The sequence below is a fragment of the Carassius carassius genome, chromosome 29 (genome assembly GCF_963082965.1).
Source record: "Carassius carassius chromosome 29, fCarCar2.1, whole genome shotgun sequence".
Classification (NCBI taxonomy): Eukaryota; Metazoa; Chordata; class Actinopteri; order Cypriniformes; family Cyprinidae; genus Carassius; species Carassius carassius.
Window position 1 is genome coordinate 27608157 of NC_081783.1, and position 113255 is coordinate 27721411.

Sequence of the window (113255 nt, forward strand, 5' to 3'; positions counted from 1 at the left end):
CACATATATATATATGTTTGTGTGTGTGTGTGTGTGTGTGTGTGTGTGTGTGTGTGTGTGTGTGTGTGTGTGTGTGCATATATATATATATATACACACACTCACACACACAATTGCATAATAAATGGAAAGAAAATAGAATACAAAAATATTAGAAAGGTAGTTAGTTTTTTTTTTAAGAATAGAATTACAATAGTGAGTGTTAAAGTTAGAGGGTCAAATAAAGATGGGAAAGATGTGTTTTAAGCCGATTCTTGAAGATGGCTAAGGACTCAGGAGGGAACATTAAATTTATATATATATATATATATTTATATATTTATATAAATATATATATATATATAAGCATACTCTTCAAAACGTATGTATTTAGATTATAATTCACGTTAAATTTATGTAACAATATTAATTATATTATGGTAAGGCGGGAAAGTTACATGTACAGTGCAGTACCGTGCATGGTCTTCCGGAAGTGGCGTAAGTGACCATGACCTTCCTGTCTTCAGTCACGTACAGTACAGTCATGTAGACGAGACACACGGCTGGTCGCGGCATGTAGGAGTGGAGAAAAATCACATCGCAAAGCACTTCATTGTCTGTTACGCTGGTAAGTCCTCATTCGCATGCATGTTAATGACTGTTTACGTTCGTTCATTCAGAAAGAGGAAACATGCGTTAGTTAGCCGCGAGCTAACGTTAGCCACACGAGCAGCAGATGCGCGTGACATTCATCCAACGGTTCAGGTTCAGCTCAAGTAAAGCGGAAGACATAGCTTATAATACAGTGTTACACTTGACCACTACTGCTTCTAAAATATTAATATTAATAATTGTGTTTTGTTGCAGTTTTTTAGCTCCGTCAGGTTGAGAGGGAACAATGGTGAAGTATTTCAGCTGCGCAGGCTCTCTGAAGAGCTCATGGGACCAAGTGTTTTTGGCTTTCTGGCAGAGATACCCCAACCCCTACAGGTACTGCGAATACACACATCTGTCGTCTTTTACAGCTCCCAATGTATATGTATTTATTAATTTTATTTTTTACGATATTTTGTATACTTTTAGTTTTATAACCACTGTCTGTGTGATTTAATATAATGTCTGTATTTATATTCCTCAGCAATCATGTTTTAACTGAAGACATCATATTTCGGGAGGTCAATCCGGACAACTGTCTGATCTCCAGACGTCTCCTGACCAAAACCAGCAGAGCTCCTCGCTGGGCGGAGAAGTTCCTGCCTGCTCACATGGCACAGAAGGCTTACATCATTGAGGACTCTGTAGTGGATCCCGAGGGCAGGACCATGACCACGCTCACCTGGAACATCAGCCACGCTCGTGTGATGGTGATCCCTCGTCCTGTCTCACAGAGCTGACTAGAACATGTCCGAGAGATATTGCACAAATCTATAGAAATACAAATTAAACTTATTTTGAGTACCATTAATATGTTGTGTATTCTGACAGTAAACACTTTGTCTTCCAAATGTAGTGGTTTAAAACATGTAATGTAAATGTGTAACATGCTCAAAGCATCAGCACAAGAAGTAACACAGTGGCCAAAGTGAGGCTTTAAAGGGGATTCAAATACACTTCTCTTTTTCTTAAGTAAATCACAGCATTTGCGGAAACTTGCAGACGAAAGATGAATAATATTTCATCTGCTGCCACTTGAATATGTGAATATGGCATGGAAGCAAAATAATGACAGATGTATTTGAAGCAAAATAGCATGACGTTGAATTGCACTAATTAAAAAATAATGATGAATTGCATTAACAGTGCTTTCATTTTAATGCATTGCATTATTAGTAAAATTCAACATGGTTTTTGTTTCAAATACAGTTGTTGTTGTTATTTTACTTCTATAATATAGTGATTTTGTATGATTTCTCGGACTATGATTTAATTATCAACTGGTCTGACTAGACATGAACCATTAGAGGCTAACGATGTGTTTTCTTTGTGCAGAGTGTTGAAGAGCGTTGTGTGTACAGAGTGAACCCTGACAACAACAGCTGGACCGAGATCAAGAGAGAGGCCTGGATTTCCTCCAAACTGTACGGCCTCTCTAGAGCGATTCAGGTGACAGGACGTCTAAACAACACACGGTTATGTTGATCTCGAAGAAAGATTTATTACAGTATTGTGTGTGAACTGTTTAAAAACATTCTGCAGCCTGGATCGTAGCGTTGATGCAGAAGATCGTGCGGGGGGTTTATAGCTAACAGCTATTTAGTCTGCAGTTAAATTACATCACTGGAACTTCCACAACACTTGGCAGAAAGGACTGTTTTTCAAAACGCTCTTTCTATCCCATTTTTAGGAATTTGGTCTTGCACGGTTTAAGAGCAGCGTTACAAAGACCATGAAAGGTTTTGAGTACGTCCTGGCCAAGATGCAAGGTAAGCTGCCAGCTAGAGCTCAAGCGTGCAGTAGCAGATTAATGGTTTAATTCATTTTGTTGTAAACATGGTCATCTAAGCTGGATCTCGTTACTGCACAGGTGAAATGCCCACACGAACGCTGGCAGAAACCGCAACTGTGAAGGCACGTGAGACCGCACTCGCCGCCAAGGAGAAAGCGAAAGATTTAGCCTCTCAAGCTCAAAAGAAGCAGTATGTATGATGAGCGCACACGCCTGGAGGTGACTTCTGAAAAGGGCCGTACCATTCCATGGATGTGAGATGCATTTAGCCAGGAGCTGAGAAGATCAAATCATGCCTGTCTGGATTCTCCGAATGCATTTAGTGAAGCCCATGTTCTCTTCGACTGAAATTCTCCAGTAAACTTGATTTTAATACAGCACCATCCTGATTTTACACGAGACGTTTGCATTTTGTTTTTAGATTGCTAAATTTAATTTCTCTGATTTTGATGTAATTCAAACATGGCCTCTCTGAATCTTCACATTCACACTTACTGAGGTCTGTGATCTGCCTTGTTTAGCAATGTGATCTGTTGCTTCAAATTGAAGTTCTATCTGCATCAATGGGTCCACGGTTCAAGCAGTCATTGCCGGCATGATATCTAGAGTTCTGCAGAGTGATCTTTGGCACATGAAAACATATGCCAGAAAGGTTTGCAGTGGAAGGAAGGCAATGTCTAATCTAATTAAAAGTTGTCAAACAAATGTCCTATGTTGAGTTCCTGAAAGAAATGCAATGTCTTGTAGCTTCGTGATCAACAGGTATTACCATTAAATATTTTCTATTGGACATATTGTTTTCCCATTTCATTTTCTCTGTGATCACTTTTGAATGGGAGATAACACCATTTTAAGCAGATCATCAAGTAAATCTCATACCACTCATATTTGCTAGAGAAATTAAAGCAATCATGGCATTCAAATAGGCCAACATTTAGTCTCATTAGGTCTAATATGACTGAATACTAGGCCAAGTCAAAATATATAGACTAATATATTACAAACAAGCTCCTGAGATGCAAATAAATAACGTATACAAAATCACAATAAGTCAGATTAAATACATAAAATATTTATTTGTACAAAAGGCTTATGTTGGTCAAAAATAATAAAATGCTACATATGAATACAAGGAGAGACATAAATACAAAGGTGTTCCTGGTCCAATGACATACGAATAGTTCATAAGGCATTTGGTGTTCAGAACTGTATATACAATGTACATTTTGCTGTGTACATTAACAATTACTGTACAAACATCTAAAAACAGGCATGTTCATAATAGTTTGCATAAATGACTGATATGAGCAGATACTGAACAGTTCGCAAATACAGCCCATGTATTTTGTCAATACTACCAACATACTGAATTGCAGTTCAAAGGTATGCATTAAAAAAAAAAACATTTTGCATGAGCAGACTAACACATTTTAGGGGAACAGGGATTCAACTTCTAAAAGAAAAAAGAAAGAAAAACACTTAACTATGTTCTATTTTTCAGGCTTCTTGCTTAGGGCTCTAAATAACAGCTCGTTGTTGGGTGTTTTAATAGCACCAACTTTGATTCCAAAGAGAATCAAAGCACAGGACCAAAACAAAGTAAAATTACATCAAAATTAAACGTTATGATGATGCTGATAGTAGTTAAATAACAATCATTTCAAACCCAACTGTACCTTTACCCAATAGAAATGAACAAATGCATGGCTGTAAAGGAAAGCATTCTTTCCCTATGAATTGCAGCACCAAAACCTTTGAATTAGCCTCCCTAATTTTTCAATTAGAAAAAAATATTGCAATATTAAAAGTGAAAAACAAAAAATGCATTGACATAATCTGCAATTTCACACATTAGGAAACTTGAAAGAAATAACACACCTAAAGAGACATCACAAGTGCTCATGGGTATGCTTTGTGCAATGTATCAAAACTCGACTTTTGAAACAGAATTAAATAAGCTGGATTTTAAACCTTTAAGTGCAAGCCATGAGTACTGCAGGCTGACCCTAAACTTAAGCTCATTAGCCGGATAGAAGACAACTAACGGGTACAATGTGACCATGACTAATCCAGAAAAAAAAACAATCATTCTGTGGAAATAAAGCATCACCAAGAATGTTACACTTGAATCTCATGAGTGTATAGCATACTAGAGCACCATAATGCCATTAGTGTAAAGAATACACTACACTAAATAAATTCCAGTCATGCTTAGTTGTTGTTTGCAGCTGATGGTTTCAGAGTGGCAGCAACATAAGGCTGTTCTGTGGTGACGATGGTCAAGCCCATCAAATGTTTCATACCGTTCTGTGATGTTTGTAGATCTGGGACGGTCATAACCAGGTGTGATTAGAGGTAGAGTAGCTGTGGTCCACCCCAGCATGTGATAAACCCAGACCGTCTGACTCCAGAGTCCACACCATGCTCTCCACATCGATCTCAACATCCTCTGCAATTTTCAAGCAAATATGATCAACAACACATGTGACTAACTCTACCCCATTACACAAAGCTTGTGAACAAAAAAACCTGACATAATAGAATAATCTTTTAAAAATAGAAACTTTCATTTAAAAAGTGTGTGCATGTGTGTTTTTTACTTCAATTGTTTTAACCAAGTTAGATACTGATCATAATAATAATAGAACAGAAATATTTGAACTCTAAAAGCTCATATGAATCTCACAGAAACGCCATTTAGGAATATGAACATCTCGTCCGTCTGATGATCACCTCTCTCCGAGTCGGATCTCTCGGAGGACACAGTTGAGCCAAGGCTGTCGTTACGCATCCTCTCTGAACCGCCCTGCAGTTTCTCCAGCCGTGTGCGCAGTTCTCTCTGCTCCCAGCGCAGACGATCCTTCAGCAGCTCTGCACGCTCGTCCTGTTCCTGCAGCTTCTGCAAGCGCACATAAAGACCCACCTTTAAACCTTCTGTTGTGCATCTCATCAAATCTCTCTGCATCACCAGGATCAGAATTAATTGATTCACATCTCTCGGATTGATTAATTAGGTTAGCTCCTTTCTTTGCTGGCAGACAATAACATTTGTAAACCATTTCCAGTAAATGTTCTGTTGCAATGTATGCATTTAATATTTAAGCATTTGTCTAAAATTGGACATTAGTCTTGTAATAGCAATCCTCCAAAGGGAAGAATTGCATGCAAAGGCTGCCTTTATAGCACTGCATATAAGGGAAATCAACAGTATTCATACAGTAACTTGCTTTGATTTTAATAAACTATTCAATCTAACAACCATTCATACACAAATAAAATGCGTTACATAAAAACTTGATATAGTTTAAGCTTGATGGTAAGAAACAGAAGCAAACTCACGGAGTTAGTTTGTGTTTTACGCCATTCCAGCTTCTGTGGCGAGAAATGTTATGGCTGAATTATATCATGTTTTTAGAATTTATTTTTGCTTAAAACTCCAAAACTGTATTTGGCATAACTCTTAAAAATCTCTCAGAAAAAAAAAAATAAAGTAAAACAAAAAAAAACCCACATAGGGATAAATAAAGGGATTCGGCAGAGAAAACATGGTGAAGGATCTTCTCCTAGTATTAAAAACTTAATCCTGACATCTTAGAATGACCAATTCTACAGCGGATATAAACAATCTGGTCAAATCGGTTAGAAAATTGATAGAAAATGTCAATATTTTATATAGATCCCACTTTGTTTGCCATTTGTTATTAACAACACAGGAACAAATGATTGGCTTTAAATCCATAGAAAGTACCGCACACATTTCAGATCCACCAATAACGCTTCTTCTGTCAAACTCCCAGAGTAACACAGTGGAAATCAAACATCAAAAGATGTAACTTTACTTTTCATTAACAATGGAAAAGGGCCTTGAATAAAACGGTTTAATTAAACTAAATGATTTTCATAGGGTTATTGCTCAGGGATCTTCAACCAGAATGGCCACAAAAAGTCCCTAAATTAAATTAATTATATTTAAAAATTTATTTCACTATTAATCAACATTTACTTTTTTTAATTAGCTGTCTCCTTTTTGCCTATAAAAGCATAGAATTTCAAAAGGCAAAATATAAAAAGGGGTCCTTTAATGTATATGTGTACGTACATAGATAGATAGATAGATAGATAGAAAGATAGATAGATAGATCTTTCTCTCGCAGTTATATCACTGGGTAATTATATAAATTCCAGCCATCTGGGAGCCTTTTATGCATGGCATTAAAACTGCTTTTGAGTTCGCGATTGCTTTTTAGTTTCACTTTGACTTTTGAGATTCGCGATCGCACGTACTGTTTATACTATGTGCCAGTACTTACCACACATTTCACAAGATTTGATGTCAGTGGTGCTCAGAATCTACAAATCATTTGCCATTGTCCTCAGTCATCTCTCCTACTTTTATTTGGTAAGTGCAATTTTATGTACTGTAATATAACAGAAAGCCTTATTTGTTTTCTGTGCCTTTCTGAATATGGATTCAAGCTTATGGATTCACCCCTAAAAATAACTGAATTTATATGTACAGATAAGTGAAACAGTATTACGTACATTTAAAAAATTCAGAAATTCAAAAGGTATTGTAAATATGCATTGCTGTCAATTTAGTTATTTATGAATTACTTTACTTACTACAAAACATGAAGCACTTCTTCCTCGTCTTCTTGTCTGATGCACTCAACCAAGCGTTCTAACCATGACCTGTCCCTCCCCATCCCGCAACCATTCGAATTTCCGTAGGTGGGAATTGTTTTAACAAAATTCTAATGGCCCTCTTTGTGATGTCACAAAACCCGGAAAACAAACGGATTTTTTTGGAAACAAAAACATGGAGGGGACTTTCAGATTTGTAACTTTGTAGATATTTTTATGTCCAAACATACACACTGACTAAAATTCAAAAATTGAAAAAGCATAATAGGACCCCTTTAAACATTTGCTGGGTAACAAATACTAAAGATTGTTGCTGAGATGTGCGTGCTATTTTCTGCCAGATACTAACTCTAAAACACTTAACATAGTTTCAAAACCTATTCTAGACTTCAACAAAATTCTGATAGCATGCCCTTTTTATATATAATTTCCAGACCTTTCCATAATTACCGAGTTGAAATAATTGTCTTTATTCTATAGACAACAAATAATCTGATCTCTATTTATTTCTACTTCTGTAAATCATCACTCTTGATATTTTGGTGATATGGTCAAGGTGACTCACCTTGATGTGCAGCTGTGCTTGTCTGAGCAGACCGAGGGTTGTGTTTCTAGATGAATCCGAGGACAGAGGAACCTGCTGCTTCAGCTGCTCCAAACAATGTTTCAACTGAGCTCTCCTACAATCATAAACACATGCAGCAACATAACACTTAACGACATGCAAAACCACAAAGACACACTTCATTTCACTCCAGCTTAAATTTGTAATATAATGAATTATACAACCATTAAATCTAGTACTCAAATTTGACTGGCTAAACAGAGTTCCAATAGCACTCAGACTTTTTCCTATGATGTCAATGTTCATGCATTACAGACCAGAGTACAGTATTTGAGAATAGCGTTTTAAAACTTGATGCTTTTTTTAATTTGGCAAAATTTGTCTAAAAATAAAAGTTACTCAACAGCAACTGTTTATTGAACTTCTGCAGAAAGCAATATCACACTCCCACAATGATGGGACTGAATTTCTGAAAAACTGTACTAATATGTAGAACAATAGCACAATTGCAATATTGCTGAATGGAAAATAAAACTTAGTTACCTGTGTTTCTCCAGCTCATTGTGAACAGACCTGAAACAAAGAACCAATAGCTTTACTTAACCATAACATTTGTTCATATTAAATTCTCACTTTGTTTTTTTAAGATCTGTGTGGACAAGCATTTTGTAGACATTGCCTTCTATTTAGATTGACCTACAGTTAAAAGTACTTAATATAACCAATTCAGCACTTAATATTTGGGGACACTGAATATTTAGCAATATTACTGACTTGATTGCACAGACACTACTGATGAAAACTGAAGCCAGCTGCATAAACGGTTTATACTAGTCTTTAAAAAGTTTGGCATCTATTTTTCTTTCTTCAAGACTGGTCATAACTTTTTTTTATTTAGTTATGAAAAGGTAGATTGGTCTTATTTGAATTGGAAAAGTAAGACAACTTTTGCAACTGCTAGTTGGTCAAACTAGCTCTTAAGACACAGTCTATGCAACTAGCCCCTGGACTGAGCTGGATGATGACATCACTGTTTTCTCCAGAGCTACTTCATAGAAGAAGAAAATACTAATTCCATAACTAACGAACGTTAAAGAGTTCTTAAATCGAACCTTTCATTCATTCATTCACATTAAAAAAAAAGATCAAAAGCGGAGGATCGTTGTAGAATAAAATTAAATATTTTCCGAATAACAAGAATCAGTGTTTTAGAAGATGCTCAGAGCTGTACAATAGGAAAACAACACCTTACACTCACCTGCTGTTCCCAGGTGAATGACTCTTTGATTTCTGCTTTTTTCTCTTATCTGTAACTCCTTTACTGTAGAATGGAAGCACTGAGGCATAACCGTGCTCGGCCTCTGAAAATGTATAATACATCACATGAGTGATTAATAGCCTGGCCTACTTCTTTTTATATACGATTCTTTTATACAAGCAAAAAGTGATCTCGGACATATGACCGTTGCCTGATCATAAATCTGATTTGACAGCCAAATATTAAAGTTCTACTATAACAGATACAGGAAATAACTGCTATATGTCAGCATCTCATCATCAGATCAGCTGTATGTGAGACCGCTTTCTGGTTTTGGCGCCATCGAAAGATTCGGCGATTTTGAAATCAAAGCTTCCACTGTAACTATGTATCCAGTAATCACGCGACGTCTTTGATGAACCGCTGTAACTGTAGCAGAATAACGGACAGCGCTGCTACATTTTCAAATCTATCACGATTTCGCGCCTTTGTGTACAACACAGAACTGAAATGTAGGTCACCGAGCCAAACACAATAATATCAGCAACAAAAGCAATGTTTACCGCTCTACAGATACACAAACAAACCTCTGCAAAAAATAAAACACACCCAGTGCCCACATGAGTAAATAAATAGTGCAAACATTAATGGATTTGTGCAAAACACAAGCAAACAGCAGACTGTCCAAAACGGCTTCGGTTTCAAAGCAAACAATGTGAAAGAAATAACGCGTCTAATACCTCTTTCCCTCCGCTCCAGATACTCAGCTGCCTGCAGAAGCACTTGAATATTGCATGTGTTTACCTCCATTTCTGACAAACAAATGTTATTTTGAAAGCGCCAAGATCGAAACTGATCTATTGAAGTGTAGAGCAGAGTTCGGCTGATCCAGCTCGCCACGTCATTCGCGTCAGACTCGTCACGCCACGCCCTCCTCCGCGCTGACGCGACCGCTCCCTTCAACTGACACAAAAACAACGCACAAGAAAAAAAAAAAAAAAAAAGAAAAAACACAACGCACGTTATGTATGCATATTTTTGTTTATTATGGTTTTTTGTTTGTGTTTTATGTTTTCATGTGTATTATTGTAGTCATCACTGTAATTTGACTGTGCTTATTGAAGTTTCATAAAAAAAAAAACATTATACTAGTATTTGTGCTTAGCTATTGATGGGAGATTTAATTAAGACGAGGACAACTTACACTATATGTTATTTAAATATTATTTTATCCGAGCCAATTGATTGAAATTTATTGACCTTGGCCAAAACTCGGGCTATAGATGTGTGTGTGTGTGTATACATATATATATATATATATATACATACAGTTCTGTGCAAAAGTCTTAGGAAACTAGTATTTAAAAAAAAAAAAGTTTTTAAGTCAGTTATTTCAATTTTTTCTGTAGTGTGTCAGTAGGAAATATCAATTTGCATTTCCAAACATTATTTTTTCCATTAACTGTAATAATCCAGTGACATTTTCATTTGCACAAGGAGTCTGACAGCAGCCAGTGCTCCACAGAGATCTGATTTGATCATCATCAGTCTGTCTTAAATAACATGAAGAAACAGATGAAACTGAGACAGACTAAATCCAGAAGAACTGTGCCAATGTCTACTTCAATTGTTAAAATGCATATTTAAAATAATACAATGTTTGACGTATATTGATACACCCACCATGATAATGAGACCTTGATCTTATTAGTATGTGCTCTTGTGTAATAAATATTGAATTTGACAAGTGAGATAATAAAGGAGAAAAAAACTGAAATCCCGAAGGCTTTTATTTTATGAAACATTTATTGATGCAAATAAAAACAGATAAATATTCAAACAAGTCTCTCATGACAATTCAAAATACACAATTTAATAAAAATTATAAATATCAATACTTAATGTAATTAAAAGTATGTAAATTAACAACCAGAAAAAGCAAAACATTAAACAAAAGCAGGTACAATAAATGGTACCTTACTTTAATCTACAAACAAACTGTGCAATAACAATAGTAATATATTTGAAACAATACCTAAATTAGCAGATATTAATTCTCAATACATCTTAGGCGAAAGGGTTTACGAGGCCTAACGTTACAGGCGCCTTTTTCATTTTAGAACGCATTCTTACACCGGAAGTAACAGTGTGACGTCAGTTTGTTATTCGCACCAGCTGATCATATCAGCCAGAGCCTGCGGAAAACACTAACGTTACTCACACGCATCGAAACATTACTCTTCTCGAAAATCGCAAACACAATATCGTTTTCGTAGTATTAGGCGGAAAACGCGACAGAGCGGTACATGATTATAAATGAATTCAGCGGTTCGTTTAGTCGCGTGAGCTCTCGAGTCAAACACACTGGCCTGCTGCTCCTGAAGGACCCTCATCTGAAGCCTTGTTTTGACGCTCTGCCTCCACATTATTATATAACACGATGGAAACGATTCTTATCTGCTTAGGAAGTCGTCTCTTGAACGGTTTCGCTGGAGACATATAAAAACGCCAGTGCCTAATAGTTTACTTTCAATGCAAATCAGCTAGATCACAAGTACAACTCTTCCGTCTGAGAGAAAATGTGGTGGAAACTCTTCTTTCTGCTCCTGTATTTTTTCATGTTATTCATCCTGGCTCGGTTTTTTGAAGCCATCGTCTGGTATGAGACGGGTATTTTCGCCACCCAGCTGGTGGATCCGGTGACACTGAGCTTCAGGAAACTCAAAACCATCCTGGAGTGTCGTGGATTGGGATACTCCGGCCTGGCCGAGAAGAGGGATGTGAGGGAGCTGGTGGAGAACTCGGGTGAGGGTCTCCAAACAATACTTTGACTGACACGTATACACTTGTGTACAGTTTCAGATTGATCATGATCATGCACTGTTTGCTTTTGAAGGGGAGCTGATGCAAGGAGAGCTGTACTCGGCTCTCAAGAATGAGAAGGAGACAGAGGGATCTGACTCCAGCACCACTTTCAATGGAGAGATGCACTTTTATGAATTAGTGGAAGACACTAAAGATGGTATCTGGTTAGTTCAGGTTAGTATCAATCCTACATCTATGTAAATGTGAGAAACTCACCCAAAATGGATTACTAAACTGTATTATTTATTTACTTGCATATCATTCAGAACTGACATTCTGTTCAGTTAAGAAATTGAATTCTGATCGTTCAGGCAGCTTTTATCTTGCTCTTATGATTTTATTTTTGAGATAAGGGCATGACAGTAGTTAAAGAAGTTTCATTTTTAGATGAACTGTTGTGAGGCGGTACAGAAAATGAAACCACAGCCTACTCAACCTACTCCTTTCAAAAAAATTTAATGTCTCTGTCCTGTCCTCACACACATCAAAGAGATGATTTTGTTATTAATCACTTACCCCCATGTCATTCCAAACCAGTTAAAGCTTAGTTTCTCACAATTTAAGATCTTTAGGATGAAAACCGGGAGGCTTGTGACTGTCCCATTGAATGCCAAGTAAATAACAGTGTCAAGGTCCAGAAAAGTATGAAAGACATCGTCAGAATAGTCCATCTGCCATCAGTGGTTCAACCGTAACATTATGAAGCGACGAGAATACGTTTGTAAGCGAAGAAAACAAAAATAATAACTTTATTCAACAATTCCCTTGTCGACAGTCTCCTCTGTGTCTCTCCATATCACTGTATGCTGCGTGAGCTCTTCTGTGTCAGCCGCGTATTTACATTTATTTAGCTTCGATTTGAAAGAAAACAGCGCATCCTTGTTTCGTGGCTGACACAGAAGAGCATACTCAGCATATGGTTTTAATCCAAAATATCTGAAATTGAAGAAAAAATTAAGCTTTTACGGGTCTGGGACGACATGGGGGGGTGAGTGATTAACGACTTAATTTTCATTTTGGGGTGGAGTATACCTTTAAGATGTCTGCTTGTGTGAGAATATAACCCAACAGGATTTAGTATCAGCTGCTGCAGCAAACTGGTCCATTATCATTATTAGTCATTTTCCCAAATTTATGCATCCTAAATGTATTGTCAACAAAATAGACATGTGTGGTACTTTTGGAGACATATGTTTTTGTTTACATAATGCATAAAATATACATACAATACTTTTACTTCATATACAAATACTTAATGTTCTGCTTCTTAGGTAATAGCCCAAGATAGAAATCCACTGTTGAGCACTGCGAACTGGGGCAAAATGGTACAGAAAGTTTCTCAGTTTGGGATTCGAACAGGCACTTTCAACTGCTCGAGTGACTCAAGGTAAGAAAGACTCAACTTATGTTCAGCAGTACACCTGTAACAACTGAAAGTAGGCTGTTATTCACGTTCCTGTGAGCTGATCAACCAACAATGGCATGTTTGAAATGTGCTGTATGGTAAACAGCTGACCCAAATGTGTGTTTTTTTTATTACAAAATGTAAAAACTATATATCATTCTCCATATACATTTTAAAAAAAAAAAGTATGTGCGTTCTTAGAAATGAAGAAATGATATTCATGTTTATTTTTCTCAAAAACCAAAAAGTAAAACCAACAAGTAATAACTTTACATAATAGTGTAGTAATCATTATTTTCAAGGACAACTGAATTTTTCTAATTTTTTGCCAGGGGTTTTCTTTGTAATACAATTTCCTAATTGGCACATTTCATAATTCTTACATTTACACCACCCTCACTTTTATGTAATGCACGCAAGTTTTTAAAATAGGAATTATAATTCCAATCCAAATAGCTTTACTAATTAATGTTTAAATAAGCAATTAAGAGATTCTGTGAAATGACAGTTTTAATGAGATGTTCTTTCTTCATTCTGGTCTCAGGACATTTTTTCTTTAACTTTAAACCACACAAGATATATGTAAATACATTTAAATTAATGAATTTGAAATATTTCTAATCAAATGACAATGTCTGAAAAAAAAAAAGTTATTTTCATTCCCCATTGTCAGGTACTGCCATAAACGGGGCTGGATGAAGTCCACCCTCATCATGTCTGTCCCGCAGACCAATGCATCCAAAGGGAAGGTCATGTTGAAGGAGTACAATGGCAGACGCATCGAAACAGAGCACATCTTCAAATGGATGACTGCGCATGTTGCCTCTCGCATCAAAACCATACGTTTCTCTGAGCAATTAATGGATGACTGGTATCAGACGGAAAAGCAGCCAGTGAAGATGTTCTTGTTCGCCAGACTGCTTCAGCCCCCGGCGTTTTTCTCAGCTCTCAGCATCAAATTCACAGGCCGCATCGAGTTCATCTTCGTCGACGTGCGCAACTGGGACAACACCAGCTGTCTCGAGAAGATTGGAGTGCATCAAATGCCCTCATACATCCTCAAAACACCAGAAGGCATTTACAGATACGGCAACAGCACCGGGGAATTCATCTCCTTGCATGCCATGGATGCATTTCTTCGGTCCGTACAGCCAGAAGTCAATGACTTGTTCATTTTGAGCTTGGTTATGGTCAATCTAATGGCTTGGATGGACCTTTTCATTACACAGGGAGCCACCATAAAACGCTTTGTGGTTTTAATCCGTACACTAGGGACTTATAACTCCTTACTCATCATTTCCTGGCTGCCCATCCTTGGTTTTCTTCAGCTTCCATACCTGGATAACTTTTATGACTACAGCCTGAAACTGTTGCGTTATGCAGACACCACTACTATTGCCTCATGGGTCCGGGCGGACTGGACCTTCTATTCCTCTCATCCAGCTCTCTTCCTCAGCACTTATCTAGCCCATGGCCTCCTCATCGACTACTTTGAGAAGAAAAGAAGATGTAGCAATGAAGACCAAAATGCAAACAACCTAGAGTGGTTGTCAAGTCTCTGGGATTGGTACACCAGCTACTTGGTGCATCCCATTGCCTCGTTCCAGAACTTTGAGTCAGACTGGGATGACGATCCCAATTTCCTTTTGCAAAGATTGGCATTCCCAGACCTCTGGCTTCGCCCGCTGGTTCCAATAGACTACATCAAGAACCTGCCCACCTGGAAGTTCAGACTCGCTCAGTCTGAGAGGCCCAACCCAGTGGACTGTGACGATCAACAAAAAACTATGACAAACCCAAATGGCGGCTCCAGCAGGGACCAGGCAGTACATCATTACAGTTCAGAAATTCTGCACAATAATAGTGATGGATTTTCAGCTGCAGTGAAGTCAGAAGAGACGTGGTCTGGTGGAGAGGAACAGGACACTGATTGGTCTCATTGGCCTTGTGGCATGCTCCACTGCACTGAGTGTGTTGTGTGTCTCGAGAACTTTGAAACCGATTGCCTTGTCATGGGTTTACCGTGCGGCCATGTTTTTCACCAGCAGTGCATCGTGGTCTGGTTAACTGGTGGGCGGCACTGCTGCCCTGTGTGCCGGTGGATATCGTACAAGAAAAGACCCGCAAGACAACATGCAACTGAACAGCTTGAACCAGAATAGCCCTTGTCCATTTATTTTACGTCTTGCTTCCTGCACTTATTTAAAAAAAAACACAAAAAAAAAACACAGATGACTTGATGTGTTCATCGTTAGACTTTAGATTCATAACATTGGCTCCTGGGCTTTTGTTGGTGGGTTTTAACTTGCACATTTAATAATTAAATTCATACTTCCCAATATTTTGTTATTAGATTTTTTGTTTTTTATATTGTTTATGGGGAAAAAAATTGGGTCAGATACCTAGTACGTAGATGAAGAATAGATTTTAAAAGCAACATTATGCAAATTATAAAATACTGAATGGTGATTGAATATCAGTGCATATGGTTGAAAAGTTTCTGTTCTAGCATTCATCTTACATCCCAGTCAGACAGAAGAGAATATATATGTTCATGCACTTGAGAATTACATCTTGTTCTGTGTCTCCAAATGTGAATAATCTGTCTAAAATTGAGCTACACTACTAAGTCATTGGGGAATTGAAGACTTGTGAGTCTTTATATAAAGGATTAACCGTCTGGGCATGTCATTGTTTTTAAAAAAAAAATGAAGAATAGCTTTACATAACAAAACTGCCCTGTGCACAATTGAAAATGGCTTAGGCATTGACCTGTAATTCTTAATGGCTCCATCTGCAGTTTAAGTTATTGTTTTGTTGGAGCATGTTAGTTTGTTTATTTCTGAACAGCATTTTGACACTAACACTAATAAAGTATTTACCCCCTTGACTTTTGATGTTTATCAGAGTATAAAAGTGATTTGGGAACTTAAACCTGTAGTTTCGTTCAGTTCAATAAAGTCCCTTTTTTCCACCAGTTGTGTGTGTGGATCCTCTCTGATTTATCCCATCACTAACATTTTAAACTAAGATGGTAAGTAAACCAGAGTTAGCACACACATAATCAACACAGCTGAAGTCATATTAAAGATGCATGAGTCTTCCTTGCACTTTCACCGTATGTCTCTTACAATAATTGACTATATCAAATATATATATAGAAATATAATAGTACATACTACAGGTAATAATTAAGTTTGCTAAGGTGATTTTACTTTTTCTATTGATATATTACCCTAGAGCCTAAAACCAGTCATTAGTAGCACAGGTATATTTGTAGCAATAGCCAACAATACATTGTGTGGCACAATATTATAAATTCTTATTTTATGCCAAAAATCATATTAAGATATTAAGTGAAGATCATGTTCCATTAAGATATTTTGTACATTTCCTACCATAAATATATCAAAACGTATTTTATTATTAGTAATCATATGCATTGCTAAGGACTGCATTTGAACAACAAAAAAGCCGATTTTCTCAATATTTAGATTTTTTTACACCCTCAGATTCCTGATTTTCAAATATTTGTATCTCTGCCAAATATTGTCCTCCTAACAAACCAAATATCAATATGAAGCTTATTTATTCAGATTTCAGATGATGTATAAATCTCAATTTAAAAGAATTAAACCTTATGACTGGTTTTGTTGTCCAGGTCACATATATTTTTTTATATTACAGTAATGCCATATTTTGCATAATTTGCACATAGTGCAGATATGCAAAATATATTGTGACTTTTGATTTTTGGGGGGTTTGGGGTAAAAGCGTTCTTACGTGATATTTGCCTTAACATTTCCCACTGTCATAAAAAAAATTATATGTACAATGAGATAAAAATAAAATGATAAAAATCATTTACACAGTTGAATTTTACATTAATAACAAACTGTAACTACAGTATGTACCTCAGAAGCTTTGTCTCAACGAATGACACATGCTTTCTATAATTTGAGCTAAATAATGATTAATAAGAGAAAATAGATCATTGCATAAGAGTGTACAAGCACCATGTCAGTGAAAGAAATAATTTTAAAACGGAATATTTCTTTCTACGAACGTATGACGTATGTGTCACGTTGGGCGTGCCCACTGTGCGTGCGTTGCTCTTGCTTTCACTGCGTTGCGCCGGCGTTGGAGATAATCTACAGTGTGCTGGGGCAAAATTGCTATCGAGGTTGATCACTTTTATAATGTTTTGCTGAAACCGGTGGCGTATTTGTAGTCTTAAATCCAACATCCAGAATCAGAAGAGGCAAGCATGTTGCGCGTCGGTTGGAAAGGGGCTCGTGCAGCAGCGCGGGTGAGTTTATTCTGCTAACGTTAGAGCGGTCATTCAGTGACCCAGAGAGAGGCCCGACGTTTATCGTAAAATTACTGATTATAATAGGCTCAGTAGTGTTTGTTTAATTAACCGGTGATTATGTGAGCAAAAGCGTCTTAATGAGTTGATAGTTTCATTTGTTCAGATTTGTTATTTGCAGTTTAAGAGGTACGCTAGGACAGAACGCGGCTCTACGTCAACGACGTAACGTTTGGTCGAAAGAGGCGGTCACAGTGTGATTGGCAGATTCTTCGAACCAATGAAATTTCAGATTTAAGAGAGTGACGCCTCTCTCCACTAATAAAAATCCAGCATGTACTCCAGCGTAAATATGGGCGGGCTGTGTATGATTCATATTTTCTGTCACCCGGATGTCTAACCTGGCTAACAGCTGTCTGAAAATCTTTCATTTTAATGTATTCAACATAATTTATATTTAATAGTACTTTTCTGAAATCGTGTTCACGTAAAACATTTAATCAACGATATAACTTACACCCTGTTCACACAGTGAACTGTTTATTGTTTTTTTTCCCCAATGGAAGGACGTGACCTTGCTGGAGTAAAGTTCAGAGTTTCCTCACAAACACTGCCTTCATGTCTACTGTGGTGCTGTCATGCAAATGAGTCTAATGAATTATCAATGCTGTGTATAACAGCTGCCAAAATTTAAACCATCTTATTCTAGGCACTGAAGAAACAAACTAATGTTTGGGGTTAGCCGTCCATTCATTCATTCATTAATTGTTGTTTAATGTGTTTAACTGGATGCTTGATCTACAGTGATGATAAACATGTTTGGAGAATCCACAATTTTTTGTTTGGTTTTTAAAGTCACAAAAAGAGCAACATTGGAAACTGAACTGCATTTACAGCTGAAATGAATGGCTGTTTAGTATTAATTGATGTGAAACTGTGGTTGTGGCCAGTGTAAAAAGAAAGTATAATTTCTAATACTGTAGTTTATGATACAGTATATATTGCAGTAGTGCATGTGAAATGATGATGATGATGATTTGTTTGTGTCTCTGCAGCAGTGTGTGTGTGGGAGAGTGAAGGCCCATGCGCTGCAGCACTGCCGCAGATACACCACGGCTGGAGACTCTGGGTACGACATCAAACTCTGAATTTAACCCCTAAACACACCAGCTTACAATGATATTGCTCATTTGCTTTAAAAAGTTGAGTGTTTTTGCATTATTTTGTTTTACCACATAATGCATTAGACATCTTTAAATGAATGTTAGTTTGACCTTGGTCTGGTGTGTGTGGAAGAAAGAAAACCCTGTCAAATCACACTCGACTGCATTTGATATTTTTGTTCTGCAGATCTGCTGCTGGGAAAATAGTGGCGGCTAGTCTTTTAACGGTTGGTGGTGGTCTTGGTGGTACAATCCTTTATGCCAAATGGGACCCGAAGTTTCGGGCAAATTTAGAGAAGAGCGTTCCGTACTCCGATCAGCTGTTTGAGATGGTGCTTGGGCCGCCCCCTCCTCCACTCGTCCCTTTACAGAAGAAACCAGTAAGAGTTACCATCACTTTCACTTCTGCTTCGTCTGTCTTTGATTCTTAGACCAGATTCATCTATGCAGCTGTCTGTGCTTCTGTTGTACTTCTGTTCTGTTTTTATAGGTAAAGATCGAACCCCTGCAAATCTCTTCACTGTCAGAAGCATCTAAGGAGTCCAAGCAGCCTAAAGCTAAAGCCAAGAAGTCCGATCCAGCACCTGTGGGAGCTCCAGCTGCTGTAGAGGAAGCACCGACCCCACAGACACTCGAGGGTGAGTGAGACTCACACACGTCTTCACATGCATTTCAGATGTGCGACAGCTACACTTAGTGTACACAGTAGTGTAGTGATGTTTGAAGCATCTGACTGGTTGTGGTTATCAGCCACTACTGAGTATTTAAAAATAATGAACTATCAGTCTGGCCCATCTGTCTGTCATAAGTCTTAATCACATAAATATTTGCTCTTGTTGTGAATCAGTCTTTGTCCTGATATTACAGTCAGTGAAACCAAAGAAAAACTGGAGCTTCCTCACAAGTCACATACTGTATTTACTACATTTAAAAAGGAATAAACAATGTGACTCTTAAAAAATACGTATATCAGTATAGTTTGAATGTGTGTAATATGAATGAAATCTGGACTTCCTTTAGTACGTCTGCCATGTTATCATTGTCATCTGACATACAAGCGTCAGTTGCATTGATACACTGCCATTCATGACTCCTCTACTGTGGCCCGATGGGATGGTAAATGATCTCGCCGAAAGTAGTAGGTCATCGGGGTGCTTTTTACTTGCTGTTAATTCAGACATACTGCTCAGTTCATATACCAGCTGGTTCGTTTTTCACTTACGTTATAGTAGGGAAGTATGAATACTCAGACACCGAATGCATCATTTTACAGTTGAAGCAGATAGACAACAATCAGCTGAATGTCTATTGATGTCCTGAACCTTTATATTCAAATGATCACAGGCAGTACTAGTCAACTTACTGTAAGTTGTGTCACTCTTGATCACTGATGCACCAAGGCTGATCTGTGATCTGTATTTCTGATGGAGTCCTACTGTTGTTGCAGAAGCCTCAGCAGAGGCAGCTCATATTATTTCGGCTATCAGCGACGTGCCGTCTGTGCCCGCTCCGGGTACAAGTGACGACAGCCCACCTGTCCACAAGGCGGCAGGTCAGCACTGGATCATTCACACAATCTTCTGCTTCTAACAACTGATCCAGAGCCTGTTTGTCTTCATCACTTCAGTTGTTGTGCAGATGGCATCCGTGTCTCTTCCTCTCTGCATGCTCTCAAACTTCACTCCCTCCGGTTCTCTGTCCATCCTTCTGCACAGTTTTCTCATGTGACCCTCGCTAACCTGTTCTGTTCATTGTGTGTTTGTTGAGTTCTTTACTCTTCCAGTTACTAACAAAAGCGTATCCTCATTTGTAATGATCTGTGCCAAATATGCTGGATTGCTAGTCTCATGAGAACCCATCATCTAAAAAAAGAACAAATATATCAGGTTATGAATCAGTTTGGCTTTTCAAAACTGATTTAGATAATTGACCACTAAGTTTAATGTCTTTTTTTTTATGGATTCACACAAAAAAAAAGACCTGGTCATTTGTTCACAGACGATGATGTTTACGTTGTACATGCAACCAGTGAAGACCGTGCACTACAAAGGCATATCGTTTCACATCACCCAGTGTTTATTTTGGTTCAGACGGCAAACTTATTTCCCATGGCACTGGAATAGCTCTCTCTGTGTGTTTGTAGGTGAAGAGAGTAAGGGTCATCTTGAGCCTGTGCTGAAGGAGAGGCCAGCGGAGGAAGTGTCAGCTCGACTGGCTCAGCAGGATAAAGCTGAGCAGGATGCTTTAGCAGGTGGGTGACCACACAATCTGCACATGAACCAGTTAATACAGAACCACTTATCTGTATTATCTGTATTAGGCTCTTGCTCTTTTCCCCAGTAAGTGCCTGTCTCATTTTTAGTGCATGAAGACATGTATTTGTATATACTGTGAGTGTTTGTGTGTGTCTCAGCTCTGACTGTGGGACTGGAGGAAAGTCTGGGCAGCTCTGCTAAGACCACCCTGCAGGCCATTGGAGCCCAGGAGGCCGCACTGACAGCCATCGCTACACATACAAACAGACTCAAAGAAGCCATGGACTCAGAGGTAAACACACACACACACACACACAATGATTTGAACCCTTATTCTGCTGATCAGGTAAATCAGGTGTATTAGATAAGAGAGACACCCAAAATATGCAGGTTTGGGGTACACTGCTGTAGCCTTGTGCTAAAACACCTTAGCACCAGAAACAACCAATAATGCTCTAGCATTGGCACGGTGACCTCTGACATTTTGGAGGGCAGGTGCTCAAGTAAAAAAGAGGCGCCGCCTCTCATGATTACTTAGCCATAATTAAAGTTACACTCTGTTGAACATAATTTAATTCCTTACGATACTTAGTGTAACTAAACCCCTGCTCAGAGCCTGACTCCACCCACTGACAATATTTGAAAAATGCTGAAAAGTGGGCAGATCACAGCGGAGATAGAGGGGACGAACCGAGGGCGGGGCTGAGCGAGAGCGGCGTGAACATGAGACTCGCAGTGACGGATTGATTGACAGCTGCTGTCAGAGACGCTAAAATGGAGAGTGACTGTAATGACGCAAGTAGCTTTGCAACAGAGCGATCATTTGAAGTAGAGGACTTTTCTCCCCCACTTTTACCTGAAGTGGAGGGTGTCGAGGTGTCTGTTCATATCAATTCGAGCCGCTGGCTCAAACTGCTGTCTTAACTCCCGCATCGCGTCACTTTTCAGCGCGAGCTGTGTGGAGAAGCCCATTTCCACCTCCATTGCGTTGGAGAAGCAATCCCGTGTAAAACGCAGTTTGCACACTCAAGCTCAAGGCGGGAACTTGCGGTCTTCCAGGCCAAGTGCATGCAACCACTGGCGCTTAATTTTAAAGTCTGCTGGTAAACTATACAGTTCAGCAGTGCTGTCGCAACCAGCAACACACCTCTGTACCATCCTGACCACTGTACTAAATACAGATAAATCTACGCTAACTTGAAGATCTAAATAACTATATAATTGCTATGCTAAATAGATGCTATAATAGTTCTTACCTGGTCGTTACCAATACTCGCAATTCCAGCTCCTGACTCACTACAGTGATTTTGATGGTTTTATACTGCCAAGGGCGTGGTAGCTCGTACCAAGGGGCGTGGTGAGCTGGAAACTGCTTACATCACCTGCCACCGCAACATCCAATAGGAAAAATCTACTGCAGTAGCCACCGTCCAACCTGAAGAGGGCAGCACTCAGACGTTTTTACACCATATATTGTAGAATTAAAACACTTTATACTCAAATGTTGAAAAAGTTACTCGAATCAATGAACAGCACTAATAAAGCCCCATTCTTATAGATCATTAACTAAAAAAAGTTGGTTTAGGGTTTAGTTACTCTTTAACACTAGTGGTCGACCAATATTTCGTTTTTTTGACTGACGATATCTTGGAAAGCAGGGGGCCGATATAATTTTTTATAATAACTTTTTACATTTTAATTAATATTTAAGACATTTGAAATCATTTGACAATGGATTAAAAAATAAATGTGTAAAATAAACAAACTTTATACAAATAAATATTTAATTAAAATATAATTAAAAAGGGACTAAACACTGTAATCAACAGGGCACTCTTGGTTTCCGGGAAGTTTGTGTGCACGGCGAATCATATTTGTCAAATAAAGCCAGAGTAACACTCATTTTACATACAGCACACAGTGAAAATGACATGAATATGAATATGCATAAAGTGCAGCATGATTTGAGATCACGAGTTTAAAGTTTAAAGCATTCAATTCACCCGGACCGATCTTCAAAAATTCATTCAACCGATTAATTCAAAGAAAAAACACTAAGGCTGTCAAAGAACATTTTTTTATAATATTTTAGAATTTTTAGAATATTCATAACATTTTAAATAAAAATCCACATTTGAAAGCAAAACGTTACATTCGAATTTTAGGTGTGTGTTAAGGAAGCAGCCTTCTCAGCGGTGCACGAGATGTGATGACATGTAAAAGAGTCATTGCATTTGAGTGTTTTTGTTAGCTTATCCAGTTGAAGCCACTAGATGTGGTGCTGCTTCATTGATAATTACAAATACTGCGGGAAAGTAGAACATCAATGCGGAGATTACACATATTTTGTGCTTTTTCTAAAGGGACATCTATCACCTTTTGCACAAAAGATCTGCATGTTTACAAAGCCATGTAAAATAAAGGCAAGTTCAACTTTGATAAAACGTATCTCGAGACTAATGGTGGGTTTTTTCCCCCTTCCCACTGCAACTCGTGTTACATTAAATGAAAAATGTACTCTGTGTGATTGGTTTTCAGCCCTTTGTATTAAACTATGAATACATACATGATGCTGTTTTGCTTTTAGTTAAGCAACTTAATTTATTAAAATTGGTTTATAAACAATATTTCAAACATTATGGAAAGTCATGTTATCTTTTTCTCAGTGTGCCCTCTTGTGGCCTCATGAGAAAACGAAGATTTTCTTTACTCTAACTGAAATAATGCATTTTAAATATAATGCATCGGATATAATATTTAAAATATTTTATATTTAAGCACTAAATTTGAATTTAGTTTTTCAGCCTTTTTGACAGCCCTAAAAAACACCACTCTGGTGTTGCTGAGAAACACAACTATTCTGCTCTGTTTGGAACTATTTAGTTGGTGAATCCGAGCAAAAACAGTAAAAAAAAATATAATTTTGTGTCTAAAATGGTCCGTTTATATAATTAATTTATTGTTTATTGAACATTGTATACATTGAATATTGGATTTACCATCGTGCTGATATTCAGACAAAAGGCACTTGTGTGATGTTGCTTAACTATATGTTTTTAACATAAAAAATAAAAAAACTCCTAAAAGGTGCAGTTTATATCTTAATGGAGGAATTTAGTATTTAAATAATGTCTGCTGCTTGTGACACTGTCATGTGTTTGTGTTCAGACTCCTCCAGATGAGAAGTCCTCTCAGTGGACAGCACTGAATGAGGCTCTGAGTGACCGCACCAGAGCCATGGAAGAGGCTGAAGAAGCCCTGCTCAAAGCCAAGTGAGACCTCCTTCTGACAGATCTTAAATCACACTTTCAACCAGTGTCAATTAGGCAAGTTTGGGGTCTGTAAGATTGAAAGAAGCCTCTCATGCTCACCGATGCTGCATTTATTTGATCAAAGCACAGTATGAATAGTGATATATTGTGAAACATTATTACAATTTCAAATAACTATTTGAAATATTTGCTATTTGAATATATTTTAAAATGTAATTTATTTCTGTGCATCTTTTTTGCATCAATACTTCAATCTTCAGTGTCAGATGATCCTCCTGAAGTCATTTTAAAATGCTGAATTGCCTAAGAAATATTCTTATTAATATCAGTTTTGAATTTTTTTTTTTATTGCTATGTATTTTTGTGCAAATCATGATTTTTTTTTTCACAATTCCTTGTAAACAGAAGATTAGAATTAAGAGCAATAATTTCAGATAAAAAAAATCTTTTGTAACATTATAAATATCTTTACTGTCTCCTTTGGTCCATTTAATGCATGCTTGATTAATAAAAGTATGAATTTAATTTCTACAAAAATCTAACTCAGGGGTTTTCAAACTGTGGGTCGCGACCCACTCGTGGGTCACGGAATGGAACAAGGTGGGTCGCACAAAGTCACTTGGCTGCAGCTAATTTTGCGTTTCAATGACACACAGACACTAACACAGTTCAGTCTAGGGCTGCACGAATGTGACGAGTGGGGCGGGGCCTAGTGCCATGGGAACAGAGCTAGGCCGGTGGAGTGATTGGGAAATGAGCAACACTCACCGGTCTCAAGAACCACGGAGGAGATCGGAAAGATACAAAAGAGGAGCGATGACAGTGAAGGACGAGAGAGGACCAGGCCTGGGTTTTATTTTGTGTTTGTTTTTTATTTGTGCACGGCAGTCATCCGAGAGGGGCTGTCGCGCTGTTTTGTGTTTATTTGGTTATTAAAACTTTGTTTGATTGTCCGCCGGTTCCCACCTCTTTCCACGAAGGAGTCATCGAGGCGGTGGGCTGGAGTGAGTTCGCCCCCCCCCCCCCGGCAACTCACTCCAGCCCACCACATCGAGCACCCTCGGCGGCAGACTCCTTCGCCCTGCTCGATGGCACTGCGGATTCACCCCAGCGGCGAAGGATCTTCGGCAGCGCGCCCCTCCTTCCTCCCTGGCTTCGGCACCAGTGTAAAACATTAAAATCTTCACAATCACAGGAAGAAGGAGGCGGGAACTGGGAACCCACTCATCACAACGATATAGCCCACCAACATTAATAATGAACTGCAATATCCTTAGTGTGATTTTCAAATTGCAATTAAGTCCGTGTGCGTTGCGTGTTTTGAAGGTCTCAGAGCAATGTCATTAAAAGGTTCAATCGGTCTTTTTTTACCTATTTCACAATTATTTTAATCTCCAAACTGTTTTAGATAGTTCTGCTTTGCTTCTTATGCTTTTCTAAAAAAGTGTTGGATTGTGCTCCGTTCTCGCCGACACACACGGAAGGATCATGAATGCAACAAAACACAGCAGCGCAGATCACACTTCACTGGAGTGAGCCTGCTTCACGTTTTTATGGACACTACATATTTTAACGCCAGTAAACAAAAATTAAAACTTGTAAATTTGTAGTGAAATTTTCAGTTGTACTCTAAAATAAAATGGTTATTTTTCTTAAATACTTAATTTCTGTCATAAAAATTTTAAGTAAGATTAGGTTTAAAGTAATTTCACTCGTTGTTTTTTTTTTTTTTTTAATATTTTGGTGGGTCGTGAAATATATTACACTTGTCTAGGTGGGTCGTGGAATGGAAAAGTTTGGGAACCACTGATCTAACTGACCCCTAACTATTTTTTTTATTTTTTGTTTTGTTTATATTAACGGTCCATTTCTACTGTTGAATGGATATTCTGTCATAATGCTCAGCCCTACACAGAGAGGTGCTTAATCATACTGTTTTGTGGATTTTTGTTTTGTGTGTATTTAGAGGAGAGCTTGAACATTTGCGTGGCGTGATCAACAGTGCAAAACAATCCAAGATTGACACAGCGAGACCCCAAATCCTGGCCGCTGAGGAGAACTTGCACAGCATGATTGTGGATCTGGATAAAGTAGTAACCAAGGTAAGTATCTTAATCTGACTATGTTAATGTGCTTTGGAGGAACCCAGTACATATACATGAGAACTGAGCCTGTAATCTGTTTAGCTTTATACTCCCAGAGACTCTGGTGACATATCACAGTGTCCCATCTGGAGTCTGTAAGTCACACCTGGGTGTTGTCTGTCTCTTCTGCAGGTGCAGACGGCGCAGACAGAGGCGAAGATCGTGTCTCAGTACAGTGAGCTGGTGAATGAAGCCAAAGCTCAGTTCCAGCAGGAGCTGGCCAACATCACACCTGAGATCCAGGCCAACTGGAAGGGGCTCTGTAAGACCCCACTCACTCGTTTGTCATTGATCTCATGTATTTTGACTAGGTTTTTTCCTCCCTTGAGTCTTTATCAGATGTAAAATCTGTTAATGCACATGAATAATTAATGTGTGACAAAGTAATTTATTTTTTAACATGGTTAAAACATTTATTGAGCACAGAGAGCTGATGTTTCTCAGTAAATGGAGAAAGACAATTAGTGAAAATGTACTTGTTAATTAACCCCTGTAGGGAGGGTTAGCAAAAGGATTGATTAGTGAAATGGCATCATTCATAAACCTCTTACAATAATAATCAAATGCAATAATCACACATATTTTCAAATGTTTAGATTTCTGTAAAAAGGAACTAAATCATAATTACTAACAAAAATGTGGACATTGATATATATATTAATGCATATGTTATATTAAAGCAAGTGATAATAATTTTAATTGAGGATGCCAAAAATAGCATAAACACACTTCTAGCACACAAATTTACAAATGTTTAAAAAATGTAAAAACAGTATGTCAGGCTTAAAATGCAGAGCAACCTAATTATGCAAGGCTTCCTCGAGACCAAATGATTAAGGCACCTACTAGTCATTTTTTAATCTTAGCATATTAAAATACTAATAAGCTGCTGCAGTCATTCCGTGCATCACAGTGATGTCTCTCCTGTCATTCTGCTCCGTGCTCTCTCTCAGCGGGACAGCTGAGCGCAGATGATCTGAACTCTCTGATCGCTCACGCACACCGGCGCATCGACCAGCTGAACCGTGAGCTGGCCGAGCAGAGAGTGAGGGAGCAGATCCACATCGAGGCGGCTCTGGAGCAGCAGAAGCTGGAGGATCAGAGAGCGCTGGAGAGAGCCGTGGCTTCTGCCTTGGAGCACAGACGAGAGGACATGAGACTCGAGCAGGAGAAGAAGGTCTGCTCACTTGAGATTTAGAAAAACCATAATACCAATCCGTTAGAAAAGATACAGCAACCAGAGATAAAACGGTCTGAAAGTCTGGTCTGAGTTTGGTTGGGGTTAGGGTTAAAATCAGATTTTTTAGATTCAGTATGATTGTAGGTTTAAATAGAATATCACTGTTATCTTTCTCATAATTATGAATGTAATCCTAAAAAATATAAAAATATATTTCTTAAGTTCATTGCACACTGCGCTGTGATGCTGAGAGCTTTCTCTGTGTGTGTGTGTGTGTGTGTGTGTGTGTGTCAGGTTCAGGAGGTGCGTGAGGTGATGGAGGCTGAGATGAGGACACAGCTGCGTCGTCAGGCCGCTGCACACACAGATCACCTGCGGGACGTGCTGAAGGTCCAGGAGATGGAGCTGCGCGAGGAGGCCCAGGAGGTACCAACACTGCCTCTTTACATGCACTAACCACTACAGAATTTGGGATAGAATTGACCAGTTAAAGGACTTGTTAAAAAAGAGATGGTGTTACCTGTTTGACTGACCAGTTTGGTGCTGAAACTAATTAAAAGTGATGCACCAAAATTCTGCAAACGGAAATACATTTTTGGTTTCGGAGAGCTCATTAACAGAAAATGTAACATTTAGTTAGCGCTTCTCCGCATTTTACTAAATATATGCACTACTATTTTACATATTATTCGTTTTTTTTTCTTAAACTGTTAACTTCATTAATAGTCTTTGTATGCAATAAAGCTGTCATGGAAAGAAGTTTTAGTTAAAGCCAGCATTTAAATATATGTTTTTCAACCACGAATTGGAGTAGAAAAAAATATTATATTATTCAATGTAGTTTATATACAACTCAAGATTTTTATTTGAGTGCATGATTGTGAAATACATTTGATTAATTCATTATTAAAATGTATTTTCAGTTTTGGTTTGAATTAATTTTGGTGCATCAGTATTACTCTTAACACTGGTGCTGTCTGTTTCTACTCAAGTAGTCAAAATTGAAAAAAAGTCTGTCTAAATGGATTAAATTCTTTCTTTTAGATTCTGAACAGTAAGATGATGGAGCAAGAAACTCATTACCACAGACTGACTCAAGAACAGCTGGACACCTTCACTTTGGACATGAACGCAGCTTACGCCCGTCTAAAGGGCATCGAAGAGGCCATAGACAGTAAGTCTCAAACCATTTAAACTCTGCCAATAGTATTACCACATTCAGCAGAAATGAAAAAACGAGGATCTTGCGGTTGGTTCCATTCACATGTAATACGTCTTCAAGTCAATAATAGAATCCATCAATCTAATTTCTTGAAATTTGTTTGCTATGTACCCAATAAAAGTATTACATGCTGAGATATTAGCAAATAGGGCTGCACGATGTGTCGTTTAAGCATCGATATCGCGATGTACAAATCCACGATAGCCACATCGCAGGATGTACGATGTAGGCTATCTTAGTTGATCCGTTATTCATTAACCGTACAGGCCAGCTGCTCCCCGGCCCTTGACGAATGTGATTCGTGGATTAATTGCAGTTTAACCATCACAGAGTGAAAGTTTATCATTTGCATGTGTTTTTAAGTCCTGTCAGTTTAACAGGGCGCATATAAGAACGAGCAGAGAGAAAGAGCGCGAGACAGAGACAGAGAGAGAGAGAGCGCGAGAGAGAGAGAGAGAGAGAGAGAGAGCGCCCCGGCCACCAGCTCACCTTCACCGTCTTCAAACAACACGAGCGCTGTCTTGCTCTCTCTCACTTGCACATATTAATCAAAATCAATTGACACAATGGTGTAGAACAAAAAAAACTAATTAACTAAAAAAACTGCAGAGATAATTACACAAGGCGTGCCATACACGTCTGATTCGCGAACTAATGATTCCTTTGAACTGATTAAATTTAATGAATGGTTTAAACAACTGACCTGTCCAACACTGAACTCACCAGACGTCTGAATTGGTGTATAAAAAAAATCTGTAACACTTTACAATAATGTTCTATTTATTAAACTATTTAACTACATTATTTAACATTTACTATTACTGAACTGCACTTCTACAACATTGCTAATTTCAACATTTAGGCTATAGCCTTCATTGTTGAAATCAAAGGTTTTACAGTATTTGTTAACATAGTGCACTGTGAAGTAACATTACCAAACAATGAACAGCTGTGTTTTTATAAACTAAGATTAATATTAAAAACAAAGATTAATAAATAAAGTAACAAAAGTATTGCTCGTGGTAAGTTCATGTTAGTTAATATGTTAACAATTCAAAGCATATCCTAAAGTTACAAACATAAAATATAATTTACTCTAATTCTATCGTGCAGCCCTACTAGAAATCTTCTTTTATTCTTATAAAAAAAGTGCAAAAAAGTGCTCAGTGCATATTAAAATCAGCAGAGGTTTCAGTCACGCAGGACCTTCCTCAGTGTTCACATACAGGTGCATCTCAAAAAATTTTTATATCATGAAAAAGGTCTTTATTTTTCTAGAATATAATAAGGTAATATCTTTCTTATTCTAGATTCACTGTACACAAACTGAAATATTTCAAGATTTTTTTTTAAAATTCTGATGGTTATGACGTACAGCTAAAGAAAATAAAAAATTCAGTATCTCCAAAAATTAGCTGATCACCTCCATGCCACGCCGCATTGAAGCAGTCATTATTACAAAAAGAGCCCCAACCAGGTATTCAGTGCATAATTAAATCTGCTTTGGAGATGTTGAACATTTCTGTTTTGTAAAATTTTTTTTTATTGATATTTGAGAAAATATTCAATTTTTTTGAGATACTGAATTTTAAATTTTTCTAAGTCATAAGTCAACTGTAAGTCATAACCATCAGAATGAAAACAAAAACTATTTTTTTTTTTTTGTGTGCAATGAATCTAGAATATAAGAAAGTTAGCTTTTTTTTATTACATTACCAAAATTAAAGAACTTTTCCATGATATTATAATTTCTTGAGATGCACCTGTACTATTGAAACAATTAATTTTTCTATTTAGTTCCTCACATATCGTCACATTAATCTAATTTAATTCAAAATATAATCTATCGAATCAGTTCAATTAATGAATCATTGACAGACCATTTACTTCATCGGCAATTTATAAATATATCCAGAGGAGATACAGAAAAAAAATATACAAACAATCTCAGTCTCCATACAGTCCATCATAGTAAAACTGGCCGACATATGGAAAATAGCACAACAAAAAACAGAATGCATTAAAGAAAAAATAGACATAAATTTTGAAATCTTCATTCAAACCATTTAGTTGTACAGTGTTAAGACGAAAAACCCATATACTTTAAATATGTAATGATTTCTATTCCAGATTCGTATGGTGTCACTTTCAATAGAGGCATTCTTGAATCCTCAGTTTGACTTTGATTGATTGTTTAATATTAAATGTTTGCCTTGTCTCCAGGTCATGTGATTGCCGAGGAGGAGGCCCGTAAGGCTCACCAGCTGTGGCTGTCTGTAGAGGCTCTGAACTACACGCTCAAGTCTGCAGGACCAGAATCCCCCACCGAGCCTCTAGAGGGCGCTGTGCAAGCCATCAAAGAGAACTGTGCAGAAAACGAGTTCGCTCAGGCGTTGGCCACCGCTCTTCCTGAAGAGTCTCTGAGCCGAGGTATCTACAGCGAAGCGTCCCTTCGCGCGCGTTTCTACGACATCCGCCGCCTCGCACGACGTGTGGCGCTTATCGACGAGACGCGCAACAGCCTGTACCAGTACTTCCTGTCCTTCCTGCAGTCCATCCTCTTGTTTGAAAGGGAGCAAGTAGCTCCTCCTTCTAAACTAGCACCTGAAGATCTCGACACGTTCAGGCTGCTAGCCTATGCTACTTACAGCATTGAGCGCGGCGACCTGGAACTAGCCGCTAAGTTTGTTAACCAACTACGTGGCGAGTCACAGCGTGTGGCACAGGACTGGCTTAAAGAGGCCCGACTCACCTTAGAAACAAAGCAGGTGATTAACCTGCTATCAGCGTATGCTAATGCAGTAGGGTTGGGCACAACTCAGGTCCCTTAGCCACACCCACTCTGTCAAGATTATGTAAATTACGAGGAGTGTTACTTGCCCGCTATTACCGGAACCTTGTGCTCCTGTGTTTAATTTATAAATAGGTTGTGTGCTAGCCAAAAATTAGTTTTTCTTATCTGCCCAAAGCACTTTTGCAGGAAGTGTTTGCCCTTAAAACAATTCTTAAGTGGCCTTCCATTCAGAACGACTAGTAGTTAGTAAGCGGGAAACACTTGGCAGTGGCACTCCTCGGTGTATATGGCACACACCTCACTGCTTAGGCTTTAATATGTATTTAGCAGGTCTGGAGTGTGATGCTAAACCTGTTCACCGTTTCAGGATTCACATGTTATGCTTCAGTTATATTTACTGGTTGCTATTAACCCAATATGTTGAGAATAATAAATCTCCTCATTCAGTATTGAGGATCAATAAATCATGGTTGTTGACAGTAATGGTATTTCAGTTATTTGCATGACTGCATTGTCGTAAAAATGGGTTGCATCCGGTTTAGTAGGGGTTCATTTTTATTTTAAATTAAATTTATTTTTTTGGGATTTGGACCCAGGTTCATAACAGTTTGAGTGGCACATTTGGTCCCTTTGACTTTGAATAAAGGTGCTGTTATTGAATGATGGATCCGCACATGCTATATTGGATCTAACAGCAAACCTGTAATGCACTGATAAGCAGATGTTACACATTTTACAAATACATCATATACAAGTGCGGTCAAATCACCTTTATTTATATAGCGCTTTAAACAAAATACATTGCGTCAAAGCAACTGAACAACATTCATTAGGAAAACAGTGTCAATAATGCAAAATGACAGTTAAAGGCAGTTCATCATTGAATTCAGTGATGTCATCTCTGTTCAGTTTAAATAGTGTCTGTGCATTTATTTGCAATCAAGTCAACGATATCGCTGTAGATGAAGTGTCCCCAACTAAGCAAGCCAGAGGCGACAGCGGCAAGGAACCGAAACTCCATCGGTGACAGAATGGAGAAAAAAAACCTTGGGAGAAACCAGGCTCAGTTGGGGGGCCAGTTCTCCTCTGACCAGACGAAACCAGTAGTTCAATTCCAGGCTGCAGCAAAGTCAAATTGTGCAGAAGAATCATCTGTTTCCTGTGGTCTTGTCCTGGTGGTCCTCTGAGACAAGGTCTTTACAGGGGATCTGTATCTGGGCCTCTAGTTGTCCTGGTCTCCGCTGTCTTTCAGGGATGTAGAGGTCCTTTCTAGGTGCTGATCCAGCATCTGGTCTGGATACGTACTGGATCCGGGTGACTGCAGTGACCCTCTGATCTGGATACAGACTGGATCTGGTGGCCACGGTGACCTCGGAATAAGAGAGAAACAGACAAATATTAGCGTAGATGCCATTCTTCTAATGATGTAGCAAGTACATAGGGTGTTATGGGAAGTGTTTCCGGTTCCGGTTTACTAATTAATGCAGCATAAAAATCCTTTAACGGATTTGGATAATAAAAGCATATTAGTATGTTATGTGTAAGCCAGGTTAAAGAGATGAGTCTTTAATCTAGATTTAAACTGCAAGAGTGTGTCTGCCTCCCGAACAATGTTAGGTAGGTTATTCCAGAGTTTAGGCGCCAAATAGGAAAAGGATCTGCCGCCCGCAGTTGATTTTGATATTCTAGGTATTATCAAATTGCCTGAGTTTTGAGAACGTAGCGGACGAAGAGGATTATAATGTAAAAGGAGCTCATTCAAATACTGAGGTGCAAAACCATTCAGGGCTTTATAAGTAATAAGCAATATTTTAAAATCTATACGATGTTTGATAGGGAGCCAGTGCAGTGTTGACAGGACCGGGCTAATATGGTCATACTTCCTGGTTCTAGTAAGAACTCTTGCTGCTGCATTTTGGACTAGCTGTAGTTTGTTTACTAAGCGTGCAGAACAACCACCCAATAAAGCATTACAATAATCTTACTTTGAGGTCATAAATGCATGGATTAACATTTCTGCATTTGACATTGAGAGCATAGGCCGTAATTTAGATATATTTTTGAGATGGAAAAATGCAGTTTTTACAAATGCTAGAAACGTGGCTTTCTAAGGAAAGATTGCGATCAAATAGCACACCTATGTTCCTAACTGATGACGAAGAATTGACAGAGCAACCATCAAGTCTTAGACAGTGTTCTAGGTTATTACAAGCAGAGTTTTTAGGTCCTATAATTAACACCTCTGTTTTTTCAGAATTTAGCAGTAAGAAATTACTCGTCATCCAGTTTTTTATATCGACTATGCGTTCCATTAGTTTTTCAAATTGGTGTGTTTCAGCGGGCGCGAAGAAATATAGAGCTGAGTATCATCAGCATAACAGTGAAAGCTTACACCATGTTTCCTGATGATATCTCCCAAGGGTAACATATAAAGCGTGAAGAGTAGCGGCCCTAGTACTGAGCCTTGAGGTACTCCATACTGCACTAGTGATCGATATGATACATCATTTGATACATATGATACATTCAATGCTACGAATTGATGGCGGTCATATAAGTACGATTTAAACCATGCTAATGCACTTTCACTGATGCCAACAAAGTGTTCAAGTCTATGCAAAAGAATGTTGTGGTCAATTGTGTCAAACGCAGCACTAAGATCCAATAAAACTAATAGAGAGATAAACCCACGATCAGATGATAAGAGCAGATCATGTGTAACTAAGGAGAGCAGTCTCAGTACTATGATACGGTCTAAATCCTGACTGGAAATCCTCACATACACCATTTTTCTCTAAGAAGGAATATAATTGTGAGGATACCACCTTTTCTAGTATCTTGGACAGAAAAGGGAGATTCGAGATTGGTCTATAATTAACTAGTTCTTTGGGGTCAAGTTGTGGTTTTTTGATGAGAGGCTTAATAACAGCCAGTTTGAAGATTTTGGGGACATATCCTAATGACAATGAGGGATTAATAATAGTCAGAAGAGGATCTATGACTTCTGGAAGCACCTCTTTTAGGAGCTTAGATGGTATAGGGTCTAACATACATGTTGTTGGTTTAGATGATTTAACAAGTTTATACAATTCTTCCTCTCCTATAGTAGAGAATGAGTGGAACTGTTCCTTTAGGGGGTCTATAGTGCACTGTGTGATATGATACTGTAGCTGACGGCTGAATGGTTGCAATTGTATCTCTAATAGTATCGATTTTAGAAGTAAAGTAGTTCATAAAGTCATTACTGCTGTGGTGTTGGGAAATGTCAACACTTGTTGAGGCTTTATTTTTCGTTAATTTAGCCACTGTATTGAATAAATACCTGGAGTTATGTGTTTTCTTCTAAAAGAGAAGAAAAGTAATCAGATCTAGCAGTTTTTAATGCTTTTCTGTAGGATAGGTTACTTTCCCGCCAAGCAATACGAAATACCTCTAGTTTTGTTTTACTCCAGCAGCGCTCCATTTTTCGGGCTGCTCTCTTTAGGGTGCGAGTATGCTCATTATACCATGGTGTCAAACTGTTTTCCTTAACCTTCCTTAAGCGTAAAGGAGCAACTTTATTTAAAGTGCTAGAAAAGAGAGAGTCCATAGTTTCTGTTACATCATCAAGTTGTTCTGAGGTTTTGGATATGCTAAGGAATTTGGATACATCAGGAAGATAACTTAAAAAGCAGTCTTTTGTGGTAGAAGTGATGGTTCTTCCATACTTGTAACAAGAAGTAGAATTTACAATTTTGGCTATATGAAGTTTGCACAGAACTAAATAATGATCTGATATATCATCACTTGGCTGCATAATTTCAACACAATCAACATCAAGGTTCATCGTTGTGTGCCATTATGGCTGGAAGCTGCAGAAAGACCAATCAAATGGAGAACTTAATATTCAGTTTTGTTTGCAATGTAAATTAAGCAGTTAATATAAAAGAGCTGTAGGTGGTCTGTGTGTGTTACTGTCATATTGTTCGACTGCTGCAACAACAGACTGTAATGAGCACAAAAACAACTTCAAGATTTAAAACTCATGGAAATATTAATTTCACATTTATTGCATTTTCAATCGTAAAAAAATGCATGTTTCCAAGTTACAATTAAGAGTAATCAAAGTAATGCCTGAATGACAAAAAAATACAGTTCTAAGATAAGATAAATCATGCAGTTAATGTCATTTATTTAATTAAAACTATTCCAGATGGCTATTTTTAAAGATTTTAGGTGCCAAAGTGAAAACACTCTTTGAAATCGAACTTTGCTATCCTAGAAACCACCAAAATTCAAGAGTTTTGTGACCTTGAAGAGCATGATATGGATTAAAGCTTGCTGAAATATGTTTATACCCAGGGGCTAAGCCATTTAGGCCCTAATGTTTCTAATCCATGTCGGTAGGCTTGAGTCAAAGTCAAAGTCACCTTTATTTATATAGCGCTTTAAACAAAATACATTGCGTCAAAGCAACTGAACAACATTCATTAGGAAAACAGTGTCAATAATGCAAAAATGATAGTTAAAGGCAGTTCATCATTGGATTCAGTTGTCATCTCTGTTCAGTTAAATAGTGTCTGTGCATTTATTTGCAATCAAGTCAACGATATCGCTGTAGATGAAGTGTCCCCAACTAAGCAAGCCAGAGGCGACAGCGGCAAGGAACCGAAACTCCATCGGTGACAGAATGGAGAAAAAAACCTTGGGAGAAACCAGGCTCAGTTGGGGGGCCAGTTCTCCTCTGACCAGATGAAACCAGTAGTTCAATTCCAGGCTGCAGCAAAGTCAGATTGTGCAGAAGCATCAATGAGTGGTGGAAGACGCTTTTCTTAAGAATGATGTGATTTTTCTTTGACATTGTAACATATTTAGATACATGTTAAGCATGTGCACAACGATGATGATGCATCAGGCAAGGTGTTCTTCTAGAATATAAAATAAAACATTTGCTAATTTAGTTGTTACAGTGCAAAATATTAAAAGGGGTAAGATGATATATCATAATACCAACTCTATGAATGTAAATATGATTTCACTTAAACTATGGAGTTTAAGTTAAAATGCAAATTCATATGAAATAAGAAATGTCATAAATGTGCATCAAATTCATGGAAATGATTAAACCCCATTGCGTACAATAAGTATTACATTTAAGAAGAACACTAATAACAGCATGGGTCTAATTTGACCTTTTAACTTAAATAAAAACGAATAGTTTTTATTTTAAGTATAGGTCACCAGAGTAGAAATAATGAAATTTTATTGGGATTTATAAAATAAAAGGGTTACTAAATACTAATCAATAAAAGGGATTTATTGAGGATGCAGTATAAGCACTGTGTAGAACATTACGACAATCCAATTAGCTTTTCTGCATCAGAAACAGAAAACATGTTCTGTAACTTATCAATGTGTCTATGGTAGAAGAATGTTGTTTTTGTAATGTGAAATATGAGTTTGAAAAGCACCAAACAACTCCGACCGAGTCTCACTAAATGCTTTAATAGCAACAGTTGTAATTTTGTAGACAACGGCAGAAATGGTGAAACTGTCCTGAAGAACCAGTCCAGAATAATCCACAAGGAAATGGGAGAAATCTTTCTTTTCTTACAGTACTTTTACTTTCCAATTGAATGAAGACAAGTACACGATTATTAATGACATTGAACATTAACACACTGAGATTTCTCCAGATATTTAGCTGCTATGATCCATCCACGCTGCAGAACGCCCCTCAACCCGAGATTTAATCGCTCTTAAACGATTGAATCTCCAGATCAGACAACATGTTCCTGCAAGATGAAACAAGACCACAGAGGACCAGATTAGAATGGTTTCATTCGACTAAAATCTCTAGGGTTGCCTAAAGAGCAACTTTTACCTCTGCTGCTCTGTGAGCTCAAACTCCTGCAGGACCCTCTGGATGAGTTTCGGGGTCCCGGGCAAACAGAAGCCAGCGGAGATCTGCACCAGCTCCACCGCCTGATTCACTTCCCCACCCTCCTTTACACACACCAAGAACTTGTTCAACAGCTCCTCACTGACAGAACAACACATCAGACTATTAAGGCATGAAATATCATTTAATTTAGCTTCTTTGGTGCAATAAAGTGCATCTGGGTTTTTAAAAACTTTAAATCCTAAAAAAAGTTAATTTCTACAGTCTAGATATTCTTCTAACTAGAGTATGCTTGATTGTTAAGCTCTAAAAAGCCACGTAAAATCGCTTGTCAAAGTTTCTGAGACCCCTGATCGTACCTGGGAACTCTGTTGTGTGTTTTGAAGAGTTTGAGCATTTCCCTGAATGAAGAGAAGAGAAAGGAAATCTGTGAGGTGCTTTAACCGGATTCGATCTGGATCATATTTCAGACATGCATTAAGGATTGTACCAAGCGTCCCGTGTCCTATGAGCTGCCAGTAACACAGAGATGAGGTCACTGAGAGAACCAGCCGTCCAGTTCAGCAAAATCTTGCCCCGGTCACCAGTGTCGTATATTTTCTTGATGTCCAGTGCACACTCAGCAAACGACTCCTGCACCTGTCCAGAAAATATATAGTGAAAGTGGTCAAGTTTGGTGACCCATACTCCGAATTTGTGCTCTGCATTTCACCCATTCAAGTGAACACACACACACACACACACACACACACACACCCGGAACAGTGGGCAGCCATATTGCTGTGGCGCATGTGCATTACAAACCAGCACTATTTCTATAGACTGACACTGATGCACACACACACAAACACACACAAGATTAATGTGTGAAAATTGGATAACTGAATAAAGAAATTGGCTTTAGAATCCACTGACAAGGCACAGGATTGAAAAGAAAATGAATCAAAGGAGGAAGACTTGTAGAAGGCATGAGTATAAACCAGTGTAGATGTAGATGAGGTAGAGGTAATACCTCCTGATTGTGCTTCTCTCTTGCCATAAGTGTCAGCAACTCTTCCACTAGATTCTGCCTGTTGGCATGCCCCAACTGTTTGATATCTGAGGAAAAGGACATTAGACAATACTTTAAGACAGTCATCTAAATGTGATGTCAGAATTATACATTATAGATGCACACATTGCGGTTTTCTGATGTGTGACCTGCCGATAGAGATTTTCTTTGTAAAAACTATAATTGACCCCATTTACAAAAAACAATAAAAAATCTCTTTATTTTTTTAATCAGTCAATCACCTTTCCATATTTGTGGGATGAGGTCTAATCTGTTGTCTGTGTCCAGCGCTTGGAGCAGGTCTCTCATGGCGTTAGAACTGGGGTAGTACACCTGCACACCAGACCACATCAATGCACTTCACCATTCTGTGTGCGTTCACATGAATATGATTCACACTTATGATCAGGTGTTACTCACTGAAGGAACAAGATCTCTGTACCACTTCAGCATCACATCAATGTTCTCCATCATACAGAGCAGACTGAAGAACCGCGCACTGAAAGACAAGCAGAAGCTAATTATTTTTGCAGTATTAATGCTGCTTTTGCTTTATTATAGGGTCCCAACCAACACAATTTTTATATACGGTTATTTTTTCCCATTCACATATGTAATTCTAATGATCTTTTAAGTTCTTTATATTAAGTGCTTCCATGCTTTGGTCAGCTTGGCTCATGCACATATTTCCCCCCACTGCAGGTCACATTTTATCTCCATTAAAATGTGTTTTTTTTTATCACAGTTTTTAATGCCACAATGCAGAGTCAACAAATCAGTTCATTGGATTAGTTGCAGCAGGCCTGTGCTGAGTGTCACATTAGAGAAAGCGTTGATGGGAAAAGATCTTATTTTGCTGGTTTATATTTACTAGTAAATGTTCTGTTGGAAATCTTTTCCCAGAAGTCTCCAATTCTCTCCAACCCCCAGCAGCTCGTGGACCCTGTACGCCTGCTCCATGTCTTTAGTGTCAAGACACTGTAGATACAGACGCCAACAGGGTCACAACATGACATTTACCTTGAAACAGTGTTGTGGAAAAGATGCGTTTAAATGCACTTACAATTCTCATAGCAGTAATGAAGAACAGTGCTGAAAAACAAAAGCAAAGCAGATGTGATATGCCTTTACAAAAAGGCATCAATACATGTGTCCTGTCCCAATACCCACACCTGGCACTCTGGAAGAGACAGGAAGTTAGGTGCACAAAACTGTCTCCGCTCTGAAACATGCCAAATCTCAGTTTCCGTAACTCACACTAAATCTCTAAATGTTAGGCTAAAAGGTTGTTTTTTTTCTCTCTCTTCTCTGAGGCACAGTATATCCCATCATTCATCATGTTCAGGAACACACGTACCCTGAAATCAGACTTTATTTTAAAAGTATTCAAAATCTAAAGGTGTAAACGTTGTGTCCAAACTTTACTTTCAGTGTCCCATGAGCTAATCAATTGTTTTTGTGACACGCTTGTGATCTTCACACTCACTTGAACACAAATACACTACTCAAAAAAACTAAAGAAACACTTTTTAATCGGAGTATAGCATCAAGTCAATTAACTCCGGGATACAGATCTGGGCTCATATTCACAAAACATCTTAAGGCTGAAAGGAGCTCAGAACTCGCTGATTTAAGAGAAAATCTTAAAAATGATGGGTGTGTCAATCCTAAATCCTGATTTTGGAGCACAAAACCAGTCTTGAAGCGCTGTGGTATATTTTTAGCAATACTAAAAAAAAACATTGTATGGGTCAAAATGATCGATTTTTCTTTTAGGCCAAAAATCATTAGGACTTGTCAGGTTGTAAGTTAATAAACCGATCTCTGTAACGATATGCAGATACCATCATCAGGGTCCTGTGGAGTGAAGCTCTTTCCTGACACCTCGTTCATCACTTCCTGTAGAACGTCCGTTTGGCCCTGAACTGGGGCACCTGCAGAGCAAAGCATGATGGGAAATGCATGACTGTGTGTTTCTGTGCATGTGTACGCGCATTTAACATGGTCATTTAATTAAGAATTGGCATTTTTTTTATATATATAAATAAATAAAAAGAGCCTTTGTGACCTGGTTTATAAAATATGGCGAGCAAGTGAGTGTAAGAGGCCAGACTGGGATCTGAAATCAAAGAAAATAAAAATCAATTATAAACCAAAACATTCATAAACCACTTCTTTCCTGTAAGTAATGATCGCTCAACGGACCGATGGAGAGAGTCTTCATCTCACTGATCACGGGGAAGGCCTGCGATCGGCCCACAGTGCCACAGCGTCTCAAAGCCTTCAGGACGGCGTTCAGCGTCAGGAGGTTCGGCTTGACCTTCTGCTCTGCCATCTGCTTCAAAAGATCCTACAAAACACATGCAGACTGAGGAAGAAACTACTTCACTTCAGAAACAGCAGTGTCACAACCACGTTTCAATCACATACCACTATCAGCTCCCATTTTTCATTGTATTTCTCTTTTACTTCCGGGGCGGCTGTGATCAGGGCATTGAACGTGTGCACATCGGCTAGAGGAAGGAAACGAGGCATCTCAGCTCAGCTTGGGAAACGTTTCGCTTGAAATGTGTCACACTGTAAAGCACAAACCTTTCAGTCGGCTGTTGAGCAGGTCAGTGTAGGAGCTGAACGCTTTAGAATGAGCTCCATACTGTGAAACCAAACACACGTGCGGTCATCTTCTGCGGTCAAACTAGAAATCAAATGTATGAGGAGTTCCCCTCATCCGTTACCTTCACCATGCCTCGTATCACAGCGCTGTACGAATGTGTGTCCGGCTCCGACAGCAACGCAAAGATCCTCTCTGCATTATTGTTCTCTCTGAAGGGGAGAAACGAGACGAGCTGACGGCTTATGATATGACAGTCTATTAGCTTGACTTTGTGATGTTATGCAGATTAACTACCAGCAAAACGTTTAGAATAATTATGACTTTTTTTTATGCTTTTGAGAGAATTTACAATTACTCCAATTATTATTCCAATTTAATGTTGGAAACAGTTTTTGCTGCTCAGCGTTTTTGTGAAAAACCTATTTCATTGATTCATGATATTTTGATTAATGAAAAAGTTTAAAAGAATGGCATTCATTTGAAACAAATCTTTTGTAACATTATAAATGTCATTTTTGATTAATTGAATGCGTCCTTGCTGGATAATAACAGTATTTACAAAGATATTAAGCAGCAAATATAGTTTTTAACATGGATTTAATTTTTTTTTTATAGTTATTATAAATTGTAATATTTTTTCTTAAACATTTAAAAAAAAAATTTAATTTTTCCAAACTCAGGTTTTACAAGAGAGAGAAAAGCACTCACTTCCAGCTGGCCTTCAGTAGATCACTAGCTTTAGCTGCTCTTCCTTTCTTAGCCTGCGGTTCATCCTGAACATCCTCCTGCGGTTTTACCAGTGCATAAAGAGTGTTGTTAAATAGAGTTAAAAAACTCATATAAATCAACATGATACATGTCTTATTGGTTATTCTAAAATGAAGCAATATTACTGGTCCAGATATCCATGTTTTAAATGTATACACTGATGAATTGCACCAGGCCTACCGTCTCCTCACTCCTCTGTTCTGGGACGTTCTCTTGTGCGGGATCATGATCTCCATACAAACAAATCAGATCTAACAACTGATTGGTCACATCCAATGACACCGATGTACCTGTCCAGAATACAGCGATCAGCTGCAGAGTCCGATTCGACTAATATCTGCTGTAATATGACATGCAAGGGCAGATCTGGCTGGTTCTTACCGGCCTGCTGCAGCTGGTCGAACAGATCCACAGCAGCTCTGACTTTCCTCATCCGAACTCTCTCTACGAGCGCAGCTTCAGACACCTCCTCTATCTGAGCCTCGAGAGAGGCCGGCATCAGACACTTCCAACAGAAGCAACACTCATGAGCACGAGAACTCGTAGACAAATCAAACCATGAGACACAAGTACTGCACACTCACAGGGATATGAGGCTGAGCGTAGTCCTTCTGGAAGTATTTCGGGTATGTATTGATGAAATATTTGGCAGCATTTCTTCCGGACTCCTGGGACAAAGAAAACAGTTTCTGTGTGGGAGAAAAAGAAGCTAGCATTAGAAAAGTTGCAGTATATACACATTCATTCATTTTAATGTTTAAATAAACATTCTATTAATGTAAAGTGTATGTTGTATGTTTGCAGAAACCGCAGCTATCGTAACCGCTTCTCTAATAGTCTGAACTGAAAACCTGACTTGGTTTGATAGCCCAAACTCACAAACTCTGACGATGTTTTTGGAGTGAGGTATGGATCATCCTGGAATCTGTAATCTGAGGCTGTAGGATCCTAGAACAAACAACAAGCAACTGAGCTTAAATGATATCTGATAACAATGTATTTTAATATGGTTGTTACGAGTGGTCTGATGAACATACCCTTTTCACAGTGGATGCCAGTGCCTGTAAAACAGCCTCTTTGCTCCTGATAACAGTAAAAAAAAATTGTTAATGAATACATTATTTTAAAAAAATATGAAATTCATAATTTTAGATTCTTCAGTTCAGATCTGACCAGTACATACCATGTTTTCTTCTTTGGGATGACTATTTCCTCTGAAAAAACGAATAAATAAATAACAACAATAATAATAATAATAAAATTATAATAATTATAAACACACACACACACACATATATATACATATATATGAGAGAGAGAGAGAGCATCTTAATTTAAGAAAGCATATAATAATTCCTATTAAACAGACATCATTATCAGACCTGGAGATGAAACGGCCGGTTGTTGATCTTCTGCAGAATTCAGAGCAAAACTCCTGAAATCAAATAATCGCATAATGAGCGGCTGATAACACTCGAGCAGACACACACAGCCCCTTCAAATGACCTACAGACAACCAAACGCTTCTTTACATACATTAAACAAATGTTATATGATAAAACGGGCCAAATAAGCCGGTCTTTGTGCATTTATCTGACCTGTTTGGCCATGACTTCTGCAGATGAATGCGCAATATTCTGCTTCTCTTAAACACATGATGCCTGAGAGCTTGAGAACAGGAGGACGCCATGACACCAAACTGCGTGCTCACAAAATATTCAGTGGCACTTCTCTAATGACATCATAGAAATACTCCTGCAGGGGGCGCTTGGCGGCTCGGACAGCAGAAATCTCATCGGAACCACCACAGCCGGCTGTGATTGGTCCATCATGTTTAGCGCTGAGAAAAGTCACACATATCATGTGACCAAACCGTCAACATATTACATTTTTATTATTGTCTTGGCAATCATTTATGTCTAGATACCGACGCACAAAGTTTAATAACTTATTGAATTCAAATACTAAATTGAAGAATTCAAAAAGAATAACTATTTTTTTTGTAATTTATATTACTCAATTTAGATTTCCATTCTACCATTCATTCGTTTTCTACGGTCGGGATATACCATCTCAAAACACAATATAAAATACAATTTTCTTCATAATGACCTGCAGAATATTAATTTTCAGGGTATTATACTAGCTTATAATTATCAGCTGATATTGTTTCAAATCTCAATGTCTCTAACTTTACTTCTCTCGCTTTTGAACATATTCCAGTCTAATGTACCTGTGCTTGTTATTTGGTTTCGTCCGATCGCTCAGTACACGTTCCCACGTGTTACATCTTCACATGACGCACGTGGGGAATACAGAGAGTTTTCGTTTCTAATTTATGTATTTAATATTAGGAAAATGCTGTTTTCAAAAGAAACACCATGGAGGCGATTAGAGGGCATGACGTTTGGCTTGTTCTCCGCCGATGAAATAAGGTAATAATACACTTGCACAACACACACCCAACACAGCTTAAGAACTAGCCGGAGCTCACCCATGGTTAATATCTATTAAAAACATACAGTTTATTTAACTTACGCTGAACTTTATGACAACATGGCCCATATGCTGTCATACTAAAAGCGGGTAAGTTATAAGCAGTGAAATGCAAACATAGTTTTGTAGACCTTCTGACATCTTCCCCGTGTTATCTGTGTCACAGGAAGCTGAGTGTGAAAAGCATCACTAACTCACAGCTGCTGGATAATGTGGGCAATGCCGCGGCTAACGGGCTGTATGACCTGGCTCTGGGCCCAGCTGATAACAAGGAGATCTGCTCCACCTGCATGCAGGACTTCACCAGCTGTCCTGGACACTTTGGTCACGTAGATCTGCCCCTTCCCGTCTACAACCCTATGTTTTTTGATGTAAGTGTCAATGTGCTCCTTTGCAGGTCTCATGCAGTTATGATGTGGGTTTATGGGGTCTGTCATTCTAGTTTATTTTGTTTTGGTAGGAATGCATGCATTTATATATATATATATATTGACATGAAGAAACAAGAACAAACTGAGACAGACTCAATCCAGAAGAACTGTGGCAATGTCTCCAAGATGCTGCAAGAGACCTACCTGCAAAGCTACATTATTGTTAAAGGTTTTAAGCACTTGTGTAAAAATGCTGTAAAATAATTAACAATTAACTTGTATTAACTAAATGAAATCCACATTTGGTGTGACAACCCTATGTGTTTAAAGCTGCGTTTGCCTTCGGTGCACTTGGGCATTGTTTTTCAGGGAGCTTTGCAGGTAGGTTTCTTGAAGTATCTTGGTGACACTGTCACAGTTCTTCTGGGTTTAGTCTGTTTCAGTTTGTTCTGTTTCTTGATGTTATTCCAGACAGACTGATGATGATGAGATCAGATCTCTGTGTGGAGCACTGGCTGCTGCGAGGTGCTGCAATCTCTGGATTATTACAATGCATGGCCAAATGAATGTTTGAAAATGTAAACTCATATTTCCTACTGACACATTAAGATGGTGAAAATACTAGTGTACTAGTCATTTTGGCCACCACTGTATATACACACACACAAACGCACATATATATATATTGTGTAACCCCTAACGTCAATGTCTTTACAGAAATTATATTTGCTCATCCGGGGTTCATGCCTGGGATGCCACATGTTGAAGTGTCCCAGAACGGCTGTTCATTTGCTGCTGGGCCAGCTGAAGCTCCTGGACGTGGGTGCGATGAAGGAGGTGTACGAACTTGAGAACGTTCTCAATCAGGTCAGGAAATATTGACGAGCTTGTCATTAAGGTCAAAGCAAGGTATCTTGTAGAGAGAAGCTGCAGCATCATTCATTGGACTGAAGGGCTTATATATTGTGTTGTCGTGGTCCTCTCTCAGTTGGTGGAGGTCAATGCTCAGCCGTCTGGAATAGAAATCCAAGAAGCTCTGGAGGCGTTCATCACACCCATTCTGAAAGCCAATGAGGACAACCAGCACTCTGCCCCGGTGAGTCTGAAACCCACACATCTCTCTTTTCCTTTAGTAGTATCATTGGCTCTTTATAGCTGCATTTTATACATTAACTTTGATTTCAGATCAAACATATCTGTGAGAAAAAGTCCAGTCTCATTAACAGTTTCTGGAGGGTATACATGGGCCCGAGGAAATGTCCGAATTGCAGGTGAGCTCAACTTCTTCGGTCTTCTCTCATTGTTAAGTGAATCAAACATACGTTCTGCCATGAGAATGTGTCTGTGTGTGTTTCAGAGCCAGTAGAGTGACTGTGCGCAGAGAACACAACAGCAAACTCATTGTCACACATGGATCATCCGCAGCAAGCACAGAGAAGGACGGTGAGTTTACATGTCATTCGTATGCTTCTGTAGTCAGCCATCAAAACATTAGGATTCCGCTTTAGTTCTTTTGAGCTTCACCAAATGCATGAGCACATCACTCAAACAAGCAATTGATAGCGGAGAGCATGATAATTTAAATAAGACTGTAGTTTTCTGTTTAGTGATCATGAAACCACCATTACTGTATCAATCTATCTCTTCAAGAACATCAGTGCATGTGATGAACTGAATATAACGCAGAAAATAATGTAAAATAGCGCTATATCGTTGAATTCTTATCTGACAAGGACTTGAATGTAATGATAATGCATGAAAAAAGAATTTCATAACAGTAGACATATTATATTATAAAAACTTCTGAATAATTAAAAAATATTTCAAATGTATGTAGTCTATGAAAGTAAGATTCCCTACTAATGTAATCCTGTATCTGGTTTGTGAGTATACAGTATTTGTGTTTCCTTCCAGATGATTCACCGATTACCAAGCGTGGATTCTTGACTCCGAGTCTGGCGCGAGAACACGTCATCAAACTCTGGGAGAAAGAAGGTAAGATGGGTTGAGTGTAATTCCCATTTTCTTTCTAGGAGTCGTAATGCAAACTGAAAGGTTTTGGAATGTGTCTTCTCTAGGTTTCTTCCTGAAGCATCTGTTCGCAGGGTTTGACATGAATAATTCAGAGAAAGGCTTCAGTCCTGAAGTTTTCTTTTTGGAGATGCTTGTGGTTCCTCCATGCAGGTAATTTGATCACTGTATGTGTAATGTCCTGGACACCACAACCTGTCGGACATCACTGTTGGAGATGATTGTAGAGATTTTTGACTGATTTGTGTTTGATGTTTTATAGGTACAGACCTGTTAACCGTTTGGGAGACCAGATGTTCACCAACGGACAGACTGTGAACCTGCAGGCCGTGTTAAAGGATAATTTCATGATCCAGAAACTGCTGGCACTGATCGCTGCTGAGAAGACCAGCGCTACTGAAGACACACAGACAGAGATGGAGCAGGTTTGGAGAATTGATGTCAACAAACTAAATACACTAATATGCTAACTTTTTAACTAAATATTATATGAGCTGTTTTAAATGCTGTTTTATAGAATGGTTGCACTCTATTAATTTGGCACAGATTTGAATTAAATATAGAGCTTATTAAAATATAAACAGAAAAGAAAGAATGGGTAACAACAGAATTGCAAATGTACCCAAATTGAGCTGTTACTGAGTAGGGGGCGGGGCTAGGTCATTTGGGACTAAATGATGATTTATTAAAAAATTCAGTAAATGATAGTAAAAAAAAAATATGTTTTTCTGTCAATAACTTTGTTAGCAAGGTTAAATGACAAAAAGAGTCAACGCAAACCAATTTATAAAAACTAAGACAGTTTGACTTTGTTTCCACATGTTGTAGACGGTGCAAAAGATGTTGTTTCCTCAAGTATGCATGTTATTGAATGTTTCCGTTTTTACGGGAAATTCATAAAATCATGTGAATTTGAAGAAGTACATTGTTCATTTACATAAATCATTTTCAGTAAATTTGGTAGAAGTATTGCGTTTTGTTGATTTCATTTCAGCAGTTGTATGTGTATGTTAGTTAAATCAGAAGGCAATCCAACTGTTTGCAGCTCTTTTCTGATGAGAAGTGCCATGTGTGTTGATGACCTGTCATTTCTTCAGTCCAGCGAATCCACGGAGATCGGTCAGATAGATCAGAGCTTCTTAACGGTCATCCAAGGCCTGACTCTCACAGACAAGCTCTATAACATGTGGATCCACCTGCAGAGTCACGTCAACATCGTGTTTGACAGCGACATGGACAAACTGATGACGGAGAAGTTCCCAGGTGTCCGTCAGGTCAGTGTGTGTGACGGAGCTCAAGACCAGAAACCATCAAGCACTAACAAACATGGGAACTCATATAACGTCTTTTGTAAAGCCTTTGTCTCTTTTGAATGTGTTTCTCAGCTCTTGGAGAAGAAAGAGGGTTTGTTCAGGAAGCACATGATGGGAAAGCGTGTGGATTATGCTGCACGCTCGGTCATTTGTCCTGATATGTACATCGGAACCAATGAGATTGGAATACCAATGGTAAGACATTGGATTTGACTTTTGACGAAAGAAATAATGTAAGGTCAGCTGCTCTTTATTGCAAAATATACCCAGATTGGGTGATTGTGCTGACTTCTTTTGTGGCTCAGTGGTAGAGCATTACGTTAGCAGCGCAAAAGGTTGTGGGTTCGATTCCCAGGGAACACGTTAGGTAAAAATTGTTGCATTGCACTGAATGCACTGAATGCAGTCGCTTTGGATAAAAGCATCTGCTAAATGCATAAATTTGTTTAATTTTATTTATTTTTTAATTTAACTATCTGTCAAGTAAAGAAATACATGGACATGGCGTTCACCGTCTATTTCATACTGAAGTCCAGGAGCTGTTGTTAGTGTCTTTTAATATGGAGAGCGAGCGAGCGAGTTCAGAGTCATACAAGAGGCATGAAAATAGCATTCATTTGTTGTCATTGTTAGCAGTGAAATATCTAGTTTAGCAGCTATTGTACAGGGTTTTGAAAGTCATTTGATATGGTACGTCTAGGTTTTTGCTACCAAGTTGACGTACCCCCAGCCGGTGACCCCCTGGAACGTGAAGGAGCTCCGGCAGGCCGTGCTGAATGGACCCAACGTCCACCCTGGAGCCTCTATGGTCATTAATGAAGACGGGTCCCGAACCATCCTCAGCAGCACCAACCTGACCCAGAGAGAAGCGGTGGCCAAACAGCTCCTGACCCCCAGCACAGGCCAGCACAGGATACCCATGAAGATTGTGAGTCAAACACACACTGCTATTATTCTAGATTGAGTAATGTTATATGTAGGGTTGTAACGGTATGAGATTTTTGCGGTATGTTAATCGTCTCAGAAAATACCACGTTTATACAGTTTTACGGTATACGGTATTAAACAATCAATTAGGGCTGGGACAACGCGTCGAGGTTATCGATGACGTCGACGCAAAAAATACGTCGACGCAAAATATGCGCATCGATTCGTCGACCTGTTTTTATTTCTCTGAAAAACTTTTGCAAAACGTTTACCTTATGTGCGCTGAATATACGCGATGGCCGGATCAACATTCTGTCCAACGTTATATAACCAATCCAGGGGTTTTTCTGCATTGATCTTTTTTTTGGCGGCTGTCAAAGCCTTATTTGATCGGTGAGTGATGTAGAATAGAATGACTGTGTTGCGCATGACAGGGTGCGTACGAGAGAGAGCCCCGGCTGTGCGCGCGCACTCACAGTCTTCAAACAACACGAGCGCTTCTTGCTCTCTCTCTCCCTCGTGCATATTAATGAAAATCATTAAACACGATAGAAAAAGGGCGAAACCAAAGTTTCACGCACGCTCGCGCACTCACAGTCTTCAAACTACACGAGCGCTGTCTCTCTCTCTCTCTCTCTCTCTCTCGCTCTCTCTCTCCCTCGTGCATATTAACCAAAATCATTAGACACGATAGAAAAAGGGCGGAACGCCAAAGTTTCACGTGGAGCATTCGGAGATTTTTTTTTCTCCATGACAGGCTGCTGGCTCCCACTGTTAATTTTTATTTTTTATTTTTTGGAAAAGCACTCTCTGTATTACCTTAAAGCCCTAAAGTTTACATTGGTTACTGTATTCTTTCAATTGCTCTAAACAAGTATTTGGGTGAACTTTTTTATTGAATGCTAGACATCAAGTTGTTGTTATTTTCATCTGAAAGAAGAACTTTTTTTCAGTAAGCTAGGCCCTATGTGTTCAGTAAGCTTGTTTCAGTAAGCTATGTGTTTTCAAGGCTTCAAGGTTTTATTGAATGCTATGCTCTATACAATTGCAAAGTAATGCATTCTTAGTCAGTCTTTTATTTTGTAATTTTAAGAGCAATAAACATATATTGCAATGTTAAGGAATTCATGTTTTTTTTTCATTCAGATATGTAAATCAACATGTATAAATTGTTAGTAGTCAATTAATGGGGAGATAATCGAAGTCGAATCGGTCTGAAAAAATTAATCGTTAGATTAATCGATGCATCGAAAAAATAATCGCTAGATTAATCGTTTAAAAAATAATCGTTTATCCCAGCCCTACAATCAAAGCATGTGTTTATTCAAATTTCATTAATCAAAAACAAGAAAATTTTACCATTGATTATTTATTAGTTTAATAACTTATATTTAGCATTAATAACTCATACAAATTCATAAATTCTGGTTTGACTTAATTTTTCTGGATTCTGTACTTATATGATTTAATACAAATATACTATCAAAAATGGTGGTAATGAGAATGAATACAAAATTATGTTGTATTCTGTTTTAAAATGTTGTTAATTATGTTGTATAATGTTTTAAAAGCTTTATTCTTTTATGCTTTCGCAAAGGGTTGCACAATAGAGATTTACTAAATTAAAATGAGGTGAAAAATTATATTCCCTAATGTTTATGTAAATTATTATTATTATTTTAGAAGTAGGTTACATTATAGTACAATCGTAATTTCTGTCAATTTCTTCGAGTTTAAAATCTGACTTTTATTTGGACGGGCTGTATTGAACAGCTTTGAGTGTGAATGTATTTGTTTTTGACAGTGGTTTTCTCAAATAAAATGATGAAATGATTATTAATTGTTCTCTCAGTGAGGCTCTCAGTGTTTGTGTTCAGGTCCTCAGATAGTGAGACCGCAGCTCTGTTAAACCTGCCACTTTAAGCCACGCTGGCGCATACTTGAGTATGTAGTACATGACAACGCCGCTCATTCACAGAGAGACATGCAAAACAAACAGATTAGTCTATATATTTATATAGCAGTGCTTTTGTCATTATTTAAAAGCTTTGTTTTTTATATATTCATCAATCCATCAAATCGCACATTTTATGTGACATCTGCAGAGCAGCTAGCTACTGTAAATTCACTGTCATGACTGGATTCTGTGCTTCACTCCGCATCACAGAAATCATAATGCATTAACCTTAAATTATAAATGCGACATAGCTGTTTCTGCACGGGATGATGTTGTTCTGAATAGGTAAACATGTTCGATGAGTTTCCTCATTTTGCAGCCGCTTTCCGACCACAGTTTTAGCAAACTGTCTACCTTCAAGGACAAATAAGCATTCGTCTTTTCTATATAAAATGTATTCCCATTCTAGTGCCAATTTTAACTCCTATTTGACGTGGGATAGAGATTAGAGATAATCTGTCTCTGATGTTGTCTCTGTCGCTGTACGTGTGGGTGGAGCTAGAGAACAATTAGGTGGAAAGTTGTTGCCCAAGCGCAGGTGAGATTCTGTGTCTGTTATTTTCTCTCAATACTGTAGATAAGCAAATGTACATGGTATGATAATCGTACATGTTTACATCACAGTATATCGTCATACCGGTATATCGTCACAACCCTAATTATATGTTGTGCATGTGACATTCAATCAAAATGCATTTAGAATAAACAGACACTATAGTCTGTTACAAATAAAATGAAAACAACAAGTGGTACCAAACCTGCAAATAAAGCAGCATTTAAATGTTTTTACACTTCAGTTACAATGCAATGAGAGTTAAGTGTTAAAAAATAATATTTTGAATATTGAAATATAGAGTGATATTTAATTAAATTAAACCTTAAATCTGAAACTAAAAACATCCTTTCAGTAGGTGTCAGTAGCCGCATTTCCACTGTGGGGCCAGTGCGAGCCAGGGCTTAAAGCGGGCCGGGGTGGGGGCAGTAGCTGCGAGTCACTAAAACACGCCCCTCGGCCACGAAACCTCATCATTTCACCACCAAAGAGAAGTTATCAGAAAACTAAGAAATAAGTCACTGGAACATGCGCGATCACAAAACATGATAAAAGCGGCCGTTTGTTTGCATGCGTTGTTATATATTCAAATTCAAAAGCATCGATGTTTTACTATAGAATAAGTGATACATTGAGCATAATTAATTAATTTATCAGGACTCAGAATTAATCAAACAGAAATACATTTATTTCTAATTTATTTATTTATTTTTAACGCTTATGAAAATAGCCTGCTTATTCAGTCGAGTCTGTCTCTGTTTATTTGTAGCCACAGTAGCCTATACGTCACATTTAGAATGAATGATAATATCTCTGTTTTTATAAAAGCTCCCGAACAAAAAACATTATTATATTTTTATGATAAGCTACGTGGAGCTAAACTCTCGAGACGAGACTTATGAAAGATTATATGTTACTAAATAAATAAACGATTGTGATAGAGAAAAAGAAACTGACTTCTGATTTCTTCAAGCGGTCATATTTACCATGTTTACTATGGTAATGTTAATGCCTAGCGTGCACAGACTTTGCATCGCTTATAAATATTTCTGCCTTGTTTAGTGATTATAATCCACATCAGATAAAGTTATTGCAAACACTCGCTGCTGACTGAAAGTGAGTTTTGATATCAACTTGTTTAAAAAAAGTGTTTAATGCTGGTGTTATAGCTGTTATCTCTCTGAAATGATCCGCAGCGCTGACTCTCTGTTTTTATAAAAGCTCCCGAACAAAAATCATTATTATATTTTGATGATATGCTACGTGGAGCTAAACTCTCGAGACGAGACGACAGATAAAATGTTACTTAATAAATACACAATTGTGATACAGAATAAGAAGCTGACGTCTGATTTCTCCAAGTGGTTGCATTTACCATGTTTACTATGTCTTTTACATCGCTTATACATCGCTTATAAATATTTCTGCCTTGTTAAGTGATTATAATCCACATCGGATCAAGTTATTTCAAACACTCGCTGCTGACTAAGAGTGAGTTTTGATATCAACTTGTTTTAAAAAGTCTTTAATACTGCAGGTGTTAAAGTTGTTATCTTTCTGAAATGATCCGCAGTGACGCTCTCCAGAGAAACTCCACCTTTGTTCATAAGCACTCCTCTAGCCCCAGCTGGCCCGCTTTGGCCCAAGGTTTTCATCAGGCCAAAAAACCCTGGCCGTTGGCCCCGAGGAAGCCCCGACGAGGCACGATCAAGCCCCGGAAGTGACAGTGGAAACGCGACTGGCCCTGGCACGCACTAGCAAGCCCGCTTTAAGCCTGACAGTGGAAACGCGGCTATTGACTCAGTTATTTACCCGAGTGATTGATTTGTTTAAAATGATGACTGATTCAGGAATGAGATGATGTGTGTTCCTTGAAGATGGACTACAGTCCTGCTGTGGCTTCACTTGAAACTCTTTTTGTTAGTGAAAAACACAGTATGGACAATATTTGTGTCTAAACACACAATACTAACATCACATTTGAAAGCATGCTGATATGCGGGAAAAAAGCACACCCTTCGTGTGATATTGATTATCTATAGCGAAAGACAATACAAATCGTTACAAAGCAACTTTATAGAAAATTATGTTTCTACAATATTTAGTAGTAGCTAGTAGTTTGTGCACGTTTGACAGGATTTTAGAAAAATAAAAATAATAATAATAATACAAGACGTAGTCAGCTAGATGATGAACTATCAATATTATTAATTAATAGTAATTATATGATGCAGTCACACATGTAGCAATAATTGTTAGTTCTGTTTGTTGATTCAAGGTTAGGATCATCTGGGGTCCTCTGAGGGTCAGCATCATCTCTTCTCAGGTCTTCTGGATCCAGACTGGAGCTTGTGTAAATCCTAGTTACAAACATAGAAACAAAATAGAGACATCATTAGCATAGCTGCTGATCCAACAAAGTAAAATTAGTTTAACCCAAGCTAAAGAATAAAAATGCAGATGCAACTACACTCACAATTTAAGAGATACATTATTCGAACATTATCAGGAAGGCTATTCCAGAGTTTGGGAGCCAAATGTGAAAAAGCTCTACCTCCTTTAGTGGACTTTGCTATCCTAGGAACTACCAAAAGTCCAGCGTTTTGTGACCTTAGGGAGCGTGATGGGTTGTAGCGTGGTAGAAGGCTAGTTAGGTACGCAGGAGCTAAACCATTTAGGGCCTTATAGGTAGGTAATGATAATTTGTAACTGATACGGAACTTAATAGGTAGCCAGTGCAGAGACTGTAAAATTGGGGTAATATGATCATATTTTCTTGACCTGGTAAGGACTCTAGCTGCTGCATTTTGGACGACCTGTAGCATGTTTATTGACGAAGCAGGACATCCACCTAGAAGTCCATTACAATAGTCCAGTCTAGAGGTCATGAAAGCATGAACTAGCTTTTCTGCATCAGAAACAGATAACATGTTTCGTAGCTTGGCAATGTTTCTAAGATGGAAGAATGCAGTTTTTGTAACATTGGAAATGTGATTTTCAAAAGACAAATTGCTGTCCAATATAACACCCAGATTTCTGACTGTAGAGGAAGTAACAGTACATCCGTGTAGTTGCAGATTGTAATCTACAAGATTCTGTGTGGTGTTTTTTGGTCCAATAATTAATATCTCTGTCTTATCCGAATTTAATTGGAGAAAATTATTTGTCATCCAATATTTTACATTTTTAACACACTCTGTTAGCTTAGATAATTGGGAAGTTTCATCTGGTCTCGTTGAGATATATAGCTGAGTATCATCAGCATAACAGTGGAAGCTAATTCCGTATTTTCTAATAATATTACCAAGGGGCAACATGTATATTGAAAATAGAAGGGGACCTAGGACTGATCCTTGTGGCACTCCATATTTTACTGATGATAAATGAGATGACACCCCATTTAAGTAAACAAAATGGTAGCGATCGGACAGGTAGGATCTAAACCATCTTAGAGCCTGCCCTTGAATACCTGTATAGTTTTGTAATCGATCTATGAGTATGTCATGATCTATGGTGTCGAATGCAGCACTAAGATCAAGTAAGACTAGAAATGAGATGCAGCCTTGATCTGACGCAAGAAGCAGGTCATTTGTAATTTTAACAAGTGCAGTTTCTGTGCTATGGTGGGGCCTAAAACCTGACTGAAATTCTTCATACAGATCATTTTTATGCAGGAAGGTGCTCAATTGAATAGACACAACTTTTTCTAAAATTTTAGACATAAATGGAAGATTTGAAATAGGCCTATAATTTGCCAGTACACTAGGATCTAGTTTTGGTTTCTTAATAAGAGGCTTGATAACCGCCAGCTTGAAGGGTTTTGGGACGTGACCTAAAGATAACGACGAGTTAATGATATTGAGAAGCGGTTCTTCATTTTATATTATTTGATGATCCAGTGCTTTGACATTTAATTCTCTCTCTTAGGTAAACCGGCACATCAAGAATGGGGATGTGCTGCTGTTAAACCGTCAGCCCACTCTCCACAGACCCTCGATTCAGGCCCACTGTGCTCGCATCCTGCCCGGAGAGAAGGTACTCCGATTACATTACGCCAACTGTAAGGCCTACAACGCTGACTTTGACGGTGACGAGATGAACGCTCACTTCCCTCAGAGTGAGCTGGGCAGAGCCGAAGCCTACACACTAGTGAGCACAGACCAGCAGTACTTGGTGCCTAAAGTGAGTCTTCGTCCAGAGAATTGAAACGACTTAAATGTGAATTGTCTGCCATTTTTGGAAAACTTCTCTTCTCTGGTCTCTGCACCTTCTGTAGGATGGGAAGCCATTGGCCGGCCTGATTCAGGACCACATGGTGTCTGGCGCCAGCATGACCATCCGTGGATGTTTTTTCACACGGGATCAGTACACAGCGCTGGTCTACAGAGGCCTGACGGATAAGATGGGCAGAGTGAAGCTGCTGCCTCCTGCGCTCCTTAAACCTGTTCCTCTCTGGACAGGGAAGCAGGTACTTCTCATGAGGCTGTGATTTGATTTGTCATACATATTAGGCGTCAGATGCTTTAAGTCACCACTCTTACAGATACTTTTCAAAAAACTAAAAAAAAGGTGATATTTGTGACCCTGGAGCACAATAGCAGTCTTAAAGTGTTAGTTCACCCAAAAATCTAAATTATGTCATTAATAACTCACCCTCATGTCGTTCCAAACCCGTGAGACCTCCGTTCATCTTCAGAACACAGTTTAACATATTTTAGATTTAGTCCGAGAGCTCTCAGTCCCTCCATTGAAGCTGTGTGTACGGTCTACTGTCCATTTCCAGAAAGGTAAGAAAAACATCTTCAAAGTAGTCCATGTGACATCAGAGGGTCAGTTAGAATTTTTTGAAGCTTCGAAAATACATTTTGGTCCAAAAATAGCAAAAACTACGACTTTATTCAGCATTGTCTTCTCTTCCGTGTCTGTTGTGAGAGAGTTCAAAACAAAGCAGTTTGTGATCTCCGGTTCGCGAACGAATCATTCAGTTCACCAAATCGAACTGAATCATTTGAAACGGTTCGCGTCTCTAATACGCATTAATCCACAAATGACTTAAGCTGTTAACTTTATAACATGTCTGACACTCCCTCTGAGTTCAAACAAACCAATATCCCGGAGTAATTCATTCACTCAAACAGTACACTGACTGAACTGCTGTGAAGAGAGAACTGAAGATGAACACCGAGCCGAGCCAGATAACGAACGAGCGATTGACTCGTTCACGAGTAAAGAACCAGTTGCATCAGTTTTCGGGTCACCAGTAGTTCTTTCGGACAGTTCGATTTCAATAAACCGGTTGAAGAAAACGGTTCACCGGTTCTTTTGCGCTCGACGTAATGCCATCATTTGCAATGATTGCCCTTGATTCAAGCCTTCGGTTTACCTGCGCTCATAACACTAGCACAGAATCAGTTCAGAATCAATCACCAAAAGAATCAGTTCAGTTCAGACGCTCTGTGTGTCGGTTTGCTTCACATTGAATCACACATACGCAGTATCATCAGCTCCTCGGTTCACAAAACGGACACCTCTGACAGAAACGGTTCTTGACTCGTGAACGAGTCAATCGCTCGTTCGTTATCTGGCTCGGCTCGGTGTTCATTTTCGGTTCTCTCTTCACAGCAGTTCAGTCAGTGTACTGTTTGAGTAAATTAATTACTCCGGGATATTGGTTTGTTTGAACTCAGAGGGAGTGTCAGCCACATTAAACAAGTTAACAGCTTAAGTCATTTGTGGATTAATGCTCATTGGAGACGCGAACCGTTTCAAACAATTCAGTTTGATTTGGTGAACTGGTTCAAGAAGATTCAGTTACATCGAATGATTCGTTCGCGAACCGGAGATCACAAACTGCTTTGTTTTGAACTCTCTCACAACAGACACGGAAGAGAAGACAATGCTGAATAAAGTCGTAGCTTTTGCTATTTTTGGACCAAAATGTATTTTCGATGCTTCAAAAATTCTAACTGACCCTCTGATGTCACATGGACTACTTTGATGATGTTTTTCTTACCTTTCTGGACATGGACAGTAGACCGTACACACAACTTCAATGGAGGGACTGAGAGCTCTCGGACTGAATCTAAAATATCTTAAAATGTGTTCTGAAGATAAACGGAGGTCTCACGGGTTTGGAACGACATGAGGGTGAGTTATTAATTACATAATTTTGCAAATTGGACGAACTAACCCTTTAAGTCTCTGGGGTATATTTGTAGGAATAGCCAAAAATACAATGGATGGGTCAAAATATTTAATTTTTTTTTATGCCAAAAATCATTAGGATATTAAGTTCCACGAAGATATTTTGTGCATTTCCTACTGTAAACATATTAAAACTTTATTTTTCATTAGTAATATGCATTGCTAAGAACTTCATCTGGACAACTTTAAAGGCGATTTTTCTCAATCTGTTTTTGCACCATCAGATTCCAGATTTTCAAATAGTTGTATCTCGGTCAAATATTGTCTTCGTAACAAACGAAACATCAATGGAAAGCTTATTTAGTTGGCTTTCATATGATGTATACATCTGAAACTTAAGACTGGTTTTGTGGTCCAGGGTCACATTTGGACTTGTATAAATACCATGTTTCTGCTGTCTCTTCAAGGTGGTGTCGACCCTTCTGCTGAATGTCATCCCAGAAAACAGCATCCCTTTAAACCTGATGGGAAAAGCAAAGATTCCCAGTAAAGCCTGGGTGAAGGAACCTCCCAGAGCTGTTCCGGGGTACAGGCCCGAAACTATGTGTGAATCTCAGGTAATTAAGGAATACTCTCTATAACACTGCTGTTGCAGCACTCTACTGTTCATTTCTGTCAAATAAACTGTGGTGAAAAGTCTTTGTAACTTTTTCCAGGACTAAGACTAGACAAAGGCAAGACAACTAATAAACACAAACTATGACCAAATCAAACTAAATATGATAAAAACAAAATAGGACATTTAACACAGGATGATAAAATTAACACGAGAACACACTCTGCTTCAGTTTTTACAAAGTTTGAAAGAAAAAGAAAGTCATCTCTGTCACAGTAGTAGCTCAAGCATGTAATAAAATCTGTTTGGTGTAAGAAAGCCGATTTTAGGCTTTGTGTTTTTATGACAGTTAGCACACTCATTCTCATTCTTAGTGTTTCTCATTTCATTATTAACGCAATGGTCTTTATTTTAGTCAGCAGTAGTGTTGTTTTTAGACTCAAGAATACCTCCACAATTGACCTGATGCAGGCCTTGAAGTGAGACACAGGAAACAGAAATACTGCAAAATAATGATAATAATGTGACTAAACGAGACTAAATAACGTTATAACAATTCGTTTTGTCTCGTTTTGTTCAACGAAAATGAAGAGATATTTTAGCATAGTTTTTATTTTGTAAACCACATTTAGTCTTGTTTTAATTCATCAACAATATTGCATTATACATTTAATTATAGTCATTGTCACATGACCAGCATTTACGTCTCGTCTTGTTTTCATCACGTGATAAAGGTTCATTGACGACGATATTTTGTCAGTTTTCGTTGATGAAAGCAACACTCATCAGCAGTTCAGATACTATGACTTTAAATGGTAAATGCTTCCAGTTGCAGTAATTAGATAGTTATGTTTCTTTGTTTTTGTCATGGAGTAATCAAAATGAGGGAGAATTGGTTAATTGACATGAAAATAATTGTATGACATGATAGCTGGTGTATATTAAAGATGCTTTTGTCAGCCAGCAATAAGGCTCGAACACAACAATGATTACAGCTGCTCAAAGTTGTGTCCGGTAGTTTAAAGCTGCGAGAAAATGACTTTTTCCTTAATTCTGTGATTGGATATTTAGGAGACTGTGGAAAATGGATTTTGTTTGACAACACAATGAGCAGTTTATTGACTCATTACTGTATGATGTGACACATGATTTAACTTATGTGAGGATGCATAGATGAGGCTGTAAGATGGGGTGTGTTTTTGAAAGCTTTAGTACTGTACTGTGTGTTTCAGGTGGTGATTCGTCAGGGAGAGCTCTTGCTGGGGGTCCTGGATAAGGCTCACTATGGCAGCTCGGCGTACGGTTTGGTGCACTGCTGCTACGAGCTCTACGGAGGAGAGACCAGCGGCAAACTGCTCAGCTGTCTGGCACGACTCTTCACTGCCTACCTGCAGCTCTACCGTGGCTTCACCCTGGGTAAGGTCACGCTCCATACCTGCTCGTCTGGATGAACACATCAGGTAGGATGGTGCTTTTTATTAAATGTTTTCTTTCCTTTTCTGACAGGTGTGGAAGACATTCTAGTAAAAGATGGAGCCAACAAACAGAGAAGGAAAATTATCCAAAAGTCAGTCACGTGTGGCTCCAAGGTACCTCGCTGAGATTGACCTGTTACATAGCACCTTTAGAAGAAAAAAACATATCATAAAAACATCTCTCAGAAATATGATCTGGTCAAGCTTCAATTGCCGAATTATCAGTAAAGTTTATAAGTTATAACATGATTATTTACACGCACTAGAAAATCAATGAAGAGATGTCTCATTAAGAGAAATTACTTGGTTTAGTGAAAGTAATATTACAAATTTTTTTAACCCTACAAAACTTTTTTTTTAAAATCCGCATATTGGGTATTAATGTTCATTTTTGACTAAGAAAACTAAATGTTTTTTTTATTTTTATATATATATATATATATATATATATAAATATATAAATTGATTAGAAAATGTATTTTAACTGCAGTAGGAGCAATACAAGTATTCACTTCCTTTGTAATGTAAGGTCTGTAAGCTCACTTATGTCAGTTTCTCTGTTGCTTATCAAGTTGCTAATCTTTGAAACTTTATAACAGTAAAAAATCTCCTCTTCTTTGAGTTGAAACTAGACTTGTGCCGGTATTCGGTAATGCGATATATTGCGGTGATTAATATGCACGATATTGTTATCGTGGGCACTTCTTAATACCTTGAATAAATATACATTACAAATTATTCATAATTTGGAATTCATTTTAAGAATATTATTCCCATCAGCTGCTTAAAATGCACAACATCGCTGTATGCTGCTTGAAAGAGCGCATGCCTCTGATGTAAACAAGCGGTGCATGAGAAGCACATGGAGGAACACGTGAGAGACGCACTGAATGAAAGCACATTCACTCTCTGACAGCAGATGGCGCTAAATGCAGCCCTTACCCTGTAAACACAGTAAATAAAGCAGCTGTTACTTTCTAAACCATATTTAAATAATTTTAAATAACCATTCAGATATGTTTTCCCTATGGTGTTTATTACAGAGCCAACTACTGAAATATTTAGACTTTTTAGGCTATTTATCTTCAAACATTCATTTTTTTATTTATTTTTTTTAATCTGGACTACAAATGCCCTAGATATTGTTTGAAAGTGTTTTGATCTTTTAATGTTTATTCACACTTTACATTATGGCTTCATTAGTTAACATAAACTGCCAATGAAAAAATTGTTCTGAACATTCATTAATCTTAGGTATTCCAATATTTAATAACACATTGTTCAAATCTAAAGTTGCAACTGTGTTATTTAATGAGCTAACATGAACTAAGACTTGTATTTTTTAGCAAGATTAATAACTTCTATAGCAAATGTAGCTATTGCTCATTGTTTAGCTGTGCATTTATTGAATGAGCACTATGTGATGTCCGAACTGATTACACTATATTTTATGTATTGGCCTGTATTTTATGTAAAATCATTTTCTATTTTTAAACGGTTTTAAATTCATTTTAAGTCAATTTTTAAATCATATTCATTTTCAAGTTCTTAAATTGCTTGTTTTATTTTTGTGATTATTTTTCTTCAAGACTTTTTTTTTTACTTTCTTTTATTTAAAGCACTTTGAATTACCATTGTGTACGAAATGTGCTATAAATAAACTTGCCTTGCGTTGAATGTTAATGCATTAACTAAGGTTAACTAACGAGGTCTTATTGTAAAGTGATACCTATTGGTTTTTATAGTTCTTTTGCACTTTAATGTGTAAAACATTTAACTTTTATATATTTTTCTGTATTGCTTTATTGTTTTAAATGTTTAGTTATTTTTGTTATAAGAAAAAAAGTTATTTAACCTGTTATACTGTATTATGACCACTTTTTTAAAACAAAATTTCAACACCGTGATAATACCGTTTACCGTGATAAAAGCATTATCAATTAACCGCAACAGGAAAAATTGATACCAGCATATCCCTAGTTGAAACATGACCTGAAGTGATCTGTGCATCCTGCTGTGCAACAATTCTACATTCCATGCTTAAAATATATATATATATATTTGGGTATTTATTGAGAAATTATCCAAAGATAGTTTGATAGACTTTTTATTATTAATTTTGAAGCATAATGTTGGCTGTAATCGTACAGTCACGTACTCCCATTCTCTCTGTCTGTGAAGAGTGTGTGGATCTTTTGCCCTCTGGATGTTTGTTGTCTCTCCCCTTCATTTCCTTGTGTTCGTTCAGTATTGTGCTTGTCTTGTCTTCAAGCAGAGGTCATGTTCTTACACTTTCTTGCTTTAACACAGGCTCTCCAGGCTGCGTTTAACCTGCCTGCAGATGCTGGAGACACTGAAGCCAGAGAACGCTGGCAAGACGCACATCTGAACACAGACCAGAGAGATTTCAACATGGTGGACCTGAAGTTTAAAGAGGAGGTCAATCAAGTGAACAACAACATCAACAAGGTGCTCATCTAAACAGGACATCTTGGAAATGCAGAGCTTGTGTCTCGATGGGTTTCATCACTTGTGATCTGTTGTTATCAGGTGTGCATGCCGCTGGGTCTCCACTGCTCCTTCCCCGAAAACAACCTCCAGCTGATGGTGCTGTCAGGAGCCAAGGGCTCCACTGTAAACACTATGCAGGTGACGTTTGCCCTTCATCTGCATTCAGCAGCTCAATATAGCAGCTTTTTTACTACTATTGCTACTACTTTTACAGGCTTCCTGCACGTCTTAAAATAGGTCTTAAATAAGTCTTAAATTGTATAACAAAAGTTTTAACTCTTATTTTAAGTGGTCTTAAACTCGGGAATGGAAAATCAGGAATGTGATTGTCAATCTTCAGAAGTTGATGATTTAATAAAATTTGAACACTGCACAAAAATTGAAATTGAAAAATTGGGATTTAAAAAAAGTACATTTTAAAGTAAAATGATTCGATCTAATGCACTTTGAGAGTTCAAAATTAAGAGCTCCAACCGGTGTCCTTAACTCAAGGCAGAAAAAAGTCAGTGAATTGACTTGTGCCTGAACTTTAAAGGGGACTCAACCCTGTTTTTATTTGTGATATATCGTCTCGGTCTAAATTACATTCACACTGATGTTTTAGGAAGCCAAAGAAATTAGAATATAATAACAACAATGACAATAGTAGCCATGTATTGTACAACAATCGCGCTGAAAATAATTGAAAATTAATATTTATAGGTATATTATTTCTGCTTTACACTACAGTAGGTAAATTATAATACTTATTTGCTAATTTCTACACTTGAAAGATGTTTTGAATTTGGGCTGCATGTAACCCACCAGCTGTCAGCAAATCATTCTGCACTTTCAAGCTTTTATTCTGAAGGAAAACTTCAGTTTCAGTGAAAACCTGCTTCAAAAACACATCTCAGTTCAAATCTAGTCCAATGCTGTAATCATCTGCTGTAACTGGTGGCAGTTGTGCAATAAATAAACTGTGAATACTAACTTTTATTTTGCCTGTATGACCTATTGTTTCATATTGAAATCCAAGATTGCGCCGCACATGGCTGCTTCAGTGCTTGGCTCTCCAGTGTTTGTACTGTTTTTGTTCGTTTTTCCTGTTTTTTGTTTAACAAACACGATCAGTTTCACCAGGGATGAACTGCTGAACATTCGGCAGAACACACCACATGATATTTTTCCGGATTTCTATTATACAGACGTTTTACTGAACATTGTTATCGGAGGAGCAGCGGCGCTGATCAAGCGCTTCAGGACGCGCAGACGGGGAAAGCGAGCGGGAGCGCTCGTCAGACTCAGGAAGCGCGGATTTCGAACCCCGTTGCCTAGCATCCATCTCGCAAATCTCCGCTCTCTACCCAACAAAACGGACGAACTCCTTCTGCTCTCTCGGACAAATAAGGATTTCTCTCACTCTGCTGCTCTGTGTTTCACGGAAACCTGGCTGAATGACGCCATACCGGACAGCGCACTCCATCTGCCGGACTTTCAGCTGTTTAGAGCGGATCGCGACGCAGAATCAACGGGGAAATCGCGCGGCGGCGGGACATGCTTTTACATCAATGAACGGTGGTGTACAGATGCAACTGTGTTAAAGAAGATGTGCTGTCCTGATCTAGAAACGCAGTTTATCAACTGCAAGCCGTTCTATTCGCCGCGGGAGTTTCACTCGCTCATTCTGGTTAGTGTTTACATTCCACCTCAAGCACATGTGAGCTCAGCTTTACAGAAACTCGCTGATCAGATCACAGACACAGAACAACAACACCCGGACTCTGTTTTAATCATTCTTGGGGACTTTAATAAAGCCAATCTCTCCCGTGAACTGCCAAAATACAGACAGCATGTTACCTGTCCCACCAGAGACAGTAATATACTGGATCACTGTTACACCACAATAAAGGATGCATATCACTCTGTTCCACGAGCAGCTTTGGGACGTTCTGATCACTGTCTGGTTCATCTTATACCGACCTACAAGCAGAAACTTAAATCTGCTAAACCTGTAGTAAAGACTGTGAAGAGATGGACCAGCGAAACAGAGCAGGATTTACAATCTTGTTTTGACATCACAGACTGGAGCGTTTTTGAAGCTGCTACCACCGATCTGGACGAACTCACAGAGACTGTAACATCCTATATTAGTTTCTGTGAGGATATATGCATTCCTACCAGGACTTATTTAACATTCAACAATGATAAGCCATGGTTTACAGTAAAACTCAGACACCTTCGTCAGGCCAAAGAGGATGCCTACAGAAATGGGGACAGGGTCTTGTACAATCAGGCCAGGAACACACTGAACAAAGAGATTAGAGCGGCTAAAAAGACCTATGCTAAAAAGTTGGAAGACCAGTTTACTTCCAACGACTCTACTTCAGTTTGGAGAGGACTGAGAGCCATCACAAACTACAAGACACCATCCCCTTGCACTGAGGCTAATCAACGACTTGCTAACGACCTGAATGAGTTTTATTGTAGATTTGAAACCCCCAACACCCACTCTGACCATCTCCCTACACAACCATTAACACCTCCTGCAATCCCCCTCTCCATACCTCCTGCTCTTCAAATCTGTGAAGATGATGTGCGCCAGGTCTTCAAGAAAAACAAAAGAAGAAAAGCACCAGGCCCAGATGGCGTTACACCAGCCTGTCTGAAAATCTGTGCTGACCAGCTGGCCCCCATCTTTTCACAGATCTTCAACAGATCTCTGGAGTTGTGTGAAGTGCCTTCCTGCTTCAAACGCTCCACCATAATCCCCATTCCAAAGAAACCCAAGATAACAGGACTTAACGACTACAGACCTGTGGCTCTAACGTCCGTCGTCATGAAGTCGTTTGAAAAACTGGTTCTGGCTTATCTGAAGGACATCACTGGACCCTTACTGGACCCCCTGCAGTTTGCGTACCGAGCAAACAGGTCCGTGGATGATGCAATCAACATGGCATTGCACTTCATCCTGCAACATCTGGACAAAACAGGGACTTATGTGAGGATCCTGTTTGTGGACTTTAGTTCGGCTTTCAACACCATCATCCCAACAACCCTCCAGACCAAACTGACCCAGCTCTCTGTTCCTAGCTCTATCTGTCAGTGGATCACCAGCTTTCTGACAGATAGGCAACAGTTAGTGAGACTGGGGAAATTCATGTCAAACAGCTGCTCCACCAACACTGGTGCCCCTCAGGGGTGTGTTCTCTCCCCTCTGCTCTTCTCCCTGTACACCAACGACTGCACCTCTAAAGACCCCTCTGTCAAGCTCCTGAAGTTTGCAGACGACACTACAGTCATCGGCCTCATCCAGGACGGTGACGAGTCTGCTTACAGACAGGAGGTTGAGCAGCTGGCTGTCTGGTGCAGTCTTAACAACCTGGAGCTGAACACGCTCAAAACAGTGGAGATGACTGTGGACTTTAGGAGAAACCCCCCTGCACTTTCCCCCACTCACCATCATGAACAGCACTGTGGCTGCAGTGGAGTCATTCAGATTCCTGGGAACCACCATCTCTCAGGACCTGAAGTGGGACAATCACATTGGCTCCATTGTGAAAAAAGCCCAACAAAGGTTGTACTTCCTTCGCCAGCTGAGGAAGTTTAACCTGCCACAGGAGCTGCTGAAACAGTTCTACTCAGCCGTCATTGAGTCAGTCCTGTGTACTTCAATAACTGTCTGGTTTGGTTCAGCTACAAAATCAGATATCAGAAGACTACAGAGAACTGTTCGGACTGCTGAAAGGATTATTGGTGCTCCCCTGCCCACCCTCCAAGAACTGTACACATCCAGAGTGAGGAAAACGACTCAGAAAATCACTCTGGATCCCTCACATCCAAGTCACCCCATCTTTGAACTTTTGCCATCTGGCCGGCGCCTCAGAGCCGCAAATACAAGAACAGCAAGGCACAAGAATAGTTTCTTCCCCCAGGCAATCTACCTCATGAACAGTTAAATGTTTCCCACTTATGCTTATGCAAAAATGTGCAATATCCTTATATTTATTTGTTACCCCTCCATCCTAGAACATTCCTGCATCTCACTCAATCCTATTCCATTATCATTTATAGCACAATTGTTTATACACTTATTTATTTGCCAATTTGTAATTCTCCCGTTAATTTTTTTTTTTTTTTTTTTTTTTTCTGTGTGTTGTTGTGTGTCTGTTTACTGGAAGCTTATGTCACTAAAACAAATTCCTTGTATGCGCAAGCATACTTGGCAATAAAGCTCTTTCTGATTCTGATTCTGATTGTCATGCGACCACGATAATATCAAGGCAGTTTTGATACTGATCATATAATTTTACCTGATCTTGGATCAGTTTTATACATTTGACCAGCAGTCATCACTTTTTTTTTTCCCTCCCATCACTACTGTACATTTAAGCCAAGTGATTATTAATGGTCTACAGTTGATCAGTGATGACAGTGTTTAGGTCAGGTCAAGCCAGATGTTAGCATGGCATGTTATTCAGCTGTGATCTTCCTGTGTCTGTGCAGATCTCCTGTTTATTGGGTCAGATTGAGCTGGAGGGCCGCCGGCCGCCACTGATGCCTTCTGGGAAGTCCCTGCCCTGCTTTCAGCCCTATGAACCTCAGCCACGATCTGGAGGATTCGTAACCGGCAGATTCTTGACGGGGATCAAACCTCCTGTACGTTCAGACTGAACTGGTCTTGATTTGTGTCAGAAAGTCTCAATCTTATTTTAAGGAGATATATTCATTTAATATAGTTTTTTATTATATTTCAGGAGTTCTTTTTCCATTGTATGGCTGGTCGTGAAGGTCTTGTGGACACTGCAGTCAAAACCAGTCGCTCTGGTTATTTGCAGAGGTAGATCTGGTTCTAACTGAAAGCAGATAGTATTCTGGTTCATTGTGTAGTGACACATACTGTCATTGGGTGCTCCAGGTGTGTGATCAAGCATCTCGAAGGTCTGGTGGTCCAGTACGATCTGACTGTGCGAGACAGTGATGGAAGTGTGGTCCAGTTTCTTTATGGAGAGGATGGGCTGGACATCCCCAAGACCCAGTTCCTTCAGCCGCAGCAGTTCCCTTTCATCAAAGACAACTACGAGGTAATAATTGTGACTACTGATCATGGTTGTTGCTATTTTTGTTGGGAAATCTCTCTTGCATTTCAGCAGAATTATAACACAATTTAAGAGAATTTCAGCAGGGTTTATTGTGAACGGATTATGAATAAAAGGTAATGCAAATTTGAAATCATTCAGATAACCAACAGACTAAGACTTAATTGAGAGAAGATCACGTTTAAAATAAGATTACATAGACATGTCTGTTCAAAATTGCGCTGGTGGAAGACGACATTTAACATTTTGTATAATGCACTGTTCTAGGTGATCAGAAAGTCAAAGTGTTTGGATGAAGTTCTGGCTAAAATGGACACAGGGGCAACATTTAGTCACTTTAAGGCTATCAAGAAATGGAAATCCAAACATGAGTGTGTTTCACCTCGAGGTGGTGCCTTCCTGCTCTACTCGCAGAAGAAACTGAGCAAGCTGAAGTCTCAAGTAGAAAACCAGACACTGGCCAATGGGAGAGAGCCAGCCACTCTACAGGTACTGAAGCATTTATAGATGGGTATGCCTTGCACTTGTGCCTTCATTACCTACATGACAATGAGATTTTGTGTGTTTAGCTCTTGGAGAATTGGAGAGCTCTGGATGAGTCTGGCCGTAAGAAGTATTTAAAGAAGACGTCTCATTGTCCAGACCCGTGTCTGGCTCTTTACCGGCCGGACATCTGCTTCGGTTCAGTTTCTGAGACGTTCGACTCCATTGTTGAGTCATATCTGGATCGGTTCAGTGTCAAGCAGGAATTTCAGACCTCCTCTGAAAGCATTGACACCGATAGGTAAGACCTCTCTGTTGACTATTCAGCGTTAAACATTTACATTTCTGGATTAAAGGGCCACTTTTAGATTGTAAATTTGGAAAAATCATGTCAGAGTAAAATGGATCTCCATTGTCCACGATAATATTTCACGCAGACTTATAGGTTTCCTATCGTACATATGTGACCCTGGAGTCTGAAGTCACTGGGGTATATTTGTAGCAATAGCCCAAAATACATTATATGGGTCAAAATTATAGATTTTTCTTTTATGCCAAAAATCATAAGGATATTAAGTAAAGACAGAGGCGCTGCCAGGAATTTTGGGCAGCTGTTGTCACCACATCTCTAGGATCTAACTGTCCCATCAAAAGCTTTACATAACTCTAATCAAAGGCTTGGAACGGTCTCGCTGCTTGTAGTTCAATGCTAGTACTAGCACAGTATTTACTGCTGGTGATTTGAAAATGCAAGTCTGCATACAGTATGCAGTTCACTATTTGATGCAAGATTAAAAGCCACCATAAAAATGTCCTTAAAGCAACACTATGTAACATTTTTTACCTTAAAATAATGTTTCCAAAATCGTTTCAGTGGTTCATCAAGTTGTAACAGGCCGAAAGGCATATGCCTCCCTGGAATGAAGTCATCAACACAGTGGTAGCTAATTTATATGTAGTTTTCAAATTAAAATAATCATTCATTTTTCTCTCTTTAGACCAAATCAATTAAGCTTATGAGAAATTTGAATCAAGGAATACATTTGGAAAATCTTGAATAAATTATGACAATTTTCATTTTTGGGTGAACTATCCATTTAACAGAAGTGAAAAAGGAGCAATATATATATATTAAAGAAGCACAACAAGACCAATACAATAGAGATAAAAATTAAACTCATTTTTCAGATACTGTAGGTTTTACGTAACATGTATACATTTATTTAACATCTTTTGTTGGTTAAAATTAATGACAGGTATTTAATTTGGAATGCTGTCCTTTTAAGATGGAAGGCATGCATCAAATACTGCCACACGTTCAGGTTTCACTCACCTGTTCACGTTCACTTAATCCATAACCGACTGTATTTACGAGAGATACTCTACATGATAAACATTTGGACTGCTGTGTGTGTATTTGAGCGCTAAAAACTGATTCATTTTATTATTATTTGAAATATACTCAATGATGATGGTTTATATAGTGTATAATATAATACAAAATTTAAATTAGTTTTTACCTATTTGTTGGGCCCCCTGTCAGTCAGGGGCCCTTGGAATTGTCCTAACTTTTCCCCCCTATACGACGCCCATGAGTAAAGATCACGCTCCATGAAGATATTTTGTAAATTCCCTACTGTGTATATATATATATATATATATATATATATATATCAAAACTACATTTTTAATTAGTAATATGCATTTCTAAGAACTTCATTTGGACAACTTTAAGGCGATTTTCTCAGTATTAAGAAATATATATTTTTTTACATTTTAAAATTAGGTTACATAAGATATCCAGCTTTTGGGAACCTAGGTTCTTCCAAAAAAAAGGGGGGGGGGGGGTTGTTAAGGAGGTGTGTTTAAATTAGAAATAGCTAGATTTTAATGTGTTTTAGCTTATTTTAATGCTCATTTAGTCTTGTTTTTAATCATTTGAATTCTTCTTCCCCTGGTTGAGAGCCACTGCAGTGTGTTTAGTTCCCTCTGTGTGTGCTGACAGATTGAAGCATCTCCTGCAGCTGAAGTGGCAGAGATCTCTGTGTGACCCCGGAGAGGCCGTGGGTCTGCTGGCAGCTCAGAGCATCGGCGAGCCCTCCACACAGATGACCCTCAACACCTTCCACTTCGCCGGCAGAGGAGAGATGAATGTCACCCTGGGTATACCAAGGTCAGATTCATTCAGTAGTCAATACTCATGATCCTCTGTACATGCACCAGATCAAAAACTAATACGCTCTCCTTTATTTGAAAAGTTTAAATGTTAATATAAACTACTTTGACACAGTTGCATGCAGACTTCAAGTATTGTTTTGTGTTATTGTGATTCACCTACAAAAAACCTTTCAATGTGAAACCCTCTTCTGTAGATTGAGAGAAATACTCATGGTTGCGAGCTCTAACATCAAAACCCCTATGATGAGCATTCCTGTTCGGATGAACAAGAAAGCCTTGAAACGTGTGAAGACGCTGCGGAAGAAGATAACGCGTGTGTGTTTGTCAGAGGTGAGCACTGCTTGTTTCAGTGTGCTGTGTTATTCAGTAAAAAGCTTTTCCTCTCCACTAGCGATCTCAAATCTTCTTCATGGTCCTGTGCTCAAATATGGGAACTAAAGGACTAGTTAACCTAAAAATTAAAATAGCCATTATTTCCTCAACCTCAGGTTGTTCCAAAAGATTTTTCAAAACATGAATAAGAATATTTTTAATGAAACCTGTGAGGTTTTTAGTCTCTCTATTCCAAGTGCATGCAACCAAAACTAAAAGTACATAAAGAGTAATCCGGAAGAATCGAGTTGTCAAACCTCATTGGATCTAACACAGCAGGTAAGCATATGTAATTAAAAGCTTTAATTAAATCATATAAAGCAAATGTGTTGTCCTCAGAAGACTTGCTTGATTCAAATGGATCATGTTTTACTGTGTCTTCTTTATTGAACTTTCTATAGCATTAAATGTTGGTGTAATCAGAATTTCAGTAAAAGGAAAAAAATCTCCTAATTTAATACAAGAGATTTCCACACATTTCCCATTCACTTTCCTCATGTGGAAATATGGATATACTCTAAAACATCTTTTTGTTTTACAGTAAAAAGGATGTCATACAGGTTTGGAAAAGAATGATAAAGGTCATTGAGGTCAGCAGTCATTGTAAGTGTATAAACTTCCATGTGCTCTTGATCTTTCCGAGGACAGGTGCTTCACAAAGTGGATGTGATAGAAACCTTCCGCTTGGTCGAGAAACGGAGCCAGAAGTCAAGAGTTTTCACACTCACTTTCCACTTCCTGCCCCCCGAGCGATACCAGCAAGACAAGCTCCTCACCCCTGATGAGATTCTGCATTTCATGGAGCAGAAGTACGCTTAAAGCCATTCAGCCACTTCACCACAAAGGGTTTCCTCAGTATCTCACAGACCTGTTTGCACATTACAGGTTCTTTCGCATGCTGCTGGAGGCCGTTAAGAAGCTCAGCGCTAAACTGGCGGCTGTCAATGTGGTTGATACACGCAAAGCCACGGTAAATGACAATGATCGAGATGCTAGTGGTGTCGCAGACAAAGAGGTAAGCAGTCACTACTAGCCGCAGGTGTGCCGTTGCCATGCCGTAAACATGTAACAACCGCAATATGCTTGACTTCTCCACAGGATGATGGCGAGGAGGATGCAGTAAACAGGATTGTGGATGATGAGGCGAATGAAGGTGATGCAGATGCCACAGATTCCAGGAGAAAAGAAAAACAAGAAGAGGAGGTATCAGGATTCACCCCATCTCTGAATATATTCATGATCTCACTGTGAAGAATGGTTTTGAGTGGAGATGTGCTTCTGTGTCATTATCGTGACCTTGCTGCTTCATTTCAGTAATGCTCTGCTTGTTCTGGGTAACAGCATTGTTTAGTGGCCTATGAAATCCAGTTTTCCCAAATTCACATTCCACTTTAATGGTTTAGTTAAATTTGAATAAAAACATGATTTGATCAATTGAATTCAAATCTTTTGCATAATTCATTAAACTTTTAACAGGAATAGATAGAGCCTCATGAAATCATCTTTTTTTGTTTCCTGAAATTCAAATTCAACAGTTTTGGGTTTTAAACAATTCCTTTCAGGCTTGCACAAAAAAAAATCACAATTTAAAACATGAATTAAAAAAATGGTTACAGTCTTTCAAAAATAAAGTTTTAATAGTAACCGTAATACATTTGTCATAATTTCTTCAAGTTAAACCAAACTTTGACTTTTTGTTGAACCTTTGAGTTTTTGTGTGTTTATATATCAAATGAAGTGGTGAAATGCTGGTCAGTGATGAAAGTGTAGTTAATGTGTTCATGTCCTCATATAGTGAGACGGTAGACGCAGAGCATATGTGTATATGTGGCAGACAAAACTGCTTTGCGGTTTAACATTCATAGAGAGTCCATATCATGATTTGATTGTTGTACACTCTTTTAATTTATTCATCCAAAATTTTTCCAAATTCCACAATAATTATACAACAAATTCCACTTTCACTTCCACTTAAAGTCCTGTCTGTGGTCTGACCCTTCAGGTGGACTATGAGAGTGAGGAGGGAGAGGAGGCTGCTGATGAGGAGCCGGAGGATGTGGCTGAGGACAGAGAGGAAGAGGCAGATACTCAGGAGAACTCTGAGGAAGGCTCTGGAGAAAGCCAAGCACCAGACCAGACCCAGAGTCTCAACAGATCTGAAGAGCTGAAGGGAGCTTCACAGGACTCCATGAGGATCAGCACTGTGCTTCAGTTGAGCGCCGCCATTGAGGACTACAAATATGACACCAAGAATGGGCTGTGGTGTGAGGTTTGTACAAATCAATGTCATCATTCACACATTTTGTGTTCTTGAGGGATGCACTGAAACTACTTTTACACTTTGATGCTATACTCTTAAAATATTCTTGTATACCCATTTCTGATTCCATGAAGTGTTACCATACCTTTACTAAAAATGATGGTGTCAGTTAAAGAGAAACTAATATGTTGGTCAGATGCGTTTTTTTCTAACAAAGGCACATTTAATCAAATTAAAAACTGCATCACTGGTTTCCACAAAAATATGAAGCAGCACAGCTGTTTACAACATTGATAGACATCAACATAATAGAATGATTCCTGAAGGATTATGTAACACTGTAATGACTGAAAATTCAGTCATCAGAGGAATAAAGTACATTTGTGACCCTGGAAAAGTACTATATTTGTAGCGATAGCCAAAAATACATTGCATGGGTCAAAATGATTTATTTTTCTTTTATGCCAAAAATCATTAGGATAAGTAAAGATCACGTTCCATGAAGATATTTTGTAAATGCATATAGTAATATGCATTGCTAATAAATTAATTTGAACAACTTTAAAGGCGATTTTCTCTGTATTTTGATTTTTTTGCACCCTCAGATTCCAGATTTTCAAATAGTTGTGTCTCTGCCAAATATTGTCCGATCCTAATAGACCATACATCAATGCTTATTTATTTATTTTTACTTAGAAAAACATTTTTAAACCTTACCAGCCCCAAACCTTTGAATGGTAGTGTATATGTGTGTAATATGTAATAGATAGAAAACCCCATATTGTATCAGTGTTGTTACAGCAATGATATTGGTGCTTTTATATTCATAATGCATTGCTGCTTGTGTTTGACAGCTAACCCTGGTCCTACCCCTCACTAAAGTACACTTTGACCTCATGTCAGTGGTGGTGAAGCAGGCTCAGAACGCCATCATCATGGAGACCAAGGGTATCACTCGCTGCTTGTTAAATGAAGTAACCACAAAGGAAGGCAAAAAAGAGATGATGCTCAACACAGAGGGCATCAACATGCATGAGATGTTCAGACATGCTGATGTGAGTCCAGTACAGTCTTCAAATTCAATTGGATATGAATACATGGTACTCCAATGTATTGGAACTAGTATGGTAGCTGTCCAAATATGAAATGTGATGCAGTGTTTTTGTTGTACTAGATCCTGGACTTGAACCGGTTATACTCCAACGAGGTTCATGCTATGGCCAACACGTACGGTATAGAGGTGGCCCTCAGAGTCATTGAGAAGGAGATTAAAGATGTGTTTGCTGTCTATGGTAATAAAGCAGAACAGGACTGTCTGACACTCATATAGCAGTGTGTGTTTCATTGGAGATCTGACTGGTTCCTCTGTTCACAGGTATCGAGGTGGACCCACGCCATCTCTCTCTAGTGGCTGACTACATGTGTTTCGAGGGAGTGTACAAGCCTCTAAACAGATTTGGCATTCAATCCAACAGCTCCCCGCTGCAACAGATGACCTTTGAGACCAGTTACAAGTTTTTAAAGCAAGCCACAATGCTGGGTAAAATACAAGTCTTTCCTAATTTAATAATGATGCATATTGTCGATAAAGATTAGTAGTAGAGGTTAAGTCATGTTCTGTTATATAATTATGCATGCATGCTTCTTTTTTTAGGTTCTTATGACAATCTCAGCTCGCCCTCAGCTTGCCTGGTTGTGGGAAAAGTTGTGAAAGGAGGAACCGGCCTCTTCGATCTGAAACAGCCATTATAGCAAAGGACTGGGATTGGAGATTTAGTTTGCTCCCTGCTACGGATTACAGAATTACAAACAGCAGAATTTCTTGTCTATAACATCAATAAATCTTTTTTTTGTTTGACTTCTTGTAATTTTATGATTGTCGTTATTGTTTGTTATTATAATGCAAAATAAAAGGCCTAATTGAGGACAGTAAGTATCCGTTTTCAAAAGCACAAAAATTTCAAAGGTTTTGAAGATGTAATTACTGTATACAGTACATTCACAGTACATTTATAAATGTGCTATATAAATAAAAAATAAATGTGATACATTCACAGTTGAAAGAAAATATTAAATACAATTAGAACTTGTTAAAGCTTCATGGTTTTATTCACATTTGTTTTAAAACTAGATTAACCCACAAGCAGTGTAATTATTAGTTGTAATACAAGTATAATTTTTTAATTAGTAGATTTCAATGCTCCTTGTTTTATCATTGATTCGTATGCATTTCATTGCATGGGTAAAATAAAGTCTACTGGAAATCCTTTAAGACAACCCCTGCAAAAATGTAGCCACTTTTAAACCTGTTGGGGACCCTGTGCAAGAAATGACCCTGTTGTTTTCCAGTAAAACAAAATAATGATTAGTCCAATATATACAGTACAAAGGCTTCATTGTGGTCACGTGGTGCCTGTTACATTTCTCAGCGCTTTGTCAAGCTGAGACAATCAAGCTGCTTATGATTATTAAAGTAATAATAGCCAATAGAGAAACACCTCACTCTTTCGTCAAAGAAGGCGGGTTTACGTTGAGTAACCCATCGTTAATATCTTTACATTACACTTTCATCCTGGAAATCTTGCCAGAAGACCATCGGTTTGATCTTCCGCTCTCTCTGGAGGAGTCAGTATCCCGTCATGCACCGCTGTTTGAGCGGCACAGCACGAGCACGATAGATCAACGTGTTGTAACCAACTCGGGACATGCAGCACCCGCATTGATTTAAAAATAATAATAACAATCAACTCGGTGTCGGTTTTAAGTGTATGAATCGATTTTTATTTCACCCTTGCTTGAGGAGCGGCAGCGCGTGTGTTTGAGCGAGATGTCTCTGGTTTGTGCTAGTAAGTGAGTTTGTTTCTGTTAGCATGAGTGATTAGCAGTGTGCAGCGTTAGCCATTGTTGTGCTACATTAGCAGAAACTTTGTATATGAGAAACTACACTTAAATCACCATGCTTTTTACTAGCTTTGCTGTATTTCATTGAACTAGAAACGAATTAACGCAGTGTTTGTAGCCGGAGTAACGTTAGTCACTTCTTAACTTTATAGTTCGACAAACAAACCATCATCACAAGGGAAAAGAAACGTGAATATATAAAGTTTCGTGAAGTCTAGACTAATTATTGAATGTGAATTGGAGAATAACGTATTGTAAGAAACATTTGATTAACACTGGTGTACTTATAATGACGTTTTGTACTGAAGAAGAATGAGACTTGTATCTGATTTGAATGCATCTTATTTGTTGTAATTCTTATAAATATCACTCTTGTTCTCTCCCCAGTTTCTAACGAGGTGCCGGAGCACCCCTGTGTCTCTCCTGTGTCCAGTCAAGTGTTTGAGAGGCGTCTGATCGAGAAGTACATTGCAGAGAATGGAGCGGACCCCATCAATGGCCAGCCTCTGTCCGAGGAGCAGCTTGTCGATATCAAGGGTACAGAGACACACATGACACTGGTTTCAGGAGACGTTCAGGTGATCTATGGTTATTTCAAAATGCATCTGTTTCTTTACTTTTAGTGTCTCACCCCATTCGACCAAAGGCTCCCTCGGCCACCAGTATTCCTGCGATCCTCAAATCTCTGCAGGATGAGTGGGTGAGTTCTTTGTCCTGACTGTGTGAAGAAGAAAGAGTTTGTCTGTCCTCCGTCACTGAGTCTGTCTGTCCTCCGTCACTGAGTCTGTCTGTCCTCCATCACTGAGTCTGTCTGTCCTCCGTCACTGAGTCTGTCTGTCCTCCGTCACTGAGTCTGTCTGTCCTCCGTCACTGAGTCTGTCTGTCCTCCGTCACTGAGTCTGTCTGTCCTCCGTCACTGAGTCTGTCTGTCCTCCGTCACTGAGTCTGTCTGTCCTCCGTCTGTCCTCCATCGTTGAGGTTGTCTGTCGTCCGTCACTGAGTCTGTCTGTCCTCCGTCGTTGAGTCTGTCTGTCCTCCGTCACTGAGTCTGTCTGTCCTCCGTCGCTGAGTCCGTCTGTCCTCCGTCGTTGAGGTTGTCTGTCGTCCGTCACTGAGTCTGTCTGTCCTCCGTCGTTGAGTCTGTCTGTCCTCCGTCGCTGAGTCTGTCTGTCCTCCGTCGCTGAGTCTGTCTGTCCTCCGTCGCTGAGTCTGTCTGTCCTCCGTCACTGAGTCTGTCTGTCCTCCGTCTGTCCTCCATCGTTGAGGTTGTCTGTCGTCCGTCACTGAGTCTGTCTGTCCTCCGTCGTTGAGTCTGTCTGTCCTCCGTCACTGAGTCTGTCTGTCCTCCGTCGCTGAGTCCGTCTGTCCTCCGTCGTTGAGGTTGTCTGTCGTCCGTCACTGAGTCTGTCTGTCCTCCGTCGTTGAGTCTGTCTGTCCTCCGTCGCTGAGTCTGTCTGTCCTCCGTCGCTGAGTCTGTCTGTCCTCCGTCGCTGAGTCTGTCTGTCCTCCGTCGCTGAGTCTGTCTGTCCTCCGTCGCTGAGTCTGTCTGTCCTCCGTCGCTGAGTCTGTCTGTCCTCCGTCGCTGAGTCTGTCTGTCCTCCGTCGCTGAGTCTGTCTGTCCTCCGTCGCTGAGTCTGTCTGTCCTCCGTCGTTGAGTCTGTCTGTCCTCCGTCACTGAGTCTGTCTGTCCTCCGTCACTGAGTCTGTGTTGAGTCTGTCTGTCCTCCGTCGTTGAGTCTGTCTGTCCTCCGTCACTGAGTCTGTCTGTCCTCCGTCGCTGAGTCTGTTGAGTCTGTCTGTCCTCCGTCGCTGAGTCTGTCTGTCCTCCGTCGCTGAGTCTGTCTGTCCTCCGTCGTTGAGTCTGTCTGTCCTCCGTCGTTGAGTCTGTCTGTCCTCCGTCGTTGAGTCTGTCTGTCCTCCGTCGTTGAGTCTGTCTGTCCTCCGTCGTTGAGTCTGTCTGTCCTCCGTCACTGAGTCTGTGTTGAGTCTGTCTGTCCTCCGTCGTTGAGTCTGTCTGTCCTCCGTCGTTGAGTCTGTCTGTCCTCCGTCGTTGAGTCTGTCTGTCCTCCGTCGTTGAGTCTGTCTGTCCTCCGTCGTTGAGTCTGTCTGTCCTCCGTCGTTGAGTCTGTGTTGAGTCTGTCTGTCCTCCGTCGCTGAGTCTGTCTGTCCTCCGTCGTTGAGTCTGTCTGTCCTCCGTCACTGAGTCTGTCTGTCCTCCGTCACTGAGTCTGTCTGTCCTCCGTCACTGAGTCTGTCTGTCCTCCGTCGTTGAGTCTGTCTGTCCTCCGTCGCTGAGTCTGTCTGTCCTCCGTCGTTGAGTCTGTCTGTCCTCCGTCGTTGAGTCTGTCTGTCCTCCGTCGCTGAGTCTGTCTGTCCTCCGTCGCTGAGTCTGTCTGTCCTCCGTCGCTGAGTCTGTCTGTCCTCCGTCGCTGAGTCTGTCTGTCCTCCGTCGCTGAGTCTGTCTGTCCTCCGTCGTTGAGTCTGTCTGTCCTCCGTCACTGAGTCTGTTGAGTCTGTCTGTCCTCCGTCGTTGAGTCTGTCTGTCCTCCGTCGTTGAGTCTGTCTGTCCTCCGTCGCTGAGTCTGTCTGTCCTCCGTCGCTGAGTCTGTCTGTCCTCCGTCGCTGAGTCTGTCCTCCGTCGCTGAGTCTGTCTGTCCTCCGTCGCTGAGTCTGTCTGTCCTCCGTCGCTGAGTCTGTCTGTCCTCCGTCGCTGAGTCTGTCTGTCCTCCGTCGCTGAGTCTGTCTGTCCTCCGTCGCTGAGTCTGTCTGTCCTCCGTCGCTGAGTCTGTCTGTCCTCCGTCGCTGAGTCTGTTGAGTCTGTCTGTCCTCCGTCGCTGAGTCTGTCTGTCCTCCGTCGTTGAGTCTGTCTGTCCTCCGTCGTTGAGTCTGTCTGTCCTCCGTCGTTGAGTCTGTCTGTCCTCCGTCGCTGAGTCTGTCTGTCCTCCGTCGCTGAGTCTGTCTGTCCTCCGTCGCTGAGTCTGTCTGTCCTCCGTCGCTGAGTCTGTCTGTCCTCCGTCGCTGAGTCTGTCTGTCCTCCGTGGCTGAGTCTGTCTGTCCTCCGTCGCTGAGTCTGTTGAGTCTGTCTGTCCTCCGTCGCTGAGTCTGTCTGTCCTCCGTCGCTGAGTCTGTCTGTCCTCCGTCGCTGAGTCTGTCTGTCCTCCGTCGCTGAGTCTGTCTGTCCTCCGTCGCTGAGTCTGTCTGTCCTCCGTCGCTGAGTCTGTCTGTCCTCCGTCGCTGAGTCTGTCTGTCCTCCGTCACTGAGTCTGCGTTGAGTCTGTCTGTCCTCCGTCACTGAGTCTGCGTTGAGTCTGTCTGTCCTCCGTCGCTGAGTCTGTCTGTCCTACGTCGCTGAGTCTGTCTGTCCTCCGTCGCTGAGTCTGTCTGTCCTCCGTCGTTGAGTCTGTCTGTCCTCCGTCGTTGAGTCTGCGTTGAGTCTGTCTGTCCTCCGTCGCTGAGTCTGTCTGTCCTCCGTCGCTGAGTCTGTCTGTCCTCCGTCGCTGAGTCTGTCTGTCCTCCGTCGCTGAGTCTGTCTGTCCTCCGTCGTTGAGTCTGTCTGTCCTCCGTCACTGAGTCTGCGTTGAGTCTGTCTGTCCTCCGTCGTTGAGTCTGCGTTGAGTCTGTCTGTCCTCCGTCGTTGAGTCTGCGTTGAGTCTGTCTGTCCTCCGTCGCTGAGTCTGTCTGTCCTCCGTCGCTGAGTCTGTTGAGTCTGTCTGTCCTCCGTCGCTGAGTCTGTTGAGTCTGTCTGTCCTCCGTCGCTGAGTCTGTCTGTCCTCCGTCGCTGAGTCTGTCTGTCCTCCGTCGCTGAGTCTGTCTGTCCTCCGTCGCTGAGTCTGTCTGTCCTCCGTCGCTGAGTCTGTCTGTCCTCCGTCGCTGAGTCTGTCTGTCCTCCGTCGCTGAGTCTGCGTTGAGTCTGTCTGTCCTCCGTCGTTGAGTCTGCGTTGAGTCTGTCTGTCCTCCGTCGTTGAGTCTGTCTGTCCTCCGTCGTTGAGTCTGTCTGTCCTCCGTCGCTGAGTCTGTCTGTCCTCCGTCGTTGAGTCTGTCTGTCCTCCGTCGTTGAGTCTGTCTGTCCTCCGTCACTGAGTCTGTCTGTCCTCCGTCGTTGAGTCCGTCTGTCCTCCGTCACTGAGTCTGTCTGTCCTCCGTCGTTGAGTCTGCGTTGAGTCTGTCTGTCCTCCGTCGTTGAGTCTGTCTGTCCTCCGTCGTTGAGTCTGTCTGTCCTCCGTCGTTGAGTCTGTCTGTCCTCCGTCGTTGAGTCTGTCTGTCCTCCGTCGTTGAGTCTGTCTGTCCTCCGTCACTGAGTCTGTCTGTCCTCCGTCACTGAGTCTGTCTGTCCTCCGTCGCTGAGTCTGCGTTGAGTCTGTCTGTCCTCCGTCGCTGAGTCTGTCTGTCCTCCGTCGTTGAGTCTGTCTGTCCTCCGTCGTTGAGTCTGTCTGTCCTCCGTCGTTGAGTCTGTCTGTCCTCCGTCGTTGAGTCTGTCTGTCCTCCGTCACTGAGTCTGTCTGTCCTCCGTCACTGAGTCTGTCTGTCCTCCGTCACTGAGTCTGCGTTGAGTCTGTCTGTCCTCCGTCGCTGAGTCTGTCTGTCCTCCGTCGCTGAGTCTGTCTGTCCTCCGTCGCTGAGTCTGTCTGTCCTCCGTCGTTGAGTCTGTCTGTCCTCCGTCGTTGAGTCTGCGTTGAGTCTGTCTGTCCTCCGTCGCTGAGTCTGTCTGTCCTCCGTCGCTGAGTCTGTCTGTCCTCCGTCGCTGAGTCTGTCTGTCCTCCGTCGCTGAGTCTGTTGAGTCTGTCTGTCCTCCGTCGCTGAGTCTGTTGAGTCTGTCTGTCCTCCGTCGCTGAGTCTGTTGAGTCTGTCTGTCCTCCGTCGCTGAGTCTGTCTGTCCTCCGTCGCTGAGTCTGTCTGTCCTCCGTCGCTGAGTCTGCGTTGAGTCTGTCTGTCCTCCGTCGTTGAGTCTGCGTTGAGTCTGTCTGTCCTCCGTCGCTGAGTCTGTCTGTCCTCCGTCGCTGAGTCTGTCTGTCCTCCGTCGCTGAGTCTGTCTGTCCTCCGTCGCTGAGTCTGTCTGTCCTCCGTCGTTGAGTCTGTCTGTCCTCCGTCACTGAGTCTGCGTTGAGTCTGTCTGTCCTCCGTCGTTGAGTCTGCGTTGAGTCTGTCTGTCCTCCGTCGTTGAGTCTGCGTTGAGTCTGTCTGTCCTCCGTCGCTGAGTCTGTCTGTCCTCCGTCGCTGAGTCTGTTGAGTCTGTCTGTCCTCCGTCGCTGAGTCTGTTGAGTCTGTCTGTCCTCCGTCGCTGAGTCTGTCTGTCCTCCGTCGCTGAGTCTGTCTGTCCTCCGTCGCTGAGTCTGTCTGTCCTCCGTCGCTGAGTCTGTCTGTCCTCCGTCGCTGAGTCTGTCTGTCCTCCGTCGCTGAGTCTGTCTGTCCTCCGTCGCTGAGTCTGCGTTGAGTCTGTCTGTCCTCCGTCGTTGAGTCTGCGTTGAGTCTGTCTGTCCTCCGTCGTTGAGTCTGTCTGTCCTCCGTCGTTGAGTCTGTCTGTCCTCCGTCGCTGAGTCTGTCTGTCCTCCGTCGTTGAGTCTGTCTGTCCTCCGTCGTTGAGTCTGTCTGTCCTCCGTCACTGAGTCTGTCTGTCCTCCGTCGTTGAGTCCGTCTGTCCTCCGTCACTGAGTCTGTCTGTCCTCCGTCGTTGAGTCTGCGTTGAGTCTGTCTGTCCTCCGTCGTTGAGTCTGTCTGTCCTCCGTCGTTGAGTCTGTCTGTCCTCCGTCGTTGAGTCTGTCTGTCCTCCGTCGTTGAGTCTGTCTGTCCTCCGTCGTTGAGTCTGTCTGTCCTCCGTCACTGAGTCTGTCTGTCCTCCGTCGTTGAGTCTGTCCGTCTTCTGTCATTGAGGTTGTCTGTCTGTCCTCTAGGATGCTGTGATGCTGCACAGTTTCACTCTGAGGCAGCAGCTGCAGACCACTCGACAGGAGCTGTCTCACGCTCTCTACCAGCACGACGCGGCTTGCAGGGTCATCGCTCGACTCACGAAAGAGGTCACTGCCGCCAGAGAGGGTAAGAGCGGCAGATTTGTGTTTTCTGGATGTGGGTGCTGGGCCTTCACTGACGTGTTCATTATTCTGCTTGCAGCTCTGGCTACACTCAAACCTCAAGCTGGACTGATCGCTCCACAAGCCACTCCTGCTTCTCAGCCTGCAGCTGTGGTCAGTCATTCCTCCAGACAATTTATTTATTCATTAAAGCTGGAATCTATTTAAATGTGTGTGTGTATATATATATATTTTAATATCTTTAACTGATTTGATCTCTTAGGGTGCTGGCGGTGAGGCTATGGAGATCAGTGAGCAGGTCGGAATGACTCCAGAGATCATACAGAAGGTGTGTTATAAATACAAGTACCACATGGTTAAACATTCAGAGATGATTTCATTGCATGCCAGATCACGTTATCAAAGCTAATGAAATGTATGTTTGTTTGTTTTTTTTATAGCTCCAAGACAAGGCTACCGTCTTAACCACCGAGAGAAAGAAGGTGAGGATTTAATTGTCACTGTGTGGAGCATTGTGTACCTTCATAAATGTACTTAACCTTTTATGTGGCTTTGTTTTTCAGAGAGGAAAGACTGTGCCGGAGGAGCTGGTCAGAGCAGAAGATCTCGGCAAGTACCGCCAAGTGGCCTCTCATGCTGTAAGTAGCCAATAAGATTTCCATTATGCACTATATACATAAATTCCCATGATCAATCATCCTTTAAATTTACAATCCATTAATTGATTATCCTTAATCTCTTAAACCTGAGCTTTTTAGTGATAAGGGCAGTGCTCTCTACATACTTTCTGGGCTTTAATACATTTATACACTCTGATAACCATTTATCCGAGATTGCCACTTGCCATTGTGTTGCTTTTACTACTTGTGAAATATATGTGTATGTGATTGCACGTGTCGACTTAGCCCTGTGAGCTAACAAATATGTATAGCATTTTTTTTTTTTACCATCCAGCATGCTTTTAAACTCTTTAATCAGTAAAAATTGTTACTTCTGGTTAATGGTTAAATTATCAATGTCTATTAAATAGTTAAATCTTAAATAGTAATGTGTTGTATCTAATGTTTGTGTGCGTAATGCGTTTTTATCCATACTATCATCTTGTCAGCGTGTTGTTTTGAGTCAGTCAATCATGATCTTAAATGTCATTGAGCTTCCTTTTAGACAGCAGTCAGCTTCTGTTCCAGGAAGTGTTTGGAACAGAATTCATCTCAAATCAAACCTTTTTTGTCTCTCTCTTCCTGCTGATCAGGGTCTTCACAGTGCCAGTATACCAGGAATCCTCTCTCTGGATCTCTGCCCAACAGACACCAACAAAGTCCTCACCGGTACCATTACAACACGATTACACGCACACGATTCGGGTTCACATAATTCGAATGTGTGTCTCCTGTGATCTCTTGTTTACTGCATGTAGATTCAGACTCATATACACTGCCTCAACCATAGTTTATTTGACCTGCCCTCCCCAGGTGGTGCGGATAAGAACGTGGTGGTGTTCGACCGTCGGGAGGAGCAGATTGTTGCCACGCTCAAAGGGCACACCAAAAAGGTCTCGTCTGTCATCTACCACCCTGCTCAGGTATGCCATCGCTCCCGTTCTTCATTCATCAACTCACTTCTGGTTAGTCTTCAGTTCTCACATGTCTCTTCTCGTGTTGTGTGTCAGTCGGTGGTGTTCTCGGCGTCTCCAGACAGCACCATCCGTGTGTGGTCTGTTAGCGGAGGCAACTGTGTGCAGGTGATCAGGGCCCACGAGGCCAGTGTGACCGGCCTCTCTCTGCACGCTACAGGAGACTACCTGCTGAGCTCTTCTGAGGACCAGGTAACACACAGCCTGATGGATGACGAACAGTACACAAGCAACTAGAGATGTCATGATCCTATCAATATCTTGATATTGCCATAGCAAAACTCTTGATATTATCGTGCTCACATGATGATGAAACGGGAGAAAACTGTAGGTTTTATTTTTTATATTTATTTGTGACTCAGGAGCACAAAAGCAGTCTAAAGTCGCTGGGGTATATTTATAGCAATAGCCAAAAAAACATTGTATGGGTCAAAGTTATAGATTTTTATTTTGTTCCAAAAATCATTAGGATATTAAGTAAAGATCACGTTCCATGAAGATATTTTGTAATTGTCCTACTCTAAATATATTAAAATTTTATTTTTGATTAGTAAAAGGCATTGATAAGAACTTAATTTGGACAACTTTAAAGTTGATTTTCTCGATTTGTAGACTTTTTTTTTTTTTTGCTGCATCAGATTCCAGATTTTCAAATAGCTGTATCTCGGCCAAATATTATTCCATCCTGATGAAGCTTTTTTTTCAGCTTTCAGATTATGTATGAATCTCAATTTCAAGCAGTTGCCCCCCATGACTGGTTTTGTGGTCCTGGGTTGCATATTTACACTTCCTATTCTAACACCAAAGGTATTTTATAGTTGTGTTTCGGCACAGTATCTATCAAACGAACTAGCACCGAAAGCACAATATGGCTTAATCCTTTCATCAAGTCGGTTTTCGCTGCATGTTCCGAAGCAGAGAGTGCACTTCGACTATTACAATATCATCGTATTGTGCGATTTTGATATCGTGACATCCTTACAAGCAATGCATATACATGTTACTAAATTAGATTTTGCTCTCATTAATAGTTGTTTTGTGGTTTGCAGTTTCACTACTTCTCTGTGAAGAACTTCTCAAAATCCTTTTGTATTTTTAAAGCCGTTTTCTACCTCTGTCCTAATGTAATGCATTAAAGCGTGTTGTGTTGTTGTAGTACTGGGCCTTCTCAGATATCCAAACTGGACGTGTCCTGACTAAAGTGACGGATGAGACCGCTGGATGTGGTGCGTTATCTTAATTTTTACTGTAATATAATACAAAAATCCTGCTGCTCGAATGAAAACAATGTTCAGTTGAGCAAAGGAATATGTACAACATACCAATAAAACATTTAAGATCTTTGAAGGCTGAAAAATATCAGTCTGTATTTTTTGAGCTATATTGCACAGCGCTTAAATGTGATGAAAATGTGAAGCTCTGATCTAATGTATCCCTTCAGCTCTGACCTGTGCTCAGTTTCATCCGGACGGTCTGATTTTCGGCACCGGCACGGCAGATTCTCAGATTAAGATCTGGGATCTGAAGGAACGGACCAATGTAGCCAACTTCCCCGGACATTCAGGTCCTGTGACGTCCATCGCCTTCTCTGAGAATGGATACTATCTGGCTACTGGTAAGTCACATGACCCCGACTTGGGAGGGACTGGATTTCTCAATCACATTTATTTATAACGTAATAAACAGATAATTAACTCTTAATGTTGCTAAATAAATAATGAAAATGTAAAGCAGCTCTACAGAAGGCAATAGTGTTCAGCTCAAATTGAGTTCTTATCCAGTAGAGTTAGTGCAATAAAATGGGCTTTACTTGATGTGAATTGTCTTTGTTTGGCCTGTAGGTGCTCAGGACAGCTCACTCAAGCTGTGGGATCTGAGGAAGCTGAAGAACTTCAAGACAATCACTTTGGACAACAATTATGAGGTTGACTTGCATCGTGTCAAACAGATGAAGAACACACAGCAGTTATTTCTGTGGCCTGATTTACTTCATTCACTGAAAGCTTGGCTCATGTTTCTGTCTTCCTCCTGTAGGTGAAGTCTTTGGTCTTCGACCAGAGTGGAACATATCTGGCTGTTGGTGGATCAGACATCAGAGTTTATATCTGCAAACAGTGGTCTGAGGTCCTCCACTTCCCTGGTGAGTGGAGCCGAGAAGTGCTGGGCTTTGTTTAGTAGTATTATACAAGAAGAGAAAGCCATTCTGTGTGTTTGCTGTCGTCTTTGTCAAGAACGTCTTGTTTTGAGCCATCAAACTGACTTTTTTTCCTAACTATGCGTTCTTGCTTTACCTTCTCCTGTAGATCACACTGGGCTGGTGACCGGTGTGGCCTTCGGTGAACATGCTCAGTTCCTGGCTTCCACTGGCATGGACAGAAGTCTCAAATTCTACAGCCTTTAATAGAAATAGAGAACCTTCAGGAAAGACGTGAAACCGGATTATTATTTTCCCACAGCAAACATGTATGTCAGTAATAAATTGTGCTTGTGTATACACAGATATACATTCACGGTCATATACATTATTGTAGTGATGAATTCCTCAGACATACAGTATACCTGACTTTTGGCAGATTAGGGTTGATTCAAGCGCTCTTTTCTTGTAGACTGGCAAACTTTGTTAGTGTCCCATGACTTCTTCTTTTTTTTTTTTTATCAATTTGTGGACGATAACAAAAAATGTGAAATAGATTCCAATAAAGTATAAATTGTTTGTATGTATTGTTTTTGTGTTCATTGAATATCTACTTGCAAGAACTGATCAGGAGTTTGTTTGATCCATTCAAAATGACACTTTTTTTTTTTTTTACAGTACAGAAGCATTGTGGTCTATTTTTGCAATGTTTGTCAAGAGCATTACAAAGAACAGAGTCTTGATATCTGTGAGCTGGACAGTAACAGCCATTGCCAGGAAGAGCAGGATGATGAAATTTGGGGAGAAACTGAGACAATGCAGGAGGATCATCATCATTCATCTGTTGACTTGGAACCTCTTCTCACACATTACTAGCCCTGAATACTCTCAGCCTAAAGCCTCTTCAAACATGATTTTGAGCTGCTTTCTGAAAGCAGATTTAATTAAAATATGTAGAGATTTAGCCAAGATGAGCCATTCATGTTTTCATCCACTTTGGCGGAAGATAAAAAGAAAAATGGTAGTTTATTATAGGTTTGTAGCAAGTGAAATGTGGTTTGTCTATTTGCTGTGAAATACCCTAAAGAACCACTTTTATAGTAATATTTTCAGACCAACTGCAAGATGTGCTTTTATAGATATTCTTAATCGTATTGATTTTCTCTCTCTGTTTCAAATGAATAGGACTTGAGAATTAAAATGCGTTTTCACTGTCCCCCTAAAAATAAATGCAGTAAATTGTTTACTTCACTTTTAAAATTTACAAAAGGAAAACGTGATGTCAATTATGACTACAAAAACAGCACTACACATATACAAAATGACACAGGAAAAATAAAAATACATCTTTTTGATATCAATAACTTACAGCATTCAAAGAAAAACTAAAGTTACATTCAGAACACAACTGAATTTAGTCATGCAGTCCTTAACTACGATGACCAAGTCTTGCATATACAGTGTTAGGCTTACTTCTAAATTATTTGACGATTACATGCCCTGTAACTATTACAAAACAATATTTACACAAGAGAGCCGGCATACAAATATAAAATCAAATAATCAGCCAGCAGTGGTCGCTGTGAGACCCTCTCGAGGAACTCCTGTGGTTTTCTGAGAGAAAGGGTTTGTTTAGGAGTTGTTTGTGCTTCTGAGGATATAAACAGCTATTTCCTAAAGAGGAGACAGACTCATTTCTCCTCACATGCACCGCTCACACTCCTCACAGAGCTCAATCATTTACCTCCTTGCAGAAGGATCAAATATAATGGTCTGCCAATATCAGGATTTGTGTTCTTTTTTCTTTTATCATTATAAAAAGTTCTTGTTTTTTTATGGGCATAGCATAGCCTGTTCCAGCCAGACCAGGTTGAATAAAAAAAAAGAAAAAGATGTTGTTGTAAGATGTTTTGATCATTGTTCCTGAGGCTTGTGTGCAGCCCAACACGAGATGAAACCTTCTTTGCTGTTATGGCACAGGGTTGGCATATTGCAGACGTGTGTGGGCAGCTCCTCCGCTGGCAGCTGTGTCTAAGCCCAGCGAGCGTCTGTACGCCGCTGACAGTCTGTAGAGCACCTCCACAGGTGGACACGACTGGGCATCGGCTTTCTGTGTCAGCAGCATCTCAAACAGAGAGCTCACTTCTGAAATCAGAGCTCTGCCTCCCAGAGGGGCCTTCTCTGGGGTTTTACCAAACGTAGAGAAGGAAGTGGAATCATCTGGACCAGCCATGGGACAGCGGGCATCAGGGGAGGGTGGCCCGTCCGGGACAAACAGGTTTTCATGGTAGTCGGTTGTCAGAGGAAGAGAAAGACGGGCCATCCATGCCGGATCGGGAATGTCTGAGAACACATCATCTACACAAAAAGAGGAATAAAATATGTAAAATTGTATGTAAAGCTATGCATGTAACATATGTAAATAAATAAGCATCAGTAATCAGTTATTAATAAATATGGCCATAAATATAATACAATATTTACAAACATCTGTCTGTCTGAATCTTCACTTGTTTACTTGTTTGAGTTTGTATGCATGAATAACAGGATGACGGGAAATACAGAGAGGAGGTGTGCATTTATCTGTGATTTCCTTTGCTTGAGTCTGAACACAGATGAGTATAGCCAGTGCAACACAGCATGGCCTAAAGTCACACCCTTAGCCACAGTTTTAGGGCAAAGGAAGTGATGCAGGATAACAATGAACAAGGAAATGACCTTCATTAAGCCAGAAACATTCCAGAAATAGTTAAGTGAATAGGCTTAAACGTGATTTTTCTTTCACATGTTATCTGCGTTTGTGAAGCAGCCTCTAAAGAATAAAGGCATCCATGTTTCATTGAAGAGCCTTTTAACATCCACTGCACAAACAATTCTTCAAATGATTAAAATGTTCTTCACATTGAGAAAAAAAAGCTTTCCAAGAACTGTTCTCTGATGGTTCCTTTATGCAAAAAAAAATTTTTTTTTAACTTTGCATCTAGTCAAATCATCCGCACACACTCACAGCACAAACACACACATATTTACAACCAACATAGCACATCTTTAATGATTAGTTGCATACTATCATTTGTGTTTAGCATTGTTTTTACTCCGCTGTGCATTTTTGGTCTTCTAATGTATCACCGCAGACTGTCTCACATAACTCGAGCTCAGTCTTAATTTGCTGGAGTGGCTGAAACAGAAATACATGTTTTTGACTAAGCGAGGAAAGGCCAGAATGTGATGGTGGAGAGTACAAAACACAAGACAACCTCCACGAAACCGACACAGCTTCATAGCCTTTCTCAAGCGTTTTTTCTCCCGTCTGTGGATCAGAGATTTCAAGGTCTTAATCAAGGGCTCAGCTTGTACAGAAGCTCTTGGAGAGAGAGTGTGAGTAAAGATGTGAGATCCAGCCAGCGCTGATCAAACGAAGCCACATCAGAGAGCTCAGACAGAACCTCCAAACCTCATGTTCATGACTTCCTCTCTCCACAGCGCTTTCCAATCCGGCCTGTCTCTAAACTCACCCCGTTCCATTATAATCAGTTAATAATTAAATGCCCCATCATACTTCTTGCTTTCTTTCTTACTTTTATTACACAAATCTCATTCTTACAGCCTCTCAATTAATGATGGAGGAAATGGTGGCAGTGCCTTTCAATCAGCAATTTCTCTAAAGCAGTTAAACCTTGAAAAAATGCCATAAAGAATCCAACCACATCAAAACAACCGAAGGCAGACTTAAACACATGACGGTGACATGTGTGTAACATTCGCTAACACTTAGCCAACGTTAACTGCCATACCTTCTCAAACAAGCAAACAGTCCTTCAGATCAGCTCCAAGTCAGAAAACTAGACCAGCACAATGGTAGGCTGTTCTGAAGAGTTGCTCCATTCATATGCATTCGCTAAAGTGTTCACAGAGGCTTTTAGCATGTTGCTTGCTATATGGTTGCTTCAGTTTGGGTCAACGATCCTTTCAAACCAAGCAGATAATTGTTTGTTCAACACAACTGCAAATCTCTTGTGAAATCTGCGTGGGGAGATCTGTAGCCCTGACACAAAATTACCCATCATCACGCATTCTTCTAGTAGGTATGACCCCTTGGAAAAGTGACAGCACACCTTTAATATGTCATGAACAGCACAAACAGTGCAAGCAACTAACTAATGTAAGAATGTGAACCATTGTTGTTCATTTAACTCACACGTAATTCACCAAAGTGCACATGTGTCACCTCTGGCCCTTGAAAACCAGTGTGAGAAGAATGCAGTAGAGAAACCGCAGCCTGAGGGCAGTGTGTCCTTCAAAGGAAGAGTGTAGAGACAGAACAATGTCTTACTTGTGCATGCACACACACACACACACACATTTCACACACTCTCTCCTTCTCTGTCCCTAGGGTATGCATGAAATGAAGAGTCACCATCATTCAGATGTGTGCGTAAGTGGTTAAAACTGAGATGACTTGGGGAATATGTACCTGCATGCTTCAGAAAGAAACCCCTGATAGTAACTCACAACCATCTGTCTTCAGTAGCATGACTAACATCAGATGAATATCAGGGCAATACTGACTCAACCAAAGTCTGTTCTAAAACTTAGCTGCCTTGTCCACTTCTAGAGCTCCTACAGGTTGTTTTTTTCATCTGCTTACACACACTTTCCCTCTTTTTTCAAAACTTTTCACTCAAATCCAAGAATTGAATATACAAAATGGAAAAACGGCTCACATCTCTGGCAACTCAAAAGCAAACCATTTGCAATAATATTAATTTCTGTTCGATTTTTGTGTTACATAGAGATTTCTGTGTTGTGTTTTGCACAAAGTGTTTTATGAAATTGAAAACAAAGGCCGAGAATTAATGTATTGTTTTTGCAGATTTGGTGTGTGCTTCTGGTGTTTTGAGTCTCAGGTTTTAGAAATAGTGTGACAAGTAAAGATTTTGTGTTTAAGCATCTATGGGCACATCTATATTGCAGTAGCTACTAATAAAGTATTGATTCTTTTAAAAAATAATGATGGTGTTATTAAAAAACGATATAAATACAAAACTGCATGTTTTCAGTACTTTTTTTTGATGTTTATGCCAAAACACTTATTGAAACACTGTGAGAAGCAGGGTTGTAGCCAAGAAAAGTGAAACATGTACAGAGACACTTCCACATTAAATACAGAGATCAGAGAGATAAAAAAACAACAAAAAAAACTAGACCTTGTATTCAAGAGAACAAAAAAGGTCTCCGTTAATTTACAGCGAAATCTTAGAACAATAGATGGAAGGAACTGCACACAAACATTTACTCTATACATAGACAAAGGGAACACAGCAGCGAGAATTGAAATGCATATTAATACATCCGGATCAACAAACTTTAAACATGAATGTTTCCAGAGCATGATTTCAGTGTTCAGAATCAACTTAAAAATGATTCAGAATCAATTTAAAAAAAGGAAAAGTAAATCTACATAATTATGTTTTTTCTCTGACTTATTTGTTGATTGCTAGGCTATATGTGAAAAACCAGGATAAAACTGGAAATCACCTACAAACATAGCAAATTATGTGCAGTACTCGAAATCAGGAAACCATTCCACATCACCTTACTTCACTTAACCTAGATTACACAATTAGTTCTGGTCCTCTAATTTCATTAAAATTCCTCCAATTTTGCAGCGTTTTAAAGGAGACTGGTATTTAGTTCAACGTCTGTGAGACGTTTCATTGTTTGTGTCTTGAAATTCAGTCCAACAGCACTTTTGCTTGTGTGGTATGACTTAAATAATAGTTCACCCCAAAAATAAAAGTTCTGTCATTGTTTCCTCTTTTGCATTTTCTTTAGGAAATTTCTGATGTGTGAATTTGGCTTGCATGGACTTTCAAAAGATGTACACATATTATGAGAGAGTATAAAAAATATTTTCTGAGTAAATGAAGGCAGAATTGTCATTTTTGGGTGAAGTACCCCTTTAATTAAAGATAACAGTGGACTCAATTGAGAATAATTGCTTTTTAAAGTATGGACATTTACCAGAGGTCAGCAGATTATTGAGGCCTTCTTCGTATACAGGGTCCACAGGTGAGTCCCAGTCCATGTCACCCATTTCACTCTCTCCATGACCACTGTCTTTAGTGCTCAGCCAATCAGCATCCTGAGCCCCTGACCTACAATACACAACGAAAACAGTGAGAGCGTTTCCCAACATGTGCCAACGACTCATAAACGAGCTCTGAATGATAAAATAAGTTAAAACATAAGTTAAAATGCTATGTAATGCAACTAAACTGAGGCACATGTGAAATGTTGGAGGATTGACAAAGAGGCAATGTTTTGATGTGGAGCATTTCAAAACAATTCCAACCATATTTAACATAATGCAATTAAAATGTATCATTTTTGAGGAAAAGTACACTGCTATAATGGTAAAATTATGATAATTATGATAATTATGATAATATGATTTAGACAACACCATAATGGAATACAGTGGTATTCATTGCATTGCTTTATTGATATTCAGTACCATGCTATATTGAAGTATGTACTGGCACCATCACTGTATCATCATGCTGGCACAATACCTTTTTGTAAGGGTATATCAAGGGAAATATCTATGCGATTATCCTTAATATCAGATTAACAGTGCTTTCAAAACTGGGATTTTGTGAGATAAAAAGATCGCAACACTGAACCTAAAACAATACAACACACAGCTGAAGGAAGTCTGACTGCACTGTCTTTGGTTTAAGCAAGCCCTGTCTCGCACAGATGAGTCACGGTCTATGCTTTCTCTTTTTTATAATAAATGAACGTTAAATTCATAGAAACAGTACTGCATTCTGCCTGCTCCAATCTGTGTGTAAGACAGACAGCGGTTGATAACAGCTATGATACACCTCATTCTGTGTTCACTGACTGACAGACACTTCCTTTTTTACCAGAAATCTGCTCGATAAAATATTGTCCAACTTCTAAGAGTGATATTGTGATTGTGAAGCTATTGTGGTATTAGGTGTTAGTGTAGGAATGAGTATACAGGACTACATGTGTTGTCTGTTTGGTCAAGAGCTTGTGTAAATAAAATCAAAAGGAGAATAAAAATGGTTTACCGGCCAGTTCTGTGGGAATACTTGTTGCCCCGAAAATTTGGTCGAGGCTGAAGTTGCCCTTGATGCAATAGAGACAGGAGCTGAGACACCTGCTGTAGAATTAAAATGATGCAAAATTAATAATCTCATATACAGGGAAATTTACCACATAACTCACTTTATATATAATAAAAATATCCTGTTTCAAAACAATAGAAATTCTCCAAAAAGCCTGAATGACCATACACAACTTGCAGGCTGTTTGCTCTTCCAGAATGTCATAATTTCATAATTCAATATATAATTTTGATCTGTTGCAGAATGAGCCCTTTCTGGGGTTGTGGAGTTTGAGCTGTTGAAGGGGTGAGGGCGAGACAGGAAGCTGTTTCTACACAGGGTCTATTCTTCTAGAGGCTATTTCCTTCCAGGATGCACATAAGAAACCCAGCCTTGGCTGTGAGGACAGGCACCGGTGACATTTCGGCCCCTTTCCTTTGCAGTCGCCTTAGGTCTAATTTGCCAACTGGGCCAAGTGAGTAAGGGAGGGTGGACTGGAGAGGAGGAGAGGGTGGGGGGTCAGGATCCATGCTCTTCCTGACTGGGCGCTCTATTCACGTGAGGGCTCAAACCCATGCCAGGACCTTTTGTTCAGCTAAACATTTTGCTAGAGGTAAGCATCTGGGTGGACCCAGATCCAGAGGATACACAGTTTGACTAGGACAGCACTTTTGGGAAATACTAGCTGATGAAAAGCTGTTATTCTCGCTTTATTTAATGAGAATCAGATTAGTATCAGCAATTTGTTGCTGACTACCAGCCCATACACGTCTGTGAAGTATAATCTTACTGTGCAGAAATATCTGTGTTTGGTTTGGTTTATGTACTTTCCCCCCTCATAGGACAACCATGGAATGAATTTGCTTTTGTTCCCACATTCGGTATGACTCTGTAATTTGATTACATTGAGGATCGTTTGCATTTTCTCCTGAGGTATATTAAAGGTTTAAGTTACTGTGTGACACTGATGTGATTCTGAATACACTTCAGTCTCTTCATCATCTGTCAACTGTCCCCTTAGGCTGCTATAGATAGGGGCCAGTTCTGCAGAGCAACTGCAGAGTGGGAAAGCTATCATGTGCTTGAGCTATTATGAACTGGGATACCTTGAAATTAAAGTCAATACCTTTCAAAGTGGTTTGATTTAATGCATTTTCATATCTGAAATGTTAAGATTGTAATAAAAAACTTACTTGCACCTCGGGTGAGGCAGAGGACAGTTCAATTGAACCGTTCTCTGCAAAGGCTGCCATAGAGAGTCGAACAAGGTTCCTCAGGATCTGCCTGTGGTCTGACTCTTCCACCTTTCCTCTTCTTTCTGTGGTCTTTGGTCTCCGTAAGGTGGCCTGATTACTGGGAACTGAAGACATAGTTTCTGAGGGGTCTGTGGTAGTAAGCTTGACCTCTTCATTTTTGTTTCGTTTGAGTGTGCTGGTCTGTGAGTTTGCATAAGACGAGGAGGAAGAGTTTCTGGTCTTTTGCAGGGTTCGAGATGGAGTTCCTGGGTTAAAAGGAAGTGTTCCATTCCACTCTATGCTCCCGGGCTTTCTGAGTATCTTGCTCTGAGCGAGTGGTGGGTTTCCATCTATTTCTGTATGCGCTTGATTTTGAGCCATGCGAGCAAGGGATGGTGTAAGAGTAAACTGGCCTTGTGGATGCAGCATTTCCACTAAAGGTGATGTACATGGCAATGCCTCAGCTTCATCTTCTTGTGGAGTTTGTTTACGACCCCGTAGCACTGGTACCAACTGGATGTCATTCTTGTGAATGTGCTTCTGTGGCCGTCGTGGGTGACTGGTGTAGGTTGACTCAGCTTGTCTACAGTTATAAGCATGGTTGTCACGTTTGTCAGGATGACAGAATGTCTTGGCCAAAGCAATGGCTAGAAATAATACCAGGCAGGTTGATCCAAGGCAGATGGCCAAAAGCATTGTAAAACTGTACTTGGCCTGGTTGTCGTGAGACAAGTTCTTTAGGTGGTCACGAAAGTTGATGAATGTCACTTCCAATGTGATTCTTGTGGTTAGCATAGGTGTGCCCATATCAGATACTGCAATGCCCAGTTTAAAAGTTCTGTCGATCAATTCTGTAGCATTGGTTGTGTTAACATAGAGCTGTCCAGTAGTTTCATCCAGAAAGAATAGGTTGGAAGGCTTGCCATCTGTTATTCTAAAACGGAGTCTTCCATTGAGACCAGAATCTGGATCACTGGCCCGAATGGTGGTGGCCAGAAAACCTTCAGGGTTGTTAAGGGAAGAGTTATTGCTTGGTTTGTAGAAGTTATCCTCCTGAGCTTTATTCCCAAGTTCAGTTACAATCTCCCCTTTGTCCACATTCACTGGGACACTTAGCAATGCAATTCCCTTCTTAGGTAGTGGCTCATGAATTACAGGGTAATTGTCATTAACATCCTGTATCTCAACTAGCACTGTTGCAGTACTGGTCATTGGTGGGTATCCTTGATCTACAGCCTCCACAATAAATGAGTAGGAGTGGATTTCCTCATAGTCTAATGACTGCTGGACAGAAACAGCCCCAGTGCTGGGGTGGACTGAGAAAAATGCTGTTGGTGTTCCCAGCTCATTCGATTCTCTAATGGAGAATAATACCCTTCCGCTGAGGTCCATGTCAACATCATGTGCCTCCACGGTCAAGAAATGTAACCTAGGAGTGTTGTTCTCTTTGAGGATGCTCCGGTAGTGACTTTTGGCAAAAATTGGTGCGTTATCATTTTCATCCAAAACATGGACAGTCAGGTGCTTAATGCAGGATAGAGGAGGATCACCATGGTCCTGAGCTACAAGAGTGAGGTTATATTCCATTTGTCTCTCACGATCCAGTGTATTATTGGTTACAATCATATAATTGTCTCCATGGATCTGTTTGAGTCTGAAGGGGCCAGATCCCCTGTGAATGTGCACTTGTACCTGCCCATTCCCCCCAGAATCGGCATCAGATACCATCACAAGAGCAAGGAAAGTTTCATTTGGTGCTCCTTCAGAGACGGTTGCAACAGGGGAGTCTGGAGGAGTCCATGTTATATGTATGCGAGGAGCATTATCATTGACGTCGCGCAATTTGACTTGCAGCTTGTGGTGAGATGGGATAGCATTGGGCCCCAGATCTCGAGCTTGGATGTCTATCTCGTACACATTCTTTTCTTCAAAATCTAAAGGGCCTTGTAAAGTCACAGCACCTGTTTTTGGATGGATTCTGAATAGGCTTTGCACTTCCAGTGGGACATGTTTACTGAGAGAGTACTCAACTTCCCCATTAGCACCTTGATCAGGGTCTGTAGCACGGAGATTAATGACAATTGTCCCATGAACAGTGTCCTCTGCTAGTTCGATAACTGCTGGGGCCTCCTCAAATACAGGGCTATTGTCGTTGGAGTCGAGAATTGTGACTATAACTTTTGTGCTGCCTGATTTTGGTGGATTCCCTTTGTCCCAGGCTGTTAGAACCAGTTCTAAAGTTGGCTGCAACTCCCTGTCCAGTTCTTTGATGACCACTAATTCAGCCTGCTTGGCCCCTCCAGAAGTACGGATATCCAAAGCAAAGTGCTGGTTGGAAGACAGGGTGTAGTTCTGCAGGCCATTCGGTCCCGCATCTGGATCTACAGCCCGGTCCAGAGGGATGCGCATTCTCAGTGAGGCTGTCTCAGAGATCTCCACCTCCTGCACTAGGCTGGGAAAGACTGGGCTGTGGTCATTTTGATCCATCACCTCCACACGAACTGACAGGAAATGCATAGCACCACCCTTTCTGTAGAGAACACTGAGGGCCAGTTCACAAAATTCTGCTCCCCAGCATAGCTCTTCTCGGTCCAGCCTGCGTAGGGTTGACACGGTACCATCCCTTGAGTCAACTGTGACTGGTAGAGCATGTCCATGCTCCACGACCTGAAAGTTTTCCAGTGATCCTGTTTCCCCACGTTCACGTAGGTCGTCCAGGAGGCGACCCACCCTTGTCCCTGAGGGCTGTTCTTCCCAGACATGATACTGGATAATGAGGGGAGCAGAGCCCATATTGTGGGCAAGACAGGGTGGACACTCAATAAGAGCTGCCAGAAGGAGCAAAACCTGGAGCATGGCTGTGTGTGAGTTTTCCTATTACCTTTTATATACAGACAGATGTGTTAAGCAACTAGATTTGAAAGAACTAGAAAACTAGAAAAAATAAATATTAAAAAAAGAAAACTGCTGTTTTAGAGTCAAAAATTAATGACAGTACCACCACGACCAGGTCATTTGTAAACGACCATTTACAGTAAATGTAAAAGTCACAAAAATGAGAAAATGATAATTGTCATCACAAAGTTTCACAGCTATCACTTTATAGTAGTGTTATCCTATATTAACATTGAGATTTACTGATATGAACATACATAGCACACCACAATAATTAAACAGTAAGCACCCATGGAAAATATTGATCACTATTAAGACAACTATATTGCTTTTATAAAAGTATAATTCCAGACCATTCTAGTTTATAAATAAAGTTATCATCTCCCATAGCCAAATCAGTGTTATTCTACAGCTCTACTCACTCACACACAGCTGCTGCTTCCCGGCCCAGGACTCATCTGTATTAAAGTGAGGAGCGGAGGAACTCAGGAGGCTGGGACGGCTCATTCAGGGGGAATGTCCTGAGAGCCAATAACAGATAGTGAGGGAGGAGAGTACAGCACTTAACTCCACCCGCCTGTAGCAAGGAGCGGATTTAGAAGAAATGTAGCTGGAATCAACGGTGTGCTTTTAACGAAACATGATCCCGCTTCTTTCATTCGGTGCCTCTAGCTCTTCACACATCTGACTTTACTCCTTTTTCAAACTGTCTAAATAAACACAGTAAGAGTCAGGCTCTATGGCATTTGTCATCAGAGTTGAAGCAAACCTAAGATGAAACCTTTAGGGACCCTGAACACAAAAACAAGGCCTGGAGCTGAACTCTAAAGGTGCTGATGTAAAACTGCATTTTGTTTCAATTTGAAGCATATAATTTATGAAGACAAGAAAAGGCTTCTGATTAAATAAATTGACAGTTATAATAGTGTTACAAACAGATACATTGGCCATTTCCATAAGCCAATATATTTTTTATATTTTACGTAGAAATGACTGTCAGTTAAAGTATTATGAATGAACATGAATTAACAAATTAACATTCATCTAAATAAATATAAAAAAATTAAAAGTGTTTCATTGTGAGTAGATATATGTTACAGAAATGTTTATATGTAATTTCAACTATTCCCAATGGTTTTGGTTATACAAGCAAGAGGATAATATATATTATTGAAGGCCTGTGGCCAATAAAAAGAGGATGGTGAAAGGGGAAAAGTGCAGACCCCACTTCCTCTCTGCATGGGGGTCTCCTAACACAAACTATCCCGTTACCTGCAAGCCAATAAAAGCTTTTCCCAGAGTGATAACACCGAGCTGCATGATAACAGAGAGGTGACGTGACATCTTTCTGCAGCCCTGTGTCCTGTGCTGGGGGTCCAGAGGCCTTTTACTCTTGAGTGCACATTAAGTTTGATCAGATGCTCATGAATTGGGCAGTAGGGAGCTTTCCTCCTCTAAGAGCAAGTGTGCATGTGTTTCTCAGGGGTCAGAGGTCACTCCATGTGATTGGTGTCTATCTCTAAAATAAACAGGCTTGGCCTTCACACATAATCCTCTCTCCATTTTCTAATTAACCCCATCTGGAACGAATAATGACCTTAAGTTTGTCTGCTCATGTTCTCTTCTCTCCATTTGCTTTCTTTAACTTTCTCCCCTTCACTCTCTTCCTGCAGCTCACAAAGGATATAGATTGAGTGTTTTGTTTTGTATGTGTGTGTGTATTTTGTTTAATTTTAAAAGAAACAGAAACCACAAATAGTTGAACTTAAAAAAATAAGTAAAGAAACGTATTTTAAACCATTACGTGAAATTGTATGTATAAATGCAAAAAAAAAAAAAAAACCTTGCTCACATGAAGCTATAGATTTAAGACTTGAAAAGTTGTGCATTAATCATATTAAACAAAAAAATATTATTATTATTTCTTTTTTTTTTTTTTAGTTTTTGTTTTTTAAAGATTGAATCTAAATCTTTGAATTTATTATTTTTTTTTTCCTTTGTTTTTTTGGGTAAATTATGACCTGGGCATGTTCTTGAAAGGTTTCATAAGATATGGATATATATTTTCAATAGTAATGAAGTTAAATGGTGAGAAGCGTCAAAGCTAAGCAGTTAAATGGAAGTGAAGCATATCTTCCTCACTCGTGCATGTGTACAAAAAAATAATAATGCAATTATTTGTGAGGTTTTCCAAATGAAAAGCAGAGAAACAAAAGTCCCGGAATATCCAGTATCTGGCTGCCACATTGCTTTGCTGAGGTTTTCTTCAACAGCATGTGTGAATTAAATTAGACCACAGTCCTGACACACTCGGTGTGTGTGTTTCACACTGACCCCCCCGAGTGCCCAGGTCTCCCCCCTTCCCATTTCCACTACCTCCACCTTCCCTTATCACTGTAGGATGAGGGATCTAAACATCATTGTGCTGCTTAAACAATAGACGTGACACAGTAAAGCAGCCGGCAGAGATGAACTGCTGCGTGTTGTTGATGTTTTCAGCAGACGGAGAGGAAATGGTGAAGACGCACATAAACAGAAGTTTCACTGGCTTGAGGTCAGTTTGTCTCATCTGAGGGCTGAAAGGAATGCCACACAATCTCACAACACATTCCTGAAAGACGACGGCCTCTTATCTCCAGATGGATATTTGAACAAACTATGTCTATCTGACAAGCAAGCTGTCCAGTCAAGCACTTTGTCTCACAACACATAGCAATGAAAGACATACAGCAACAATCCCAAATTCTGCTGAAGCACATCACAAAGTCTCATAAGGTCAGAGGGAGATAGTCCAGCAGGACTGAAGAGATTAAGATAAGACAGGACTCAGGAGCAAGATCTTCTGAGACTGAAAGGTTGAGGGCAAAAAGGGGGAGTGATTAAAAAAAGACTGAAATAGAAAGAGCAGGTTTCAACCATCTGTGTCTGCATGTGTGTGGAAATATGGGCCGCAGGGCTCATTAGAGACTCTTTATGCCTCCTAAACAACTAAACACTAATTTGACTTAAGATGTTATACTCTGTCTCTTTTGTGCTCGTTCATATCCATTCATTGTTTCAGAGTTTGTTTTTTCAACAGCTCTGAAAACAAGATGCACAAAGTGCAGAAAATCATAGATTAGAGTAGTTGGTAATTTGCTTCAGAATAAACGCTACTGTATAATTCATACTTTTGGTAGAGAAAGTGGTGTTTTCACACTAGAATGAGTCTTCAGCCATTTATGAAAACCTCAGGCATTTATATGTGACCCTGGAGCAATAAACCAGTCGTTAGGGTCAACTTTTTGAAACAAAAAACTAAAAATAAATAAATATTGAGAAAATCGCCTTTAAAGTTGTCCAAATGGAGTTCTTAGCAATGCATATTACTAATCAAAAATTAAGTTTTTATATATTTATGGTAGGAAATGTACAAAATATCTTCATGGAACATGATCTTTACTTAATATCCTTGTGACTTTTGGTATAAAAGAAAAATCTATAATTTTGAGTATTGTTGGTATAAATATTCCCGTACTATTTATGACTGGTTTTGTGCTCCAGGGTCACATGCATAAATGAGAAGGCAGAAAACATTAAGATGAAGATAAAGAAAGACACAATCTAGCAGTAAATCTGAAGCAAGTATGAAAGTCACAGTTTACTGATGCAGCTTTAAAGATATTTCACCCAGAAGTTACAATTATATAATCATTTACTCTCCTTCCACACTCAGAAAAAGGCACGGTAGCCATTGACTTTCATACTGTTTCAAGGAAAAAATCTGAAGTCAATGGCTGCCATTTGTGATAAAAGAATTAATTTAAATACAAAAAAATACAATTTTATTTTACAGCAGATAATCATATTTAACCTGCACTTCACTCTTTATAATCATCAGTCTGAGTTCTGTAAGCATTCATGCGCCCAACTGCAACAAGCCCCTTGAGTTAAGAAAACGGTTTGGGAGAATTTTATGTAATACTGTTTAATTGAGCCAAACCTGCTTTACCATCTTTCAAAGATTCTGTAAGTAGAGAAACTCTTGAAATAATAAAGGTAAGTGTGTTATCACTAAGATTGCTGACCGGCTGCTGACCTTCACATCGCTTCTGAGGATGAAGAAAGACAGACACACAACACATCAACTTTGAGACGAGAGCACAGCCTCTTAAACACTCCACCTCTGACATGATTCAGAGCTCATCCTGATCCACACACAGAGATACAGTGGTGTGGGGAGAGAGAGGAGGACTTCAGTGTCTCAGGGCATGGAGCTGATCTACTCACCCAGACGTTCATTTAAGGACAAGGGGCAAGACACAAGATAGGATGTGTGATCACCAAAGAGAGAATTAAAAGATAGAGCAAATACGCTTTTGTTGCTTTATTAAAGAGAGAATAAAGAGAGCATTTTGATCAATATTTCGAGAACATGCAAAACTCCTGTTTTGTTATCAACTATACATAATCAAATTCTGACTTTACTCAAATCAAATCACAGTGCACACGAATAATTTCCAATAAACCATCTTTAAGTGTATCGTTTTATCTTTCTGTGAAAAACTTGCGATGACTGGTAAGTGTATCAGTACTGTCAGTGCATTAGTTACAGTACATAATTCAAATGAGTGTCAAATGATTAGTAATCATATTTAAACAGTGAATGAGGTGAATAATAATAACTGTTCTGTGATCAAAGCAGACTCGGTGGTAGAAAAAAATAGAATAATAACGACATTTTTACAGTTTATAACAAGCCCATTTTTAATTATTTCCAAATATCTCACATACTGTATTTCCCAACTATTAATATTGTTAATATATAATTCATATTGTTGAGTTAAATTCCCCAAAACACATTATGGGAATAATAACACTGTTTTTGGGAATTTAGGGCATTACTGTCATTATCAGAGATTGGGAAATGCCTGAAATAAAACATATTGAAACAAATGGGCAGACAGTAACATTTCAGTGGACATTGGCCACGGTTCGGTTTACGTGGTGGGCATTTAGGGCACAGTGTGTTAACAAGACTTGTGCAAGAATGTCATGTTCGTCATGGAGGAGGAAGGAGGTGATTTTCTGATGAAAAATGTATCATTTTGCACACTGGACATGAGCAGGGCGTGAAAGGCAAAATAAAGGACAAAGGCACAGCTAGCATGAAAAAGAAACATTCAAAGTATAAAAAGTGGTAACCTGCAACTGTTTCTATTAAAGAGCTATTTTACTTCTTACCACATTTAAACCATAAAATTTAGTTTTCTTGGTAAGAATGAATGCTGTTCAGTGATGTAAATTTTTTTTTACTTAAAACCAGTTCATTTAGATGTCCCCATTAAATTATTTGTATCATTATTTTAGCCCCTGCTACCCACAATCCACTGCATTCATCACTTCCACAAATACATGCAAATTCCCATAATTAGTTGTGGCGAAAGCACATGCCGAGAACAAAAATATGGATGTAACGTTTCATAACATCGCTGATAAGTTGCTGAAAAGTAAACAGAGCACATGATAATGTACTGGTGTTTCAGTAATGGGCATTTCCCTGATTCAAGTCCAGCATGTTTAATGATTACACACCGACACAGTGTTGCACAATAAGTGGGTTTTACTCCAGATATAAGCTCGGATGAGAGATGAAAGCTGAAGAGAAGAGAGAAACCTTCATCAGACTTCATCAACGAACAGCTGAAAACTCAAGAGTCATGCTGCGCTTCATTTTCTTCCTGATGTGTCTTTTGCAGTTAAGGCACACAAGTAAGTGGGCTATGATTATGAATGTTGATATGCTATTTATTTATTTATTTTTTTATGTGGATTTTAATGTGAACACACATCATTAGCTATTAAATGTCAAAGTTGCAAATAAATCAAAGATTTAGAGTACATTTTACAAGAAAATACTATTTCAGTCTTTTTATTTAAAAAATGCACGTTTTATTCAATGTGTCACTTGTGCCATTTCTTTGCAATATTTGTGAAATTTACTAGCAGTGTTTCTGAGAGACAGTTGTAAGAGTTTTTCTGTCTTGTTGTCTGCAGTGCTGGGTGTTATGGGAGCTGTCACCCCAAAGCCAATTATCATAAATGGCAGCTACATAAACCCAGAATTAGGCAAGTATCATGCCAGGTTGAGGATCCTCGCTCGCAGCTGCCAGGATATCAAAGAGAAACACGGCGCTTCACAGGGTAAGCACTAAATTAGTTCAAAATGTTCAAAATGATTGATTTTTCTTTTATGCCAAAAATCATAAGGACATAAAGTAAAGATCATGTACAATGAAGATATTTTCCTACTGTATATATATCAAAAATGAATTTTCTTTTAATAAAATAAGCATGGCTAAGGACTTCATTTGTACAACTTTAATGGTGATCTTCTCAGTATTTAGATTTTTTTAATTTTTTGCACCCTCAGATTCCAGATTTTCAAATAGTTGCATCTCTGCCAAATATTGTCCTCCTAACAAACCGTGGTCCAGGGTCACATATGTCAAAAGGACATTAGCAAGCTTTCAGTCAAGTTCTTCTCTTTATTAAACTGAATGTGGGGTCTCTGTTTCTGCTCAGATGGCATGTACATCCTGACAACAGAGAGCGGTACATATTACCAGACTTTCTGTGACATGACCACAGCCGGCGGTGGCTGGACGCTGGTGGCCAGTGTCCATGAGAACAACATCAAAGGGAAGTGCTCTCTTGGTGATCGCTGGTCGAGCCAGCAGGGAAACGACCCAGACCTGCCTGAAGGAGACGGTACATGGGCAAACACTGTGACATTCGGCAGCGCCGAGGCCTCTACTAGTGACGACTACAAGGTACATTCCCACACAAATCCTCAGCCCACCAATGAGAGAGAAATAATGCCTTAAATCTGATGAGCCAATGCTGTTGCATCCCACAGAATCCTGGGTACTACGACATCTCAGCACAAGACGTGTCAGTGTGGCACGTTCCCAATAATGAGCAGCTGACGAACTGGACATCTTCTGCTGTCCTGCGCTACCATACAGACAGCCAGTTCCTCACAGAGCATGGTGGAAACCTTTACCACCTATTCAAGGTGAAACACACATCAAATTCAACATGCACATATGTACTCTTACTTTAAAGAGAATGTGCATAATGAAATAAGTGTAGATAGGCTACTTGCAGTCTCAATGAACTGAAATATATATAAAAAGCATCACTGATCACTGGCAAAAAAATGATCTAGTATCTTGTGGACAGTTGGATTGGATGACACAAATAAAAAAAAGCAAAAATGCAATAGTTACATTATATAATGCATTATAAAAGTAGTTTTAATGCACTAAGTATGCCATGTAATGTTCTTTATAATGCATTTTATGATCACAATACATTATAATACTTGTCATTTCATTGTTAAACCTTTAGAAAGTACAATACATAAAGGCTTTCAGTAAAGTATTACCAAATATTCTAATAATCAAAACTTGTTTCACAAAAATACAAACGCATGGGATTTTTTTAAAAACACAAAAATGTAACTTTAAAATGAACACTTTAAAAATGAAATGTTTTGCAATTTTGACCAGAAATACCCCGTGAAGTTTGGAGCAGGACAGTGTAAGAGTGACATGGGACCCAGCAGTCCGGTGGTGTACGATACTGGAGACAAAGATTCAACTGCAAGCTTATATGGACCACCTGTTGGAAGTACTGAATTCTATATTGCATAGAGAACATGCACATGCAGAAATACTGGGTACAAACTGTGTTTGTTCTGTTTATCTCAGAGGAGTTTGAGTCCGGCTTCATCACCTTCAGAGTGTTTAACGCCGATCAAGCCGCCATGGCCATGTGCTCTGGAGTTAAACCTACTGAATGCAATCCTCAACATGTAAGTCATGCTTTTTCAGTCTAAACAAATCACCTTACAAAGCTATCAGACTGATGTACATCTGTTTTGCAGTATTGCATCGGTGGAGGATTATTCTCGGGCCGTCAGCAGTGTGGAGACTTCACCGCTCTGGAGCAAGCGTCTAAAAGTCTCACTCAATCCGCCGTGCTGCTCTTCTATCGTTAACGGATGTCAAACACCAGCAGTAAATCACATGCTGAGCTCAACTGTACATGTACAAAGTTGTTAAAACATCAGCACTTCCTGTTTGATGTGTGAATGTTTATATCAATAAAACGTTTTAATACAACTATTTGAGCACTCAAGAGGAGTTTCAAATTAAACTATGCATATATACGAATAATTCACTCAGATGTTGTGAGGTTAGATGAGTTTTGGCATGTCCTGTGGGATGCTTCAGGGTTTGGCTGACAGCCTGCTGATAGATGCAGTAACTATTCTCAAGGAAATTCATTATTTCATAAAAACACTCTTCTTCACTGACAGAAATTAAAAAAGTAGTTATGTACTCCGATGAAAAGTAGCAGCAGCTAAACACATGGATCAGACCTTTATTTATTTCTATAAACCATCTCTAAAAATTCACTCATATATGGGCAATACTTAAATATCATGTTCAGAAGAGCCTGCAAACACACTGCACATGTTTTTTTATAACGCTTTTTCAGTTGAATGTCCATTTATAGACGACACATTGTTCAATTATTGTGGCTTCAGTCTCCCACTGACCTTCTTTTCTTTATTTACCAATAATACTAATTCTTATTCACTAATTTACTAATTCTTTGTTTACTAATAATATTAGTGATATGACATAAACACACAAAGAGAAATGATGAAAAATATGCAGATTTCTATATTTATTTTGTTTTTTGTTAAAATACTTTTTTGCTTTGTTTACTATAAACATGAGCCGCGGGGAGGTGTTGCTTCAGTTTATAACAACGTTTTCAGGCTTCAAGTATAACTCGTTTGAAGTAATGGTGCTTCATATAACATTATCCAGAGAAACTAATGTTAATGATAAATCCCGTTATGTTTGTACTGGCTACTGTATACAGGCCACCAGGGCACCATACAGACTTTATTAAAGAGTTTGCTGATTTATGATAAATGAATGGTTCTACTTTACATTTTGGTGCACATTCACTGATAAGCTTTAAAACTCATGAATTAATGGTGTACTGGTGTCCACCCATGTGTATGATTCAACTAACATTGGAATGAAATGATTCATTAATAATACCTCATGAATACGGTCATTGCTTTCTTTCTTTTGTCTCATCATACCGTGCAGTATGTGAAAGTAAGTGGTGTGAAGATGCCGTGAGACACAAACACTCTTCAGTCCCATTGTAATGGTGTATGTGTGCTGCATCATGATTTTAATGATGAATCAATTAAGATCTGAATTTATCTTGAAATCTAATCAAATTATATGATTCAAATAAGTATGTACAAGCTTTTTAATTCAGCATTTATGACATGCGAGTCACTAACACGCAGGTATTTAAAATGACGATGCAGTTATTACTGCCTATCAGAGGTTTTAATGCATTTGTTAAGGCAAGTAAGTAATTGAACACCTTTATAACCCTTTACCATAATATAAAGCGTTACTGTTACATAAATATGCTAATACATGCATGTGTACAGCTAATTCAACATAATCCCAGTAGAGAAACTAATATTAGTGTTGAAGTTTTTGCCTTTGTAGTAATACAGATGTATATTCTCTTTCGCTGACTCACCCACACACACACACACACACACACACACACACACACACACACACACACCCCTTCTGCATCCTTGAACGCGTTTCCTTCAACAGGAAGCAGCAAAAATCCCATATGATTTTCTTCCTGTTGGCCAGAAACACAGCTTCCTCTCCAAGCGGCCAGGTCAGTTGAAAGAGAGCGTGCACCTGTGTGTTCAAGCTGAAGTGAGGGAGAACGAGAGAGAGAGAGAGAGAGAGAGAGACACTGAGTAGTAAAGAGCTCACGGTAGTGAAATAAACCAGACATTGTACACAATGACTGAAATTGCTAAGTCTATCTACTTAACAATTTCACATTTAGTTAACCATGTTACTTTGTAATTATTTGTGAAATTTACTTTAGAAAATAGTTTCAAAGCCACTTATCAGTTTGCAGCATTGCAGTATGTTTCAGTGGTTTGTATCAGATTAATTACAATTAATGCACAGTTACGTATTATTTCATCTTCATGTGTCACACAGTATAGAAAGCCTGTTTGATTGAGGCGTTAGCTCACATGAGTTGGACTGAAGTGGGCAGCAGCTGAGGACAGCTACAGGAAATGAGAGCGTTCAGCGTCAGCGAGTGGAGACATGACACCTTTAACAAGCCGCTCTCTGCATCCTGCAGCTGATAAGACCGAGCCTAGAGAAACAATAATTACACTGAAACACACACTGGCACTGGTCTGGAGGGTGTGTGTTAGCTTCTTTAAGTGCAATTTGTCAAGCTAAACGACTAATCATTTCAAACACACTAGTCAACATTTGAAGTGGATCAACCTTTTATTAAAGTTGTCCTAAAACCAAAATGCGTTCTTGTATTAGGACAACTTGGAAATTTGTTCACTATTACATTTCAACCACCCAAGATGGAAATAGGCCTGAAATCTGAATGCAATTCTTTATTAAACATATCTGCACAAAGGTATAGGTGATAAATTCACTATGATCCAGTTGTGATTTCCAAAGGTTTTTGTTTATGAAATTATAACATTCAGAGAGATTTTCCTGCTATAGGAAACAGCCCTTAACTCAGTAGCTTAGTGCAAAATAAAGTTGCATCCCAAATAGTTTATATGAATTACATAAGGTTATTTTGTCAATAATGAAGTGCATTATCCAGATAAAATGCTATTTTTTGTGTGTGGAATTTTCAAGTTTATTTGTATAGCACTTTTTACGATACAAATCATTACAAAGCAACTTTACAGAAAATTAAGTTTCTACAATATTTAGTAGTAGCTTATAAGTGATGACTGTCAGTTTGTGCGCATACTATGACAGGATTTTTCAGAAAAATTAATACAAGACGTAGTTCATAAGATGGAAGAAGGCAGTTTTTGTAACATGGGAAATATGGTTTTCAAAAGCCAAGTTGCTAATATAACACCCAGATTCTGTGTACTGTTTTTTGGTCCAATAATTAATATCTCTGTCTTATTTGAATTTAATAGGAGAAAATTATTGGTCATCCAATCTTTTACATTTTTAACTCACTCTGTTAGCTTAGATAATTTAGAAGTTTAATCTGGTCTCGTTGAGATATATAGCTGAGTATCATCGGCATAACAGCATAACTTTGCCATTGTTTTCCAATACAAACTGAAAGTTGCAAACTGGAATAATTTGTATTATAAATTTCAATTCTCAGTTAAATGCTCTCTGACAGCAAACGCAAAGAGTTTGCTTCCTTCTTGTCTGAGATCAATAAATAATATCAGAAAAGTGATCTCAGAATGCTGCTTTGCTTTCTGCTATTATTCATAATTGCATAAATGTAACATGCCAATAATAAAATGTGAAACCCATTTAAAAAAGTCACGAGGTACAGTACAGCAGAGTGCATAGTGTCAATGTGACCAGTGGATAGTTGCTCATGACACCATTGATGTATATACAGTATATATATAAAAGTAGATCATATCTCTGGTAATATCACAGAACCCTCAGCACACTTTATACAGATGAAGGGTTTATGTCATGGTTTGATTTAGATGCTTTAGACAGTGGAAAAATCACACAGATGTACAGCACACTGCTCTCTCTTTTATGTCACATGAAAGCCTTTATTTCCTTCAGTTTCTACTAATAACAGACACATGTTCACTATTACCTCCAATACAATAATTTGTATTATAAATTTCAAGGGGTATAACAATAATTATTTTAAATCATCACTCAATGGCTGGATGTCTAAGTGGTGCCCACAGAATAACATAGGTTTCATAGACAATTGGAAGAGCTTTTGGGGCAGACCTGACCTGTTTAAAAGAGATGGTCTTCATCCCTCCTGGGGTGGCGCCACTCTTCTCTCTAGAAATATGGCAAATAGTCTTAGTGTTTATACTTGACTAACTGGGGCCCAGGTCAGGAAGCAGACAGACTGGCTAAACCGACCGTCTGCTAGCTGCCTCCCGTCACAGAGGTCAGCTAATTCTCAGCACATAGAGACTTTTTCACCTAGATATCACACTATAGAGACTGTGTCTGTTCCACGAACTAGAAAATACAAAAAACGTCCAAACCAAGTTAAGATTAACAATTTAATTGAGGTTCAAAAAATAAAAAACAGAAGCAATATGGATAAACAAATGATAAAGCTTGGCTTATTGAATATCAGATCCCTTTCTACGAAAACACTTTTTGTAAATAATATGATCACTGATCATAAAATAGATGTACTCTGTTTGACAGAAACCTGGCTAAAACCTGATTAATACATTATTTTAAATGAGTCCACCCCCCAAGATTACTGTTATAAACATGAGCCACGTCTAAAAGGCAAAGGTGGAGGTGTTGCTTCAATTTATAACAACGTTTTCAGGATTTCTCAGAGAGCAGGCTTCAAGTATAACTCGTTTGAAGTAATGGTGCTTCATACAACATTATCCAGAGAAACAAATGTTAATGATAAATCCCCTGTTATGTTTGTACTGGCTACTGTATACAGGCCACCAGGGCACCATACAGACTTTATTAAAGAGTTTGGTGATTTTACATCCGAGTTAGTTCTGGCTGCAGATAAAGTTTTAATAGTTGGTGATTTTAATATCCATGTTGATAATGAAAACGATGCATTGGGATCAGCATTTATAGACATTCTGAACTCTATTGGTGTCAGACAACACGTTTCAGGACCTACTCATTGTCGAAATCATACTCTAGATTTAATACTGTCACATGGAATTGATGTTGATGGTGTTGAAATTATTCAGCCAAGTGATGATATCTCAGATCATTATTTAGTTCTTTGCAAAATTCATATAGCCAAAATTGTAAATTCTACTTCTTGTTACAAGTATGGAAGAACCATCACTTCTACCACAAAAGACTGCTTTTTAAGTTATCTTCCTGATGTATCCAAATTCCTTAGCATATCCAAAACCTCAGAACAACTTGATGATGTGACAGAAACTATGGACTCTCTCTTTTCTAGCACTTTAAATAAAGTTGCTCCTTTACGCTTAAGGAAGGTTAAGGAAAACAGTTTGACACCATGGTATAATGAGCATACTCGCACCCTAAAGAGAGCAGCCCGAAAAATGGAGCGCAGCTGGAGGAAAACAAAACTAGAGGTATTTCCTATTGCTTGGCGGGAAAGTAACCTATCCTACAGAAAAGCATTAAAAACTGCTAGATCCGATTACTTTTCTTCTCTTTTAGAAGAAAACAAACATAACCCCAGGTATTTATTCAATACAGTGGCTAAATTAACAAAAAATAAAGCCTCAACAAGTGTTGACATTTCCCAACACCACAGCAGTAATGACTTTATGAACTACTTTACTTCTAAAATCGATACTTAGATTCTAATAGTAATAGATTCTTCTGCACAATCTGACTTTGCTGCAGCCTGGAATTGAACTACTGGTTTCGTCTGGTCAGAAGAGAACTGGCCCCCCAACTGAGCCTGGTTTCTCCCAAGGTTTTTTTCTCCATTCTGTCACCGATGGAGTTTCGGTTCCTTGCCGCTGTCGCCTCTGGCTTGCTTAGTTGGGGTCACTTCATCTACAGCGATATCGTTGACTTGATTGCAAATAAATGCACAGACACTATTTAACTGAACAGAGATGACATAACTGAATCCAATGATGAACTGCCTTTAACTATCATTTTTGCATTATTGACACTGTTTTCCTAATGAATGTTGTTCAGTTGCTTTGACGCAATGTATTTTGTTTAAAGCGCTATATAAATAAAGGTGACATTGACATTGATACTATTAGAGATAAAATTGCAACCATTCAGCCATCAGCTACAGTATCGCATCAGACAGTGCACTATAGACCCCCTAAAGGAACAGTTCCACTCATTCTCTACCATAGGAGAGGAAGAATTGTATAAACTTGTTAAATCATCTAAACCAACAACATGTATGTTAGACTGTATACAATCTAAGCTCCTAAAAGAGGTGCTTCCAGAAGTCATAGATCCTCTTCTGACTATTATTAATTCCTCATTGTCATTAGGATATGTCTCCAAAACCTTCAAACTGGCTGTTATTAAGCCTCTCATCAAAAAACCACAACTTGACCCCAAAGAACTAGTTAATTATAGACCAATCTCGAATCTCCCTTTTCTGTCCAAGATACTAGAAAAGGTGGTATCCACACAATTATATTCCTTCTTAGAGAAAAATGGTATATGTGAGGATTTCCAGTCAGGATTTAGACCGTATCATAGTACTGAGACTGCTCTCCTTAGAGTTACAAATGATCTGCTCTTATCATCTGATCGTGGGTTTATCTCTCTTTTAGTTTTATTGGATCTTAGTGCTGCGTTTGACACAATTGACCACAACATTCTTTTGCATAGACTTGAACACTTTGTTGGCATCAGTGGAAGTGCATTAGCATGGTTTAAATCGTACTTATATGACCGCCATCAGTTCGTAGCAGTGAATGAAGATGTATCCTATCGATCACAAGTGCAGTATGGAGTACCTCAAGGCTCAGTACTAGGGCCGCTACTCTTCACGCTTTATATGTTACCCTTGGGAGATATCATCAAGAAACATGGTGTTAGCTTTCACTGTTATGCTGATGATACTCAGCTCTATATTTCTTCGCAGCCCGGTGAAACACACCAATTTGAAAAACTAATGGATTGCATAGTCGATATAAAAAACTGGATGACGAGTAATTTCTTACTGCTAAATTCTGAAAAACAGAGGTGTTAATTATAGGACCTAAAAACTCTGCTTGTAATAACCTAGAACACTGTCTAAGACTTGATGGCTGCTCTGTCAATTCTTCGTCATCAGTTAGGAACTTAGGTGTGCTATTTGATCGCAATCTTTCCTTAGAAAGCCACGTTTCTAGCATTTGTAAAACTGCATTTTTCCATCTCAAAAATATATCTAAATTACGGCCTATGCTCTCAATGTCAAATGCAGAAATGTTAATCCATGCATTTATGACCTCAAGGTTAGATTATTGTAATGCTTTATTGGGTGGTTGTTCTGCACGCTTAGTAAACAAACTACAGCTAGTCCAAAATGCAGCAGCAAGAGTTCTTACTAGAACCAGGAAGTATGACCCTATTAGCCCGGTCCTGTCAACACTGCACTGGCTCCCTATCAAACATCGCATAGATTTTAAAATATTGCTTATTTCTTATAAAGCCCTGAATGGTTTAGCACCTCAGTATTTGAATGAGCTCATTTTACATTATAATCCTCTACGTCCGCTACGTTCTCAAAACTCAGGCAATTTGATAATACCTAGAATATCAAAATCAACTGCAGGCGGCAGATCCTTTTCCTATTTGGCGCCCAAACTCTGGAATAACCTACCTAACATTGTTCGGGAGGCAGACACACTCTTGCAGTTTAAATCTAGATAAAAGACCCATCTCTTTAACCTGGCATACACATAACATACTAATATGCTTTTATTATCCAAATCCGTTAAAGGATTTTTAGGCTGCATTAATTAGGTAAACCGGAACCTTCCCATAACACCCTATGTACTTGCTACATCATTAGAAGAATGGCATCTACGCTAATATTTGTCTGTTTCTCTCTTGTTCTGAGGTCAACGTGGCCACCAGATCCAGTCTGTGTCCAGATCAGAGGGTCACTGCAGTCACCCGGATCCAGTACGTATCCAGACCAGATGATGGATCAGCACCTAGAAAGGACCTCTACATCCCTGAAAGACCGTGGAGACCAGGACAACTAGAGCCCCAGATACAGATCCCCTGTAAAGACCTTGTCTCAGAGGAGCACCAGGACAAGACCACAGGAAACAGATGATTCTTCTGCACAATCTGACTTTGCTGCAGCCTGGAATTGAACTACTGGTTTCGTCTGGTCAGAGGAGAACTGGCCCCCAACTGAGCCTGGTTTCTCCCAAGGTTTTTTTCTCCATTCTGTCACCGATGGAGTTTCGGTTCCTTGCCGCTGTCGCTTCTGGCTTGCTAAGTTGGGGTCACTTCATCTACAGCGATATCGTTGACTTGATTGCAAATAAATGCACAGACACTATTTAACTGAACAGAGATGACATAACTGAATTCAATGATGAACTGCCTTTAACTATCATTTTTGCATTATTGACACACTGTTTTCCTAATGAATGTTGTTCAGTTGCTTTGACGCAATGTATTTTGTTTAAAGCGCTATATAAAATAAATAAAGGTGACTTAAAATCACAACCAAGAAATCTGCATTTATTTGACTGAAGAATTTTTTTTTTTTGCCCATATTTGATACACATTATTTATGCCCATATTTGATGCACATTATTTATGCCCATATTTGATACACATTATTTATGCCCATATTTGATACACATTATTTATGCCCATATTTGATACACATTATTTATGCCCATATTTGATACACATTATTTATGCCCATATTTGATACACATTATTTATGCCCATATTTGATACACATTTATCACCTCAAAACAGCGAAGCCTCAAGCGTGTTAATGCTCAGTGTTACAGCTACTGGTGAGATAAAAGGTCCTGGAAAATGAAAATAAGTTTCAGCATTTCATCAGCATCTCAGTCAGATAAGAACAACTGGAGCTGCATCAGGCTTCGCCGGCGCTGATGTGCAGTT

General features: G+C 39.4%; 9 protein-coding genes across 11 annotated transcripts; 6 read left to right on the forward strand and 3 right to left on the reverse strand.

The window, feature by feature from the left end:
- The first annotated feature begins 834 nt into the window (after nt 1-834).
- Nucleotides 835-3215, forward strand: prelid1a (PRELI domain containing 1a). The gene is made up of 5 exons (XM_059516483.1): nt 835-969; nt 1118-1343; nt 1969-2082; nt 2324-2402; nt 2504-3215. Exons 1-5 carry the CDS (start codon nt 878-880, stop codon nt 2623-2625), a joined length of 633 nt encoding a protein of 210 aa, XP_059372466.1. The 5' UTR covers nt 835-877; the 3' UTR covers nt 2626-3215.
- Nucleotides 3216-3481: 266 nt separating this feature from the next.
- mxd3 (MAX dimerization protein 3) lies at nt 3482-9835 on the reverse strand. Of its 2 annotated transcripts, XM_059516484.1 has the most exons (7): nt 9633-9835; nt 8893-8995; nt 8178-8207; nt 7635-7749; nt 5765-5797; nt 5159-5324; nt 3482-4874 (listed from the first exon to the last, which is right to left on the reverse strand). In XM_059516484.1, exons 1-7 carry the CDS (start codon nt 9700-9702, stop codon nt 4759-4761), a joined length of 633 nt encoding a protein of 210 aa, XP_059372467.1. In that variant the 5' UTR covers nt 9703-9835; the 3' UTR covers nt 3482-4758. The 2 variants fall into 2 exon arrangements, with proteins under 2 accessions (XP_059372467.1, XP_059372469.1); XM_059516486.1 differs by lacking the exon at nt 5765-5797 and having other exon boundaries at nt 9633-9833.
- Nucleotides 9836-11030: 1195 nt separating this feature from the next.
- On the forward strand, nt 11031-16139 carry rnf103 (ring finger protein 103). The gene is made up of 4 exons (XM_059516487.1): nt 11031-11697; nt 11789-11931; nt 13029-13144; nt 13836-16139. Exons 1-4 carry the CDS (start codon nt 11472-11474, stop codon nt 15322-15324), a joined length of 1974 nt encoding a protein of 657 aa, XP_059372470.1. The 5' UTR covers nt 11031-11471; the 3' UTR covers nt 15325-16139.
- Nucleotides 16140-17270: 1131 nt separating this feature from the next.
- LOC132109982 (MICOS complex subunit MIC60-like) lies at nt 17271-31984 on the forward strand. 2 transcript variants are annotated; one of them, XM_059516488.1, is made up of 15 exons: nt 17319-17359; nt 17391-17471; nt 18527-18600; nt 18822-19014; nt 19125-19272; nt 20082-20186; nt 20778-20885; nt 21048-21181; nt 24058-24161; nt 26128-26263; nt 26438-26567; nt 27259-27482; nt 27780-27911; nt 28530-28659; nt 30931-31984. In XM_059516488.1, the coding sequence occupies exons 2-15, from the start codon at nt 17430-17432 to the stop codon at nt 31536-31538; spliced, it is 2268 nt and encodes a 755-aa protein (XP_059372471.1). In that variant the 5' UTR covers nt 17319-17359; nt 17391-17429; the 3' UTR covers nt 31539-31984. The 2 variants fall into 2 exon arrangements, with proteins under 2 accessions (XP_059372472.1, XP_059372471.1); XM_059516489.1 differs by lacking the exon at nt 20082-20186 and having other exon boundaries at nt 17271-17471.
- Nucleotides 31985-36957: 4973 nt separating this feature from the next.
- Nucleotides 36958-43563, reverse strand: ptcd3 (pentatricopeptide repeat domain 3). The gene is made up of 24 exons (XM_059516490.1): nt 43414-43563; nt 43198-43250; nt 42999-43029; nt 42853-42898; nt 42695-42763; nt 42400-42504; nt 42197-42320; nt 41996-42105; nt 41756-41832; nt 41169-41256; nt 41026-41086; nt 40864-40946; nt 40639-40783; nt 40502-40552; nt 40278-40367; nt 39497-39525; nt 39305-39411; nt 38854-38932; nt 38676-38766; nt 38395-38480; nt 37873-38021; nt 37742-37783; nt 37365-37523; nt 36958-37275 (listed from the first exon to the last, which is right to left on the reverse strand). The coding sequence occupies exons 1-24, from the start codon at nt 43503-43505 to the stop codon at nt 37230-37232; spliced, it is 2013 nt and encodes a 670-aa protein (XP_059372473.1). The 5' UTR covers nt 43506-43563; the 3' UTR covers nt 36958-37229.
- Nucleotides 43564-44080: 517 nt separating this feature from the next.
- Nucleotides 44081-74488, forward strand: polr1a (RNA polymerase I subunit A). The gene is made up of 34 exons (XM_059516491.1): nt 44081-44250; nt 44478-44682; nt 45400-45549; nt 45671-45778; nt 45868-45953; nt 46040-46125; nt 46597-46677; nt 46761-46866; nt 46976-47138; nt 47811-47987; nt 48099-48221; nt 48727-48954; nt 55391-55645; nt 55740-55931; nt 58075-58224; nt 59456-59639; nt 59730-59812; nt 62009-62167; nt 62249-62347; nt 66695-66847; nt 66946-67028; nt 67107-67272; nt 67555-67776; nt 67857-68071; nt 69776-69943; nt 70143-70278; nt 70969-71129; nt 71206-71335; nt 71419-71523; nt 72323-72589; nt 73435-73635; nt 73755-73872; nt 73956-74120; nt 74235-74488. Exons 1-34 carry the CDS (start codon nt 44174-44176, stop codon nt 74330-74332), a joined length of 5100 nt encoding a protein of 1699 aa, XP_059372474.1. The 5' UTR covers nt 44081-44173; the 3' UTR covers nt 74333-74488.
- A 697-nt stretch (nt 74489-75185) lies between these two features.
- On the forward strand, nt 75186-85736 carry prpf19 (pre-mRNA processing factor 19). Its single transcript, XM_059516492.1, has 16 exons — nt 75186-75426; nt 75869-76018; nt 76105-76181; nt 81370-81511; nt 81587-81660; nt 81770-81835; nt 81948-81989; nt 82071-82145; nt 82760-82835; nt 82980-83089; nt 83177-83332; nt 84297-84366; nt 84582-84755; nt 84982-85064; nt 85175-85280; nt 85444-85736. The coding sequence occupies exons 1-16, from the start codon at nt 75408-75410 to the stop codon at nt 85539-85541; spliced, it is 1518 nt and encodes a 505-aa protein (XP_059372475.1). The 5' UTR covers nt 75186-75407; the 3' UTR covers nt 85542-85736.
- A 760-nt stretch (nt 85737-86496) lies between these two features.
- On the reverse strand, nt 86497-96989 carry pcdh12 (protocadherin 12). The gene is made up of 4 exons (XM_059516494.1): nt 93607-96989; nt 92378-92469; nt 91299-91432; nt 86497-87632 (listed from the first exon to the last, which is right to left on the reverse strand). Exons 1-4 carry the CDS (start codon nt 96502-96504, stop codon nt 87244-87246), a joined length of 3513 nt encoding a protein of 1170 aa, XP_059372477.1. The 5' UTR covers nt 96505-96989; the 3' UTR covers nt 86497-87243.
- Nucleotides 96990-102155: 5166 nt separating this feature from the next.
- Nucleotides 102156-104714, forward strand: itln3 (intelectin 3). The gene is made up of 7 exons (XM_059516506.1): nt 102156-102294; nt 102580-102726; nt 103108-103355; nt 103442-103600; nt 104097-104217; nt 104298-104401; nt 104474-104714. The coding sequence occupies exons 1-7, from the start codon at nt 102174-102176 to the stop codon at nt 104585-104587; spliced, it is 1014 nt and encodes a 337-aa protein (XP_059372489.1). The 5' UTR covers nt 102156-102173; the 3' UTR covers nt 104588-104714.
- Nucleotides 104715-113255: the final 8541 nt, after the last annotated feature.

Excerpts from the sequence above, each read along its gene's own strand:
- prelid1a (XM_059516483.1), top strand. The coding sequence starts at position 878 with ATGGTGAAGTATTTCAGCTGCGCAGGCTCTCTGAAGAGCTCATGGGAC. Across the intron at positions 2,083-2,323 it reads GCCTCTCTAGAGCGATTCAG|GAATTTGGTCTTGCACGGTT; the intron begins GTGACAGGACGT and ends TCCCATTTTTAG. Across the intron at positions 2,403-2,503 it reads CGTCCTGGCCAAGATGCAAG|GTGAAATGCCCACACGAACG; the intron begins GTAAGCTGCCAG and ends GTTACTGCACAG.
- mxd3 (XM_059516484.1), bottom strand. The coding sequence starts at position 9,702 with ATGGAGGTAAACACATGCAATATTCAAGTGCTTCTGCAGGCAGCTGAG. Across the intron at positions 8,996-9,632 it reads TCTGGAGCGGAGGGAAAGAG|AGGCCGAGCACGGTTATGCC; the intron begins GTATTAGACGCG and ends ATACATTTTCAG. Across the intron at positions 8,208-8,892 it reads CATTCACCTGGGAACAGCAG|GTCTGTTCACAATGAGCTGG; the intron begins GTGAGTGTAAGG and ends TCTTTGTTTCAG.
- rnf103 (XM_059516487.1), top strand. The coding sequence starts at position 11,472 with ATGTGGTGGAAACTCTTCTTTCTGCTCCTGTATTTTTTCATGTTATTC. Across the intron at positions 11,698-11,788 it reads GGAGCTGGTGGAGAACTCGG|GGGAGCTGATGCAAGGAGAG; the intron begins GTGAGGGTCTCC and ends TTGCTTTTGAAG. Across the intron at positions 11,932-13,028 it reads ATGGTATCTGGTTAGTTCAG|GTAATAGCCCAAGATAGAAA; the intron begins GTTAGTATCAAT and ends TCTGCTTCTTAG.
- LOC132109982 (XM_059516488.1), top strand. The coding sequence starts at position 17,430 with ATGTTGCGCGTCGGTTGGAAAGGGGCTCGTGCAGCAGCGCGG. Across the intron at positions 17,472-18,526 it reads GGGCTCGTGCAGCAGCGCGG|CAGTGTGTGTGTGGGAGAGT; the intron begins GTGAGTTTATTC and ends GTGTCTCTGCAG. Across the intron at positions 19,273-20,081 it reads GACCCCACAGACACTCGAGG|AAGCCTCAGCAGAGGCAGCT; the intron begins GTGAGTGAGACT and ends CTGTTGTTGCAG.
- ptcd3 (XM_059516490.1), bottom strand. The coding sequence starts at position 43,505 with ATGGCGTCCTCCTGTTCTCAAGCTCTCAGGCATCATGTGTTTAAGAGA. Across the intron at positions 39,526-40,277 it reads TCCACAGGACCCTGATGATG|CACTGTTCTTCATTACTGCT; the intron begins GTATCTGCATAT and ends TTTGTTTTTCAG. Across the intron at positions 38,767-38,853 it reads ACAGAGATCTTGTTCCTTCA|GTGTACTACCCCAGTTCTAA; the intron begins GTGAGTAACACC and ends TCTGGTGTGCAG.
- polr1a (XM_059516491.1), top strand. The coding sequence starts at position 44,174 with ATGCTGTTTTCAAAAGAAACACCATGGAGGCGATTAGAGGGCATGACG. Across the intron at positions 44,683-45,399 it reads ACAACCCTATGTTTTTTGAT|AAATTATATTTGCTCATCCG; the intron begins GTAAGTGTCAAT and ends ATGTCTTTACAG. Across the intron at positions 62,168-62,248 it reads TGAACAACAACATCAACAAG|GTGTGCATGCCGCTGGGTCT; the intron begins GTGCTCATCTAA and ends TGTTGTTATCAG.
- prpf19 (XM_059516492.1), top strand. Across the intron at positions 81,990-82,070 it reads TAACCACCGAGAGAAAGAAG|AGAGGAAAGACTGTGCCGGA; the intron begins GTGAGGATTTAA and ends TTTGTTTTTCAG. Across the intron at positions 85,281-85,443 it reads TGAGGTCCTCCACTTCCCTG|ATCACACTGGGCTGGTGACC; the intron begins GTGAGTGGAGCC and ends CTTCTCCTGTAG.
- pcdh12 (XM_059516494.1), bottom strand. The coding sequence starts at position 96,504 with ATGCTCCAGGTTTTGCTCCTTCTGGCAGCTCTTATTGAGTGTCCACCC. Across the intron at positions 92,470-93,606 it reads CTGCCTCACCCGAGGTGCAA|CAGGTGTCTCAGCTCCTGTC; the intron begins GTAAGTTTTTTA and ends TTAATTCTACAG. Across the intron at positions 87,633-91,298 it reads CAATAATCTGCTGACCTCTG|ATGATGTGTTCTCAGACATT; the intron begins GTAAATGTCCAT and ends CTTTTTGTGTAG.
- itln3 (XM_059516506.1), top strand. The coding sequence starts at position 102,174 with ATGAAAGCTGAAGAGAAGAGAGAAACCTTCATCAGACTTCATCAACGA. Across the intron at positions 103,601-104,096 it reads ACCTTTACCACCTATTCAAG|AAATACCCCGTGAAGTTTGG; the intron begins GTGAAACACACA and ends AATTTTGACCAG. Across the intron at positions 104,402-104,473 it reads CTGAATGCAATCCTCAACAT|TATTGCATCGGTGGAGGATT; the intron begins GTAAGTCATGCT and ends TCTGTTTTGCAG.